We start from the raw sequence: 144,179 nt of genomic DNA, 5'->3' as shown, positions 1-144,179 counted from the left end.
AGACGAAGGAGAAAAAGAAGGTGAAACACTCCACCACTACGAAAAGAAGTGTCAAATATCTATTAAGGATTCCAACAATAATGCTAAGCACCACAAAACAAAACAAACAAACAACCAAAAAAACGCCGTGGTCTTGAGATAAGCACCATGGCAGAGCACATAAAGAGGGAAAAGAAGGGGCCGGAGAGATAGCATGGAGGCAAGGCGTCTGCCTTTCATGCAGGAGGTCATCGGCTTGAATCTTGGCGCCCCATATGGTCCTTCGTGCCTGCCAGGAGCAATCTCTGAGCCTGGAGCCAGGCATAACCCCTGAGCACTACCGGGTGCTACCCAAAAACCTGAAAAAAAAAAAAAAGAGGAGAAAAAATGATAAGTATAATTGGGGGCAACAACTTCAATAACCACACCAAAACAAAGAAATCAACCAAAAATAGATAGGTAAATAAAAATAATAATAGTAGTACATGAAGATAAAAAGTAATATATGAAAAATAAACAATGTTTTGTGTTTTTTTTTCCCTCCTGCCCAGGCACAGTAAATATTGGGGTCATTCGAAAAGGGATTAACATGGCCTAAGAGATATGGGGTTTCTCCGCCCTTGGAGTATATTGTCATGGGATCAACTATAGACTCTGTTCATGATCCTTTTTTCTCCCGGTGGTGCATTTGTGGTGTTTGGGAGACTTCTGCTCCGTCTGGGTGATACAGTCAGTCCTCTGTATCTAGAGATTTCAGTATCTGCACAGTTACAGGGATGGGACCTATGATGAAGTCAGTCTTTGTGGTTGTAGAAGTTCTGTTCCCTCAGTGTCATTTTAATCCATCTTCTGCGGTTGATGGTCTTGGTTTTGGCACTAAACCTGGGATGGCACCTAGGATAACGCCTTTTCTTCTTTTTCTCCTTCGTCTCTCAAACCGATGACGAGAGCCTCTAGAAGAATTCTGCTTATTTTCGGCGTATTAGACATTTACCCCAGTTTATTACTTTTCTCCTCTTCAAACAAAACCACATAACTTGAACTACCTACTCCTGCCTCCCAATTAGAGGGGAAATAAGGGAGGTATCAGGACCAAACAGGTGTAAGACTACGAAGTAATAGGATAGGTACAGAGGGGACCACATATTCTAGCAGCCCTGGGGGTGAGGGAAGAGGATATGGGAGGTAGGACGAAAACGGAGGAGTAGGGAAGACAAACCGGTGATGGGAATCCCCCCTGATTTTATGTAAATATGTACCTAAAATATTATTGTCAACAATATGTAAGCCACTATGATCAAAATAAAAATTATGTTAAATAAAAAAAACTAACTTGCTTCACAAAGAAATAAATAAAATAAAGAGCTTGCAAAAAAAAAAAGAGAGAGAGAGAAAGCAGAATCGAAGCAGTGGCGCAAGCAATAATGCGTCTCAATTGTGCACACTAGCCTAGGACAGACCGCGGTTCAATCCCCCAGAGTCCCCAGGGGCAATTTCTGAGCGTATAGCCAAGAGTAACCCATGAGCGTCACCAGGTGTGTGTGTGTGTGTGTGTGTGTGTGTGTGTGTGAGAGAGAGAGAGAGAGAGAGAGAGAGAGAGAGAGAGGGAGGGAGGGAGGGAGGGAAGGGAGGGAGGGAGGGAGGGAAGGGAGGGAAGAGAGGGAGAGAGGGAAGGGAAGGAGGGAAGGAAGGAAAGAAAAAAGGAAAGGAAAAAGAAAAGGAAAGGAAGAAAAAGGAAAGAAAAGGAAAAAAGAAAAGGAAAGGAAAAAAGAAAAGGAAAGGAAAGGAAAGGAAAGGAAAGGAAAGGAAAGGAAAGGAAAGGAAAGGAAAGGAAAGGAAAGGAAAAGAAAGGAAAGGAAAGGAAAGGAAAGGAAAGGAAAGGAAATTAAAGGAAAGGAAAGAAAAGGGAAGGAAAGGGAAGGAAAGGAAAGGAAAGGAAAGGAAAGGAAAGGAAAGGAAAGGAAAAAGGAAAGGAAAGGATAAAGGATAAAGGAAAGGAAAGGATAAAGGAAAGGAAAGGATAAAGGAAAGGAAAGAAGAGGAGAGGAAAGGAAAGGGAAAAGGAAAGAAAAGGAAAAAGGAAAGAAGGAAAAAGGAAAGAAAAGGAAAAAGGAAAAAAAGGAAAAAGGAAAGGAAAGGAAAGGAAAAAGGAAAGGAAAGGAAAAAGGAAAGGAAAGGAGAGGAAAGAAGAAAGGAAAGAAGAAAGGAAAGGAAAGGAAAGGAGAGGAAGGAGAAAGGAAAGAATAAAGGAAAGGAAAGGAAAGGAGAGGAAAGGAGAAAGGAAAGAAGAAAGGAAAGGAGAAAGGAAAGGAAAGGAAAGAGGAAAGGGGAAAGGAAAGGAAAGGAGAAAGGAAAGAAGAAAGGAAAGGAGAAAGGAAAGGAGAGGAAAGGAAAAAAAAAGGAAAGAAAGGGGAAAGGAAAGGGGGAAAGGATAGGGGAAAGGAAAAGGAAAGGGAAGGAAAATATAAGGATATATATCTGACCTTAAAATTAATATAATTTGAAACTTTGAATCTATGGGCTGAACAGATTGCCCTTCCCAATGTGGGTGAGTTTTACCCAATTGGCTAAAGATCTACCTTAAACATAAGAGTGAGTTACCTTAAGAAAGAGACTACTCTGTTTAGAGTGATAGTACAATAGGTAGCACTCTTGATTTGCATGTGGCTGACCTGGGTTTAATTCTCAGCATCCCATATGTTTCCCGAAGTCCTGCTGAGTTAGCCTTGAGCATCACTGGGTGTGCTAGCCTCACCGAAAGGAGACATCTCCTGTTTATCAGTCTTAGAACCAAGGTTCAGGATCTTCTAGGTTCAACAGAAACCTACTTATTTCATACTAAAAGAGAGATCTCAGCTATGCAAAGTTTGGGCCTTTCCAGCCTCCATATCGGGAGAAGCTGGATCTATAATTCATAATCCAATTCAAAAATTTCCTATTGTTTCTGTTTCTTAGAGAATTCTGACTAATGTCTAGTGTACTATTGTCACATTTCTTTAAGTAACCTATTAAGAGAGAAAAACCATCAGAGAATGAACATTCTTTTATTGAATTACCATTGACATATTCAGTGCCCATTACTTGTCAGGCACTGTTTTATTTTATTTTATTATTAATTAATTAATTAATTTTTGTTTGGGAGCCATACCTGACAGCAGTGCTCAGGGATTACTACTGGCTCTGTGCCCATAAATCATTTCTGGCAGGCTTAGGGGACCATGGGATGCCAGCGGTCAAACCCAGGTTGGCTGTGTACAAGGCAAATGTCCTACTGCTGTGCTATATTGCTCCAGCCCCTATGCACTATTTTAGATGCTGAGATACGAAAGTCAACACATAACAGAAAAAAATCACTTTCCTGATGAAGTTTATGTCTGTGAGGCTGTCATTAAAAATTGTTGACAAGAGCTGTATGGGATGCCAGGAATTGAACTCTGTTCAGCTGCATGCAAGGCAAACACCCTTCCTGCTGTACTGTTACAGCAAAACAGATGAAGAAGCTCTAAGGTGAGATACAAGTTAGCTCTAAAAAACAGCAGGAGATGAAAAAAGTCTGAAAAGAACAGCACACAAGAGAACTATGGAATGAGTTAAAGAGGAACAATATAATACATTGCTAAATAACATGTGAATTTAATGAAGAACAAATAATTAAGAAATAATAAATAGGGGGGCCGGAGAGATAGCATGGAGGTAAGGCATTTGCCTTTTATGCAGGAGGTCATCAGTTCAAATCCCGGCATCCATATGGTCCCCCATACCTGCCAGGAGCAATTTCTGAGCCTGGAGCCAGGAATAACCCCTGAGCACTGCCGGGTGTGACCCAAAAACCACCAAAAAAAAAAAAAAAAAAAAAAAAAAGGAAAAAAAGAAAAAAGAAATAAGAAATCTGAGTGTTGACATGTTGAAGAATATAGGTATTCAGATTACAGAGACCAGAAGGGTCCAAGTAAAAACAGATTTAAATAGAAAATTCTAAGTCACATTGTATTCAGAATGCTAGAGCCAAAGACAGAGACAAAATATTGACAGTAGCAAATAAAAATAGGAACTTAACATACTAAAAAAGCCCATAAGATTCATAAAAGATCTACTAAGATTATGTGAACCAGAAGAGAATGGAAAGATACATAGTACCCAAAAATCCATAAAATGAGGGCCAGAGTGATAGCACAGCAGTAGGGTGTTTGCCTTTCACATGACCGACCTGGGACAGACCCGGGTTCAATCCTTGGCTTCTCAAATGGTCCCCCCAACCACCTCACCGCTGAGCCTGCCAGGAGTGATTTCTGAGTACAGAGCCAGGACTAACCCCAAAGTGTCACTGAGTGTGGCCAAAGAACCAAAAAGAAAAAATAAACCCCAAATAAACATTTCACCAAGAATACTCTATCCAGCTAGATTATCATTCAGATTTGGAGGAATCAATACAGAACTATATAGAAAAGCTCAGAGATTTCATAGCTCTGAAACCAATTTTGCAAGAACCATTAAAGGAGTATCTTTAAAAGAAAAGACACTCCTCAGCACTTGGCATTGAGTATAAATTTATTCATGACCTCTATTAGTTGTCCTGTAATAGATTTAGAATGATTTCTTTACTCTTACCTTGCTAAGGGCTTTATATATTTTTCATTAAAATATATATAAATATAAAAATATAAATATATTATATATAAATAAATATAAATATATTAAATTATATAAATATATAAATGTCTCACATTTATTGAATGTTCTATGTCTTCTCAAGGTACTTTTTTACATCACAGAAATTTTTATTATAATCATTTATTTCTTTTTTTTGTCTTTTTTTTTGTCTTTTTGGGGGCCACACCCGTTTGACGCTCAGGGGTTACTCCTGGCTATGCGCTCAGAAATCGCCCCTGGCTTGGGGGGACCATATGGGACACGGGGGGGATCGAACAGCTGTCCGTCCTACGCTAGAGCTTGCAAGGCAGACACCTTACCTCTAGCGCCACCTTCCCGGCCCCTCATTTATTTCTTAATGCAGACACTTAAGCAACAGCTATAATATCTTTTCTACATTAGCTCCAATATTCCCTTTTTTAGAATAAAATACACTTTTATGCTTTCATAGGCATATTCATATTTCCCCTGAGTATTCCATAATTATCTTCATTCTTATTAAATTTTTACATTTTTAGAGTTTATCTATTTCATGTAAAATTTAAATTTTATTAGCATAGAAATATGCATAATATCTCATTTAATATGTATATACTTGTAAGAAAGATACCATTTTTGAAAAACCTTATTAACTTATCATTGATCTCATAAAATTTCAAGAGTTTAGTTCTATTCATCTACATGTGTGTAAGGATCATCACTTTCACTATAACTTTTTAAAACATATTTCTTGCATATGTGGGATAAAAAGAAACATAGTAAGGAAACAATAAGTGGTCAAAATCATTGAATGGGGAACTGGAGTGATAGTACACATGCCTTGCATGTGGCCAACCTGGGTGTAGATCCTGAAGTAACCCCTGAGCATCACCAGATGTGACCAAAATAACAAACACAACACTCAAAAAATGTCATTGCAACTGGAGATTTTCCTGTAGAACTCAGCTTGCATGTGGAGTGATTGGAGGCTGGGAGAGATCTTTGAGACACTGGTGGAGGGGAAATAGGTTTTTTGGTAATAGATGTAGTGCTGGGATTATGTATGCAAGAAAAGCATAATGAACAATATTGCACACCCCAGTACCTAATAAAGTTTATTAAAAAAATAAAAATCTAAATTTATAAAAAAAATTTAACACAAATATTTACAGCAGCATTATTCATAAGACAAAAGGTAGGAATAGCAAAATCCTATTCCCAAGTGCATGGATAAGCAAAGTTTTGGGTGTAAATGTTATTAGTAAATTATTAATATGGTATAGTACTTAACTTTATTTTTTAGTCTTTCACAGTTGTATTTTAGTTACATAGTGACTAAAATAGGGCCATTCCCACTACCAGTATTGACCTCCCTCCACCATAGTTTCCAGCATGCATCCCATATCTCCACCCTTAGCACCCTAGCATAACAGGTCCATTTTGTGTATAGCTTGTTATAGTTTGGGTCTCTTGATTCTACTGTCATTGACATTGGTTTGGGTATTTACAGTTGACCAATTTTTATTTCCACTTTATGCTCCTGAGACCGCTTGGCCCTTGAGTCCTATCCACTTTTAGTTTTTTCCTTTTCTCAGTTTCTAGAAAGACAAATAAATGTGAGGCAGAACAAGATGATTCATGTATAATAAAAGGCGGGGGAGATGAGCAGTGGCGCAAGCTATAGGGTGTTTGCCTTGTACACACTAGCCTAGGATGGACTGTGGTTTGATCCCCCGTCTTCCCATATGGTCCCCCAAGCCAGGAGAGATTTCTGAGTGCATAGCAAGGAGTAACCCCTGAGCATCACTGGGTGTGGCCCCTAAACAAACAAAAAAACCTGAAGCCTCTATCTAGAGCAGTACTTAACTTTTTACCAAAAACAAAAAAAAAAAAACTACTGATCTACACTTGTATACATCTTGGCAATATTGTGCCAGACTTTTTCACATCTTGTTCGGGAGGTAAAGGTTTAGGAAATGGCCCATTCTATTCCAACATCATATAAAAATTATTTAAAACTTTCATATTGCTCTAAGATGAGAGCTGACAACAAAACCACCGCCCTCAGAATTGGAGAGACAGGTCGGCAATGTATTAATCAAAAAAAAAAAAAATCCAGACTGAAGTATTGGAACATTAGCACAGCGGTAGGGCGTTTGCTTTGCACACAGCCAACCTAAGACGAACCCAGGTTTGACCCCCAGCATTCCATATGGACCCCTGAACCTGACAGGAGCGATTTCTGAGCACAGAGTCAGTAGTAACCTTTGAGCATTCCCAGGTGTAGCCCCCAAACCAAACCAATAACAACAACAGCAAAAAACCCAAACCCACCAAACCAACCAATCAACCAAACAAACAAAAACCAGACTGGAATCCCACACACCAAAGCATCCTTGGGAACCATTGCTGGAAAAGTAAGCCTACATTATGATCTCATCCACTGCAGAAGCATTAAGAACTCAGGGAATCATTAAAAAAATAATGTTAAAGGAAGCAATGGAAAATTATTTTTTAAATACTCTGCAACATTTTGTTCCGCCCTCTAGAGAAATTATTTCCTGGAGTCTTAATCTACTGAGAGATGGAAAATACCCAATTCCAGTTCACTCCACCCATTCTACCCACCCAAGAAAGTATAGGGTAGGAGGCCTGAGAACCACTTGTGACATTCACAACCCACAGGTATTCTCTCACCCAGTGGCTGAGACTATGGTCCAATAAGATTATGGGCTACATCCACTTTCCCCACACCTCAAAACCACGGCATTGAATACCTCTTTACTCAAGTTCCTTTTAAATATTATTACATAATGCCTGTTCAACAGACAATGACAAGACTTACCAAAAACAACAACAAAAAGAATAAATGTCAGACCAAGGCTCAGTTATGGTAGGGATGTTGCACCAATCAAACTGGATTTTGAAGCAATGGTTAATTATGGTTATGGTTAACTTATGATTAAATTAAAATTATGGTTAATATGCTGAGGATACTATTGAGAAAGATAACCTGTAATGACTAAGGAATGGTGTAGAGCAGTCAGATGGAAAGTCCATGCAAGCAAGAAAAAAGAAAGCTACAAGAGGAACAAGAGTGATAGCACAGCAATAGGGCATTTGCCTTGCACGCTGTCGATACAGGACCTTGGTTCAGTCCCCGGCATCCCCCAAGCCAGGAGCAATTTCTGAGCACATAGGCAGGAGTAACCCCTTAGCATCACAGGGTGTGGCCCAAAGAGCAAAAAATAAAAGAACAAAAGAACAAAAATAAGGAAGGAAGAAAGGAAGGAGGAAGGAAGGAAGGAAGGAAGGAAGGAAGGAAGGAAGGAAGGAAGGAAGGAAGGAAGGAAGGAAGGAGGAAGGAAGGAAGGAAGGGAGGGAGGGAGGGAGGGAGGGAGGAAGGAAGGAAAAAAGAGAAAGAAAGAAAAGAAAGAAAGAGAAAGGAAGGAAGGAAAGAAAGAAAGAACGAAAAAAAGAAAGAAAAAGAAAGAAAGAAAGAAAGAAAAGAAAGAAAGAAGGAAGAAAGAAAGAGAAGAAAGAAAGAAAGAAAGAAAGAAAGAAAAAGAAAGAAAAGAAAGAAAAAAGAAAGAAAGAAAAAGAAAGAAAAGAAAGAAAGAAAAGAAAAGAAAGAAAGAAAGAAAGAAGAAAGAAAGAAAGAAAGAAAGAAAAGATAGAAAGAAAAGAAAGAAAGAAAAGAAAGAAAAGAAAGAAGAAGAAAGAAGAAAGAAAGGTTACAAGAACATTGTAATGTAAACAAAAATCTCCATTGATGGGTTTTAGAGAAGACAATGCATGGCTGGAGAAAGAAGTTCTAGACTTGGGCCCGGAGAGATAGCACAGCGGCATTTGCCTTGCAAGCAGCCGATCCAGGACCAAAGGTGGTTGGTTCGAATCCCGTGTCCCATATGGTCCCCCGTGCCTGCCAGGAGCTATTTCTGAGCAGACAGCCAGGAGTACAGGAGCTATTTCTGAGCAGACAGCCAGGAGTAACTCCTGAGCATTGCCGGGTGTGGCCCAAAAACAAAACAAAACAAAAAACAAAAAACAAAAACAAAAACAAAAAAAAGAAGTTCTAGACTTGTATCTGTATCATAGTAACTTCCAAGACTTAAAAATAAGGATTGAGGGGCCAGCGAGGTGGCGCTAGAGGTAAGGTGTCTGACTTGCAAGCTCTAGCCAAGGAAACGACCGCGGTTCAATCCCCCAGCGTCCCATATGGTCCCCCCAAGCCAGGGGCAATTTCTGAGCACTTAGTCAGGAGTAACCCCTGAGCATCAAACGGGCGTGGCCCGAAAAAACAAAAACAAAAAAAAAAAAAAACAAAAAAAAAATAAGGATTGAGCTAAAGTGGGAAGAGTTTTTGCTTTGCATGTAGCCAATCTAGATTTGATCCCTATATAGTCCTATATAGTTCCCCAAGATATCCAGAAGTGATATTGAAGACAGAGCTAAGAGTAAGCCCTGGACAGTTAGGTGTGGCCCCAAAGTAAGCTAATAAACAAACAAACAAAAATAAAACAAGGAAAGGAACAATAGTACAGCAGATAGACTTCTTGCCTTGCACATTGCTGACCCTGGTTCAATTCCTGCCACCTCATATGGTGCCTTGAGCCTGCCAAAAGTGATCTCTGAGCATAAAGCTAAAAATAAGTCCTGAGCACAGTCTGGTGTGCCCTCTTCCAATAAATACATTAATTAAAGCAATGAGAAGAAACACAAAACAATATCTGAGAATTGACAATTATAGAATGTGTAACCAATTCAGGCATAATGGTAATGCCAGAAAGACAAGAAAGAAACAGAAGAAACACTGAAAACAATACTTCCCCAGACTAGGGTATCATGCTAATTAAAGTGAGTCTGAAGGAAAAAAAAGACAAATATTAGATGATTTTACTCATTTCTGGGTGATAATAGAAACAAAATGAGGGATTAAATAATGGTTTATAAATATAAAAGTGAGGGGCCAGAGAGATAGCATGGAGGTAAGGCGTTTGCCTTTCATGCTGAAGGTCATTGGTTCAAATTCCAGTATCCCATCTGGTTCCCCGAGCTTGCCAGGAATGATTTCTGAGCATAAAGCCAGGAGTAACCCCTGAGCGCTGCCAGGTGTGATCCAAAAACCAATAGATATATATATATATTATATATATATATATATATATATATATATATATATATATATATATATATAAGTGACTATCAACAGAACAATTGAGGTAGTAAGGGGCTGGGGAGTAGAATTGGGTCTATGGTGGAAGGTTATTGACAATTAAGAGGCAGGACAGGTGAGGTATTTGACAATAATATGGAAACCTGGTAAACATATTGCCTCAATTAAAAGAAGAAGAAAAAATGGAAGAAAAGGTGATATCTATTTAAAATGTAGAAGATGCCAACATGCAATGTGAAAACTACAATTCATTCAAGTATGAAAAAACAGGGAGTCCAGAGAGATTGTAGAGTGGGTAGGGAACTTGCCCAGCATGTAGCTGATTTCCTGACCCTGTTTTTATCCCTGGTACCCCAAATGGTTCCCTGAGCGCGACCCCCAGGACATGCCTGTGTTTTATTGTAAGCTTTTCTCATGTATGTCTGGATAATTTCTTCAAGTCTGTGCTCTTAGGTTTATTGCAACACCATTCACATGCACACAAACACATGGAGCAGGAGACATAGCCCAGTGGGGAGGGCGTTTGCCTTGCATGAAGCTGACCTCGGTTCAATCCCTGGCATTCCATATGGTCCCCTGAGCCTGCCATTAGTGATTTCTGAGCACAGAGCCAGGGAAAACCACTGAGCACTTCTGGGTGTGGCCCAAAAACTAAAGAAATAAGTCACAGATAAAGATATGAATTACGTGCAAAAATAAGCTTTGGGGCCAGAGTGGGAAGCCATTAGCCTTGATGTGGTCAACCCAGGTTTGATCTTTGGCATCCCACAGGGTCCCCTGAGTCTTTCAGGAGTGGTTTCTGAGCACAGATCCAAAGAAACCCCTCAGTGCTATTGGTGTGGCCCCCAAACAAACAAACAAAAAAGAAATTGGGTGATAAGGGCTGGAGTGTTAGCACAGCAGGTAGGGTGCTTGCCTTGCATACAGTCAACCCAGATTTGATTCCAGGCATTCTGCATGGTCGCCTGGGCACCACCAGGAGGAATTATTGAACACAGAGCCAGGAGTAACCCTTGAGCATCACCTGTTGTGGCCCCAAAACAGCAATAACAAAAAATAAAAAAAAGAAATCATGTGATATATATATAATACATCACTATCAGTTCATAATTTATAACAATATGCCTTACTCATGTAAGAAAGGTCCAGGTGATAGAACAGCAGGTAAGGTGCTAGCTTTACATGCAACGGAACCAGGTTCAATCCTTGGCAACCCAAATGGTCCTCTGAACCTACCAGGAGTAATTCCTGAGCACAGAGCCAGGAGTAACCCCTGAGCACTGCCAAGTATGCTCCCAAACAACAACAACAACAACAACAACAACGAGTTAGGAGGTAAAATTGAAGGTGAGACTTTTGGCATCTTTCTGTACTATTGTCAACTTTTCAGAAAACCTAAAATTATAAAATATTTTTTTTACTAAAAAGAAAACATTTTACGGGAACACATTTTTACCATGCCCTCACCCCACACAGAAACATGGACACAAATGACTCTTCTATGGAAATATAAAGTCAGAAGAGAGGGTGGGGTATTTGCCTTGCATGTACCCAACCCAAATTCAATCTCTGGCACCTCAGATGGTCCCCCAAGCCAGCCAAGAATGATCTTTGAGTACAGAACCAGGAGAAACCACCAGATGTGGCCCAAAATTCAAAACAACCTCCAAAAGTATAAAGTTTAGAAAAAGAGGCTAAACACAAGTGTTTAGCTTCTGATTCCTTCCACAAAAAGATTCATAAACTGGCAATTTGTATGATCAGTTGAAACGTGTTTTTTGAAGCATGGAGATTAAATGGTGTCATTCAAGTTTCCTCTTGGGTACAATTAACATGAATTTCTTGGTCCAGTTGATGGTTTCATGGGTGTGTTCACCTTATGAAAATTAATTACTCCAATACACATTATTTGGGCACTTTCTGTATAATTCAATAAAGCTCAGTGATGGAAGAAAAATAAAAATGCATGAAGAATGAGTTAGAATAGTTACCCACATGAATAACTATAGAAAACAATGTTAGATTTTAAAAGTGATTGGTCAGATAATACCTAAAATATACCAAATTTCAAAAACTTGCCATCTGTAAAGCAATGATTACTTATCTTTTTACGGTCCTATAAAATTTAATCAAAGTATAAAAATGCACAGTTTGAGATTATAAATATCACAAACTCATAATAGCAGAAAATTCTGAAGAGGGAAGATGGGAAATAGAATCAACAAGGAAGAATGGAAGGTTTTAATTTTTTATCTGTAAAGTTTAGAGAGAGGATGAACTGGATCAATTTTTCTCAAAGTGTGTGATAGAGCTCCTTGGGAATAACTGGAACAGTTCTTGATTTCCAGGGGGAAACTGAGTTATTTCTTTTCTAAAAAGGGGATGGTAGGGGTTGGAGAGATAGCACAGCGGTAGCGCATTTGCCTTGCAAGCTCTGACCCAGGACCAATGATGGTTCAAATCCTGGCATCCCATATGTTCCCCCGTGCCTGCCAGGAGTGATTTCTGAGCAGAGAGCCAGGAGTAACCCCTGAGCATCACCGGGTGTGGCCCCCAAAAAGAAATAAAAAAAAATAAAAAGGGGATGGTAAACCAAGTAATTTTGAGAACCTTTTGATTGGATCAACAGATAAACTTAGGGATTGATCGATATGCTCCAGAACATTTATTTATTTATATTTATAATTATATAATATACTTATAATTTATATATAAGTATATTTACATTTATATGTTATATAATTATAAATTATATAGAGCATTTATTTATAATGTAAAATATAAGTTAGTGATAAAATGGTTTAAATTTTAGGTATCATCATGGTACTAATCTACAATTTTTTTAGTTTTATGTATATATGTATATGTACACATAAACATGTTCACAGAATTCTATTAAGCATGTCATAAAGCATAGTTCTATGTAGATATTACATAACAATATAAAGCTTAATAAGATTAACAACTATTTTGTGATCAATGCTAAACTTATGTTGCTAGGTGAATGAACACACAGATCCTTTGTGACTGTAAAGAGGGCAGACTCTCGTTCGATCCCTAGATTTCATATATTCCCCTGAGTACTGCCAGGAGTGATCCCTGAGTGCAGAGCCAAGAGTAAGCCCCAAACTAGCATACCCAGATATGCCCTCCCCAAAAAAGGAAAAAATAAAAAAATCAATCATTCAACTCAAGGACTAGTCATGACCTCTGCTTTTCACCAGTCGCTTGTTAACATTTTATCTGGCACAAACTGTAACCTCAGACTTTACTGGAAGGTAACTGACATCTGCTGACAAGCCTCTTTCAAACCCGAGAGGTCAAGGAGATAGCAGCTGGCTACTCATTCCTACCTTTACTCCAGGGCAAGGACCGAGCACTCACACAGCTATGAATGAGACTTGATTGTTACTGGATGTAGAGGAGAAAAAGAAACAAGCCAATCTCACAGCAGGCCTGTGAGAAGTATCTGGAATACTCTGAGAAATATGGCATAACCCCCAAAAAGGCTAAAAAGTTTTAAGACTCAGATTTAGGTGACTGGAGTGGTCATATAGACATTGGAGTTATGAACACAAAGCAGGGAAGAATCTTCTTTCCAGTGGCTGATAGCATGTCAAAGCTGTAGCTTGGACAGAAATCAGGATGGAAACCTACACTAGAATGTTGTCAGAGTAGTGCTGGTTCCTAATGCCAGCCCCCTACCCTTGAAGAAAAGGGCACGAGAGAAGTGAGTTCTGAAACAAATCCTGAGCACACTATAGAGATCAGAGTCACAAAAGTGTTGGTAAATAAACAAAGACCAATCAATTAGAGAAGCAAAGACTTTTCAGAGGATGCAGAAAAGCAAATCAACTATCCTAGTGTTTGGCCAGGACTCAAAGGCAAGCAGAGGAGTGGGGAAGCTGCAAGGTATCCTGGAAGCCGTGACTGGAGGCTGTGAGCCAGCAGAGGTAGAGGCAGGCTAAATACAAGTGAGGTGCCCTGTATGACTGTCAAGGAAAGGATATTTCACTTTTCCTGGTTCTTGCTAATCTAGTAGTAGGAGCAAAAAGAAGGAAATCATCAGTTATTGATCAATGTCTGGTTATTTGAGGCCAACTGTAACAGAACTGACTAGTTTCATGGCTTTGTTAGTATAGATAGTAGGCCACCTTTCTTTGGTTTGGGGCCACTTCCTGCAGTTGTTTTAGGACTACTTCTGGTGGTTCTTGTGGGAGGGGAAACTATTCAGTGCCAGGGATGGAGTCTACCCCACCACCTGCCTCCAACATGCAAAACATGTGCTCAATATATTGAACTCTCTTTTCCAGCCCAGCAGCCTGACTTTGTATGTGCCTTGAAGCAGACAGACTTCCGGGCAGGTCATTTAGATAAGGGGTTGGTTCCTGGAACAGGTTGCTGCAGGCATTGGGTCAGAGTTCTATTTTTATATAGGACTTGGAATCAGTCCATATTCTAATCCAGGTCACAGGAAAGGAGACTGAGAAAAAGTGAGAGGAGAACCAGGAGCATGATTTTGGAAAGCCATCATGGGAAGGGTGGAGAAAACTGAGCCTGATATTGCTGAAAAGTCTCATAAGATAATAAGAGACAAAAGTCAAGATTTTCTGATGGAAAGTGAAAGTATCTAGATGTTTACTTTTGTCAGGTTCTCTATTATGAGGACCATTTTCCTATGGCAAAGGTATCAGAAGGAACAGGGTGAGTTGGGAGAAAATTTTCAATTCCTAGAGGAGAAACACAGTTAGGACTTAACACTGCCTCCTACGAGTAGGCAGAAACAATTTCCATTTCATCTTCAAATTTCTTTACTGGTAGATCTAGGCCTATTCTATCTTCACGTGAAAGCTCTGGGACTTCGTTTTAGGTAATTTTGTTGTTAAGTGAGTAGGAAGACAGGTCATATTCTTTACAGATGTAAGAAACAAGGGGATTGAGACTGGAGTGATAGCTCAGTGGAGAGGGTGCTTGCCTTGCATGCAGCTGACCCGAGTTAGATCCCTACTATCTCATATGATCCCCATAGTACCACCAGGAGTGACTAGATCACTCAAGAATCTCTGTTCTGGTGTTCTTAACTTATTCTTCTATCCAGCTTCTTCCACATGACTGCTACTCAAGGATCTTTCTAGATCACAATCTCAGCCTTGATTTCTTTACAAATACACAAGAGTCCTCCATGGTCTGCCTCTTCCATTGCATTGTTTTGTTTTGTTTTGGGGCCACACCTGGCAGCATCCAGGGGTTTCTCCTGACTCTGCTCAGAAATTGTTCCTGGCAGGCTCAGGGAACCATATGGGATGCTGGTGATCAACCCAGGTCTGTTTTGGATTGGCCACATGAATTGCAAATGCCCTACTGCTGTGCTACCACTCCAGCCCCTTGCCATTGCCTTTTAACTCTCTACACTTTAGAATCTTTAGAAGCTTCAGCATTTAACTGATGATTAAGGTTTAATCAGTTTGGGCAGTCCAAAATAATGAAAAGTTCACCAATATGGAACCATTAAAATTGAACATGGGCCCACTTGCCTGGTGCACTAGAAAGCCAAATGCTATCATCCAAAGCTTTTGCAAAAAGGGCGAGGAGGTTCACCAGACAGACTGAGAGGTGAGAAGGTAACTGGGGACACTGATGAAGGGATTGGTGTTGGAACATTGTATGCCTGAAACTCAATCATGAATAGCATTGTAACTTTGTAATTCAGGGTGATTCAATCAATAATCTTTTGGCTAGAAAAAAAAAAAAGCAAGTTTTTATTGCAGTGTGGAGCACTCACTCCTATAGTGTTCAGACCAATCACTCCATCTCCTCTCTTTGTTTCAGAGAATTTTTATCTCAACTATTTCTTGAACAAGAGGCAGGCTTTCAGATGAACAAGAGGGACCTTAAGGTCATCTAGTTCCCTGGATGATAATGTCTCTACTATGCATTTTTTACTTGTAACAGGACTTCAGTTTTCTTGTGTATCTTTCTTCCTGGGCTTTTTTTTTTTTTTGGTTTCTGGGTCACACCTGCAGCGCTTAGAGGTTACTCCTGGCTCTATGCTCAGAAATCCTGGCAGGCTTGGGGGACCATATGGGATGCCGGGATTCGAACCACCATCCTTCTGCATGCAAGGCAAACACCTTACCTCCATGCTATTTCTCCGGCCCCTTTTTCTGGGCTTTAATCCTGCTCTTAAAACTTTCATTTCAGCAATAGAGTGAACCTATGAAATTCAAGGCACAAGGGCATCACATCCAAAACCCTGTTAAAGATTCTCTCTAATGCCCATAGAATCAAGCAATATCTCCTCTTGGCATCAATCTCTAAAACAGAAACATTATATACACACCTATGTTCATTGCTACACTTGAACAGTAGCAAGTGAATGAATCAAAAAGTCGTGCAGACCAAGAATAGGTTCTGAGATGTACTGGGTATAGTCCCCAAACTAACAAAGAAGAATGAGGAGGAGGAGGAGAGAGAACTAGGAGGAGGAGGAGGAGAAGAAGGAAGCAGAGGAGGAGAAGGAGGCAGAGGAGGAGGAAGGAGGAGGAGGAGAAGAAAAAGGAGGAGGAAGATGAGGAGGAGAATAAAGAGAAGAGGAAGAAGAAGAAAAAGAAGAAAAAGGAGGATGAGAAGAAGGAAGAGAAGAAAAAAGGAGAAGTAGTACATAAAGAAGGAGAAGAAGAAAGAAGAAAAACAAGAAGAAGGAGGAGGAGAAGAAGAATGAGTAGCAGCTGTGGTATATCTACATGGTGGAATACTATACAGCTCTAAGAAAGAACAAAACCATACAATTTTCAGCAACATGGATCGAGCCAGAAGATCAAACTTTATGCTGAATGAAGTCAAGTATACTCCTGTGTGTGACGTAAAGATATACAGTAAGGTAACAATGAAGGTCCAAAGGCAATATAAGGGGGGGGGGGGGACTGACTGACAAAATTGATTTGGTGGGAAAGTGAGAGGGATGGTGGGTGAGAAAAGGATAATGGATATAGTGCTGAAATTATGTCCATGGAAAACAATCATCTTTCTCTTCCTCTTGCTTCCTTCCTCACCCCCACCCCTCCCTGTGTGGCCCTAGATAAGTTCCTTTTAGGACTTCTAAGAAATAAGCCTTGTATTTTCAAAGTTCCCTGGCATTTGCTGATAAAGAGCATTTTGCAATCAAAATAAGAGCCACAGGGCTCAACATTATCTAGTCACAACATTATCTCTGATGTCAAGAAAATGTCTCTTGGGATTCAGGTAGGGGTTGAAACCAGGTAGACTGTGTGCAAGGTATATACCTTACCCACTTTACTACTTCTTGGTCTCTGTTGTTTTCATTTTAATTCAAGAAAATTACAATAAAAGGAAGAAATAAACGAGGAACTAGAGAAGAAAAGAGGGAGGGAAGAAGAGAAAGCAATGGAGGAAAAAAAGAAGTGAAGAATGAAGGGAGGAAGAGAAGAATGATGGGAGAGGAGAACTTGAGAAGTGATATTCCTAGCTCTGTTGGGATGATAAAGTGTTTTTAAAACCTGGTGCTGTTACACATGGCTAATTTTTGGAGAGCTTTATCACTTGATAAAGCTCATAAAACTTATTTTGAGGGGCTGTAGTGGTGGCACAAGTGGTAAGGCATCTGCCTTGCCCACACTAGCCTAGGATGAGGACGGACTGTGGTTTGATCCCCTGGCATTTCATATGGTCCCCCAAGCCAGAAGTGATTTCTAAGCACATACCCAGGAGTAGCCCCTGAGCATCACTGGGTGTGGCCCAAAAACCAAAAAAAATTTTTTTTATTTTGAATCCCTGTGAGATATGGTTACAAAGTTGTTGGTGATTGAGTTTCAATCCTACAATGTCCAACACCCTTCTCTTCACCAGCACATTCTCCACAACCAGTGTCCCCAGTTTGCTTTCCTGTCCTCCTCCATGGCCACCCACATGCCTGCCTCTGTGACAGACATATCTCTCTTTCATTTTTTTTCTTTTAAACACTGGTTTTTCAACATGGTTACTGAGATATGCTTATCACTTCCCCCCTTTCGGCATCTAGTTTAGTTCAGAGTAATCATTTCCAACATTTATTGTCATAGCAGTTCCTTCTCTGTCCTAACTGCAATCCCCTGCTCTTTGTGGCAAGCTTCCTACCATGAACCAGTCCTCCTGGCCCTTGTCTCTATTGTTAAAGGTTGTTTGTTTTGAAGATAAAAAGGAACAGGGACCCAGTAGTCCCCCACCCACGAGCATCAACTCTGGTCATGAAACTAGTGCAGACAATTTATCTGGACAAGATAATAAGAGCCTCTGATTAATTTCAGGTTTTATAAATAGTACTCCATGATCTTGAGGACAGAATGGGTGAATGAAGGTTTAGTCCTTTGGTCCAGGCAGCATGGTCAGTGACTGTGGACGTAGCCAAGCACGAGCAGAAACCAGGAGAGCAAGGGTTGGTAGACCGGAGAAAGATCTCAGTGGACGGGTGCCATGTCAGGGGACAGGACAAACAGGCATGAGAAGTCCCCCTGAAATTTTAATCTCTGCCTAGTCTCGTGACCTGTTATTTTCCAGGCCTTCTTTCATCTGTGAGCTCCATACAAAGTTCATCTCAGTTCTTCTCTGCATTGGAGTCTAGATGAAAACCCTTGCGATGAGCCAAATTTCTGTAAACCCTGTAAATTCCAAGATGGGTTTCAACTGGCCAATCAGGAAGTGTGACTTTGAAGTACTGCCCCTTGGTAAAAGGAATTTTAATGGCTAGGAAATGGAGAATAGGGGGTTAAAGAGATAGTAGAGTGTGTTAGACACTTGCCTTGCACTTGGTCAATTATATGGTCCCCCAAGCACCATCAGGAGTTATTCTTGAGTGCAGAACCAATAATAAACCCTGAGCACTATTGGATGTGACTCCAAAAAAAAAAAAAAAAGCTTTCTCATTTGGTTCCTTGGGCAGAGTCCTCCACACATGTCAAAAATCAGCACCTGGGCTCCAATACCTAACACTCCCATGTCAAAAGTTCTGCCTATGTTGATAGTTCATGTGTGGCTGTCTCCAAGCGACTGTGTCTGCATGCTGACTGATATGGGCCTTCAGAGGAAAGGGAAATCAGGGTAAGGAGTGGACAGAGGAGATTCTAGACTTGGGAATGCCCATGTCACCACATAGTTGAGATTCAGAAGGGAAGAAAGTGAGATGACAAAATGTTCTTCTGCAAGGTAATCTTGTCCTCTCAGACTAAAAGAGGTCACTAATTCAGGCCTTACTAGTCATCATGGAACTGGTGAAACACTACATCTAATCTACTAGGATGACAGGAATGAAAAGGTCAGATGAGCCATTGTTGTATTAAATATTAATTATAAAGTCCTTGATGGTGCATGGAATGGATGGATGGATGATGCCTGCAGCCCCTTTAGCCAAGTGAATCTGAGGGTATCAGGATAATGGCAAGGAAATGATCCACAGCAGCCAGATTTCAGGAGACATGAAGCTTTATTATAAGGCCCTAACCACCATGTATGGCTTCTAAGCTAAACAGCCTCTGCATCCATGCTGTCTCTCATCAATTTCTCCCTGCTGTGTTTTTTTTTTCTTGTTTGGTTGGTTTTTTTTCTTTAGGGGGGGGTCACACCCAGCAGTGCTCAAGGGTTACTCCTGGCTCTATGCATCAATCTCTCCCTGCTGTTTTTTTTTTTTTTTTTTTTTGGTTGTTTGGTTGGTTTTTTTTTTTTGGGGGGGGGGGTCCACACCCGGCAGTGCTCAAGGGTTACTCCTGGCTCTATGCTCAAAAATTTGCTCCTGGCAGGCTTGGGGGACCATATGGGATGCCGGGATTTGAACCACTGTCCTGAATCTAAGCCTTATCGCTGTGCTATCTCTCCGGCTCCTCTGCTGCAGTTTCTTCGTGCTCCTTCTTAATTACCAACCACAAACCCCTTCTAGCAGTGTGCTGGTCTGACCATCAGGTAACATTAGCATTTTGCCCTGGGGAGGAAAGATTATCTTTTGTTTTCCTGATTTCCCTCAGCCAAAGGCAGGAATCTAATATTCCCCAAAGTATAAAGTCTAAAGTGTAAAATTAAAATATCAGCCTTTTTCATAACCAGAACTTTTCTGCAAAATACACCTGTAGTTTAAAATTCTTAATGCTATTGAATCAAACATCCTTAGTTCCTCTCATTAAACTTCCCTAAACAAAATGACAAGAACATTTCTGCAGAAAATACAGTTTTGAAAACCGGCTACTACATTAAGATATACCATATACATTATGCAATTAGGGAAAATATTGATTAGAAAAACTATACATGTAAAACTATAAACTAAAGCACAACAGATAAAGAGATAACCTTTAACAGTTCAAATGCAGGAGGTTTTAAAAAATCAGCTTCTCATTTGGGCTTCTGTCTCCTATTTCTTCTTTTTTCCCATCACCAAATTGTCCAGACTCCAATAAGGTGTGGGCTTCTCCCAGGGAGCACTGGCTGGCCAAGTGGCTTTAGCTCTGCAGAACCCCAGGCCCCGCAGGCAGTCCCGGGCTGGAGCTGCTGCATCGTGTCCTGCTTCTTGCCTGCTTGGGAGCTCCCCCACCTGCTATCGCCTCTCACAGCTGCCATTGCCACCACCATCTGAAAGTTTAAAGCAGTTAAGGTTGTCTGGGCCTAAAAGTCCAAAATTTCCAAAGCCGAAATCCATGTTGGAGTCTCAAGGTTGTCATCCACATGTCACCTTCCTTGGCTAGCGCTTGCAAGGCAGACACCTTACCTCTAGCGCCACCTCACCGGCCCCTCTTATCTTTTCTAATCAGTGGCCTCTATAAGTTTTTGCAATTTGGGAGGCTGAGATCCTCGGAAAAAGGACCTTTTGCAAAAAAGTCACAGTCCTAGGCCTCTGAGGGGGATGCTCTAAGCTTCCAGATCCCCTGCTTCACTTCCCACTCTGCCTCCAAAAGGGGTCTCTGCCATGTTTAGACCAGGCACCATGTGGTTCAATATTCTGGGCTCTCCATTCTAACTCTAACTGAAAAGAGCCAAAATTAACCACAAGACCAGGAATCTCATCATCACTGATGTTGTCTAGGGTCCAGAGTTCAAATCCATGTTTGAGAGCCAATTTGTTGTATTAAATAGTAATTATAGAGTCCTTGATGGTGGAAGGTGGATGGGTGTTGAGGCCTTTCTTGGCCAGCCTCCTTGGAATCTGACAATGCACATGTATACAGCATACATGTAGAGTTGAATACTTTTTTAAGGGAGTTTTAAAATTAGACATTGCTAATAGGTCAGCAGTTTTATTCCCTCGAGCCATTGGTCCTGGTAATCCTGAGTGGGCTCTAATATGAATGATGAAGATGTTTCAGATATATAAGGATCCTCACTCTGTCTTTCTTGGTGAGAATGCCCAATGGTTCAGACCCACCTGGGAGTTCCACAGGTGAATAAACAATTTACCAAATGATCCGGCCAGTCTACTAGAGCAATGGAAATAGTATGATGGTACTGAAATTTGTGTTCAGCTGTTCACAGAGGCATGACTGATTACATTCAACACATAGAAAAAACCCAAATGCCCCTCCATGAGCTGCAGATACAAAATTACCTTTTTATAGACCATGGAATATCATTCAACTATAAGTAAAGAATGGTTGTTACATGATACAAAGTGAATAAAATGTTAGACTAAGTGAAAAAGATCATATTCTGGTCCAGAGCGTTTGCACAAGTGATAGAGCATTTGTCTTGCATGTGCTAACCTAGGACAGACCGCGGTTCGATCTCCCAGCATCCCATATGATTTCTCAAGCCAGGAGCAATTTCTGAGCACATAGCCAGGAGTAACCAACCCCAGAGCCTCACTGGGAGTGACCCAAAGAAAGCAAAAAAGAAAAAAAGTTCATATTTTCTATAATTTTATATACATGAAACTCACAGTGAAATATCTAGAAAAAAAGTGTATTAAAGGTCAGAACTACTGGGCCAGAGAGATAGCACAGTGGTAGGGCTTTTGCTTTGTATGCAGCTGACCCAGGACGAGGGGTTGGTACAAATCCCAGCATCCCATAATGTCCCCTGAGTCTGCCAGGAGCAATTTATAAGCACAGAGCCAGGAATAGTTCCTGAGCACCTCAGGGTGTGGCCAAAACCCAAAAACCAAAAGGAAAAAAAAAAGGTCAGAACTACAGTACAGTGGTTTGCGCACTTGACTCGCATGTGACCAACCTATAGGTTTTATCCCCTGTATCCCATATGATCCCAACCTCACCATGATCATCCCCAAACTCACCAGGAGTGATCCTAAGTGCAGATCCAAGAGTAAGCTCTGAATATTGCCAGATTTGGCCCCAAAACAAGGCAAAACAAAACAACTCAGAAAATAGAGATTAGTAATGGCTTAGAATCAGGCAGGTGGTGGAAGTTGGGGCAGCATAGAAAGTAGGTAAAATTTCAGGTGCCAGTTGTGAATTCACTCCACATTGTGAAATCTCCCCCTACACCATATTTTCACCCCAGGTAGACAGGTTTGAAGATGGATAGCTACAAATAATTAATAAATCAAGTCAGTCAGGAGAGAATCATGGAGTCAGTTTGCTGACTCTCCATGCCAAGTAAAACTGGCCTTTCTTTATTCTCAGTACCAATTCAACTGTCAGGAGAATCCAGTGAGATCCAGGAGTACTTTTATATATCAAAGGGTTTGGTGAAAAGAAAAGAGAAAATTGGGGTAATGTTTTTATTTTGGGTAATAGTGTTATCTAACAGAGATAAATGGCTCATGGGCTTGGGACTTATTTTTCAGGGGACAAAGATGTTCTAACAGTCATTGAGTGATCTTGCATAGATGGGTGCCTGGGTGATGGTTCATTTCATGAAGGTGCATAAACTACAAAGGTCCCTATAGGTTGTATTATGTGAACCAATCACAGAGACTGCGATTTCTAGGTGTGTGTTTTGCAGAACCACAGAATTACCTAACATAGTTCAATATTAGCACCCCCCCCACTCCTCACCTTGACACAATTCATTAAGTGTACAGATTGAGCAGGTGAACTACAGGTATATAGATTTGTGTTTTGGGGCCACATATGGTGGTACTCAGGTGTTGCTCCTGTCTCTGCACTCAGAAATCACTGCTCTTGGGCACAGGGGACCATATGGGATACTGGGGATCAAGCTCAGCTTGGTTACATGCAAAGAAAATGCCCTCCCTACTATGCTATCATTCTGGCCCCCTATATACAGATTTTTTTTTAACAGTACCATTCATCACAAATAAAACAAAACTCTTTTCTTTTCCTTTTCTAAAAAAAAAAAAAACTTTTTAATTTCTGTGGCAATCATTGAGGCATCATTTGTGAAACAGGGAAAGGTTAAGGGAGGAAGGTTGGATTCTATTTCCTGGAGCTGAGGCTTGATCTTACTGGCTCTTGGAGATGAGAACAGAATTCTTTGACACTGAGGTTGCAAACAAATAGCCTCCAATTCACCCTTCTAGCAGCTAGGAATGTGCTTGTCTGTGCTTGTCTTCGTTCCTCAGCTAATGCCACTTCAACATAGCATTGATGAAAAAAGAGTCGCTACTGACGGTGAATGAAATCACTTATCCCAGGACCTGTTTCGTGGATGTAGCTCAGTGAGAATTACTGGTATGCTCTATGTATCCCTGTATCCTTTTGCAGATTACATCATCTTCTCTTTGGCTTGATAAAAAAAAAAAAACATAAAATGTGGGGTCAGAGAGAGATACTACAGGGGTTAAGATGCTCAGTACAAATACTGACACTGGTTTATCCAGCACAGAAGAGGCTGGACTAGATTCCTGAGAAGGACCAGGCTTGAGGCATTGCTTACATTCATCCCACATCCTAGATGAGGCAGTTTCTACTCCAGGTCACTAGAAACCCCCAAGTTGATTGAGATGTTTGAGCAACACAGACTAGGGGGAATTCTGGTATGAGGGTAGAAATTTATAGTAATTTTCAGGGGGCTACACCTGGCTGTGATCAGGGGTTACTCCTAGCTCTGCACTCAGAAATCACTCTTTGCAGGTTCTGGTGGCCATATGGGATGCTGGGGATCAAACCTGGGTTGGCTGAATGCAAGGCAAATGTCCTACCTGATGTTCTATAGTTTTGGCACCTATAGTAATATTTTTTAAATAATTTGTATTGTGATCAAAGTGAATTACAAGTCTTTCACAGTAATATTTAAGGTACACAGTGCCAAAGTTAGGGCCATTCCCACCACCAGTGTTGGCTTCCCTCCTTCCTTATTCCCAGCATGCTTCCCATACTCCCCCTTTTGCCCCATGGACTTCTAGTGTAAGAGGTCTCCTTTGGGTATTGTTGTAGATTAAGTATTGATTCTGGTGTCACTGACTTTGGGTTTGGTGCTTAAGTCTGATCATTTTTTAACTGAACTTCATTCTAGAAATATTTACTCCATTGGTGGAATTGTATGAGTACTTGGATGTCAAATGCCTTTCATTGGAAATTTCTTTGTTATCAGGCTTTCTGGGGACTTCCTAAGAAAGGGGTGGTTGTTATCCACTCAGAATAAAGGCTGCAGTGTTTCCATGCAGGTCAAATTCACGGCCAAGGTCAGGAACTGGCCAAGTGACCTTGATCCCAGCTCTCTAAGTTATACTCTTTGGATATAAGATCACCATCTTCCAGAAACCTGCTAGAAATCTGGACAAATCCTCGCCTGATTTTTCTTATCATTCAGCAATTTCTGACTTCAATTTAATTCCTTGGAACTGATTGGACAATCATATTCTGCACACAGCCCTGGAGGTAGGAGAGGAGAGTTCCCTAAAATAATCTGGGAAAAAGGCAACTCCAAATTTCTATGTTAGAACACATGGTTCCTGTTGAGAAAATCCAGACCCTGTGAGAATTTTATGTGGCTAGCTCGCTACTTTGCCCTGGGGTGCTACCACCTACATAGACACAGCATGTTGGGAAAAAGGGAGAGGAGGGCAAAATCTGAATCTACAAAGAGTTTAAGATGAAAGAGTCGAGAGGTCAGCAGTTCATCAACACATATTTATGGACTCACTATCTTATCCCAAGCTCTTGCATGGCAAGGTGCTGAGAAATCAGAAACAAAGATAAAAAATAGGGGCTGTAATGATAGCACAGCAGCATGGTGTTTGCCTTGCATAAAGCTGACTTGGGACAGACCCAGGTTTGGTTCCTGGCATCCCATATGGTCTCCCAAGCCTACCAGGAACGATTTCTGAGTGCAGAGCCAGGAGTAACTCCTGAGCACTGCCAAGTGTGGCCCAAAAAACAAATCCAAACAAAACAAACAAAAAGATAAAAAAAAAGTTGGCAAACTAGGGGTTGGCAGACTGCAGCTTGGGTCAGAGAAGAGTGAGGCTGGTGTTGAGCCCAAGTGTCTTTGCAAGAGCCTGGAACAGGGTCTTGTAATTCTGTTGAGTGTGAGTGGTGGACGCTGGGCATGTCTTCCCAGAGCACATGATGTGGGAGGAGGTTCCTGGAGAAAGTCTAGAAGCTGAAAATTTGGAAAAAAAGGATTAAAATTGCACTCACAGATATGTTCTTTGTGACAATTCCTGGAATGGTGAATGCCCAGGAAGAGAGTCTGTTTGGACTTGAGTGTGAAGATGATGAAAGAATGCAGATTGAACATATGTTTTAGACAGCTTTTTCATTTTATTCATATTTAGGGGGTGGCCTAGTGGGTGCTCAAGGCTTACTCCTAGCTATGTACTCAGGGATCATTCCTGGTGGTACTTAGGGAACCATATGTGGTGCTGGGGATAGAACTGGGGTTGGCCACATGCAAGACAAGTGTATTAACCCTTTTACTACCTCTCTGGCTCCTAGACAGCTCATTCTGAGTATTATGGAAAAGGAGGGGTGGGAAGCATTGCTTATAATAAAGTGAGAAATGACAAGAGACTGAATGAATAACATTTTTCTGGGGTTAGTTATGGGGTGAGTCCTAAAGATAAGAGATGAATGACCAATACTGAGGAGGGATGATTGAAGTGGGACTTGGTGAAGAGGTAAGGAGAAAGAGGGCACTAGAACACGTTTGGGGCTCTTGCTTGCAGCCCAACTTGACTAAAATCTGGAAATACAGAGGGTAAGTCTCCAGATGTTGGATATGAAACTCTATAGTTTCAGAAAGGGATGAGCACAAAAGAGACAAAACTAGAGCTGGGTTCACTGGCACCACTCTGTAGTGCCACCATCTTTTATTTTTGAGATACAACAAGACCAAAGGTGACCTGGGGGTCAAGTGAGTCAAGTGAGCTAACCTCTTGAACTCATGCCTTTCTGGACAGACATCCCTGAGGCACTGTCCCTAGAGGCTTCTGAGTAACTCAGCAGCATGACAGAATATGTTTTTCCAAAACAGAAAATAGGTAAAGTATGAGGAAGCAGTTACTGAACCGCTTCATAAAAATATCTGCTGACATGAATGATAAAAAATATGACAGTAAGAGATCTTTCTTCAGCCTTTTGAATGGGTATATAAACAAATTCAAGGATTCAGTGAATCAGGCCATCTTGTTTATGACAGTGCTTGCCTGAAATGCAAATGCTTCACAAATAGTACAAAATTAGTAGCTGAGAGATTTCTGACTGAAGTTTTCAGTTTCTGTCAGGGTAACAAATGAAGTTTTCATTTCTGGCCATAGAGACTTATAAATACCATCCCCATTTTCCTCTCATACTAGGTTGGACTCACTTGGCTCCAGGTTCCTCTGCCTCATGAGGTTGACATCTAAGGACTCCAAGATAGCTTTTCCTCTGGAAGCTCCAGAATATTCCAAGATGGCTTTACCTCTAAGGGCTTCAGAAGATTCCAAGATGGCTTCAGGGTCCAGAACATTCTAATATGATTTTTCCCTCCCAAGTCTAATCCATCAGCAGCCGGAGCAGTGGCACAAGTAGTAGGGCATTTGCCTTGCATGCACTAACCTAGGACGGACCACAGATCGATCCCCCGGCATCCCATATGGTCCCCGAAGCCAGGGGCAATTTCTGAACACATAGCCAGAAATAACTCCTGAGCATCATCAAGTGTAGCCCCCAAAAGCAAAAAGCAAAATAAAAAAGTCTAGTCCATCAGTGGTATAGCCTATGCCCTTTCTTTTCACAGAGGGTTATCTTCCTCTGAAGACTCTCTCCACAGGAGGCAGCTGGATTTCTTACCAAGCAGACCAAGCAGCTGCTAACTGAAGAGGCTGTCAGCCTTTTGGGAACCTCTCCCCTCACCATGTTCTGTTAGTTAAATCATTAGCACCACAGTCTCAGTGTGGGAGCAGACCATACTGACATATCAACATATTGACATATATGACTCTTGGGATTCCTTTTGCATCTAGACTGCAATAGTCCACAGTGCTAGAGAGGCTGGTGATATGGTGGTTGTGTCACAGCTCTGTAGTCACATAACTGTTGGCCATTGTGACATGACAACTTCCTGCTCAGAAGAGGAAAGGTGCCACCATGAAAGACATAAACCAAGACTTGAGATTATGTGACCTTGACATCTGGTGGAATCAGATGCCCTGTGGCCACAGCAAACATGAACTCCACATAATATTTTAAGCCAAAGAGCCCTCATTAGTGGACATTACAATCTTCACTTGAGGATGAGGTGATTTTTCTTTCCTCCCAACATCTGGAATTATCTGAACAAGACATCACAGTTCATAGTAAGGACCAGGGGCACCCACTCTCTTGTGATTACAAAGGAGCCTCTCACAGTCCTGAATGTCCCCTCTGTTCCCCAGTGGGACTCCTGTGTGATCTCATAGGGGATCACACTGTGTCCTCTTCTCTAGAACTGAGAGTCCATGTGATCAATATACAGTGTTGGACCTGGGGCACCCAGTCTCCCCATTCTCTTCTTTTATCAATTAGGTAAGGAGGTGACAAATAGAAGCCAGATGAAGGGTTCTGGGTACTACAAAAAAAGATCATGAGCTCCCAGAAGGTGTAGTGGGGGGCTCCTGGAAGCTGCAACTGCAAAGTTTCTTCTCTGGAAACTTCTAGAAGGAACACAGTCCCTGATTCTAGACTCTGACCTCCAGAACGACAGTGTGTGTTGGTTCATGGCCCCATGTTTGTGGTCACCATGGGAAACGTCTACCTTGTCTACTTTCTCCATAACATTCTCATTAATGGAAATTAATTAATTGATTACCATGTTTGCTGTCAATTTCCTCCTGTCAGGGCCCAGGAGGGGGGGGGCGCTGTGCTGATGTATTCCATTCTTTCTTCCCACTCTACCCACGGTGCCCCCGTAAGCCTTTCTGACAGTCATGAGCAGGAATAGGATATTTTCACGGAGCCACAGTCCATGGGCGACATCTGTTCTTCTCTTTGCACAAAGTATCCCAGAAAGGCTGATTTGGATTTGGGGGTTACTCAGGCAGTGCTCAGGGCTTATTCCTGCTTCTGGTCTCATAGGGTTACTTCTGGCAGTACCTGAGGGACCCTATACAGTGCCAGGGATAAAACCTGTGTCAGACATATGCAAAGTAAGTGCCTTACCTGCTGTACTATCTCAAAGGTCTGATTTTAATTTAAAAAATCAGAGTAACTTATTATTTTTATATATTTTACAATAATGTTCTTTATTTGATTGTTTTTTAAGGGGGCACACCCAGTGCTAAGGGTACTTCTGACTCTGCTCAGGGATACCTATTAGTGCTCAAGAGACCACATGGGATACCAGAGATTGAACTGAGGTCGGCCAAGTGCAAAGTAAATGCCCTATCCTGCTCTGGTCCTATACAATAAAGCTTTGTACCAAGAATATCTCACTGTTTATTTTTTTAAAGTGTCTTTATGAAGTCATCATTAACAGTGTTGTTAAGCACTTCAATTAATCAAGATAGCATTTAAAAAATGTACTCAGTGGGGACCAGCGAGATAGCACGGTGGGTAGGGTATTTGCCTTGCATGAGGCCAATCCGGGTTTGATCCCTGGCATTCTATATGGTCCCCCGAACCTGCCAGGAGTAATTTCTGAGTGCAGTGCCAGGAGTCACCCCTGAGCACCACTGGGTGTGACTCAGATAACAAAATAAATTCTATACTCAAGTATAAGCCTAGATTTCTGAATTCAGCTTATACTCGGGTCATACAGGTTATTTGATTCAGTGCACGTGCACCAAATCAAATGCACGTAGTCTCCAGTAGTCTTCTGCTGCCCGCTGGAGAAGACGGTGCTTCAGCTCAGTCCACAAGTTGCGGCTGAGCTGAAGAGGTAGGCGGCTGAACTGAACTGTATGGCACTGAACTATTTAACCCACAATATTCTGTGCTTTGTATGAGACTGACAGCAGTGATGATGATATCTGCGAACTCAGTGATGATGACAATGTCTATGCTGATACCCTCACATCAGATACACTGAAGTTCTATTTGAACATACAGATGTTGAGGAGGAGGAATCCAGGTTTAAAGGATTTTAACCTTTGTGATTTAGTTTGATTACCTGTTAAGCTATGGTTTTCTGCACTTTATTTAAAAATTTAACGTTATTGTTGCTTGTTTACAGTTTTTCTTTAGCAATAAATATTAAAAAACATTTAACCTACTGAGATTCCTCAATTATTGTAATTGTTTTGGATATATTTTTATTTTTTAAATTTACCAGTGGCTTCTGCATTTTCCACCTTGGTTTATACTAGCATCACTAAGTTTTCCCAGTTTTTAGGGTAAAATTAAGGAGGTCAGCTTATAATCAAGTATATATGGTAAAATATAACTAAAAACAAAATTTTAAATGCACTCTAGCTCAATACTCAGCATAGAACTGACAACTTTGCCTGAGATTACATAGGAGTGAGTGAGAGGAAGAATTTCAGGGACACTAGTGGAAGAAACAGGCTCTCTGGTGATGGAGCGATTTAGAATGATGGATGCGTGAAATGTATGAGTAACAGCACTGTAAGTCCTGCCTCAATTAAAGTGGTTAAAAGAAAAAGGAAAGTGTTCTGGGCCAGAGAAAAAGCTCAAAGCCTGAGCTCAGGCCATGCATGAAGGAGGCCCAGGCTCCATCCCCAACTCCACAGGCAATGCCAGAACAACCCTCTGAGCACTGCCTGGTGTGATTCTCTCAACTTACCCTGTTTCTTTTCACAAAATTACTCTAGGAAAGAGCTGAGTTTACTATAGCCAAGTTCTGCGTATGACACAGTATTGAAAGGAGATGAAAAACCAGCACCCAGACAGGCAGCTGGGAAGAGTGAGGCACAGGTGGAGGGTCTCAGGGGCTGGAGCAACAAGCACAGCAGGAGGATGCTAACCTTGTACACAGCTGACCAGAATTCAATCCCCAGCATCTCATATGATCCTCTGAGTAATGCTGGGAGTGATTCCTGAATGCAGCAGCAGAGCCAGGAGTAACCCCTGAGCATCATTATGAGGGATAGAGGGAAAGAAGGTGAAAGGGAGAGAGGGAGAGTAAGAGGAGGACAGGAGGAAGAAAGTGAATGAGGGAGAGAGAGGGAGAGGAAATATGAGAGAGAGAGAAAGAGCAAGCGTGCACATGTCTTAGGGGCCAGAGAGAGCACAGCGGGGAGCATGCAGCAACCTAAGTTTAATCCTTGGCATCTCATAGATGCCCTGAGCACCATCAGGAGTGATTTCTGAGCACAGAGTCAGGAGTAACCCCTGAGCATCATCACAACAGAAAGGGAGAGGGAGGAGTGGGGAAAAAGTGAAAGGTAAAAGAAATAAATTAATTTTTCTCTGCAGCTTCCTGAGGACTCTCCCTTAATATCCTGGACCCCACCCCTTCCTAAATCCCAAGAACTTGCCCTTGACCAAAAGAATCATTTTAATTGTTGCAAATCTTGAGACTTGTGGTTATCTAAATCTTGCCAAAATGTAACTGAGCAAATGTCAAGTGTCAGTACTCCCTGAAATGGACCACCCTACTGTATTTTTCCACTGTCTGAAAAGCTATATAAAGGCTTGTTAAATCTGGTTCCAGGCTCTCATGCTCTGGCTTATGTTAGGCCATGTTGAGAGCCCCTGCATGCTTGTATAATAAAACCCCTTGCTTTTGTATGGTCTCTGCCTCTTGGAGTCATTAAAGGGGTGCGTGTGGAATTCCCAATCTTATCAAGAGAGAGGTTGGAGAGAGAAAGAGGAGAGGAAAGAGGAAGAGAGAAAGTGAGAGATGGAGAGGGGAGAGGCTGAGAGAAAGAGGGAGAGAGGGGGAGCTGGAGCAATAGCACAGTGGGTAGGGCAATTTCAATCCCAAACACCGCCAAGAGTAATTCCTGAGAGAAAGAGAAAGAGAGAGAGGAGTCTCTTTTGGGTTTACAGCCAACAGAGCAGCTTTGGGAGACTATATTTCCAGAATCCAGACTCTCCACTTTGAGGTTACACCTCTCTCCTGCTACTACATAACAGATTACACCTCTGAGTTTATAACAACACACACTTACTTCCTCCCAGTTCTCAGAACCACAGTTCAAGGAGGTGTGGCTGGGGCCTCCATCACCCCTGAAGCTCTTGCAGCCAAGGAAATATTTGTCTTCTTGGAGTTGTAACATGAGGGCTCCTTGTTCTAATCCTCCATCAATCAGCCCAGACTGCCCTCAGCTTCTTCCTAGGGCGTCACACCCTGCAGTGCTCAGGGTCTACACCCTGCATATTCCTCAAAGAAACCAGGTGTGATGCTGGGAGTGAAACCTAAGTCTCCTGCATGCCAAGCCCGAGCTCAGCTCATTGATGCATCTCCCTGGTCCTGTGCTCAAGGCGCAGAAGTTCCCCTCAGCTCTGGGTTACCTGACTCTCCTCTCACAGCTCACCCTTCCTGGCCGGCCGCAGAGCACTGTGGCTTCTCCCTGGTTCCTTTGGGGGAGCATCTGATCAGCCGAGGCCCACCAGCCAGGTTTTCCCTTTGGATCCATTCAATGTCACTTTGGTTGCTGGTGGCTGAACAGAGCCAACAGGTTCTGCCAACCAGCTCCCCCTGCTGTCTGCGAGGAGTTGTACACCTGCAAGCCCATATGCCGCATAAAGTAGTTCACATCTTTGACCATGTGGGAGCCCTGGGGAAACCCCTGGTTTCTTTCTAGCTTGCACCTCATTCCAAACTTCTAACCTCATTCTCACCAATTCTTGGCCAGGGTCAATTCCCCACCTCGCTCAACTTTGAGGAGGTGTTTGTGCAAAAGGGGTCTCTATGCAACCCAGAGACCAGGCAGCCAGCTCTATGCCACTCTCAAAAGTTGCACTGGTGGGTCTGGAGCAATCGTACAGTGAGTAGAGCTTTTGCCTTGCATGCAGTCAATCCAGGTTCGATTCCTGGCATCCCATATGGCCTCTTGAGCACCATTAGGAGTATTTGACTCCAGAATCAGGAGCAATCTCCTGAGATCTGCTGGATGTGACCCCCAAACAAACAAAAAACCAAGCAAACAAGAAAAAGAAATTGACCAGACGATTTTCTGCCATCTCCCTGTGGGTGCATTGCTACACTCAGGCAGCAGGAGATGAAGGTGAGCAGATGTTAGAGCGAGAAGCTGGGTGATTCCCTTCCCACCTTGGCCTGGATTTCCAGGCTTCTGCACCAGGAATCTGAGCCTCCCTTCATCCTCTCTTCATCCTCCCGGTCTCCTGCAGCTCTGTCCTGAGAAATCACCTGACTCAGAGCTGCTGGCACAGAGATTGATGCCAGGCTGGTGTCACAGCCAGTGCCGAGGGATGGAGAAGCCACCAGCATGATCTGGTGGTTGATCTCAGGGTTCCTCTGCGGAGCTGAGGCTGGCACAAAGGACAGGTCCAGAGGACTTACAGAGAATAAAATAAAAGAAGAAAGTTTGTACCAGGGAGTGTTTTGCATGGAGGACAAACTACAGGACAAGTTAACCTCAGCTCAGCAGCACTGGGTGACTGAGTTTCGGGCAGGTGAGGAATCTGGGGCTCTCTCTGACTCATTTGTCCTGACCCCACAGCTCTCTTCTCTGACCCTCATGGTCCAGGCAAAGAGGACTCTTAGCTGGGGAAGTTCTGGTGATTATGAAAACCTGAGATGATTCACTAGCTCTGGATCTTTGCAAAGAGTCACATTCCCCTAGATGTACATCTAGATTCCTAGATGTACCAGGAGCTCACAGGTTGTTTTCCCTTCGGTGGTCCCCTTTCTATTTCAACATCCCAATTTTCTCTGCAGCCCTTCCCATCATCCTCTGAGCCTGGTTCCTTTCAGGGTTCTTCTCAGACACTCACTGAGACATTAGAAGCTTGACTTTCACCAAGATACCCTTGGATTTTTCTAACATATTCCAACCTCCAATGTCAACCGCTATCACATGCAATTGTTTTCTGTAAGCAAAAGGGGGTGCCTTTTTGTTTTGGTAATCATTTTCTTTGGGTCTCTGAAGCTTGGATGTAGTCTCATTTGTTTATCTTGGCTTCTATTTGCTGGGCCAATGGCATTGAATCATTAAAAGTGCCTCTAGACTTAACATCACAAAAAATTTTTGTGTTTTCCTAAGTATAATCAAGGGCTTCATCAGGTCTGAGATTGAGGTTTATAGTTCTCTCCCACCAACTAAGAAAGAAGATGGACTCACTACTCATCTGATACAGGTTTGATAACAAATATATATAAAGCCTTCAGGGGTCTCAAACTCAATTTACCTGTGGGCCGCAGGAGGCAAAGTCAGGGTGATCCTTGAGTGCAAAGTCAATAGTAAGCCTTGAACATTGGGGGGTGTGACCCAAACAACTAAAAGACAAAACAAAACAAAAAAAGATTCCTCTAGGGCAGGGCCCCAAAATGTTGTACGGAGGGCCGTTTGCGGCCCTCGGGCTGCAAGTTTGAGACCTCTGGTAGGTAGATCTTTACCAAATAGAAAAGAACCAACCTGGTCAAAAAAATAGGTGAAAGAGATGAACAGAAATGTCCTCAAGGAAGACAGCTAGCCACAAGGTATATAAAAAATGCTCTGCATCACCAGTTATCAGGGAGATGCGAATCAAAATAACGAGAGATAAGCACACAGAAGTGAGAATCACAGATATTGCAAAGAATTAAAAACTACTTTTGGCACTGCTGGTGGGTATGTCAACTGGCCCAATCTTTTTGGAAAACATTTTTTTGGACACCCCCAAAAGACTGAGAATTGAGTTCCTGTAGGGCCCACAATTCTACTTCTTGGCATCTACCCCAGGGCCTACTCAGCTTCAAGAAAAGATAAAATTATGCAACTGGCTGCTACATGAGAGTATCACGAGGAATGAAGTTAGAATGGTAGGAATAGATGCAAAAGGACCTCTCTCCCACATATGAAAATAGGGATATAAAGAAACACAGTCGGGGAGTAACAAATGCTCAAAAGCAACAGAAACTGAGAACTGGTCTTTAGTAGGAAACTAACTATAGTGGGGGTAAGAAAGGGTCACTGGGACAGTGGTGGAGGGAAGGGTATACTCTAGTGGTATGAGCCTGAAATATTTGATACATAAAATCCTATCATCAATAATTTTATAAACCAGGGCCCCTAAATAAAATTGAAAAAATAAAAATCAGAGGTGTTAGAGAGATAGTACAGTGGATAGGGCCCTTGGCTGGCACATGGCTGACCCTGGTTCAAACCTTGGAGTCCTATATGGTTCCCCGAGCACTACCAGGAGTAGATTTCTAAGTACAGTCAGGAGTGACCCAAGCATCATCAGGAGTGGTCCCCAAACAACAATAAAAAAATAATAAAAAATGTAATTAGGGGCTAGACAATTAGTACACAGGTTAAGATTCTTGCCTGGCTAGCCCCAGTCTGACTCCTGGAACCACATATGGTGCGCCTTGAGTACCACCAGGGGTCACTCCAGGACACAGGAAGCCTCTGAGTATGATGGGTGTAGTTCAAAATACCTCCTGCCCTTAATATTAATTTTAAAAAATATACAAATGCTTCTGGGTAGACAACAGAATAAAGGTTACTCCTGAAGAAAAAATAAAGAAGAACATGTGAATGCTTATAGAAAAATGCCTTGTGTTGATGATAATCAAGATTTATATCATTTACTGGGAGAGCAGCAGCCAATGCCCTAAACCTGGTAAGCCCAGCCCCTGGGCACAGTCCACTGGAGACTTTTTGAGACGGGGTAGGCTGAGTCCTTGCCTGTTAAAAGAACCCACTTCACATTTAAAGGTCCAGACACAGGACAATTTTGGAGGGAGGTTGATGCTGCTGCCAGGCTGAAACTGCAGATTCACTGAGATGACAAGGTGCTGAGTCATCCTAGTGAGACAGCTGTGGGAGAACTTGGCCACATACCCCGGCATGTGACGTCTTCAAAGTTCTCAGCACTGACAGCCCAATAGGGACAGAGGAAATGAGTTGGAAAAGTAGCGTTGAAGCCCACGAAGCTTGACATGAAAGAACAATAGCACCAAAGGCTCAATGAGCACTTAACAGCTCAGCAAGTCCTTGGACAATAACTTCAGTAACGTCATTATGAGATTTATGTTGTAACAAGCAACAGAAAGTAAATTACTTGGTTCCTACTAAGGAGGCAGAATGGGTGTATGGGGGGGTGCATATCTTGAGACATTGCAGGAGAGATGGTCATACTGGTGGTGAAATTGGAATATCAAAATACTGTTTAAAAACAATTCTGTAAATCATAGTGTTTAAATAAAGTTTCAGGGCCCAGAGGGATAGTACAGTGGGTAGGTGAGTTTGCCTTGCACATAGCCAACCTGAGTTCCATTGCTGGCATATGGTCACTTGTGCACCACAAGGAATGATCTCTGAGTGTAGAACCAGGAGTTTATAAGCCCTGGGCATTGCCTAGTGTGGCCCAAAAAGCCAAATAACTAAATAAATTTTCAAATTTTGCTAACAATTTTTTTAAAGAACCAATTAATGACATTTACTGGAAAGATGGCTCTGTAGCAATACGCAAACATTTCATGTGTGAGGGAGGCCATCCCTGATACCTCCCCACACACACATGTGTAACACTTACACACACACACACACACATATACACACACACACACACAGAATGTGAAACAAAAATACCCTTGAAATTCTCAGATCTTGTAAGCTAATGATAATTTGTAAGAGTTGGAAGACAAAGATACATTGTTCTTGGCTGGAGTTCACAAGTAACTCCTAAGCCCAGTAGGCATCAGTGGCCTATAGATGGCTATATAGGTGGCTACTGCCATTGCTGGCCATGGGGTTCTCTATCTCATCTCCCTCTGCAAGAGATAAGATACCAGCTTGTGCCTGATGGCGAATGTGTCTGATGATGTGATGCGCCATGTGTGAGTGAGGCTGATGCATTATCTCCTGCCATGGTTGCTGAGCCCAATGAATAGAAGTGTCCCACCCCCTCATCCCCCCCCCCACCTGAGATTGCAGGGAGACTCAGGTAGGGATAAGTCCTGAGAAATTTAGAAAGCTTGTCAAGAGATTCAAATCATAGCGAATGTGCTTGGCTATACGAGGTCTTGGGTTTGGTCCCTGGCACTGTGTGCATCCAGCTCCGCCCCTGGCATTGTGTGCATCCATCTCTGCAGTCCCCCACCCACCCACACACTCAGTACTGCTGAGTGCAGATCCCACCCCAATTACCAAACAAGAAATGAAATGATGCTTGGGTGACTTTTCCGTAAAGAGCATCTCTTATCGATTTATTATAGAATGCAGTTAAAAAAAAATAGTGCGTGGCTAGCCTCTCCAGTTGAAAAGCACTTGACTAGGAACACTTGAACAGCAACGCAAAGGTCTCTCCCACACACCTGCCTCCACCCCCACCCCACCCTCAGAGACTGTAAACAGGGTTTTGAGAACATTCACCCAATCTCGGGAACGGACCAAACACATTTTTTTCCTCTTCCCAAAGAGGACTGTCTCCCAAGTTTCCAGAGCATGCATTTGTTACTCGGCATTGGGGGATTTCAAAACTGACAAATGAATATTTGTAATGGCGGGAGCAGGTAAGGTGGAACATGGGATAGCTCAGTTATTGGATGGACACATTACAGCTAGAAAAGAATCACAGACATTGAGTTTAGTGTAACGATTCCACCAGGAATGAATGGGGAAAGGCACTGAGTCCTTCATGTCACACCATCACACACCCACTACTCCCACTTCCACTGGAATTTGAGTCCTGCAAATGTAGAAACAGCAAAGTTTTTTTTTTACAACATACATACAATTCACAGGTAAGTTAGTACATCTTACGCTAATCCTATCCTCCCCCCACTGTCCCCATTTTGTTCCACCCCAAATGTACAACAGATATGACTCTAGGCTATCAGCTTTATTTACAAGTGTATCTTGATATTTTAGCAGGGTCTAAAAATTCAGCGAATTCCACCAATAGCTCCCCACAAACCTCTATGCCCCCATAAAAAGGATTTAGTTATAACTCATATATATCAACCACCATGCCCAAGAAATAAAATGAAATCATTGCCAGACTCCAAACAAAAACTCCACTCAAATTTCACTCCCACTATGGGTTGGTAGTGAAACTGTCCATCTCTGAATTTGCCAGAGGGAACTCTCTGCAGAAATTTCAGCTCAACTTCTTTTTGCAAACAGCATGGGAGCGTGGGGGGATGTTGTTATGTGAGAGGCTGAGCGGACAGATATATTCCAGGCAGAAGTTCACAAATGGGCATTGCTACAAAGGGAATTTAGGTTTTGGAAAAGCCATACTTTTTCTTTTTTTTTATTTTTTTAAATGCTTTCTAATCTTCCCAAGAGATAGGAACCAACAATGATGCGACTCTAAATGCAAACAAGAACTAGTTTGGGGAAAAAACTGGGACTGAACAAGCACAAGTGTTCAAACAGGCAGGGACGGAAGGAATAAACTGCCACTGTTTTCACGGTGCACCGCTGTCACTGTCACCGCCTCTGTGCGGGCACTATGTGGTTTTCACCAAAGGTGCCTTTTACTGCCAGCAGAGAGCCCTGCCATGGGGAGCACAGGGTTGGGACTTGGTGAACTGACCCTAAACTCTCTGCAGACCCCTCCCATTCAACCCTACTTTTGACAAACACAGAACGTACCGAAAAAGAACAAATACAAATTAACACGAACGTGAACCGAGTGTCCTCAAGACGTGTGTTCCCCCCCCAAATGTCCATGTGCGGTCACCCTACTACACTCAGTGGCGCGCCCAGGACTTTCCTCGGGAGCCATGAACATTGCCTGTCACCCGGCAGCCCGAGAACCAGGACACAAGAGCCCAGTGGCTCCATCCCGGGACACCGGGAATTGGTGACACAGCCACAGCGGCTGCCACCTCCAAAGCTTTGTGTGAGCAGCTGCTTGCTCGCTCGCACAGTCCCAGACGCCTCCCCATGAGCGTGACTTCAGAGCACGGCTCCGTGAGTCCACGGAGGCCCCTTCAGCTCAGGTGAATGGGCGTGTACTCCGGCCTCCGGGTCTGGATGATTTTGGGCTTGGGCCTCTTCATGCGGTCCATCTCCTCCTCTTCCTCGTTCTCCTGATCACTCTCACATACGTGCACCACCACGCTGGGGGTGCTGTCGGTCGCTGCGTGCAGCTCGTACTTTTCCCCTGGGGAGAGAGAAGAAATAAAAAATAAAGATAAAAGTGATAGATGGGAAAGTCACTGGCATCAAAATTCGGCACCTCATCTCCATAGAGGAAGAGAGACACACTGTGATCAATGACTCATCGTTGATGAGGTACGAAAAATATGGGAGGGACATCAGACTGATAGCACAGAGGGGAGGGCACTTGCCTTGTACAAGGCAGACCTGGATTCGATCCCTGGCATCCCCTATGGTTCTGTGAGCCTGCCAGGAGTGATTCCAGAATGCAGAGCCAGGAGTAACCCCTGAGCACTGCTGGGTGTGGCCCAGAAACAAACAAAACAAAACAAAACAAAACATGGAAGCAAATCTATTTTGTAGTCATTCATCTATCCTTCTTCTCTACCTACCAAGTCTTTATTCTGCTTATTCATAGATCATCTGTCCTTTCTCTCTCTCAAGTCTGCCTATAATTTTTTATTTTATTTTTTTGGTCTTTGGACCACACCCATCAGCACTCTGGAGCTGCACTCAGAATTCACTCCTGGCAGACTCAGGGGACCATATGGAATGCCGAGATTGAATCAGGTTGGTCCCAGGTTGGTTGCATGCAAGGCTAACGCCCTACTGCTATGTTATGGCTCCGGCCCTTGCTTTATCTATTTATCCTCCTTTATCTGTCCTTCCTAATCAACGTAATCTCTGGGTTCATTTGGTATCTATAAAAGAAGGAGTTTGCATATTCTGGTGGGAGCACCACAGACAAGAGTGTCATTTATGAATGATTTCTCCAGGCACAAATTTGGAGTAGGAGTCAAACAGCTTGTGTTGGGTAATCAATCCTCACCTGCCTTCCAACCCATCAGAGGCCGGGGAGTTTGGGGATATGGCGGGTGTGTAGCCTATCCAAGAAAGCCTTGCCTGAGTCCTGGTTGCCAAGATCTTTCGTGTGTGTGTGTGTGTGTGTGTGTGTGTGTGTGTGTGTGTGTGAGACGATTCAATTCAAAGAAGCACCCTGCATGCTGGCTAGGAAGGACAGGAGGCTCGGCCTGTCTTCTGGGTCGGGGATCAGCCAGAGAACTCACCTAAGCAGGCTGGGTGTCCTTCTGTCCTTGCACCCACCACAGTGCCCAGCCCTCAGCCATAGATAGCCCCTGCCTACACTCTCTGCACCCCCAATCCTTGGCTACATCTCTCTGACCTTTACACCACCCTGAGCAGTCAGAAACTACCTCTCCTGAACTCCGGCAGAAAAATGAAGTCCCTTGTCCTCCAACTAACTGTTGATGCTTCTCCCAAAACGAGCCCTCTTTCCCCACTCAGAGGAACTCAGGTGAGGAGCTGAGGATCTCAGCACTGATTCCACTAACTCCAGGCCAGAGCAAGAGGAAGGGCAGCCAGGAAACTCCTCACCCCAACCCCAATCTTGGCCCCTTTTGCTCACTTCAAACCATGTAGACACAGAAACTGGCAGCTTTGCACTTTACAAAAAACCCTTCCAGACTAGGGCAGCTGCCTCAGGTCAGAGGCAGAGAGATCCCAGCTCAACCCTATTTCCCAAACAAGGGGCATGAGGCTTGAGAGTACCAATCATCCCAAATGCTCAGCCCCTTTGACTCCTTCAGAGGGCTAGGAGAGCTTCTGGAGAAGTCACTCGCTACTTTTTCTTTTTGGTTTTGTGCCACACCCAGCGGCACTCAGGGATTACTCCCATCTCTGTGCTCGGAAATCACCCCAGAAAGGCTCGAGGAAACCAGATGGGATGCTGGGGACCAAATTCAGGTCAAGTACATGCAAGGAAACACCCTACCCACTGTGCTATTGTTCTAGCTCCAAACTATTATCATTTTACTGTTTTGTTTATTTGTTTGTTTGTTTGTTTGTTTCGCAACTTCCAGTGGTGCTCAGGGATTACTCCTGGCTCTGTGCTCAGGAATCACTCCTGGTGGGGCTTAGAAGACCCATTGAGATGGCAGGGATCAAGTCCACATCAGCTGGCATGCAAAGCAAGTACCCTCCTGATTGGACCATCACTCTGCCTCCCATGCCCTCCATCTTTTTTCACTACCATTCCTGGCTTTTCCTGATGGAGAATTAGAGAGGTGATAAGACCACATCTCCCAGAGTGAGGAAGATGGAATATTCTGTTCCCTTTCCCAAGTCCACTAGCAGCAAAGTAGGGTGGGAGTGGGGGCTCTGGCTGTGAGGCTGGTGGGGTCACCTCATTGGCATCCTTGGAAGGAGATTGCAGAGACCAAGGTGGCAGCTTCCACCCCTGAGTTTGTAGGAGGCTCTGGGAAGAACAGTGAATGTGGATGGGGGGGTTCCCTCCCCCCCCCATTCTAGACCAGGTTTGGAGATTGAGAAATTTGGGAACCATCCCCCAAACCCCGAGCCCATGCTTACCTGGCCCCAGCTTGGAGATAGCATATAAAAGATCATAATTTATGACGGGGGTCGCGTCTTCCACTTGCTTCCAGCCGACGGGAGGGGAGGCTGGCGGAGAGATGAGAAACTGCTTGTCTGGGTTGGGGGGTGCCAGGTGCGCACTGCCTATGTGCAGCGTCTGGAAGAGAGAAGTGGGTATGGGTGGAGGTTCTGTGTTGAGTGGGGAGAGCAAAGGCTTAGGATGGTGAGTGCCCCCTCCCAGCAAGGGCAGGCACGGCCCCAAGGCAGGGGGAAAAATAACATCTCAGAATCTTCCTCCTGGCTTAGGGCCACACAAAGACAAGTCCTAAAAGTTCTGGGACATCCCTTGGTCTGTCTCTCTCTTTTTCACCAAGCTCCCTCCCCAGAAGAGATCTAGGACTCCATCCAATGATATTTCTGGCTCCCTCTGTGGGCTCCAATCAGAAGTCAAATGTAATGGAGGCTGGAGTGAGAGCACAGTGGGTAAGTAGTCTGCCTTACATGCAGTCTGCCCACATTTGATCCTTGGGGATCAAACAAGTCCCCAAGGGCCTGGGGTCCCACCAGGCCTGATCCTCTCAGGCACAATGTCAAAAACAGTTTGAGAAGACAGAAGGGAAAGAAGCAGTAGCCTACTGCTTAAAAGGCACAGTAGAAAGTGTGCAGGTGGAAGTAAAGTCAAAATCCTAACAGTGTTAGGTTTCCTTTGTACCTTTGACCCTTGGACAAGGAAGTGGTAGAGGGTGCCTATGCTCTCAGAGATTCAGAGCAGAAACTTCACCTTCCTCCCAAAGACAACAGCCATTCCTGAGTCCCCCTGCAGCCTGCCAAATCCTGCATGTTCTCTATCAGTAACCTCAGTGTTTTTATTTGGGGGGTGGGAGGGAGTTTCTGAGAAAGTGGGCCACGAGGTGCTCAGGGCTGACTTCTGGCTCTACACTCAGGAATAATTCCTAGAGAGGCAAAGGAGATTATATGTGGTTCCAGGGAGCGAGTCCAGGCCAGCCACATGTGAGGCAAGTAACAGCCCTCTGTCCTCTCTCTTTCTTGTGGGCTCCATAAAGACACGATTAGGAGTGGAGGGGGGCATCTAGTATTGAGAACAGTGGGAATTCCCACCTTTCCCTTAAGCCTCAGCTGTGCTTTCATATCTCTCACCCTGTGCAACCTCCCACAGCACCCATGCATCCCTCTCCTCATCAAAGAAAGTTTGAGAAGAACCAAACAACTATGGAGCCCCTCTGGGTGCACAGAGGGAGAGAAGATGTCACATTCTCAGGGTTCGAGAGGGCAGAGTAGGTGGCTGGCACTAGCCAGCTTGGTGGTCAAGAAAACTGCACAGTCTCAAGTTTATGGCCTGAGGACTGGGGAGGGGCAAAGACCCTTCTCCTGAAGGTCAAACTGAGAGCATATGGGGAGAGGAGGGTGTCTGCCATTGCTTATAAGTGGCTGCCCTGGGTTGGATCCTCATCATTCCATATGGTCCCCAGAGCACTGCCTGGAGTAAGTCCTGAGTACAGAACCAGGAGTAACTCCTTAGCATCACTAAGTGTTGCCATTCCAAAAGAAGAATCCAAGATTGTGAAGAAGCTCTTGTGTTTGCATCTGTATTTTTATTTTAGTTGTTGTTAAAAAAAAATGGTAAAAAGTCTAAATTTGTTGGAAATGATCACTCTGGACAAGAACTAGGTGCTGAAAGGAGATATAGGGATAGGCATGATACTCCTCAGTATTAGTATTGCAAACCACAGAGTCTAAAATGGGAAAAAAGGAAAGAGAGAGAGAGAGAGAGAAAGTGAGAGAGAGAGAAAGAGAGAGAAAGAGAGAGAGAGAGAGAGAGAGAGAGAGAGAGAGAGAGAGAGAGAGAGAGAGAGAGAGAGAGAGAGAGAATGCTCCAGAGGCAGGTAGGAAAGGGTAGGAGAGAAACTGGGGACAATGGTGCAGGAAATGTACACTGGTGAAAAGGTGAAAGTCATACATTGTATGACTGAAACTCAATCATGAACAACTATGTATCTATGAAAAAACTAACTGTATTATGAATTACCTTGTAACCATGGTGTTTAATTAAAATTAAAAAAATAAAAAATGTCTAATTTACTAAAATAAAATATAAGAAATGATCGATCCTAAAAACTAGTCAGAGGTCTGGGGCAATAGTACAATGGTTAAGGCGAATGAATGCCTTGCATGTGGCTGACCTGGTTCAATTCCCGGCATCTCATATGATCCCGAGCACTGTCAGTAGTGATTCCTCAGTGCAGAGCCAGGAGTAACCCTCAGCACCACCGGATGTGACCCCCAAACTAAAAACCAACCAAACAAAATAACCCACTTTGTGGTTTCTTTTATTAAACTACCCTCTCTTGGTGAGGAGAGTAGAGTGCCTCACTCTACAGAGCTCAGGGTTACTTATGTGGGGCCGTGGATTCAAGCTGGGGTCAGCAGGATGCAAAACAAGTGCCCTAATAACTGTACTAGCTCTTTGCCACCCCTGTACTGTTTTTGTTTTTATTTTCTTTTTCTTTTGTTGAGTTCCCAAGTGGATCTCAGAAGGGTGTCCCCACTAGTGACTCTGGACCATCTGGGCTTGTGGCTACATGATATAGGACAACTGGACCAGCTGGGCAGTGCTGGGACCTCCAGTTGTGCGCTCAGGAGACCATGTAGTGTAGGACTCAAACCCGGATCAGGTGCATGCTATGAACCCTGACCACTACACTTGAGCCCTCTGGTGTTTTTTTTGAGAAAGTCTAGCACATGATTTCCACTTGCTCTCAAGTATGAGTGCTTGGGTGGCTAGCCAGGGTGAAATGACATAGTGTTTGCTGTTTTTTATGTTGTTGTTTGTTTTGGGGGGCCACACTTGGTGGTGTTCAGGACTTATTCCTTGCTATGTTCAGGGATCACACCTGACAGTCTCTGGGGATTGGACCCGGCACCCAAGGCTGCACACAAGGCCAGTACCCTACCTGTTGTACTATTGCTCCATTTCACTCCCGTTTTTTGTGTTTTGCTTTGTTTTATTTTATTTTAGGGACATAAGGGAGTACATTTGCAGCTCAGCCAGTGAGTGCAACTCACCTGAGCAAAATACAGTTTCATTTCCTTCCCCAGAAATTCCGTCTTATGAAGTCGAAGTCTGGCATCGGCGGCAGAGAGGGGGCTGCTGAAGTTGATCCGGACTCGCTTGAAGCTCTTAAAATACTGAAAGGTGATGTCCTTGTCATAGGTCCGGAAGAGGGATTCGAACTTGGCCTGAAGAAGGAAACATCGACAAGGCCAAGAAAGGGTTAGAGTGAGAGGACTGGATGAGTCACCACTGCTCATACTGCTGAAGGGGGTAAATAAATGATGTGTCAGTCAGTCGCTTTTGGATGATTTTGGCCATCTGGCACCTCCAGGGCTAAGCACTGGGAGTAGGGCCAAAGGGTAAGAGAGCCTGGCCCAGTGAATAGTCAGTGTTGGCAGGTGAACCCCGCCCTGCCCATCACAGACACGCCCCCCCCACATCGGAATACCATGCCCACCTCTGATCACAAATTGTAGATCACATCACACCCATCTCAGTACGTCCCTCCCACAGCAGATACACGCCCATCACAATTATGCTCCGCCCACCTCAGACCTCAAGTTGTCCACCCCGCAGATCACACCAAGCCCACCAGGCCCACCGTGGGGTGGGGTGGGTGGGTCCTTGTCATCCAAACTAGTGTGTTGTGGGGGAAGCTATACAAAACAGCTAGGGGACTGCAGAGCAATGCGCTGGACCTGGCTCTTCTCAGAAACCTCTCTACAGCAGGACTATTTCCCAGGTGGTCCACATATGCCCCACTCAGCTGTGTTCTGTGACCTCTGCCACCCACCGTAGGGCACCCCAGACCACTTTGCCGAGGGTGGTGGCTCTGTGGGCACACACCCACATTCTTCCTTTTATTATGGGGGTGGTTTTGGACTACACCCCTATAGTGCTACTTCCAGCTCTGTACACCGCCAAGCGTCTTAACCTCTGGGACTATCTTTCTGCCGCACTTTTCTTTTCTTTCTTTTCTTTTTTTTTTCTTTTTCTTTCTTTCTTTCTTTCTTTCTTTCTTTCTTTCTTTCTTTCTTTCTTTCTTTCTTTCTTTCTTTCTTTCTTTCTTTCTTTCTTTCTTTCTTTCTTTCTTTCTTTCTTTCTTTCTTTCTTTCTTTCTTTCTTTCTCTCTCTCTCTCTCTCTCTCTCTCTCTCTCTCTCTCCTCCCTCCCTCCCTCCCTCCCTCCCTCCCTCCCTCCCTCCCTCCTTCCTTCCTTCCTTCCTTCCTTCCTTCCTTCCTTCCTTCTTCTTCTTCTTTTTTTTTTTTTAGCTACTCAAACACTTTATTTTTTACTTTGCACAAAACACAAAAAATGCAGATCCAAAGAGATCTGCCTGCGGCAACAGGCACACTGCACAACAGTAAACCTTGTTTAGCAAGACACCAACTTTACAAAATTGGTTTTAGCGAATACATGAATTAATATATTACAACAACTAAAACACCAGAGGCTAGAGATCTCGTTTTGATCTCTATCACCTGCACCCCAATAATAATGCTATTATGTATGTTTTTGATGGAGCTACAAAATGTTTCAAAGGTCAACTTTTTTTTTCTTCATAAAAGAGTTACTGCCATCATAAATGTCTTTTATTCCCCACCCGTGTTACACTGTCCAGTCTAGGAGTTCTTTTTTTATTTATATGTGGACTTTTCAGAAGAAACTTAATGAGGCCACTCTTTCTGGAGCTTAAAAGCAGTGCAGTGTACTGGAAGGACAGATCAATGTTTTGATTGAAATAAAAGATTAATAGTAATCATAGTAATTTTAATACTCTATTAAAAGATTAATAGTAGTCACCTGTTTCTTAATGTAAAAATAGGTTTTTTTAAAGACCCCAAAATAATTTTTCTGGTGCTCACTTTAAAAAATTTATTGGAGGGGACAGAACATTAGCACAGCAATAGGGCTTTTGCCTTGCATGTGGCTAACCCAGGATGGACCTGGGTTTGATCCCCAGTGTCCCATATGGTCCCCCAAGCCAGGAGCAATTTCTGAGCGCATAGCCAGGAGTAACCCCTGAGCATCACCAGATGTAGTCCAAAAACAAAACAAAACAAAATTATTGGGGCTTCTACCCTGTGGTGCTCAGGGCCTACTTCTAGGTCTAATCCTGCTATCCTGGAGTGGGCTGTGAGGAGAGGGGCTCAGTCCCATCCCTGGGGGATCCATCTCCTAACCTGTCCCAGTTTCGATTCCAGAAACAGCTCTCAGCCTCCTGGGGGAAAACCCAGCTCTGGACTGGAACCCAGCTCTAGGGTGTGTGTTGGGGATGGGGGATGCAGAGTCCACTGCGATCCCCTCAGGATTCTGAGCAGAGAGAACTAATAGCTTTTAGGGGAGGCACATCCTTCATGGTTTTTCCCAGACTCAGCTCAGGGCAGGAGACAGGAAACAGGGAAGGGAAAAAAGGAGAAGAGTGGAGAGTCCAGGAAACCTGCGAAGAGGCCAGCTGCAGAGGGGAGGTTGTCCCTAAAGCCAGAGCAGGACCGTGTCTCCTAGGATCATAGGGGATGCGTTCAGGCACAAGACAGGGCAGATGGAGAGTGAAGAAACACAGACCCATCAGGACTCTGCTTTCCAATTCCCTGCAGGGACCATCCAAAGGGGTCCCCTCCCTGCTCCTCAGGGGAACTTGGGAGCTGCTTCCCTGGCAGCCTTGCACTTTACCCCACCTCATGCCAGGCTGAGTATCTGTCAGATACAGTATCTGGCAGGTCTTGCCTGAGCAGATCTGGAATTTCACATGACCTCAGCAACAGGCAGCGGGGTGGCTGGGGGGCAGGCACCCATGGCACCCATACCATGATCATGAATAAGAAGTTAGGGGCCAGATGACTTGACCGACTATTTTTAGAACCACAAGTTGGGCCCGGGGACGCAGCGCATAGACAGCTCAAGTAAGCTCTGGCTTCTGGCACCCACTTCCTGGAGAGCCAAAACTGGCCCCGAGATGTTGGATGGGATGGGATATTTGTGGGTGGTCGTCCTCTGGATGGGAGAACAAACTGAGCATTTCCACGCACAAGGGGTGCCTGGGAAACTCACTGATTCGGGCACGCTCTAATATCTGATTGCAAATGCCTGCCCAGGTCCCGAAGACTGGGTGCGATCTGGATTGCAGGATGGAACTTGATTTTTTTTTAAGAGTCACTATGTGTGTGAAATTGGGGGGGGGGTTGTCTGTATAGAAAAGCAGAATTCCTAAACAGAGCATCCAGAACCTTCCATGAGATACGGGATCCATCCACCCATCCTGGATGAATAATCACCTACATCTTTATCAAACAGAGAAGGACATGTAGAGTCAGAAAACGAGTGACAGCGGGGGCGGGGGAGAATGGACCAATCTGTGAGCATGAGGCTGGCCCTGGTCCTTCATGCTCCCAGACTTCTCACTAGCACCAATGTCCCTTGAACTAAAAGAACCGCATCAGCCAGAATGGGTCCAGTTCCTTGGTCAGAAATGCCTCCCTTCAAACTTGCTCAGCTACCCAGAATTAAAACCCCAGGACGATGCCCAAATTGGGCCTCCTTGGCTGAACCAGGCACCCAGAGAAGTTAAAATATCCACCACCAGTCCTGGGTAGATTTCAAACTCTCTGCAACCAGAATTCTTGGGGGTAGGGGTGGAGGGCAAATGTTTGCTCTGGGCTTTCATTCCATGTTCCCCTCCGTCCTGTCCCCCCAGCCCCACAAGACATATCCGTGATCATCAATCCTACCCTGACCCCCAGACACACACACACATCCACACACACACCCATCTCCCCAGCCACCACCCTCATTCCACACAATGTTTGAGAACCAGAGAAAAATAAAATAAAATAAAAACAAAAATGCATTCGAGGAGAAGAAGCAGCCTTACCCTGATTTCATTCTCGCCGAAGATATCACTGTTTGCCACACAGGCTATGAGGGTGCTAAAACTGTAGTTAAAGTTTCTAAAGTGCATCTTGCTTTCCTAAGACAGGAAAAAAAAAATAAACCCAGAGAGAAGAGAACAAGCAAGAAAGTGCGTGCCAGAGAGACCGAATGAGCAGCTGAGCTCTGAGCTAAGAGCGAGGATGGAGTTCCAGAGGTTCTCTGTGGCTCCTTCCCCAGAGCCAGGGGTTTATAAAGCACCACGGAGGGCCGGCCCCCCAGCTGGGGGTGAGGGGGGGTTGCAGAAAAGTCTCTGGCGCTCAGGGCATCCTGTTTGGACAGCAAATTCCTGAGTCAAAGCCCCACATGCCAGCGAGGGGCCAGAGTCAGAGTCGACTGGAAAGAGGTGACGTCACCGCCTTAGTCACTTTCCTAGTGCTGATTAACCCTGCTTGGGGCTGGATGGAAAAAACAGACATGGCTTTTTTTTTTTTTTTTTTTTGGCTTCACAGATGCTTTGTCAAAAGGCTGGGAGCATAGTTTCCACTGGGAGTAATCCCATTCAGCCACCCGGACACCGCAGTGCTCCCTGGGAGGACCTTTTACAGTAAAGATGGAAAATAGTTGGGAAGAAGGACCCAGGTCAGAGGGCAAGAACCATAAACAGTCATTAGCCTTCAGGGAGGAGAATTTCAAAGCTTTGAGAAACCTGCAACCCCAAGTTGGGTGGGTGGTGGAACTGTTTTTGATTCCCGCAATTTCCTGAAAACCTCAAGCAGAACTTCTTATTGGTGGCTGTGTAAGTGGGTAAGGGTTTCTGGGGTAGGGGGATAAGAGAGAATATGTCGCAATCTCTCTCAATTTGGTCAATGAGCTGTTTTGGAATGAGGGAAAAAAGAAGCCACTTTGAAACGTGCCTGCCCTCACTCCTCCCCACTGTGGGCTTTTATGGGGTGAATGTGCCAACCCACAGAAGGGCAGTTAGGAGACATGCCGGAAGTCTTAGATTTTCACTGTGAAAATTACCGAGTTGTAAGCTGAGGACCCTTTTATCTGACTTTATTTTTCCTAACAGTTACTGAACTCAGAAAATGATTATAAAACAAAACAAAACAACAAAACCCAACACACTGTGGAAGAAAGAAACACCAAGAAATCCAACTCTCAGACTTAGACCTAACTCCTTGGGAGGGAGTAGTGGGAGGGGGCACGACGACAGGGTAGCCCCCACCTGGTGGTGCTGGGGATATCATGTGGTGCCAGGGATAGATCTCAGGGTCAACCAAGCATGTGCTCAGGCTGTTATTTCACTGTCATGAGTTGAACTTCTTCACCCCACTCCCTCCCTCCTTCCTCCCTAAACTGGAAAAGAAGATGATATGGAAAAGAAAGTTGGAGAGAGATGGAGAAATTAGTGCAGTGGGCTTGGTCCAGAGGCTGCTGGGAGTTGGGATGGGTGAAAGCTGGCATCTGAGCATAGCTTGGCACATCAGAGCACTTTGCCTTGGGTCCCAAGGGTGTAAGTTGAGGGGGGTGGGTTAGGCAAGTCCTGAATTCTGCCCACTTACTCCATCAAAACCTTGAAATCACTTTGAAAGAGGAAGCCTTAGTTTCCCCTCCAGAAGCTCCAGGTTAGCTATCTCCATTTAGCATGTTCAACATTTCTGCCAATTCCTAAGAAAGGGAAGTTCAGTTCAGTTTCCCCAGGTCCTAGATTATGCCCCAGACTGGAGAACTGCAGGAAAGCAGGAGATGATGGGCAGTACCTAGGCACAGGGTTCCAGAGAGAACCTAGAAGGCCCTCAACTAGCCAGAACATTCTGCCAAATCCTCACTCACATTCTCTGGAACATTCTTGTCACTTGACAAGTCAGACAGAGACCCAGTTTTCCTATAAGTCATCATCAAAAAATAAAATTCAGACTTAACTTAGTCCTGAGTTAAGTATGACTGGGAATTTCTTTTCCTTTCCCTTCTACTTTTCAATAAACTTTTCTATGTCCAACTCTTGAGTCTGAGATTGGTTATTCCTCAATATTTTCATTCTTCTCTTCTGGGAGCCACACTAGACAGTGCTGAGGGATAACTCCTGGACCTGCACTCGGGAATCACTCCTGGTGTTCAGGGAACCCTATGGGATGCCAGGGATCGAACCTGTGTCAGCCACATGCAAGGCAAACACCCTCTTCATTGGACTATTGCTTTGGCCCAATATTTCAATTCTCTATTTGTTTGCTTTTGCTTTGGGGCCACACCCGGCAGCACTCAGGAGTTACTCCTGACTCTGCATTCAGAAATCACTCCTGGCAGGCTCGGGGGACCATATGGAATGCCAGGGCTTGAACCCGGGTCAGCTGCATGCAAGGCAAATGCCCTCTCCACTGTACATCGCTCTGGCCCCAATATTTTTATTCTTGAAAATATTGAGGAGCCTGGGAACCACAAACAAGCACAGAGACCTGTTGTCATGGCTCCTGCATTGATAGGGAGTGCACAGCTGAAGAGATGTCTCTTAAACTCCCCAACTTAAGGGGAGTCCTAACCTTTTGCCCTTGAAATATTTGACTTCAAAGGACACGTCATATTTGACAATTATAAAAAGAATGTATGCACTATGAGAGTCGGGGGACTGGAGCATTGGTGCCACCCCATTCCCCGCCCAAATAAGTTGGATGATGAGAGGGCTCACAACCTGAGGGCTAGGGGTGGCCTGGGTCCTAACCCCCCACCCCAACAAACTCCAATCCATAGGATGCCAAGTGCAGTCCACACTGGAGGGCTGTGTTCAAAAGAGAGAAGCAAAATCTTGGGAGCCCAACTTCACCCTGGGTCTTCTCAGTGGGATGCCTTGGGTGGGGGACATACTTCCCTGTACCCAGAGAGTACACATTGCTTCAAACTCCAAACTCCTGCTTATCTTGCAGGCCTGGAGAAGAAGGTCCTCAGTGTCCTCAGTGTGTAAATGCCTTCCCCACTATGCTATCACTCTAGCCCAGTGGTCGGCAACCTTTTTTTTCAACTGAGTCAAAACCACGATGGAAATTTATTTTGAGAGCCACATAGGGCGCACACTGAAAGAGGCTAGGAGCAGAGTCCTGACTCCTGGAGTGATTGCCCGGCACACAGAAGAGCCAAACTAAATGTGTAAAGAGCCACATGTGGCTTGAGAGCCGCAGGTTGCTGACCACTGCTCTAGCCCCTAAACAACAACTTCTGAAACTTCTGAATTTTGTCTGCAAATCTTCCTTCCCTTTAAAGCATTCATGACTAAACCCACGTTTGCATTAACAAGGCAAAAAAGAATCAACATTATCCCCAACAGCAATTTTCCCCCAGCCAGGAAAAAGAGGTGACCAAAAACTCATGTTTTACAATAAAACAAGAGCCATAGAGTCTTTTAGGAAAGGAATTCCTACTTGCATGTGACTGGTTGTGGTCTAGAAGAGGAGTGTAACAGATAGAAGGTTCCTGTCTGGTGCAAAAATGAGGGGTTCAGAGAAATTCTTGCTGGCATGGGGCTTGCATTAGAATCCGTGAAAAGGAACCAGAGCAATAGCACAGTGGTAGAGCATTTGCCTTTTACGGCCAACAGGGATAGACCTGGGATCGATCCCCAGTATCCCATGTGGTCCTCTGATAGTCTGCCAGGAGCGATTCTAAGCGCAGAGCCAGGAGTAAACCCTGAGCACTACTGGGTGTGGCCCAAATCCTCACCCCCAAAAATGAATTCGTGAAAAGTGGACAATGGGTCCCAGAAACCAAAGTGTGACAGGGTGGCCTGAGGTGAGCCAAAAAAGCGCTCAGCCAGTGCTCAACATTTGTTCCCACCAAGCTGGCAACATCTCCTACGAGTCTTCCCAGCCTGTGTTGGCTTCCTCAGGCTCCAAGCAGGGAGATGTGTATTCAGGAAGGAGTTTCTATTTTGGGGGACAGGGAAAAAGTGAGGTTTCGGTGGCATTCCACCAGTGCCATGACGGCATTCCTCAGGCAGGGTTTGGGATGATCTCAGCATGCCCAGGATCAATTTAGCCCAAGGCAGGCAACTCAGTTGGCAACATGGCCAGGGAGAGGGAAATGAGCTCTGATCCAACAAAGAGCCAAGAGTCATTTGGGAAGGGAAAGGCACCATACCCACGGAGATCAAAATGTGCCCTTGCATTTCTCGGGAATACTAATGAAATGCGCTTAATTCATAGGACTCAGCTTCCGGGAGTAGCTGAGCTGCATAGTTTAGTGTGTGTGTGTGTGTGTGTGTGTGTGTGTGTGTGTGTGTGAGAGAGAGAGAGAGAGAGAGAGAGAGAGAGAGAGAGAGAGAGAGAGAGAGAGAGAGAGAGAGAGAGAGAGAGAGAGAGAGAGAGAGAGAGAGAGAGAGAGAACACAACAGTGACTCTGATAATCTCATTTATTTCCCAGCCCACAAGGATTTAATAACGAAGGACCATTCATGTCAAATTCAGATGTGAGGGTGGAACATTCTGATACCAAGAGTTTGAAGCCCTCAATGAGTGATGCCTGTTGTATTTCTATTTCCTCTACAACCCCATAACAGTGTTTTGGGTAACAGTGTTCAGGAGACTGGGATTTTTGCCTTGAATTTTGCCTGCATTTATCAGGCTTGTTTGTGTTCCCAGGGCCTATGCCCGCTGCTGGCTACCCACTAGTTTCTTAAATCCATGTCCAAATTTCCAGTTTCTCTAACCAGATGTCCAGGCCTTCCTCAGCTGTTCACCAGTCCCATGACTCGCAGGTGAAGAAGGGAGAATTTGCACTCCTTGGAAAATACAAGATTCCCTCTAGCATGCCCTATGGTGACCAGTGTCTTGTTTTGCTTCTACACACTATCGGAATCTAATTCCACCAGAATGTATAATTAGAATTTACAGGTCTGACACATTTAGTCATAAAGATATTCACAGAACCTCTTGTACCAGTGGGGGTCAGGGGTCAAAAATTGGGGGGAGGACCATTGGTTAGAAGCAGCAGAGAGATTAAATCCCCACCTTTTTGTAGCAATTTCTTTTGGAACTGTAAAAGGAATTTTCCTTTTGCGTTGTTTTTTTTGTTTGTTTGTTTGTTTGTTTTAGGAATAAGCAGGGAATGAAGTTCAAAGAAAATCTTTTCTGTGCCTTAGAGCCCAATAAATCTACCGCTCCAATAACTCACTCTACTTATAACAAGTGACATATACCAGGCCATCAGGAGGGCCTGTGAAAAGATACAAAAAGCAGTGCAGCTGGCATGCCTCCAGTTCTTTTGGGGGACACACTCAAAAAGTCTCAGGGGCTACTCCTGGCTGTGCTCAGCACTGTTGGAAGATAAACCATATGGAGTTTGGGATTTGAACTGGGTCAGCCACTTGCAAGGTAAGCACCCTAATCTCTGTGCTAGGCCCTGTCACCATTCCTACAAGGGGATTTTCTCTGCAATAGACCCAAAAGGAAACGGGTAGCTCTGGGGGAAGACAGCAGAGAGTCTGCTCTGAAATGAGGGGCTCATCTCAAAGGTAAAAGCATGACTTGTCTTAGTCTGAGGGATAATAAGAAAGTGAGATAAGAGTTAGCTTCAGCAGTGGGTAGGGAGTTTGCCTTGCATACAGCCAACCTAGCATCTCATATGGTCCCCTAAGCCTTCCAGGAGTGATTCCTGAGCACAGAGCCAGGAATAACCCCTGAGCTCTGCTGGGTGTGAACCCCAAATCAAAAACCAAATCAAACCAAACAAAAAAGTTAACTTCAACTCGACATGCTACAGACACTGGAAAGACCCAGAAAGCTAAAATGTCATTCAGTACTTTGCCCAGAGTAAAGAGAGTGGGTGAAGAATTTGAGCTAATACTTTCAATTATTTAAATTAAAAATATAAGTGGCTTTTGGATGCCACTGATAAGAATCATGGATGAACTGGTGAATTTTTTTTAACCCAGTGTGTGTTTTTAGCAGAACAGCAACTGTATTTTCTTGTGGTGAAAATGAAAAAGTAAAAAAATTGTGATCATGAAGGAGGTAGAGGGAAGGAAGGAAGAAATGGGACTATAAAATCAAATCAAATGAGATGAAATAAAACATCTAATAATTGAAGGCTGGAGAGATAGTACAGCAGGTAAGGCACAATTCCTTGCGCACAGCTGATCTGGGGTTCTATCCCTGGCACCTCCTAAGATACACAGAATCTGGCCAGGCGAGAGGCTCTGAGTGCAGAGCCAGGAGTAAGCCCTGTGTACTGCTGGGTGTGGCCCCCAACTCAAATTAGCTAATTACATAGCCCACTGAGTGGAAGGGAATAGGAAGCAGAGCATGTACCTGAAAAGGAAGGTCACAGAGCTTCTGAGATTTCATCTTGTTAGTTAAATTCCAAGGTCCCTTGAAATCCCATTAGCTCCGGTTTCCTCATTACCTCAGTCTTTCCTTAGCACATGAAGGTTAACCACCCCTCTTTAACTTCTCGGAAAATAGCTTTGCTTGCAAAACTCAGGATGGAGAAACAACCCTGGGCAAAACCAAATTCTCCCTCAGGTCTTGGTGAGCAGAGGCTGTAGAGGAAGGAGGCAACATTTGCGGGGTGATGACTGACCAGGCTCCCCAATTAACATCCTCTCCACTCTCCAGACCACATTCCTTTCCAGACCCACCTTGGCTTTAATGACTGACTTTTTTTTTTGGGGGGGGGGCAGTGCACATCCGGCAATGATCAGGAGTTACACCTGGTTCTGGGCTCAGAAATCTTTCCTGGAATCATATGGGATGCCAGGGATCAAACCCAGTTGGCGGTGTACAAACATCCTTCCTACTGTGCTATAGCTCCAGTCCCTGCAATGAACAATTTTTAACTACTGTTTTGAAACCTTTCTCAGGGCAGAAAAACATAACTGGGATATCTAAGTCTGTGGCAGATATGTTGTCTGGGTTAGGGCCTCATGAACCCCAGAGGAAGTGTCTCCTGTATTTCGTGACCCTGGACAATCCTACCTGTCCCTTTCCTTTCCAAATGCACATGTGCATGCATTCACATACATGCATGCACAAGTACATATGTACATATAACATATACATGCACACACACTCTGTTTCTAGTGTCCATTTCCCTGCTTTTCTCAGAAGGACAGACTCAAATTTAGCCTGAGCTAGGGCAGTCAGACAATCCCACTTCTGGAAGGTTCTCGGGGCAGTCAGACAATCCCACTCCTGGAAGATTCTCCCCAGAGGGACACTGTGGCCCTGCCAGGCTGGATTGATGCAAACACTTGTGAACACTGGAGCAGAGACTCCAGTCACAGGTGGCCAGGAAGAAACTCTGGAAGATGCAGGGAGGAGGAAAGTCAGTGGCAGTGACTTCAGTCCCAGAGAGAGAAAAAAAAAAAAAAAAAAAACAGTTTTCAGCAGTGTGGCCACGTGGGGTTTGGAAGTGCATTCTCCTGAAAGCCCTGCTGAGGCCCAGAATTCATTTTCTGCTTGGTTGGTTATTTTGATTTGTTTTGTTTTGTTTTGACTTTTTTTTTTTTTTTTTTTTTTTTGCAGGAGAGAAGCATGTCTGGATCTGGCTGACCCTTTTCAGGAGTGACCAAGAAGCAGATTCCAGCTCCCCGAACTTGATATAAGGATGTTGGAGTCTGACAGTTATGAAAGAAGTGCTGTGGCCCTAGAATCTGTCACCCTCACATGGAAATAAAAAGATGTGGCAGGTGGCCCGGAGAGATAGCACAGCGGTGTCTGCCTTGCAAGCAGCCGATCCAGGACCAAAGGTGGTTGGTTCGAATCCTGGTGTCCCATATGGTCCCCCGTGCCTGCCAGGAGCTATTTCTGAGCAGACAGCCAGGAGTAACCCCTGAGCACCGCCGGGTGTGGCCCAAAAACCAAAACCAAAACAAAACAAAACAAAAAGATGTGGCAGGGCCTGGAGCAACAGCACAGCAAAGAGGGCATTTGTCATGCATGTAGTTGACCTGGGTTTGATCCTTGGCATCCCATATGGTCCCCTGAGCCTGCCAGGAGTGTGATTGCTGAGCATAGAGCCAGGAGAAACCCTTGAGAACTGCCAGATCTGACCCCCTCCCCCCTAAAAAAAGATGCGGTAATCCCTCCGGGCCCATCACCATGGCAGACTCAGGACTCAAGAGCTGTGGAGCCCAAAGGTATCAGAGGAGGGTTTGGCCTTGGGCTAAGTCAGTCATCAACAACACAAACAGATTAGTCACCACTGCAGAGCCAGGTGGGGTCCAGGTCACTGACCCAGCCAGTCCCATGGCTCGGAATGTTCTATGGCCCATAATCCACTTCAGAGAAAACAGCAGGCATGAGCTCACACAGCAATGCTCTTATGTATGGATTTATTTTATTTTTTTTCCGGGCCTATGTACTAAACATGACATGATTCCATGAGTGGCTGCTGGAGCCTTTCCAGAATGTTCTCTCTTGCTCCTGAAAATCAGACTGACACGCAAGGGAGCGGCAGAGATGTTAGGAGAGGGCCGACCTAGATTCCGCTCAAGCATTTGCAAAGCACAGCTGGCTTCTTTGGCAAATGCCAATGAGATGTGACCAGGCTATGTGTAACCCCACAACCACCCCACAGGTGGGCTGTGCCTTTGGAGACCAGAGTCCTGGCACACAGCTCTCACAGACCTGACAGGATTAGAGCAATAATGTTCTCAAGGTTTTTGTCACCAGCTGGTTGGAGAAGCAGACCCAGAGCAGGATGATTTTGGGGTGAGCTCTCTGAAAGCTTCTTTTAAAAAGACTATGTTTGGGAGAGGGCAGAGTGATAGTACAGCAGGTAGGGCACTTGCTTTGCATGCAGCCAACTTGGATTTGATCGTGTCATCCCAAAGGGCATCTTTGAGACTGCCATGAATGATCCCTGAGTACAGACCCAGAAATAAATTCTGAACACAGCTGGGTGTGGCACCCCTCAAAATCCTAAAAATAGGGGCATAGTAGGAGGGCATTTGCCTTGCACACGGATGACCTGGGTTCAACCCTCAGCATCCCATATGGTCTACTAAGCACCATCAGGAATAATTTCTGAGTGCAGAATCAGGAGTAACCCTAGGGAGAGAGAGAGGGAAGGAAGGAAGGAAAGAAGGAAGGAAGGAAGGAACGAACGAACGAACGAACGAATGAACGAATGAACAAATGAAGGAAGCTAGAGGGATAAACTACTAGGGTCTGCTGACCCTTCCACCAATTCCCACCCTCTGCAACAAGCAGTTTCCAGGCTGAGCCAGTTATCAGGAAATGCTCCTGGAACTTCAAGTCCAGGAGCAGGAAGAGTGGAATGACAGCATGTTTCCAATGACGGGAGGGTCTGCATTTGGGAGAGGGGCTGGCCTTGGTGCCCCAGGAATCAACTAAGGGATTCAGGCTTCCTTCAGAAGATGGTGCATAGAGAGATGTGCTATTTGCCAAAAGTAAAAGGGCAGCTGGGGGGCAGACCCTTCACACCTGAGGGGAACCAGGGGTACATACATTGTTGGGTTCCCCAATCAATCAAGCAATCAATCAACAGGCAAGGTAGAACCAAGATCAAAGGTTCACCAGCTAACCAACGGATGGACCAGCCAATGGACAAAGCAAATCCAAGACCATGACCATTGCTGGATCTCCCAATCAACCGACCCACCAACCAATAATCAAGAAAACCTGAGATCAAGACTGGAGAGGTAAGTACAAGGCTTAAGGCATTTGCTTACATACAGTTGACTTTGGTTGAACCTCTGGCACTGCATGTGGTATGTTCTGTTCCCCCTCACCCATTCCCAGCACAGTCAGGAGTAAGTTCTGAGCTCTAATGAGTGAGGTCCCCCCTCCTCCAAATTAATCATCAAAGCCCAAGGTCAAAGACAATAGAGTCAATGCTAAAAAATCTGCATTGCCCAAAATGTCTTAACAGGATAGATTATAAACAGGACATGATGAAAAATCACACAGGTTCCATTCCAGACCATTTAGCTCATCTTTCCAGAGTGGCTCTAAAGAAATATGGCCAAATAAGTAAGTATGGCTCAGATTTGTAGCATCAACTGGTCCCGCCAAAGTCCCAGAAGCTGCTCCCTCAAGCTTCACACCTAGGGGAATCTCTTCAAAGAAAATGTGTGCAGTGGGGGAGGTCACAGTCTTCACTAGAGACACCCTCCCTACAATGCTGTGTGTGCAAATAACACTCCACACACCACCTCAGCACCCAGCCCAAAAACAGAGCCGGCTGGATTCTAGCGAAGTGAAGCAGGGAACATTTTCACCAAGCAGGTGAAAACTATTTAAGGACCTAAACAACTCACACAGGGGCCAGAGTGATAGATGGTACAGTGGGGGAGGGCATTTACCTTACACACAGGCCAACCTGGGCTCGAGTCCTGGCATCCCATTCCTGAAACCTGGAATGATTTTTGAGTGCAAAGTTAGGAGTAACCCTGAGCACTACCGGGTGTGCCCCCCCCCCCCAATAAAAGACTAAATTTGGTATGAGGAGAGGGTGAGCCTATTAGTCTATGACTTATATTCAGCAACACTGACTGTTGGGATTCCATGAAAGTGGAAAGGAAAAAGAACGGGGTGCAGTGACCTTTCAAGGAACTTGCAATGCTTTTCCTCCCTCTTTTTGTATGGCTATGGCTTATTTGGAGCTGGGTCAGGATTTCCCCAAAGAACATGTGCTACTGTAGCAATAACCTCAGAAGGCTCTGTCTGTTCTCCCCTGAGTTCCATGTCAAGGGTCACGCTGAAAGCAGCAAGAGGGCGGTGAGTCAGCGGGCACACAGGAAGCCCCCCTCCCTCTTGTTTCCTACAAGATGACCTGCCACTGGGACTGTCTTTATTCTGCCCCAAACTGGCATTTTTCACCCACTATCTTCTTGGCTCTTACATTCCGGCAAGAAATACAGGTAGTCCTTAAAGACACTTCAGTGCAGAGCCAGAGTGATAGCACAAACACAGCCACTCCAGGTTCAATCCCCGCATCCCATAGGGTCCCCCAAGCCTGCCAGGAGTGATTCCTGATCGCAGAGCTGAGCACAGCAGGTGTGGCCCAAAACCAAACTAAAAAAGCCTTTCAAGTTCTGACCTTAGCTACCCTTGTTTGGCCTCTTCTGCCAGTTCCCTTTACCCAGTAAGATAGTCTGAATATGGCTCACGGCAGCGAGTCCAATCCTACTCCCTGGGGTGAGCAACAGGGCTAAGTTCTGTCTTGGTGGAAGGAGATCTTCACAGTGCGATCTGGAAGCTCCAGATCTGGGCCCATCTGAGAATATCCCATGGTCTTTGGAAAATGTTCCCTTGTCCACCACTGCAAATGACCAAACCCAACACACACACACACACACACACACACACACACACACACACACACACACACACACACACCAAGATTCCTGGTTGGACATGCTCCAAATCATCTCTAGACTGTGCTCCAAATCATCTCTAGACTGTGGCACAAGAAAACACACACAGAACTGGCAAGATGAAAGCTGATGGGAATGGAAGAAGACTCATTAGTTAATGGCTGACAGCAGTTTGACAGCCAAAAGCATTCGATGATCTCCTCATCCCCCTGCACAATGAACAACCACACCAACTCGAAGGCATGATAGACTGGAGATCTGAATAAACACATCCCTGAAAGGACAAAATACAGATGGGGGAAAAACTCATCACTGCTGCTCACCAGGGAAATGCAATGTTGAGACTCCACCTCACACCTGTGAGAAGGGCTCAGAGCCAACAGAAAGGGAGGGAAGTATAGGAGAGGGTGGAGGCGGAGAGGAATTCAGGCCACTGATGGTGGGAGTGTCATCTGGTGGAGTCATTATGGAAAATGTCTCGGAGCTGCCTCAAGAAGGTCAAAGAGAGGGGCTGAAGTAATAATATAGCGGGGAGAATGTTTGCTTTGACAAGGCTGACCTGGGTTTGGATTGGATTCCCAGTATTCCAGATGGGCCCCCAAGCACTACCAGGAGTGATTACTTAGTGCAGAGCCCTGAACACTACTGGGTGTCACCACCACCACCACCACCACCACCACCACCACCACCACCACCCCAATGAAAGACAAAGAAAGAAGGAAAGAGAACTCTCCTAGCACCCAGCACTTCTGGTTATCAATCCAAAGAATTGAAATCATAAATGCAAGAAGTTAGATAGAAGGGACCATAGTGCCTGTCAAGAGATGTTGAGAGAAACATACATATATTTGGCACTTTCCATTTGAACAATGGCGCACTATTCGCATGTCAACACAAAGAGATGGGGCTTGATGAGGGAATCATAGAAAATAAAAAGAAGGCAGGAGTCAAATTTCAGGGTGCAATGCTGAGCTATAAAACTGAGAGCCAGGGGCAGAGGTGGGTGTGATGGTGCAACAGGTAAGTCACTTGCCTTGCAGGCAGCTAACTGGGATTTGATGCAGACAACTTGGTTTGATTCTCCCCGCCCCCCAAAGGGAGCAGTGAATGCTGTTGTTGCAGGAGGTAGGCCTCCTATAAGAGTCATTTCCACATGTCTTGTAAGGCTAGGAACAATTAAAAATGGCATTTTATTTGATTGAAAAAGTCTTCCTGACCCTGGCAGCCTTTAGGACTCCTCTCCGAAACCAAAAACCAAAATGGTTCAAGTGGCTACAAATTTGGCATGACAGTATATGGGGGTAGAGCATTTGCCTTGTATGTGGCCAACCCAAGTTCAATCTCTAGCATCTCATATAGTCCTCAGAGCACCATCAAGAATAATTCCTCAGAGTCAGGAGTAACCCCTGAGCACCATCAAAAATAATTTCTGAATGCAGAACCAAGAGTAATGAGCAATGCCCTGAGCAATGCCAAGTGTAGCCACAAAACAAGCAAAACAAAACAAAAAAAAATGATGAACAGGAGACACAAAACAAAAAGACCAGCAGACACTGAGAAGAGAACTAAGGCTTCCTGAGGAGCCGGGGAGGGAGCAGCAGGGGTGCAACTAGAAAGGGATGTGTGAAAAGGGAAGGGTCTCTTCCTAGCCTGTTCAGCTTTCTGTTTCCTTCACTAGGCCAGTATTCTAACCCCTACAAGGGACCAATCACCTTGTGCCCTGGCCTCCCTGCTGGAGTTCATCAGTACACTCCCAGCTGTTTTCAGATCCAGGCCTTTTCCACAGGCTACTTTCCCCTCACAGAACACACAGCCGCTTCTGCAACTCTTCATGAAGAATAATGGGAACAACCCACCAGCCCAAGAAACTGCCCCTGGACCTCCAGACAATCCTCCCTCCTCCACACAAACTGCCTTGTTCCCTTCTGCAACATGGCACTGGAGTATCTGGCAGTCCTGGGTCTAATGTTGGAAGAAAACCCACCTCCCTAGCCTGCCCTATGTACAGGGCACACGTAAGTCTGGGCCCCCTGGGGAAATGGCTCAATGGCTTTCTGTTGGCTGAATGGCCATGAGTTAATGATCAAACTATCTGCAAATACCAGAGTATTGATCCAGAAAAAGGAATTAAGGGACCAAAAGAGGCCATGGGTGTCTTTACAATCTTGTCAGTGTGTGGAGAATAAATTTGGGAAATTTCTGACTTACATGAACTACAAATGCTTTTTGTTGTTGTTTGGTTTTATATTGCTTGTTTTGATTCCAAAAGCATTCGATGATCTCCTCATCCCCCTGCACAATGAATAACCACACCAACGCGAAGGCATGATAGACTGGAGATCTGTGCTCAGGGCTTCCTCCTGGCTCTGTGGCAGTCTTCAGGGGACCAGATGAGATGCCAGGAATTGAACCCTAGTTGGCCACATGCAAGGCAAGCGTCCTACCTGAGCTACTCTGGCCCTTTACCAATGCTCTTGCCAGTCATTCAACAAACAAGTGTTCTCTAAATCAATCCTCTATTAGAAAAGGTAGGTTGTAGAGATGCTAGAAATGCCAGAGAGAGGGGAGGGAGGGAGAGAGAGAGAGAGAGAGAGAGAGAGAGAGAGAGAGAGAGAGAGAGAGAGAGAGAGAGAGAGAGAGAAGAGAGAGAGGAGGGAGAGAGGAGAGAGAGAGGAGAGAGAGAGAAAGAGAGAGAGAGAACACAAAAGGCCTATTTCCAGAAGCATGCTTTGTGTCTTAGCAAATAGCTGAAGAAAGGGAGCAGTGAATGCAGTAGAGTGCAGGGAGGGAGGCCTCCTATAAGAGTCATTTTCACATGTCTTGAAAGGAAGGCCAGGAGCAGTTAAACAGTGGCATTTTATATGATTGAAAAGGTCTTCCTGACTCTGGCAGCCTTTAGGGCCCCTCCCCTGAACCTCAAACCTGGCATTCAGACGCAAGCAGAACTGGCAGAACTGCTGTAGAACAGCAGCCCCCTACACTGCGCAGTGGATGTGGACCCTTTGGAATAACCCAACCTAATTGTAGAAGCAAAGGAAACTGGTTACACCAGCCCCCAGGTTAGTGTACCAGCCCTCAAGCCAGTGTCAGCAGGGCCTGTCAATATTAGCCCCGCCCCTGTCAGTGTAAGCCCCGCCTCTGTCAGTGTCAGCTCCACTCATGTACTCATGTCCACGTAGGCTCCAGTTTGCTTTCTGCAATAGGGGACAGTCCAGCTCCCAAAGAATGACCCTCACCTCCCCAACCCAGCAAGAGTCCTGCCGAGCACCCATTTGACATTTGCTAACTAAAGGTGATGGCGCAAGGCAGCCCACAGAGAGCCAGCCTGAGTCATGACCAAGGGAGTCACGCAGGACAAAAGGAGTCAGTCACGAGAGAAATGAGGAAGCAGCAAGCTCAGTTCCTGGCGATTTCTGATGAGAACTGCTACAAAGTGAGGCAAGGGTGAAGTTAGAAGGGCTGAAAACACCCTAGTATGCACCTAGCTGGCCTAAGGGATGAAGGGATCCACTTGGCTGGGAAGATTCTTTAAGTCCTGAGCACTCTTGATGCTTAACAGGCACAATAATGGTATTGGGAGATGGGGGCTGGAGGGGAGACAGCTGTTCCTCGGGCTGCGTCCTGTTTTCTAGACCCTGCAGATGTACTCTAGTCCCTCCTTCCCCTTCCTGCCTAAATTACCCCAACCCTCCACCTGCTGCTTTACCCTGCCTGCCACCCCCCACCCCATCCTCCACTATAGCCCCTGCAGATTTTTCAAATGCCCCTGGGGAGAGAATATTAATAACGCTGAGATCTAAAATTAAGCGGGTCTGTTCCGACAATGTCCTAAGAATAGCCCCAGCACGCCAAATACACGCATTTAATTTCTTGTTTAGCAGGAGAGGGTGACCTCCTGGAAGAAAGAGCTCTTGGGACACGTGTTCAAAGGCACTCAGGTGGCCTCTTAAGCTCTGTTGAAAGACACATTGAGAACTACTGGAAATCTGAAAAGAAACAAAAGCAAAGAAACGTCTCTGGGCAACAGAAACAAAATCCTCCAGACAGACTGACAGACCAACATACTGTATGTCCCTGGTTCATCTCTACAGCCTGCCAAAAGAAAGTGAGTTTCAGAAACAAAGTGGGTGACAGCAGTTATTTTGGTGACTCAGAAAGAGGCTGAGAAAATCACAGCAGGCAAATATGTTTACTTTCCCTGCTCCTGCCTTGGAGTGGAGGGGAACCAAGCAGAACCATGTCATTACAACCTCTTGCTCAGAACACTTTAGTTGGCTGAGAACTGTTACAGTTGGGCCTTAAGAGAAAATGACAGAAGAGAAAAAAAAAGATGAACTCTGGAGCTGGAGTGATATAGCATAGTGTATAGGGCACTTGCTATGCACGTGGTTGATCAGTTACGATCCCCAGCATCCAATATAGTCCCCCAAACTTGCCAGGAGTGATTGCTGAGCAAAGAGCTAGGAGTAACCCATGAACAATGCAGGGTATGTAGCCCCCCCCCCCCAAAAAAAAGAAATAGATTCTCTGTCCTTGCTCAGTGTCTTTCTTATTATCAAGTTTGCTTTATGATTGTTTTTGTAAATGTGGAGACTAGAGCCAGAGATGTAGTACAGTGGCTAGGAAGCTTACTTTGCATGCTGCTGACCCAGGTCTAGGATCCCTAAATACAGTCACAGATATGGCCCCCAAACAAATCAACCATAAAGGTAGTGACCATTTTCCTTATTTCAAACAAAATAGATGCTAATTGAACAGCCAATTTTCTGCTAGAAGTGAACATGGTTTATTTGGATTTTCTTTGCTGTTTTGTATTTTTGGTTGGAGGGCTACACCCAGCAGTGCTCAGGGCTTACTCTTGGTTCTGTGTTCCGTGATCACTCTTGGTAGTACTATGGGGAACTTGATGCTGTGGGATCAAACTCAGGGATTCAACCAGGGTTAGCTGTATGCAAGGCAAGCACCCATAACCTCTGTATTATCATCTCACCCCCAAGAATGAAGTTATTTGAGAAATGGGGCTAAGGAAATAGTACAGAAAGGATGGCATGTGCTTTGCATGGAGCCCCAATCAAGTTCGATCTCTGGCTTCTGATTGAATTTAAATCAAATCAGGTTCGATCTCTGGCTTCTGATCGAATTCAGATCAAATCTGGTTCTGACTTCATATGGTCCGCTGAGCACCACTAGCAGTGATCCCAGAGTGCAGAGCCAGAAGTAACTCCTGAACATCAATCACAGAGTGTGACACCCCCTTCCAACACAAAGTTATTTGAAAAAGTCTGATGTATTGCCATCCTGAGAACTATCAATAGGGGCACAACTATATCAGGAGTTCATGCAAAGAACAGGCAAATATAGAAATAAAGAACATGCAAACATGTAAACAGGAGCCTAAAAGATCACCCCACAACATTAGCAGAGGCAAGGTCTTAGCAGGGTGCTGGCACAGGGGAGCTTCCTCTAGTACAGAGCAGTGACTATGGAGCAGGAGCCATAGGACTGGGGCCCAGAACAAAGGTGGAAGGTCAGAAAGAAACAGAACAGCCCCTGATGCAGAAAGGGAAGCCTGTAAGGAAGCAGCTTTAGAAAAGACAAGTGATCTTCCCACCCCCCTGCCTATTTTAAAAGAACCCATCAGTTCCATTTTAGATTCGGAAAGACCCACAAAACGAGGAACAGGAAAGGTCTAAGTATATTGCCTGACGTGCCACCACCGGTGGAAATCGGAAAAAGTGAAGAAAATTATTTGTCCTAAACTTAACCCAGTGCTTCTCAAATAGTGGGGTGCGCCCCCCCATGGGGGAGGTCGAGGCTCCGTAAAGGGGGGTGCATTTGACCTTGGCAAACACTGTCATAACAAACTAAGCCCCGTATTTATGTCTCTGTATGTCTCTGGAGCTGAGAGTTGCTGTGTCCTGCTTCAAACCCAGCTTCAAAAAGCTATGCATTGCAAAACATGCTCATTGTAGCCATTAATCCAGACATCAACCTCTGATTTAAAAATCAGCTCAAATTATTTTATATATTTTTGTTTTGCAGGTTAAAGTTTATTTTAATAAAGATACTATTTACAGTTGTGTGTGGGGCGTGAAAAATGTTTTCTTCTTCCTAGGGGGCATGACAGAAAATAGTTGAAAAGCACTGGCTTAACCCCTAAGAGATATGGGGTGCCCTGGAGGACGAGGTTGCCCCTCTGGACCACACAATGAGCAAGATGAAATGGATCTGGACATGGTGTCCTTCCTGAGTCACACAGGGTCACAGAGAGCCTTCTAGAAAGATTGGCCATGCTGTGTCCAGAGCCTGATGTGTGTGGGGGACCAGCTTGGCCTCTGGGGACCTACACCGCAGGAGACTATGTGCTCTGTTTGTCCTGCAGCCCGGCGGGCGACCAGGCTGTGCTACATAAACCAGCTGTTCTACGCCTGCTGAGAACTTCCTTTCTTCCCTCCAGGGCCTCCCAGTGCAGGGCAATAGCCCTCGGGAAAGAAAGACTTGGGAAAACAGAGGAGGGGACCTGCCAGGAAATAGAGGCCACTTCAGTGCCGTGTATACTGACCAGCTCTCCAAGCCCCATTTACAGGTTGCAATCCCAACGTTTGTGTTTTAGCAAGTGGGATCCTCAGCAAGGATGGCCCCCTTGGGCTTAGATGAGGCCAAAAAGGTGGGAATCCCGGGGTAGGATTCACATATGTTCCACCTCCCAGAAGAGGCAGTGAGACCCAGGCTCTCTTTGTCTCAAAGTGTCCTAACGTGGGATTTCCCCCTAGCAAGGGAAATCGTTCCTGGATAGCATGGAGGTAAGGCATTTGCCTTGCATGCAGAAAGATGGTGGTTTCAGTCCCGGCATCCCATATGGTCCCCCGAGCCTTCCAGGAGCGATTTCTGAGTCTAGAGCCAGGAGTAACCACTGAGTGCTGCCAGGTGTGACCCAAAAAAAAACCAAAACAAACAAACAAACAAACAAACAAAAAAACCCCAAAAAAAGAAAAAAAAAAAAAAAACTAAAACAAAACCAGAAATTGCTCCTGGCAGGCTCGGGGAACCATATGGGATGCCGGGATTCAAACCATTGTCCTTCTGCCTGCAGACAAACATGCTACCTCCATGCTATCTCTCCAGTCCCATCTTCAAAAAAAAAATTTTTTTTTTGGCATGGTTATTTATGGGCTGGGTGAGGGAGTTTTGAAATGAAATAATCAAATCAGTCAGCTCTCTTCACGAAATGACATTTTCCTGATTTCTGCCAAAGGTCTTCAATGACCCTTTCAATTGGTTGGGGTTGGGGGATGAATCTGTGGCTTTCAAGTGGGGAAGGAGGATTTTCCAAAGGCTATAAAAATGATCAAAAGTGTAAAGACAGGAACACACAGTGGGGATAAAAAGTCTGTGTGCCATGGAGGAAATGGTTGAAATATGGCTGTAGTACTTTTCAGCACCATCACTGGGGCGTTCAGCCTCTGGATTCTGAAGAAATACTTTTCCCACAAGTGGGGACCAGAGCCACTCCTGGGCACGTGAGAGTGTTGTACTGTCCCTTCCTTGGCCCCCACTCTTGCTAAAGACCCTACCCCACACACACCTAGGCTCTGGGGTCTCATGGGGTCCCTCCAACCTGACCCTGTCCCATCTGCCAGAAGTCCAGAGGGGCAGCAAGCAGATATGACAGTGAGGGACACACCCTGGTCACATACTGCCATGGGCACAGAATTTCAGCTGATGCTGATTGTGAGGAACATCTTGAAGCTTGTTCATTCGTGGACAGGGAGGGGGTCCATGCAGGCCCCAGAGCCCCCGTCAGAGATGAGACATGCCTTTTCCAGCGCACAATCTTTGCATCCATCACCCAGAATGCAGTCACCATTTCCTCCCTCAGAACAGAGCCAAGGTCAGTGGAGCAAAATACTTTCCAGCTTCCCAACACCTCTGGAGTGGGAAACCCCTTTGGGGCTGACAGTAATACTGCAGGGAATTATTCTTACACTCTCCAGTCCCCATTCTGGCCCTTCTTAAACCAAATGGACGGAAAGGTTGGCAGGGCCGAGTCTCTGCTGGGAAAGTCACAGTCGTTTATGGAACAGAGAAGATCTGCAAAGGTTTCTTCCTTTGGAAAAACCAAAGCAAATAGTCCAGTGACCATCCCTGAATCACGTTTCCTAGTGTCTGACAGTAATGGTACTAGTGAGCTGGACTCTCTGAGAACTGACTGTGCACTGGACTAGGAGATCTCAGTCCCTTTGGAGCCCCTCTTCCCTGGGGCTGTGGAACAGTTGAGGTCGCTTTGTGTCCCCCCAGCCCTAGGTCCTCACCCTTCACTAGTGAGCTACTGGAGGGGGACCTGCAGGCCACCTGGCTTTCCAGGCCTATGTGAGCACATTCAGGTCAGGGTGCTGCTGGTCACTGATATTTCTTCCCACACAGTTCTAGGAAGTAGAGTTCAGGATGGGGGAGTCACTGGCAGGCTCAGCCTGGGGAGCCCCACCCCCCTGCTCCACCACTTCCTCTCCACCTCCTGAAAGGTTGTCTTCACCATGTTCAGAATGACAGAAGGGATGCTGGAGGACTCTGGGATCTATTTTTTCCTTTTCTTTTTTTTTTTTTTTTTTTTTTGCCCAAACTTGGCAGTATTCAGGGGTTGCTCCTGGCTTTGTGCTGACAAATCATTTCTGGTAGGCTCAAGAGAGATGCCAGGGATCAAACCTGGGTCAGACTTGTGCAAGGCAAAACCCTCCCTGCTGTGCTATAGCTCCAGACCTCTTTATGGTCTCTTTGCCAAGGACACAAATCCCATGTATTGGAGTCTCCACCCTCAGAACTGACCCTCCTCAGAGACCCTCCTGAGATGCTCCAAGATGGAATTTGATTCTACCTGTGAATTTGGTGTTTTACATTCAGCATTTGGTGTTCAGCACATGCCACTGATGATGAAGAGGGAGGACCAAGCACTCACCGACATCTGATCCGTAAGAGATACAGTGCAACCAATGCAGGCACACCTGGAGTGAACTGATGAACCAGTACTGTAGGGCAACTATGGCAGACTAAATGTGAGGAAGACAATCCCAGTTTAGAGGATTTCACTCGGAGAAAATGTTTGCCAGGTTACCAAGGGCATCAAGATTCACTGGAATTCCACTGCTACTCAAGGAGGTGGTGCACAACATCTACATCCTTTGAGTTATTCTATTTGATAGGGTGGCTTTAAAAATTCACCTGTCTTTCCACCCATCCAAACACCCACCCATTTATCCATCCATCTATCCACCCATCCATCCATCCATCCATCCATCCATCCATCCATCCATCCATCCATCCATCCATTTATCCATCCATCCATCCATCCATCCATCCATCCATCCATCCATCCATCCATCCGTCGTCCCCCTTTCTCCCCTCATCCCTCTATCTACCCATCCATCACCCACCATTCCATCTATCCATCCACCCACCCATACACCTATCCACTCATCCATCCATCTAACCACCCACCCACCCATCCATTCATTTATCCATCTACCCACCCATTCATTCATCCACACATCCACCCACCTATCCATCCATCTGTCCATCCCTTATCTATCATTCTACCCAGTCATCCATCCACATACTGATCAGCATCTGCCTCCCAAGCTGTAATTACTGAACACTGCACCACACCTACTAAGAATAACAGACATGGATATGGTCACTAGCTACTTGACCACATTCACCTGACTTAAACAATAAACTTATCTCCTCCCTTCTTAAGTCTCACAGGCTGACGTTCCCAGCTGAGTGCGGACCTCATTCAGGTGTGACTTGGGCCTCCACTCCTCACCAGCTATTTTCCCTCGAGCAGAATGGCTGGAAGACTGGTTTGCTCTGCTCATCCTGACAGCCAGAGTCCCCTTCCCAAACATGGGGTGCAGAGAGAAGCGAGTCTCTTAAAGACCGGATATGACCTGGCTGTGAGAATGCAGTGCTGAGGAAACAAGTTAGAAACCAGTAAACGAGAGCTGGCAATTCTCAAAAGACCCAGCTGTTCTTCACCCTGGACCTAGCAGCACCCCTAAGGTCCAGGTGGTCATTCCTGGATACCCAGGATATCCCAAGTGGAGCTGGGGGTAGCATCAGTGGTGCTGATCCACCCCTTTCTGCTTAGGAGAGCAATTTGATTTTTTTTTAATGTTTTGCTGGAGTTGTGGGGGGAGGAGATAAATGAATAAAGCCTGCAGGGGCCAGAGTGGTAGCACAGCAGTGGGGCGTTTGCCTTGCATGTGGCTGACCCAGGACAAATGTAGGTTTGAGTCCCCGGCATCCCATATGGCCCCAGAGCCAGGAGCGATTTCTGAGCACAGAGCTAGGGGTAACCCCTGCTCAACACTGGGTGTGACCCAAAAACCAAAATAAATGAAGTCTGCAGGTGCCAGAGCGTTAAGTGCTGGGATTTTACACCACCTGAAATCAATGAAAGGCCGTGTTTCCCCATAACCCTCAACTCCCGCTGGCAAGTCCTCTAACTCTCTTCCTGACTAATTCCTTCCTAATAATCCTTCCAGGAAAGCTCCTCCAGTCATTCCTTCCAGGCCACACTTTCCATGGCTGATTCATGCCCGTGTCCAACTTTTCTCATTTCCTGAAATGCGTCTGATGAAGGTCTTTCCACATTAATGATGATGATGATGATAACAATAACAAAAGGTGGCATGATCTCTCTAATACCCCCTAATGTAGGGACAATTTTAAAAGGTCTCAGCTTCAGGTCCTAAGGGAGATGACTGGCCCCAGCAGGAAGATGGTGGAACTCAGGCACCTGATCAAATTCATGGAATTCAACTCAGGATCGGACCTGCTTGCCACAAGACTATTGAGGCAAAAACAGAATTCAAAACAAGCATGATGAGGTTACAGTCAGTGTTGAGATCCAGGCTCCTTCCTGCTCCTTAAAACAAGGTGACATTATAGCTTTTCTAAAGGGGCAGTTCAATATATATATTTTTTTATTTTGCTTTGGGGTCACACCTGGCAGTGCTCAGGGGTTATTCCTGACTGCAAACAGGAACATAGCTGGCAGGCTCAGGGGACCATCTGGGATGCTTGGGATTGAACCTGTGTGAGCTGTATGCAAGGTGAGCATCATACTTTCTGTGCTACTGCTCTGGCTCCAGCTCGTTATTTAATCATACATTACTTGGAAATTGCAGTTAAAAGAAAAGTGGAGGACTTTCAACTGCTTGGGTTGATTTTGTGTGTGTGTGTGTGTGTGTGTGTGTGTGTGTGTGTGTGTGTGTGTGTATGTGTTTTAAGGTAAATGCTTTTAAATTACCCCTTAAGAAAAATCTTTTCGATAAAGAAGCAGAAAATCCTAAATGGAGCAGGGAAAGCCTCTTCAACAAGTGGTGTTGGCACAACTGGCTAGCCACTTGCAAAACATTGAACTTAGACCCCCAGCTAACATCATGTACGAAGGTAAAATCCAAATGGATTAAAGACCTCAATATCAGACACAAAACCATAAGATATATAGAACAACACATAGGCAAAACACTCCAGGACATTGAGACTACAGGCGTATTCAAGGAGGAAACTGCACTCTCCAAGCAAGTGAAAGCAGAGATTAACAGATGGGAATATATTAAGCTGAGAAGCTTCTGCACCTCAAAGGAAATAGTGCCCAGGATACAAGAGCCACCCACTGAGTGGGAGAAACTATTCACCCAATACCCATCAGATAAGGAGCTAATCTCCAAAATATACAAGGCACTGACAGAACTTTACAAGAAAAAATATCTAATCCCATCAAAAAATGGGGAGAAGAAATGAACAGACACTTTGACAAAGAAGAAATACAAATGGCCAAAAGACACATGAAAAAATGCTCCACATCACTAATCATCAGGGAGATGCAAATCAAAACAACGATGAGATACAACCTCACACTACAGAGAATGGCACACATCACAAAGAATGAGAATAAACAGTGCTGGTGGGGATGTGGACAGAAAGGAACTCTTATCCACTGCTGGTGGGAATGCCGTCTAGTCCAACCTTTATGGAAAGCAATATGGAGATTCCTCCAAAAACTGGAAATCGATCTCCCATATGATCCAGCTATACCACTCCTAGGAATATACCCTAGGAACACAAAAATACAAAAACCCCTTCCTTACACCTATATTCACTGCAGCACTATTTACCATAGCAAGACTCTGGAAACAACCAAGATGCCCTTCAACAGACGAATGGCTAAAGAAACTGTGGTACATATACACAATGGAATATTATGCAGCTGTCAGGAGAGATGAAGTCATGAAATTTTCCTATACATGGATGTACACGGAATCTATTATGCTGAGTGAAATAAGTCGGAGAGAGAGAGAGAGAGAGAGAGAGAGAGAGAGAGAGAGAGAGAGAGAGAGAGAGAGAGAGAGAAACGCAGAATGGTCTCACTCATTTATGGTTTTAAGAAAAATGAAAGATATTCTTGCAATTATGCAATTATAATTTTCAGACACAAAAGTGAAAGGAGCTGGAAGTTTCAGCTCACCTCAGGAAGCTCACCACAAAGAGTGATGAGTTTAGTTAGAGAAATAACTACATTTTGAACTGTCCTAATAATGAGAATTATGAGGGAAATGGAAAGCCTGTCTAGAGTACAGGCGGGGGTCGGGTGAGGAGGAGGGAGATTTGGGACATTGGTGATGGGAATGTTGCACTGGTGATGGGTGGTGTTCTTTACATGACTGAAACCCAAACACTATCATGTATGTAATCAAGGTGTTTAAATAAAAAAAAAAATTGCCAAAAAAAAAAAAAAAGAAAAGAAAAATCTTTTCAAAATCATTCCTATTTGGAGTTGTCCCTAGGAGTAAATGGAAAGGTGTGACGAAGTCACCTTTTATCAATGATTTCTCCTCCTCCTCTTCTTCCTTCCAAGACTCAGAATTTGTTCCATTTTTTCAGGTTGCTTCCCGAAACCTGTGTACTTCTTTAGGAAGAGGTGAAATAATTTTGAATCATGCAATCAATGTTCCCCTAAAGATCTTTATTAGAATCTCTCTGCTGATTTTTTTTGGGGGGGGTGGGAATCTTTCTTACAAATCAGGTTATGTCTCGGGGGTGGAAAGGCATACTTGAGGCGCTCAGCTGCTGAGATAGAATGATAAGCCTCAGGGGCCAGGCAAAAGCAGTGGCAGCTGACACTCCGATGACACTATTGACTGGCACTCGGAAAGACAGTCACCCTGTCCCTGTCAAGGGTCATTTGGGGAAACAAACCAGAGCACTGCAACATGCTTGTGACCAGACCTCCAAGATGCAACAGGCACATTTCTGATGAAGGGACAACGGAAATGACTCCGACAGATATAGCTGCTGGTTCCAGAATGTGCAACATTTGACCAGACAAGTGTCCTCAAATGCAAATAGATCCTGAGGCCAGAATGATAGCACAATGGGGAGAGTGTTTACCTTGCATGCAGTCAACCTGGGTTCGATCCCTGGCATCCCATAGGGTCACCTTAGCCTGCCAGAAGTAATTTTTTTTCTTTTCTTCTTTTGGTTTTTGAGTCACACCTAGCAGTGCTTAGGGGTTACTCTTTACTCTAAACTCAGAAATCACCCCGGCAGGCTCAGGGGACCATATGAGATGTTGGGGTTTGAACTACCACCTGTCCTGAATCGACTGTGTGCAAGGCAAATTCCCTGCTGTCCTGCTATCTCTCTGGTCTCAACCAGGAGTAATTTCTGAACACAGAGCCTGGATTAACCCAGGCAAGTCAGGTTTGGCCCAAAACCCAAGTAACAACAACAACAACAACAACAACAACAACAATAACTCATGGTAGCTGCCACAGAGGTAGAGTAATGGTCAGGGGACTTTCCTGTACTTAGCAAACCTGGGTTCAATCCTCAGCACCGCATAGGGAAACCCCAATCATTCCTTTGAGTGATCCTTGAGCACTGGTGGATGTTGCCCAAAGAGCTAATAATAATAATTTTAATAATAAAGAAAAGAATAATATTCAAACAGTGAAGGCTAGAGACATAGTCTAGTAGGTAAGGTTCTTTACTGGTACACAGCTGACCCAGGCTCAATCCCTGGAACCACAGAGAATCCCTCAAGCACCATCACTGAGCACAGACCGAGGAGAAAGTGATTCCTGGACATTGCCAGATGTGGACCTAAAACTAAAATAATAATAATGATAATAATAATAAACAGTAAGGGCCAGCAGGCAAGGCATTTTCCTTCTACGCAGCTGACCCCACATCCAATAGGGTCCATACAGTTCCGTCATGAATAATCCCTAAGTGCAGAGGCAGGAGTAACTCTGGAGCATCCCTGGGTATGACCCCAAAACCAAAAAAAGAAAAGTAATGACAGGAAACAAAGGGGTGGAGTAATACTACAGTAGGTAAGACACTTGCCTTGCATGTGATTAATCAATCTGGGTTCAATCTCTGGCATTCCACATGGTCTCCTGAGCCCTGCCAGGAGTAATCCCTGAGTGCAGAGCCCAGAGTAAATGATCGCTGAGCACTGTCATGAATGACTACTGAACAAAACAACAGCCAATAGTAACACAGCGAGCATGGTTCATGTCCTCCTGGGATGAAAAATGGCAGCAGCAGACCCAGAGGCAGAAGTGGGTCCTGAGAACCAGGAGGACCTGAAGAAGCCATTGCTGTGGTCAGTGATGGTGTGTTCCCCACTGGGCACCAAGTTGGGAGCCCCTACTAGCCCCTGGCTTAAGGAGAAGTGGGGCTACAGCAAATCTGGTGCAGGAAAGGTTGAGCCATGAGTTGTTGAGTGTTGGGACTTGTATCCTTGGTGCTGGGGTTCAGAATCAGAATCTGGAGCATAGTGACACATGTCATGGGATCCAGCCCAAGTGGAATTCTTCAAATAGTGGAAAGGGGCCCCAATGTCCCCAGGAGAAACTGTCGACCAACTGTGGTGGCTATGGAGGCACCATGATCCGTGTGTGGCTGTGGGTCAAGGCCTGGTTCTCTGAAGGGCTATAACCACTTGGAAGAGCATCTGGCCAGTGTCAGATCTGGCATCTGGGCATCTGATACTGGTGGGTACCGTGAGCACTGCCACCCTGCCTGGGCCTTACAGAGCAAAGCTCAGGAAAGACGGAGACCCCAAGGTTTCCCACAGAAAGCTGGTGTGAGGCGAGACACAGAACAGAGGGTCAGGCGTTTTGCCTTCTGCCTGCCACCATGTCTGGGCCAATCCCTGGCATCCCATATAGTCCCTGGAGCACTGCCAGGAGTGATCCCTGACAGCCATTGTGCACCCCCATCCAAATATATATATATATATATATATATATAGGCATGAAGTTCAGACTCAATTTTAAAAAAAATTTTATATAACATTGTGATTTACCAAGTTGTTCATAATATAGTAGTTTCAGGTATTAAATGTTGCAACCCCAACCATTGAGTGACCTTTCCTACCCCTGGGTCCTCAATCTCCCACCCACACCCTAGCCTGCCCCCCTGGCAGGCACAAAAGGACTATATTGCTTGTGACAACACAAAGACCAATGGAATGACCAAAACTTGGACCAATTAGGTTCAGTTTGATAATATTGTTCTGTCTCTCCCTGGTGTTACTAAAGTCAGTGTCTAAGGATTTCCTGGGCTATGGTTGGTGCTGATTGAGCTTACTGTGTTACTTAGTCAGTTTCTATGGAACTTTCTCATCAGATTTTCTGGGATCCTACTGGGCTGACACAACTATAAAATTCTGAGGATTTATAGATCCAAAGAAATTTTGGTGGCCTGGCAATTTGATAAAGCTGAGGCCCAATTATTTTTTTAAACCCTCCACACAACACTGACTACATCTCATACCAGCAATTGGAGACCATCACACACAAGCTTGGGAGGGTGGCAGCTGAGCTGTAAGGTTTTAGAGCAGGCATGGCCAGGAAGGATCAAGAAAGGAAGTGATCAGGTGAAGGCCATCTATGTATTTAAGCAGGCAGGGTTGGCATAGCACATGACGCCCTGATCTCTGAATTTTTTTAAATATAGGATTTGAGGCACCATGATTAACTGGCTAATGATAGTTTTATGCTCACAACTTTGCTGCCTTCTGCCCACATATCAGGGTCTCTCCTGTCTCCAGTCCTTGGCCTGGTTCTGTAGACCAGTTCTCAGATTCTGTTGTTTTTGGCCTCTGCCATCTGCTTACTATATCTCTATATTCCACAGAGAAGAGCAATCATTCTGGTCTGCCTCTCTCCTTCTGAACAACTTCACCCAGCACGTTCCTCTTTTCCTCTTCAGTTCCAATGCACTAAGAAGCAAATTGTGTCTTGTCTTTACTTATAGCCAAGCACTTTCCCATTGTGTATTGAGACCATGGCTTGTTTGTTTATTTTTAATTTGGTGGGGGAGTGTTTGGGCCACATTCAGTAATGCTCAGGGTTTACTCCTGATTCTGCACTCGGGAATCATTCCTGGCAGTGCTCAGAGGACCATATGGGATGCCGGAGATCAAACCCAGGTGGAATGTGTGTAAGGCAAATACACTCTCTGCTGTGCTATCACTCTGTCCTGACACCATAAAAGTTTTTTAAAAATATATACTTCCTGCCTCCAGCCCTAGCAGCTCTGCAGAGAACCAGGCTTCCTGCGGATTCTGACAGGCAAAGGTCTCTCTCTCTCCAGTTTGCTGGGCAGCCACGGGCCTCTTGGCCAGGAGCTGGTCACAAGCATGGTGTTTTGAGCCTGAGCTTTGTTTGGCAAAGACAAAAGGCACTGTCCCAGGGCAGTTGATCACTTTCCTGCCAGGATCAAAATTACTGTTACAGGACTTTCTGCTCCCACGCTTTGAATCCAGAGAAGCCAAAAGGATGAGTGCAGAGCCGGGAAATATCACTGTCACTGTCACGTAGCCTTGGACGCAGTTATGGAAATGGGACTGAGTCCCTGAGAGGCGGCTGAGAAATTAGCATGCGAAGCATATTAATAACTCCGCTAATGGGGCGCTCTAAAAATGTTTCACCTGAGTACTAAAAATAAGCTTCCGAGTAGTCATCATCATCCAGAAAAAAAAAAAAAAAAAGAAATAAAAAGAAATTCATAAATTGCTGTCGTCCTAGCAAGGAGAACTACTGGAAATGGTGTCAGAGCTCTGGCTAAACACAGCTGCTTGTTCCAGGAACCACTGGGAACTTAGACATGGGGAAGATAAAGACTTGTGGGACCCGTGAGGACATGGGGGAGGGGCTCTAGTAACACTGGGGGTTCCAGTCACATGCCAGGGTACCTCCCCTGAGAGCACTCAATAAACCCTCTTTGTTTGCTCTGCTGGCAAATAGGTTAAGACAGGTGTCACAAGGGTGTGTGAAAAATACCAAGAGGGGTCGGGTTTGGAGAGCCAGCCCAGCAAGACAGCAACCGCTGTCTGTCTCCTCGGAGAACCTGGGCAAGGTAGAGTCCATGGGGCGGTGCCCAAGTGACCTGCTGCCAGTGGTGTGGTCAGCCTCAGGCCTCCCATGCCAGGCTCTCAAATGTCCCCTGGTTCCGGTGGCTTAAGTCTGTCCAAATATCTGACCCTGGGACTGAGACATACACACACACACACACACACACACACACATACAGATACACAGACACACAGGACCTTTTCCCACCACTGGGGCCCCTCCCTTCTGCACAAAGGGTGTAGCGGTGATTGGACCTGGGTCCTGTGGCTCCCCCCACCAATGTCAACATTCATATCCAGGTGTCTGGCAAATGCCTTCCCAGAAATCCTTCATGGGAGAGGAGAGGGCAGGGCAGCTATTCTGAGACACGGTGCCCCCAGATTCTGTGGGTGGGGGGCATCTGGCAACCTGTGAGTCAAGGGGATTCTGATGGGTGTGATCAGCTGAGACTTTGTTCTGAAAAAGGAGTTCTCTCCAAAGGTGCCACCCCCTCCACTTGAACACACAGCAGGCAGCAACAAAGGGCCCAAGGCCACACAAAGGGGGAACTGAAGCATACAACTGAGTTGTCAGTGGGGATGAGGAGGGAGGAGAGGAAGGTGTGTTACAGTTATTGGTAAGGGAGTAGGGTACACTGGCCATGGGGATGGTGTTTGAATGATTGCATGAGGAGCCATCACCAATAGTACCCCAGACCTCAGTCTGAAAATGCAGCTGATTAGAGACATACAGCAAGAGAAGCTGGGAAGGCACCAGAAGGAGCCAGAACATTCTATGAGGAGAGCAAGTTTAAAGCTCTTTTAGCAGGGCCAGCAAGATAGTACAGTAGTAGGGCGTTTGCCTTGCATGCAGTCAACCCAGGACGGACAGTGGTTCAAATCCCGGCATCTCATATGGTCCCCTGAGCCTGCCAGGAGCAATTTCTGAGTGCAGAGCTAGGAGTAACCCCTGAACATTGTCAGGCATGATCCAAAAACAAAACAAAACAAAACAAAAACAAAAAAGCTAGCCAACTAACTGCCCCACACTTGTGTGGCCAACCTGAACTATGACAAGAATGTAAAGTGGGAGTTCTGAAATGATAGTACATTGGGGAGGGCACATGCCTTTGATGATGCCCATCCAAGTTAGATTCCTGGCACCTCAGAGGGTCCTCCAAGACTGCTAGTAGTGATCCCTGAGCACAGAGCCAGGAGTAAATCTTGAGCACAGCTGGATGTGCCTCAATAAAAAAGAGAGAATGTAAAGTGGGAATTTCCCTGGCTATTCTTCCTGCTTTTATACCCTGGCTATTCCTCCTGCTTTTACATTTAGAACAGGCAATAGAGAAAAAATAAAAACCAGGGAGACTGAGGCCAGAGTAATAGCACAGTGCATGTGACTGACCAAGGTTTAATCCCCAGCATCTCATATGGTCTCCCAAATATGCCAGGAGTGATTTCTGAGCACAGAGCCAGGAGTAACCCCTGAGCACTGCCAGGTGTGGACCAAACAAACAAACAAACAAACAAACAAAAAACTACAGGGAGACAGGGCCAAAGCAATAGGATAGCGGGGAAGAGTGTTTGTCTTGCACACACCTGATCTAGGTTCTATCCCAGGCTCAGGTTGATCACTGAGTGTTTCCTGAGTGCAGAGCCAAGAGTAACTTCTGTGCCTGAGCATCACTAAGTGTGGCCCCCAAACAAACAAACAAACAAACAAAAAAACTGGGGAGAGGGGCCCAGGATAGAGCACAGAGGGCTGAGCATGGATTTACACACAGGAGTCCCTGGGTTTCATCCTGGAAATCACACAGCCCTCTCAGCAACATCAGGAACACCAAACTGGTGCTAACAGCCCCTCCCCACCACCCAGCACTGTCCAAATCCCCTACCTCCCAAAAGCCAAAACCAAAGGGAGTGGAAAAGACCTAAGCCAACAGCAAGTTGCTGACTGGTATGGGACATCCGTTTACTGGAAAGATCTCTACAGAAGAAAGACTGCTGTCAAGCTTTCAGGGAATGGAAACAGGGCTATGGAATGGAAGCTTTTTGCAACTACTGAAGAATTCTGACAGCTAATGGGATAATTTGAAATGTACCCAGAGATAATTAGGTTGAAGGGACAATAAAAGGAGAATATGTTAGAAGTCTGAACTCAATTTACCCCCAAGACACAGGGAGAAGGATACAGTTAATTGGGGGGCACAGAGGGGTAAGAAAAATGAGCGGTGAAAAGAGAGAGAAACAGAGAGAAAGAGAGAAACAGAGAGAGAGACAGAGAGAGAGACAGAAAGAGACAGAGAGAGACAGAGAGAGATATCCAGGAAAGCTGTTGTTCTGGTCATCCTCAAAGCTGACTGGTGTGGAAATCATGACCATTATAAATAAAAGCTCAATCTCTGCTCTTCCGCCAACACCAGGAAATCCTCCGGGCAAGTGGTTACTTGAAAACTTTTATTTTTAGTACCAAAGCAAATAATCCCCGAAGTGTATCTGTTGGACGTGGCTGGCCCAGCACGCAGGCTCGTTATATGCCCTGTGAATGCCAGCCTGATGCTGCCTGGGGAAACAATAAAAGTCCTTTGCATATTGGCCTTCCTCTAAAACAGGGGTCTCAAACTTGTGGCCCACAGGCCACAAATGGCCCTCCATACAACATTTTGGGGCCCTGCCCTAGAGGAATCTTTTTTGTTTTGTTTTGTTTTAGTTGTTTGGGTCACACCCCCCAATGTTCAAGGCTTACTACTGACTTTGCACTCAAGGATCACCCCGACTTTGCCTCCTGCAGCCCCCAGGTAAATTGAGTTTGAGACCCCTGCTCTAAAGGTTTACAGAAGAAAAAGAGAAAGAAAAAAAAATAAAATTGAAGTGACTTTTACTTGGCCGATTGGCAGAACAAAGTGGAATGATAAAGAGTGGCACTTTTGGGAAAGCACTGGCCTCTTTTCTGGATTTCTTGGCATGAAACATAGGGAGCTGAGTGGGTTGGTCGAGGTCCTTGGGGTCTGCTCCTCCAAGGTTGAGGGCCAGGGCCTGCGGGCTATGGGTCCCGGCTGGAGCCCTAGGTCCGCATCCTCGCAGAGTCTCGAGGGTCATTAGGCCCCAATGCTGCCCAGAAAAGAACATGGTTCCTTTGTCTTTCCTCTGACTTTTTGATTGTAAGGAGTCCAAATGCTTTTCTTTTCTTCTGTCTTTGCCCCATTTCCTCTAAACTGTCCTCCAAGCTCACCACCATCCAGGATACATGCAGTCAGTGCTGGGGACAACCCCTAGCCCAGATACTCAGAGACAGGGAGGGGGGCCTAGTCCAGCAGGAGTTGGGCCAAGGAGCGGGCAGGATCATGCTAAGTCCAGACAGTCTCCACACTCACCAGCTGTGACCATTGCTCATTTTGCCTTCCCCTCCTGCCTCAAATCCTCTTACAGGACGAGGGTTTCTGCAGCCTCATGGCAACTCCATGCAAAGCACTGGCCAGCGCTTCCAATGAGGCAAAGGACCAACTGCCTCCTCCGACAATGAGGCCAAGGCCCAGCAATTGGGAACAGTGAAGTGAGCCTTTGAGGAGTATCCCCACATCTGGAACTCTCTGAAACCCACCCAAAGACTGACAGGATCTGCCTCAGTCTGGGCTGGGCAAATTGTTCAGGGGTTTGTCAGAAAGAGATTGGCCCCAGCCTGTGCAGAATGTCCTGAGTGTTTGCTAGTGAAAGGGCAGCCTGAAAGGGAAGAACTGTGTGTGTAAGTGCACATGTCTACCTATGTATTTGCATGAGTGTGTATGGCTGTGAGTGTATCTGAGTGCATGCGTGCGTGCCTGTGCATGTGCGTGTGTGTGTGTGTGTGTGTGTGTGTGTGTGTGTCTGTGTGTGTGTAAGGAGAGCCCACTTAGACTCCAAACTCCCTTGTGTTGCTATCTTATTCAGATGTAAAATAAGGGGGTCCTACAGCTGGAAAGCTCATCCCATGCTGCTCCTGCATTTGAGACACTGATCTCTCTCCCAGTCCCGACCTAACCCCACTGGGAGGCCCTGCAGAAAAGGGGCCTCATTTCAAGGACAGGGGTGAGGCTCGCAGGTCTGCATGCATGAAGCAGAGTGGCTCTGCTCCCAGGCATGATCCCTGAACCCCCCTGCTTTGGAAGCACCTCGGAGTTCCCCAGAAAGGAAACTGTGGCTGTGGTGGGAGCCTCCCCAGCCTTTGTCCCTTTCCTCTGCACCTTCTCTGCACTTAGGCTGGGCAAGAGGAAACTCAGAGAGTGACCTGGTTACTCAGTCCCCTGCCAGTGGCTGTGGGTTGATGGTCCTATGTCTGTGTGCCTTCGTGAAGCAAGCATCAAGCTCTGCACTAACTGGGGGTATCCGGCCTCTCACCTCTGCAAACGCAGGAAGCTGTCAGCAGGGACTAAACTGTTCTACCTCCAACCGGAGAGAGACCGGGTGTGTGTGTGTGCCAGGGAGAACAGTTGCCACCCTTCTAGCTCTTGGCACATCCCTAGATAGGAACTGCTCCTGGTGTCCTGCAATTTGGGGAGAGGGAGGGCTCCCATGCCAAGGTACCCTGCTGCTAAGAGTGAATGTGCCTGCCGATGACAATGAAGCCCCCCCCACCCCCACAAGCCGGGGCAGTACCAGGGGCATCTGCAAGATTCAGCAACAGAGGCATGGAGACATTTTTTCATTTTTCTGTGGCAGTAACACTGGCTTTATTTATTTTTTTCAAGAAAATAATTATTTTTGGATTTGGGGGCCACACCTGGTGGTGCTCAGGGGTTACTCCTGGCTATGCATTCAGGGGTCATTCTTGGTAATGCTTGGGAAACCATATGGAATGCTGAAGATCAAACATGGGTCGGTCCAGTGCAAGGCAACACCCTCTACAATGTGCTATTGTTCCAGCCACATTTTAAATTTTATTTATTTTTTGGTTTTTCGGCCATACCTGGTAATGCTCAGGGGTTACCTGGCTATGTGCTCAGAAATTGCTCCTAGCTTACGGGACCATATGGGACGCCAGGGGATAGAACCGTGGTCCGTCCTAGGCTAGTGTGCAAGAGGCAGATGCCTTACCACTTGTGCCACCTCTCCAGCCCCCATTTTAAATAAAATTTTAATTGAATCACCATGAGATACAGTTATAGAGCTATTCATGATTGAGTTTCAATCATACAGTGCTCAACACCCTTAACAAGGGCACCACCAATGTCTCTAGTTTCTCTCCCACCATTCCCTTTCCCTGCTCTTTTGGCAGGTATTCTCTCTCTCCTCTCCCCCCTCCCCCCCCCCTCCGCACACTCTCATTACTCAAGGGATATCATGCATATCACTCTACCTCCTTTCAGCACCCAATTCCCATCCAGAGTGATCATTTCCCACCATCACTGTCACAAGCACTTGCTTTGAAGTTGGCAGAGTGGCCGCTAGGGTAGGAACCATCAGTGAGGAAATGCATCCAGCAGGGCCTCCAGACAGAGGCGTTTCCTAAGGAGGCTTTGAACATACTGGTGACAAACAAGGGTCAGCTTTCCTCTGTCCCCACTCAGGACTGTGGGAGGAACCTTCCCCTATCTCATCCAGCGAGGAGCCCCTCCCCATCTGACCCTCATACCCTGGTAAGGGACACAGAGCTGCAGATGAGACGTGCAAAGATCAGGGGTTCTTCTGTCCCTCCTCTTAGAGTAGCACAACCATGAACACTGCTGTTTCTAAAACAGAGTGGGTGGAAGTGTGTGGAGGAAAAGGAGGGGGAAGAGAAAGCTCCCAACAGCTACATTATGGCCTGATCACCCATGGCCCACGACCTAGGCAAACATCTCAGACATTTCCCAAGGCCAGGCTAGTGCTGCGATTTGTTTTAAATAAAACACAGCCAAGGGGCAGGAGCAATAGCACAGAGGGAAGGGAGTTTGCCTTGCACAGTTTACTGGGTTCAATCCCTGACATCCCATATGGTCCCAAGCCTCAATGGGAGTGATTCCTGACTACAGAACCAGCTGTAAGCCCTGAGCACCACTGGGTGTGGTCCCAAAACAACAACAAAAGACACAGTAAGGAGCCAGAGAGATAGCATATCCCATATGGTCCCCTGAGCCTGCCAGGAGCACGAAGAGCACCAGGAGTAACCCTTGAGCGCCACCCGGTGTGACCCAAAAACCAAACCTAAACAAACAAATAAATAAACAAAAAACCAAAAGACACAGCAAGTGTGAGTCCCTGCTGGGATGCCCAACTGTTCACCCTCTTTTCTTTGATGGAGGAGGAAACAGCTTCCCAGAGGCTTCAGACCTTATATGAATTCCTTCCTATCTGGAGTCAAGGACCAGGACAGGGTGAGAGTTAAGGGGCCTGGACTTGAGGTGAAAAGGCACCAACCAGTCCCTCAGGCAAAGGTTGGGTGGGGAGATAAGGCTGATGAAGTCAGTTCTGGAACCAATAGTTACTGGAGAGATTTTAGAGACCCATAGGATTTAGATCCCACTGGATGCAAAAGTTCTTTTCTTTGTGAAATTGGAGAGCTGGGAAGATTTGGGGGCGGGGATAGGTTCAGAAGAAAGTTGAGAGAGAACAAATGGTACCCATGCAAGGCATTTGCCTTGCAGTAGCTGATCTGGGTTCAAACCTTAGCATCCTATAGGGTCCCCTGAGCCTGCCAGAATTGATTCCTGAGTGCAGAGCCAGGAGTAACCCCTGAGTAAATACTAGGTGTGCCCCCACTAAAAAATGAGAGAGAGAGAGAATCAGACAAATGGACAATAATTTTAAAAGAGGAAAAAAGGAAAGGAAATAAGAAAGACAGAAAGGAGGAAATAGGGAGGAAGTTAGAAGAAAGGGAACATGGGAGAAGAGAACAAGTTCCTCTGGTATGGGAATCTCCCCCAAACTAACGCAGTGAGTACAGCCTCAAACAAAACACAACAATATTTAAAAAGAACAGCAAGAATGAGCCAGCACCTGTGGACCAACCACTCCAGCTGGCTCCCAGCCTGACAAAGCAGGATCAGCATAGATGGAAAAAATGATGGCGTGTCCTTCTGTCTTCCCTGACAGGGAACCGGCTGGAGCGGGCCCTACTGGAAACACTGAGTTTCTCTGTTATGGCTGGGGTTTGACTGTGTGAAGAAGGGTCCTACTAGAGACCAGTTCCCTGGGCAGGCTATGGACTCCAGAGTGAGATGCTCAGACCTGCTTGAGTGGGTAGGAGCAAGAGCAGAAGGGATAGAAGGGAGAGTGGGGGGCGGGGTGTCTGTCCCTCACTGTCCACCCAGGGACCCTCAACAGGGTGAGCCTCAGAATTGTGTAGATGAGGCTAAGATTTCTCCCTGGGATCACTCAGAGAGTATTTGGGAGATGGACCAGGAACTGAGAGACCCAGAAGACTTTTTCTGGGATGGAGCAATAGCACAGCAAGGAGGGCGTTTGTCTTCCATGCAGCCGACACAGGTTCAATCCCTGGTATCTCACAGAGTCCCCTGAGCACCACCAGGTATAATAATTCCTGAGTGTAGAGCCAGGAGTAACTCCTCGGCATTGTCAAATGTGGCCCCAAAATGAAAGTGGGGGGAAAGGACTTTTGCAATCTGGGGAAGCAGCGCCAAAGTGGCAGGAAAGCAAAATTCCTCCAATGCAAGAGATGCACCTCCTTGATCTCAGCTTCCCTCCATCCATGGACTCCCCACATCACAGAAGGTGAGAAGCCCCTCAGTGCCAACTCCCCCTGCCCTGCACTCTGTCACCCCAAGCATCAGACCTCAATCTGGGCTATTCCAGAAATCAGGCAATCACCAGAACTGAAAAGCATCTAGAACTCTCTGGTCCTTGAAATTCTTAAACTCATTTGCCTGTCCATTGCCAATCCCTCCATCCATCCAGGAAGATACAGCAAACTTCCACTTGACAACAGAGAAGATCAGGGAATGGCCCATGCAAAGGCCAAGAGTGGATGCTGAACATTTTATTTTGAGTGGTGGGGAAAGAAGTGATGGGGAGGAGAGAGGCAGCCAAAGCAGGTGTGCACACATGCAGCTCTTAATAAGAGAATCTGCTCAGTGCCCCCACGCAGACATGCACATACGCATGCATACAGGCATGTACTCACACATGTACACACACCAGCAGCTCTTAAAGAACCTGCTCAGTGCTTCAGACCCTCCTCTTCTCTCTCTTCTCTCTTTCTCCCTCCCTCCCTCCTCTCCATCTCTGCCTCTCTCTCTGTCTCTCTGTCTGTCTCTCACTCAGCCTGGGACCTTTGACCCTTGTCCTAGAGGCTGAAAAAAAGTGATGCATCTCCATAGTATTCCATTTGTCCTTGGAATCCCCAAAGATGCAGAATTCAAGAGAAGATCAGAAAGCGGGTTAGCTAGAAGAAGCGCCAGAGTGTCTCACTCAGATCTGATCTCATCAAACCAAACAGGCTTCAGGTGAAATTGAAAGAAACAAGAACATTGCTGGATCAAAGGTATCCAATACTATATTCCAGGCCCATCTCTCTGCGAGTGTTTCGACCAAATCTGAGAAAACAGACTGCATTGAAATTTTATTATAATAATAATGATAATAATTATAAAATTGTTCTCTGTTCAAAGGAAGCCTTATGACTATGGTCCTCAGATACAGCCCTTCTTGCAAAAGGTTTCCTCCTACCGTCCTGCTTCCCCACCACCACCCTGTGCTGACTACAGTGGAAAAATTACCTGTCCTGGGAAATACAATCCTGTTGCTATTAACACCCATTAGGGTTTTTGCCAAATTGCTGGGTGAGTGGGGACGAGTAATTACTGCCGGGCACAGGCCAGGCGCTTTGTGGCTTTGCACTCTGAACCGCGGGGCTTACCAGGGTCTCCCGGGCACCGCACCCTCCAAGCACGGCATGATCAGCAGGTCCCTGCGCGCCTGGTGACGCAGGTTGCAAAGAACATCATGAAGCCCAAAGGCAAAAAATTAAATGTGGTGCGGGGTGTGTGTGTGGAGGAGGGGTTGGACAGGATGTGGCTTCCAGAGTTGAAGCCTGGCGTCCCTCCCCAGCACCCAAACACAGCCAGGCAAGGAAAAAAGGGAGAGAAAAACATCAAGAAAAAGGGAGAGAATCTGCCCAGGAATGGACGGGGACCACGCAGTGGAATAAGTTTGAGGCGCCTGCTTCAAGGAACTCAAAATTGATTCTTGGAAAATTAGTAATAGGATGTTTAATAATAATAATAATAATAATAATAATAATAAGCTAAATACTTTCCCTTTTTGGAGTGGAGGAGATTTAGGCCACACCCAGCAGTACTCAAGGATTACTCCGGGTTCTGTGCTCAAGTCACTCCTGGCAATAGTGTGTGTGTGAAGGGGTGTGATATGTGGTGCTGGAGCTGGATGTAGGGGCAGCCGCATAGTAAGCAAATGCTTTAACCCTGTAACCCCTGTATTAGGTCTCTGGCCCCCAAAGCTAAGTACTTTATTGGCAATCTAACTTTAAGAACACCCAGGGGCTGCAGCAGCCAGTGGGTTTTCAGGAACAGAGCTAGGTGGGCATGAGAACCACAACCCTCCCTCCCCCCCCCCCCCCCCCCCCCGCATCATAGAGACAACCCCCAGGCCGCATCCCCGAAAGAACAGGAACGTTGAGTGCAACAGCAACCTGGTGAGCAGGGTCAGCTGGGCAATGGGAGTGTACCCTCAGGTTCAGCCGGTCCCCAAACCAAGTTTGGAAAATAAGGCCCTGCCAGCAGAGAGCCATATCCAACCCATGCTATTTACTTTGGCCCCACTCTGTGTATAATCACATGCAACTTGGATGAATTTCCTCCACTGTCATGTTGAACACAAGAAACCAGATATTCAAAGTTTCCAATAGGGAAAAATTGATGCCCTACTCTCACCTGTCTTGCATCATGCATGCATAGGATAACCTATATAGGCAGGTAGTAGCCCTTTCGGGACCTAGAAATGTGCAATACTTATGTAATGCAAATGTGGACATGTAAGTGCATGTATGGGCAGGGATATTTGTATACACAAATATCTCTGTTACTTCTCTGGAAAAACGAACACAGAAATTGGGCAAACATTGCTCATATCTGATCTTTTTTTTTTTTGGCTAATTCCTATCCAAAACTACTTCCTGTCCATGGCTACTTCCTGCCCATGGCTACTTCCTGTCCACAGTTACTTCCTGTCCACACTGGTCTCCTGCATGAACACAGCAAGCTCTCAGCAGTCTCTCCTACTACCTACTACTTGCTTCCCTCAAGCATGTGTTTGAATGTCATCCTCTCAGAGCTGGGGGGTAGGGCTTTAGGTGCTGACCACATCACGTGAGACAATAAGCACAACCCACAGTCAATGCCCTTTGAAAAAGAGTACCTGTCTCTTCCCTGCAAGATGTTTTATTTCCTTGAGGGCTATGATGTTGCTGCTTTCTTTGTCTGGTTCCTTGACAGACGAATTTTATAAATACTAGTGGAATAAATAAATGGATGTATAATGTGCATGTCTCATCGGATATTAATGTTGGCACCAGGTAGGAGTAAGAACTCTTGAGCTGGAGAGAGAGAGTACAGTGGGCAAGCAGCCAAGCTGGGTTCAGTCCCCAGCACCACATGTGATTCTTCTGAGCATCCCCAGGAGCACAGAGCAGGGAGTAAGCCCTGTGAATACAGCTGGGTCTGGTCCCAAAACTTGAAAGGGTAAAAAAAAGAGCTTATTTGGGGGAAAAAATGGCCTGAATTCAAATCTCTTTCCTGAATAGTATGTGCCGATGAGAAGGAGGTGAATTAAGGAATCTCATTTGTTGTAGGAAAGATAGATTATAGAGACAGCTTAAAAAAATTAAGAATGTAAGGCCAAAGTGATAACACTGAGGGTAAGGCACTGAGGGTAAGCTAGGTTCTATCCCAGGCATCCGATATGGTCACCCAAGCCTGCCAGGAGTAATTTCTGAGTGCAGAGCAAAGAGTAAACTCTGAATGTTGCCAGGTGTGGCCCAAAATTAATTAATTGATTAATTAATTAATTAAACATGTGAGACTACATCAGACTAAAGTTTTTACAATGTGTGACCAGAATGATAGCACAGTGGATATGGCATTTGCCTTGTACATGGCCAACCTGGGTTCAATCCCAGGCATCCCATATGGTCCCTGGAGCCTGACAGGAGTGTGATTTCTGAGGGCAGAGCCAGGAGTAACACCTGAGTGCATCAGGCGCAGCTCTCCCTCCAAAATAAATAGAATTTGTTTTAAAAAGTCTAAAAAAGAAGAGAGAATTGTGATTCTAAGGCACCAAGGTATATTGGTGAGAGGGGCTAGGGGCCCTGGGATAATAGTGTGGGGGTTCAGGTCCTCAGCGGTTGGTCTGGTGTAGCAACACATCTAGTATAAAACTCCAACACTGCCATTATTAAAGAAACAATCAACATATTAAAATAAAATTGAAAAAAAATTTTTAAAGTTTTTGGTGCCATACTAGGCAATGCTCAGGAGTCACTCCTAGTGGAAATCAGGGATTTCCTGATATGGGATGCCAGAGATCAGACTTTGCATACGGTCAGCCATATGCAAGGCAAGTGCCCTCCCCACTGTATCGTTGCTCCAGCAAAAAAAAATAATTTTTTTTAATTGAAGAAGCAAATAAGATCCCTTTACTCACTGAGCATCTCAGTAGCTCCAGCCCTAAAACAAGACCTGGGCTGGATGAAGTCCAAAGCATACTCTTTGGGCTGGGCACCTAGCTTATATCGAGTACACACATGCTACTGTGATGCAGGAGGAGGGGGTCATGTTCCCTCTCTTGGGAGTCAGGAAGGAAAGCCAGCCCAGGTAGATGTTGTGGCACCAGAAGGAGGAATGACCTGGGGGATTTTTTATGTTCTGACTAAGCTGAGCTTGACCTTCCAGCAAATGACTGACCAACTAACTCACGCATGCAATGCAAATCCCACCACCTGGCATTCAGAGAGAGGCAGGGAGGGTGGGGGCAATCTGCTGCCTCACAGGATCCTTTCTGGCCACTGAATGGGAGCAGTTGCCTTAACTGGCAAATGGATTCCAGCACACAGACAGTGTGCAAGCAAGTGTGCACCATGGAACCATGCAACTTAGGCAGGAACGCACTCACCTCCAGCATTCCCTGGCCTCCAGGATGCCTTGCTTTCATGCGGGGTGGTGGGCCCTTGTCCCCCCGGCTCCTACAGAGGCAACCGCCACTGCCAAAGGGTCTGAGAGCTGCGCCAACAACCAGTTCAGCAACAGGTCACCGAGTGGCAGGCACCAGCAAGAGACATGGTGACAGGGCCCCCACTACAGCTTCAGACCAGGAACAAGGATAATGGGCAGAGAACAGCGTGGGACAAGACTTGGCCACTGTAGGCTACAGGGGAAGGGACAAACAGGATGACTGACTTGGAACAGAGGTAGAAGAAGCAGCCTTGATATTGGGGTGAGACTCGAGCCCGTCACATCAAACTCATTCCCTCAACCTCTGAGTTTTATGCACAGACCTTTCATACAGTACACAAGGCCCCATGAACTCAGGAATAAAACTGCTGTTGCAATAACAGAGGGAAGGCTTTACCCTAAATCACTGGGCGCAAAAACAGGTAATGATGAGCAAACTACTTGTCCTGGCTATACTGTAACACAGAGGTGTGATGTGAACAAGAACAACTCACAAATATTGTACAAATATTGAAAACAGCCAAGAGAAATATGCTTTTTCTTCTTTCTCAAATGCAAATAAATTAGCCCAAATACATACTACTTAAAACAGTTAGAGGCTTCAGTCTGGTTAAAAAGGTAATACACAGAACACAGAACCAGCAGTTTTCCTTCCATGAAAGGTTAAAAAAAAAAAAAAACTATACTGTAAAAAAAAAAAAGACTGTCCGGGGCCGGCAAGGTGGCGCTAGAGGTAAGGTGTCTGCCTTATAAGCACTAGCCAAGGAAGGACCACGGTTCGATCCCCCGTGCCCCATTTGGTCCCCCCAAGCCAGGGGCAATTTCTGAGCGCTTAGCCAGGAGTAACCCCTGAGCATCAAATGGGTGTGGCCCAAAAAACCAAAAAAAAAAAAAACAAAAACAAAAAAAACGACTGTCCATGCCTCCAGTTTACCTAAAAAAAAAAAAAATCTTAAGTGGAGAATCAGAAATAAAAAAATCTAAGGAAACAAGCTCTAAATGAAGAAACCATTTTAGACCTGTACAGATGCTGAGGAGATGCTTCACTGAGGAGAAGCATCTAGGGAGATGCTATTCACAGAGGACAAGTCTCGCCAAGTTAACACCCAGGCCCAAAGCAATGTCATGCAAAAATACCAACAGGTTTGGCGCTTACGTTTTTATTTTTGGTAGGAGGCGGAAGAGAGTCTGGATGTGACAGATGATTCTAAAGTTCATAGAGAAGAAAAACGCAAGTGAAAAAGGTCAAGGAAAAAAATTTTGAAAAAGAAGGTTGGGGGGAAAAATTAGCCCTCTTAAGTGCTAAGTTGAATCCAAATGCTAGAGCAGAAATAATAATGTGAAACTGACTCAGAAATGGACAAAAGATTGACTCCTGAGTCAGATGTCTGGCATTTGGATGGCATTTCCCTACAGAGGAACTGCTTAGTTATCCCGGAGCCCCAGATAATGAGCAAAAAGGAAAAGAACAAGAAAACTTGCAACAAAATTCCACGCATTAAAATGCTCAGTGAATGAAAAGTACACGTCAAGAAATAAATATGTAAAAATACCAGAACAAAACCTAACCGATATATGCCCAATGAACCAGAGAAATAACACAATGAGATGCATTTACTCTTCATGAGGCTGACCTGGGTTCATTCCCTTGCATCCTATATATTCTCCTGAGACTGCCAGCAGTGATGTCTGAGTGCAGAGCCCTGAGCATGGTCAGGTAGGGCCGAAAAACTAAAACAAAAGACTATCTAGATTCAAGACAAGCCCAGAAGCCAAGAAGAAAAATTTTCTACATTTTAACTAAAAGTAGAATAAGAAAGTTCTGTGTCGTAAATGGCACATTGGAGGAAATATCTGCAACTAGACAATGAAGAAATCTCTCACAAATTCCAAAGAATGAAATCAAGAAACTTAGCTACAAAGTGGCAAAAGATATAAATGCTCAATTGGTAAGAAAAATAATTAAGATCAACCAATAATAATAAATAATAAATAAATAATAAAGACTAGTCAGTAAATTAAGAGATGGCTGACTTTGTTCCTATGAAAGAGAAGCAAACTGAAAGAGATGGGAATTCCAGTTTTTCACCAGAGATACTGACCAAGGACCCAAAATTATGTATAAACCCCAGTATTAGCCCCAGGATGGGGATAAAAGCCAATATGAACATTTTGGAAAAGGAACTGGTAGTGTCTATAAAGATACGGAATAATCTCAGCTATGAGTCAGAGATTCACTTGTAGAAACTCTCAAGCATATCTATGGTAGCAAGCAAAGGTATATGCATTTGGATGCCATTTTTTATATTGTTCTAAGAGCAGAACAACCTATGGACAACTGAAATACCCACTATAGAATTTACTAATTAGAAAGCACATTAGATTTCTTCTGGGGAGGCACCAGGTAGTCAACAGAAGCTATGGGAAACGGACCCGCAAGAAGCAAGAGCATATCTTACCTGATTTATACAGGTAGAAATGGGATGAATGTCATCTCCCTTTCCCATGGACACTGCATAGAGAAAATAAATGCAAGAAAGAGTGCAGGTAATTAAGACTTAACAGAGACTAGTTCTAAGAAACTTACAGTGTGGAGAGAAGAGGATGCAGAATTTTTCAGCCAAGACTTTATTTACTTTTTATTTATTTATTTATTTATTTTTTTGGAGGGAGTGTAGCACCTAGCAGATGCTCAAGGATTACTCCTAGCCCTGCACTCAAAAATCATTCTTGTTAGGGCCAGGGCAGGGAAGCCATATATGGAGCTGGGGATCTAACCCAAGCTGGCTGTGTGGAAGGAGAGCTGTATTCTTGCTCTGGCACAGAAAATGCTTCCATTTTTTTAGGGCCAGATCTTAAGTGGTGAATGAACTGCTCTTCAGAGCCGTCTAGAAAAGGCTGACAACATAGGGCTGCGATTCAGTAAATGAGGGCCATCAAGAGATATGCTCCCCAGCAGGTGCTCCCAACTACAGGTCTCATACGCAGGTGGCTCTTTCGACCTGCAAAGCCGGTGCTATTGGGAAGGCTGAATCTGGGAGCAAAAATCCCAGACCTGCAAGCAGAGATCTCAGCAGGAAACAAAACGAAACAAAACAAAACAAAAGGCCCAGCAGCCCGTCATAGTTCACGCTAATCTTTTTTGTTTGTTTGTTTTGGGGCCAAAATTGGCAGTGCTCAGGGGTTACTCCTGACTCTGCAACTCAGAAATCGCTACTGGCAGGCTCGGGGGACCACAGGGGATGCAGGGAACCAAACCGGGTCCTTCCAGGGTTGTCCGCGTGCAAGGCATATGTCCGACTGCTGTGCTATCACTCTGGCCCTCAGCTCTAATCTTGCCGCCCCACTGTTAATTGGAAGATTGCCTGGGCAGAGGTTTTGGGTGTCCAGCTTGGGCTTCCTTCATGAAAAGCAGAGCCAGCCACCCAGCTAGGGAGGTCAGTGCACATTTCCCAGAAGAAGGTTGTGGTTCCTGGCACCAACTGCAGGAAACTGGGGCAAGTCCCAGAGAATAAATCACAGGTTGATACTGCCCTTTTGGGAAGAAGAGAGAGAAACCTGGCACAGAACAAGCAACCCACACACCTTCCTTCCAGGGTGCCAGAAGCTGGCTGGTGTGCGATGGGACTAATTCAGCAAAGTCATGATGAATATTTCTGATAACAGCTGTGCATGCCCCTCCCCACAAAAAACCCACATCTGAACAACAGCTCAAGAGAGGGAGGGAAAAGGAGGAGGAAGAGAAGAGAGAAAAGAAGGGGGTGAGAATAAACATGACATTTATTTCTCAATGACAAGGGGTTTCCTTTGTTCTTGAGCTAGAACACTTGGAAGTGTGTGTGTGTGTGTGTGTGTGTGTGTGTGTGTGTGTGTGTGTGTGTGTGTGGTTTGGGGGCTCAATCCTGGCCCTGCCATCAGGGATCACGAGAATACCTGGGGGACCACATGGGATGCGAGGGATTGAACCCAGGTTGGCTGCATACAAGGCAAGTGCCCTACCATCTATACTATTGCTCCAGCTCCCTAAAACTTGGAATTTCTTATACACCTAAATGGTTATATCTTTAGTGTATGGAGTTTTATAGCTGTTATCTAATTTAAGATATGTATTTGGGGGGGCATAGTGATAGCACAGTGGGGAGGGCATTTGCTTTGCATATGGGGACCTGGGTTTGATCTTTAGCACCCATATGGTCGCCTGACTCTGCCAGGAGTAATTTCTGAGTGCAGAGCCAGGAATAACCCCTGAGCACCGGGTTTGCCCCCAAACAACAACAACAACAACAAAATATATATGGTCTGAGCAGTTTGGACAATACCTCGTGGTACTCAGGACTTATTCCTAGCTCTGTGCTCAGGGATTACTCTTAAAAGTTGCTCATGAGTCCAGACCAGGGTCAGCCACATACAGGGGAAGAGCCTTAAACTCTACTATCTCTCCTGTTATTTTTTTATATATATATAATTACTTCAAGCACCATGGACACAAAATTGTTCATGGTTGAGTTTCAGTCATAGAATGTCCCACACCCTTCATCAGTGCACATTTCCTATCTCCAATGTACCCAGTTTCACCAATGTAACTGGTTTCCCTCCCACCCTCCCCTGCCTGCCTTTGATTCTCTCTCTCTCTCTCTCTCTCTCTCTCTCTCTCTCTCTCTCTCTCTCTCTCTCTCTGTGATTTGCATTATTGCTAATGAAGGGGTATATGCATATCTCTCTCCTGCTATATTTATGTAATATATATAAATATTCCATTTTTTAAAGTTCTTTACCATTTTTTCCAAGAGGCTCATTAAAATATTCACTTAAGGTTTAACAAGCTGTATTGAAAGCTTCTTTCACAAGTGATTACAGGCCAGGCAAGGTCCTCAAGGAAGCTGTGCTGAGGGACTCAAGGCCCCTCCTCAGACCTACAGCTCAGGGGCAGGTAGAGGGGATTATACTAACAGAACTGAGCTCCTCCCAGAATCCAGGCTTCAGTCCTCAAAGAAAACTGCTGCTCCTCGGCTGAGTCAGCAGGAATTCCAGGCACACAGGAAGATGCTCTGGCACTAGGTTTGGCCGCCTGGCCACTGGCAGAGACACAGCCCTTTTGCAGAGCCATCAGGGAACGGCAGCCATCCAGGAAAGTCCTGGTACCTCCGAGAAATAATATTTGCTTTGTCTTCATCCCCCTCACTCCCCACGCCTTTATGCTTATCAGTTAAGTTCCGGGCCAAGTGAACTGTGATGACTCGGCTTCTGGGTGTTGGGCCCAGATGGAGGGGTAGGACACTGTCTCCCGTCAATATAGTGACCTGTTTCTGTCTGTCCTCCCAGAGGGGTGGCAACTAGGAGAGGGGGCTCCATCTACTCTCCAGGCCTCAGCCTCAGACTTGGCTTCAAGGCAGCTTCTCTGGTCTGTCTACACAGGACTGGGGCTTCTCCTGGATGAATGCATAAAAGGGCACTTTGGGTCTTTGATGCCAGAGCCAAGTCAAAATCAGGTACCAGGCTCCTCCTGCTGGACCTGAAAGAAGGAGTCGCCTCCTAGTGGAACAGCGCTCTGGAGAACCAGATGTATCTGCCTCTCTACTCCAGGGCATCCCTGTCACCTGCAAGCTCTGGCTGGCTGGCACAAGGGTCGAAACACCTCGTCACAACGAATGAAGGTGCAGGGAGAGGAGGACAAAAGCCTGCAGGCTGGGGCAGATTCTGCCAGTGCTTAAGGAAGTACCCCTGCAAAAGAGGCTCCTGCCCCCTATGGATAGGAAAGGTGGAGACTGAGGACCCCCTTGCAGTTGGGGTTCCAGGGTTCCAGGTTATGTGTGGGCTGTTGCCAAGCTCAGCAGGGGATTCTCAGAGTCTTATGGGCAGACCCCAGCTTTCTCTGATGCCACTGCAAGAAGAATTAAGTGCACAGCAGGGGCTGTAGCTCAGCAAATAATAAATTTAAAAAATAGTAATAATCAAGGAGAGCTAAAAAAAAAATCCACCTGGAAAACTGAATGCAAAGGGCTAAGGAATAATCATGATGATGATGATGATAATAATAATGATAAAAGCAAGAGTGCCTGTCATTGTGATGCCCACTTCCCTGATGCGTCACCCACACTTAACAGGGACATTGAGGATGACAAATGTCCCCGGGAGGACAAGCATGATTCAGATGGACCCTGTGACTCGTGACCAAGGGGATAAGTAAAAAGCAGGGGGTGGAAATAGGGAGGCCCCCAGTAACTGACAGCCTTTTAAAATAAAGTTTCCCTTGGCCCCAGAGTATCTAGAGAGGAAGAAAATTGAGTGAAAGGGGAGAAACACAAATATAAAAAGATGAAGGCCGGGGTTGGAATGGTGGCACAAGCGGTAGGGCGTCTGCCTTGCATGTGCTAACCTAGGACGGACCATGGTTTGATTCCCTGGTGTTCCATATGGTCCCCCAAGCCAGGAGTGATTTCTGAGTGCATCACCAGGAGTAACCCCTTAGCATCGTCACTGGGTATAGCCCAAAAACCAAAAACATAAAAAAAAAAAGATGAGAGCCAAGCATTCTCAGGTGCATTGGTAGTGTAAAAAAAAAAAAAAAAAAGGAAGGACAGACCATTCAAGCCAAAGGCAACAACAATGGAATCAAGAGACCCAAACTTTATCAATCGAAACTTAAAATGAGCCTGTTATACTGGGAGACGGGGGTGGTGCTGGTATGGGATGCATTTGGGGACCATTGGTAGAAGGAGGTGGACACTCGTGGTGGGATTGGGCCTGATTCATCATATGTCTGGAATCCAACCATGAAGGACTTTGTACATTACAATGGTTTCAATAAAATCAATTTTAAATAATAAATTAGAAATTAAAAAAAAATTTTACAGAGGGCCCGGAGAGATAGCACAGTGGCGTTTGCCTTGCAAGCAGCCGATCCAGGACCAAAGGCGGTTGGTTCAAATCCCGGTGTCCCGTATGGTCCCCCGTGCCTGCCAGGAGCTATTTCTGAGCAGACAGCCAGGAGTAACCCCTGAGCACTACCAGGTGTGACCCAAAAACCAAAAAAAAAAAAAAAAATTCACAGAGCCAGAGCATGATGGGGAGCAGCATTTGCCTTGTATGACATGAGTTCCACCCCCAGCATCCTATATGGCCCCCAAGCACTGCCAGGAGTGAGTCTTGAGTGCAGAGATAGGAGTAAGCCTTGAGTACTGCTGGGCAAGAGTAGGAGTAAGCCTTGAGCACTGCTGGGTGTGGCCCCCCAAATAATAATAAATCAATAAAACAACATTTCATGGTGCTCTGGCAGGAGAGGAAATACCTATGGCCAAGCCTCTCATCACCAGTGGACAGACCACTACAGTATCCAGGGGCCTGAGTAGTGACCCAGTGGGTAGAGCTCTTGCCTTGCATGTATCTGACTTGGCTCTGACTCCCAGAACCACATAATGTTCCTTCAGCACCGCCAGAAGTGACCTCTGAGCTTAGAGCCAGGAATAAATCCTGATCACTTAGAGTTGTGGCCCTAAGTGCACAAATAAATCATGCATTTGCACTTGGATACTCACAGGTCAAGACCAAATAAAAGTGAGATTCATCCAGAAGGCAGGAAGAGACACCCACTGTGGTTTCGACTGGCATTGCCTCAATGGCAAAAGGCACTGGGCATGTTTTGAAGTACTTATAGGCCCATCATCTGTGAGGTGGTTTCTGTTCAAGTCATTTTAAAATCAGGTTGTTTCTTTGATGTCTGGGAACTAGACCCTCTTCAGATATATGGTTTGCAACACTCTCAGTCTATTCAGTATCTTTTTATTTTCTTCTTTTTTGTTTTTGTTTTTGGGTTACACCCAGAAGTGCTCTGGGGGTAATTCCTGGCTCTGTATTCAGAAATAACTTCTGGCAGGCTTGGGCGACCATATGGGGTGCTGGGGATCAAGCCCAGGTCAGCTGCTTGTAAGGCAAACACCCTACCCACTATGATATCACTCCAGTCTCTCTCTCTCTCTCTCTCTCTCTCTCTCTCTCTCTCTCTCTCTCTCTCTCTCTCTCCTTTCCTCCTCCTCCTCTCTCTTTTTTTTTGGTCATATCCAGCAATAATCAGAGGTTACTTCTGATTCTGTGCTCAGCAAGATTGACCCCAAATCAGCTGCTTGTAAGGCAAACACCCTACCCACTATGCTATCATTCCTGTCTCTCTCTTTCTCTCTCTCTGTCTCTCTCTCTCTTCTTTTTGGCCATATTCAGCAATAATCAGAGGTTACTTCTGGTTCTGTGCTCAGCAGGATAGACCCCTGGCAGTTCTGGGGACCATACAGCATTGCTAGAAATTTGTACCAGAGTTGGCTACATGCAAGGCAAGTATCTTGTAAGAAGTTCATGCTCTATCTTCCTACCCAGTTGAATAAGGAAAGGGAAAGTACTGGACTGCCCACATCAGAGAGCATGAGTGAGTTTCCTCAGCCCTCTGTTTGGGATGGGATAGCTTTTAGAAATGTAATCACAGAGCTAGAATCCTAGGAAGGAGGCCTTTGATGTGAGATTATAGAAGCTGAAACTAAATTCTTTTAGAGTGGAAGGGTAAACGGGGTGAGGGGGGCAGAAGGAGAAGGGGCAGGGCAGAAACCCTTTTTATTTATTTGAAATAAAAAGACCTTAATAAATGTGTGAACATAAACTGCTTCCATCAAAGTATAAAAAATTAATACATAAACTAATTAAGTCTTTGAGCTGAAAACTTTGCTGTCCTCTTGAGAGGGGCGGGCCAAGCCCCTGTCCTGCTGAGGCCCCAGGAACTGTGTCTACACTCCACAGCCTATGGCATTAAAATGGCATTTAAATGGCTGTTAGCTTCCTGGCCACTCTCAAAAAATGTCAGACCAAAGAATGGTCCCAGTTCTCACACATTTTCTTGGAATGTGTGACTCTACATTTCACTGTACTGATAGCTCAGTAGTAGTGCAGCAAATTCGATGGGAAAGGAGCCCTCAAGCCCATTATGCTCAATAAACAAAAATAACAACAACAACAACAACACAGAAAACTCATATAGCCATAAACAGCTCAGGAAACTCTCAACACCTTTGTGAGAACACCACTGTGAGATAGAACCATTTTCATCAATTCTTTTTACTGTGACTATTTTTTTTTTACTATCCCATTTACCATTTTGTTTTAACAAGAAATATGAAGAAAATTATTTTGTGCCTGGCTAAAGGGGGGGGCAGTTTTAAGGGGGTTGGAGAGGAAACTGGGAACAATGGTGGAGGGAAAGGTCACAGTGGTGGGGGGATTGGTATTGGGACATTGAATGCCCAAAACAACTGTATTATGAGCAACTCTGTAAAGCCTGGTGTTTAAACAGCTAAAGAGCCAATAGTAGTAGTAATAATAACAACAATAAATATAATAATAAAACAAAACCAAAATAAAGTTTGTGATAGCAAAAGCAAACTATCATAGAGTTGCTCCAGGGCTGGGAAGCAGCATTTGGGGGTGACAAAGATCCTGGGTAAGGCTCTCCCCATGGTGGGAGCCCATGCACAGGCTCCCTTCCAGGGTACTGAATTCACTCCCACAGGGGCCTGAGATGGGGTGGAGAGTTTTGAGGAAGGTGCTAAGGTGTTGCAAGTCAGCCCCTGAAGAGGTTGACTGATGGAGGGATGGAGGATGAGGTCTTTCCCTTCCAGCTCGGAACACGCATCTGCCACCCTGTCCAGCCAACAGTTCTGAGGTGAAACGGTGGGTAAACAGCTCGCAGACAGTCAGGCTTGTGGAAATATTAGCTTTATTCGGTGGACAAGACTGAAGTCCAAAGTCTCAGCCTTAGTTCCAGCAAAAAGCCTCTCGCCTTCCACAGACCCTTGTTTTTATCCCCCAGAATCAGGTACCACCCAATGGTGTAAGCAGAATCAGGTACCACCCTAGAGTGGGGCACAATCACCAATCAGGGTAAGGTCAGTAACATAATAATCCCATAAAATATTTACATACACAACACTAATGAAATCCCTCTCTACACATGCCTCTGCCTGCTCGCCTGCAGGAAGCCAGCTGAAGGGTTCTGCACCTCGAGAACAGGGACAGAGGGAGCAGAGCAAGCAGAGTGAGGCCTCCAGTTGAGTGAGAGAGAGAGAGAGAGAGAGAGAGAGAGAGAGAGAGAGAGAGAGAGAGAGAGAATATTCAGGCCCTGCTTCACTCTCTGAGGGCTCCCCCAATTGGCCACTTTTCAGCAGGGTTGTCTGCATACAAGGCAAATGCCCTACTGCCGTACTACCCCTCTGGCCCCTGCACATACTATTTCTTTTCATGGATGTTGGAGAAGACTCTAGCACTCGCAGTAAGTTGGAAGAGATTCATGGCTATCTCTGCCTTCACCTGGAAAGCTGCCAGTTAACAGAACCTGCCCTGAGCATGGTGGGCAGAGAATGTGACTCTTCTGCCCTCCTCAGGCCAGACTAGAACATCTCACAAACCCAGCCTGAGGGAGCTGCAGTGGTTAAGTCACATCTTCACATCCTAGTGAGGGCTGGTGTCCATCCTGATGTCTAGATTTTATTTTATTTTTTTGTTTGTGTATTTGTTTATTGTTTCTGGGCCATACCCAGTGGTACTCAGGGGTTACTCCTAGCTCTATACTCAGAAATTGCTTCTGGCAGGCTTGGGAGACCATATGGGATGCCAGGGACAGAACCAGGGTCCTTTCTGGATTGGTGCATGCAAGGCAAATGCCCTACCACTGTGCTAACACTCCAGCCCCAAGTGTCTAGATTTTAGTCAACCCTGGACGGACCTGGGTTCGATCCCCAGCATACCATGTGGTTCCCCGGGACTGCCAGGAGCAATTTCTGAGTGCAGAGACAGGAGTAACTCCTGAGCGCTGCCATCGCTGGGTGTGGCCCCACCCCCCCCCCAAAAAAAGGAAAAAGTACATGCAGGGTCAGAGGAATATCACAGCAGGGAGAGCTTTCACCTTGCATGTGGTCAACTCAAGTTCGATCCCCACCATCCCATAGGGACTCTCAAGCACTGCCAGGAGTGATTCCTCAATACTGCCAGGAGTATTCTCAAGCAAAACAAAAAGGAATTAGGCCATGCAAGGGATGGTTTCCCAGGACTACCACCATGGCCCACTGGGTTCCACCCAATGGGTACAGTACATACTGGAAACATCCCAACTGGGCAGAGGAGCTGGTTGGGGAACTCACTAGGAAGTAGGATGAACAGCTTACCTGGAGATTGGAGAGCCTGGAACATTGACACTGGGGGTGGGGGAATTTAATAGCCTGGAAGGATATTATTGTTGTTAGAAGACTTGAAGCCTATAAACCCTGGGTGGGGGTAAAGTTATAGCTCCACAAGCCCAAGAACCACATTCCTGAGGAATTTATGGAGGGTCACAGACTGAGCTGGAAAAGGGACTTCATACTTGCCAGAGGGGGGCAAGAAAAGGAGGAGTGGGTCTATAATATAGACTCTATATAATCTCATGGGAAGGGAGAAAAGGAAAGGGAAGGGAGGGGGAGCGGCGGGGAGGGAGGGGGAGAGGAGAGGAGAGGAAAAAAGGGAAAGAAGGAAAGGAAAGGAAAGGAAAGGAAAGGAAAGGAAAGGAAAGGAAAGGAAAGGAAAGGAAAGGAAAGGAAAGGAAAGGAAAGGAAAGGAAAGGAAAGGAAAGGAAAGGAAAGGAAAGGAAAGGAGAGGAGAGGAGAGGAGAGGAGAGGAGAGGAAAGAAGAGGAGAGGCGAGGAAAAGAGAGGAAAGGAAATGGGAGGAAAAGAAAGGAAAGGAGAGGAGAGGAAAGGAGAAAGGAGAGGAGAGGAGAGGAGAGGAGAGGAGAGGACAGGAGAGGACAGGAGAGGAGAGGAGAGGAGAGGAGAGGAGAGGAGAGGAGAGGAGAGGAGAGGAGAGGAGAGGAGAGGAGAGGAGAGGAGAGGAGAAAGGAAAGGAAAGGAAAGGAAAAAGGAACTGAAAGGAAAGGAAAGGAAAGGAAAGGAAAGGAAAGGAAAGGAAAGGAAAGGAAAGGAAAGGAAAGGAAAGGAAAAAGGAAAGAAAAGGAAAGGAAAGGAAAGAAAAGGAGGAAGGAAGGAAGAAAGGAAGGAAGACAGAAAGTTGCTATACTTAAGAATCTCCCAGTTCTAAAATGAGGGAAATACCAGATAATGTTAGGCTGATAATTTGCATGTACAGAGCAGGTGAATTTATTTATTCTCAACATTTCCTAATCAAAACCAACCCACACCCACTCTCTTGAGGAGGGTTAGGGAAGAAACTGAGCATCATTTAATTCCAGGTAGCTGGATTCTAGGATACTGGGGGTGAAGAAGTGAAAATGGCTTGGACACACCTGGATGCTACTCAGGCCTGGATCAGAGACCACGGTCCCTCCCCTGCTGGGACGTGGCCTTTGATACCTGCTGACAGGTCCTGGGAATCAGGGTATGAGGTGGGCAGAGATGGGTGGGATTCTCAGCCACCATGGATCCACACGCCTTCAAGACAGAATCATCTTAGGCCACAGATCATCTTAGGCCACCCTGGATCCTAACACCATCCCCTGTCCAAGTTCCTGCTAAGTGAATTCCTGCCAACCTTTGAAAAATACAGTTTGGGGAAGACAGTTTGAGAGAAAAGGGTGGGCTGGACAGGAGGTAACTTCACGGGAGAAGACATACCAAGGCTCAAGGTAGATGCTCTTTTACTTTCCAAGCCTGGGCTGGCCATGCTGGCCAACTCTCCTGCTGTTTGCCAACTACAGGGTCAAGCACCTCTTAGAATAGAGATCCACAGCCAAGAGTCTGACTTTGGGTTTATTCATTTATTTATCTGGCATGAGGGAGTTTGGGTCAAACCTGGCAGTGCTCAGGACTTACTCCAGGCCTTGTGCTCAGAGGTCATTCCTGGTGGTGCCTGTAGGGGTTCTGGGGATGGAACCCCAGGTTGACAGCATGCAAGGCAAGTGCCCTTTCCACTGTACTCTCTCTCCAACCAGACTCCTGTTTTAGACTCAAGGAAATCCAGGTCCCTGGTTTGCTGGGAGCCCATGATGGATGATTCAATGATCTCTTCAAGGTACAACAATGTTTCTAGGTAGGCAAAAACCTCTTCTAACTTGGACAATGAATGGTCCCCAACCCCAACTCTATTAGAATCTAAGAAAAGTCCCCAGGCCCTGGGCCTAGAGTTGGCCTGGAGTGGCCAGAGTCTAGAGGGGTATCCTCAAAGTTCCTCATGTTCCCCCAAATAATAATGCACACCTACCATGCAAATTGCCCAGAGTCCCTACTGATCCCCAAAACTTAAGGACCACTGTTACTGGGCTCGTTTCACTGTACATCAGAACATTCTGTCTTACAAACAAGTGCATCATCTTGGTAATTAGTTTAAGAAAGGTGGCAATTGTTTTCAGAGAAGAAAGTTTACTCACTAGAAAGATCACCTTTTTATGATTAGCATTTTCCAACTAAGCCTTCAGGCAAAGCTCTGAGTCAAACAGGCTTTCAGGCAACAGGAAAAAAAAAAAAAACAACCAGTAAATTCTTTTCCATTACTATATGGAACTATATGTTCTGCCTGGAAACTTACAATATTATTTGAGGGCTCTTAAATTTCTGGTTAGGTTGTTGATGTCTGAATAAACGTTTCTTATAAAGAACCAACTAACCATTGCCAACACTCCCAAGCACATGTAATTACTGGCTCCTAGAAACTACTTTGCTTTCTCAGTAAAAACAAAAAAGGCTTACCCAAAGAGAGGGATTTGCTGAGAGAGTGTTTGTACAACAGGAAATCATCTTTTTCTTCTTTCGTTTCTCTCCCCGCCCCCTTTTATATATATATATATATATTTTTTTTTTGAGGTTATACCAAGTGGTGCTCAGGGCATACTCCTGGCTCTGCATTCAGGAATCAATTTTGTGGTACTCAAAAGACCTTTTAGGATGCCTAGAATTGAACCCAGGGCCAACTGCATGCCAGGCAAACTCACAACCTGCTATACTATCTCTCAAGTCCCCCAAATCACCTTTTTCATTTTCTTTGTTTTGTTGTAAGGCCATACTTGGTGGTGCTCAAGGGTTACTAAACTCATCTTATTTTTAATAACAGTTTTCATTCATTTGTTATGGTGTGTGACTCTCTCTCATTTGCATTATGACTTTAATAATCAAACAACTTAATTTTTTTCTCCAGAGAATATTTAGTAACATATTCACAAAACTGACGATGGTGATGATGATTCGGTTCATTAAAAGAAATTTGACGTCAGGACCAAAAGTTTAGTCAAGAAGCAGCTCCCACCCTAGTTCATTGTGGGCTCTTGTCAATTCTTTACAATGAAAGAATAAAAAAGGATGGTAATATTGAACCTTAGAGGAACATTCGACTGGGGTATCTGGGAGGTGAACAGGTAGGTCATGGGGACAGAGTTTCTGGGAATGGAATTAGTGTCCTTTGGAAATAGATCTACCCCCAAAAGCTGCCTCACTCCTTCTACCATGTGAGGACAAAGCAAAAGGAGTGCATCCCCAAAAGCCCTCAACTCAGTCTGACAGTCCCTGAATTGGACATCCAGCTCAGAGCAGTGAGACAGACAGAAGACAGAGAGAATGATGGTCCAATGGTTGCGAGATGCCTGGACTTTTGACTTCTAGCAGCCAAACCCACAGGTGATTAAGTAGAGAGCACCTACACACACACACCCCGGGGTACCCTCTCCCACACTGGTGAAGGACCCATGGACCAACTGTCAGACACTATCCAGGGTCCTCCCTGAAGAAACATCTTGGTCACAGGCAAGGCCAACAGCATCACATCTCATGACTTCATCCATAGGTGGGGGTTGGGGGCGCTACGGGCCCAGCCCTCTCATAAAAAGGGCTTTTCCCAGGGCCCAGGCCATAGACTGAGCACAGCAGGCACCTGACAGTGAGAGACACTCGGGCCTGATTCCCTTCTCACGTCGCCCAGGGCTCTGTGGCTCTGTACTGGTCTGACAATGAGGAAACTTGTAAGGGAAATGGGTGGAAATCTGGGACTATGACGGGGACTGACAGATTTATGGGCATAAGGAAGATGATGTCGAATTCCGAGCACAGAGAGACCCGAATCACCAGAGCATAGAAACGGAAGCAAAAACAGTTTTGTTAAGTTTTATGAAAAACTCTTTGTTCTTCAAAGTCACACTGGCCTTGTGCTTTTGTACAATTGGCTTGTTTGTTTGTTCCCGTGTTTACAGGCAAAAACAAAACAAAACAAAACAAAAAATAAATAGAACCTTCGTTAAGGTCAAGGGTTGGTTGGGCTACTAGAACTCTTGGTCTGTTTAAATCAACTCCTTCCCCTACCACCCACCTTGGGTACCATCTCCATTCTTTTTTTTGTTTTGTTGTTTTTTTTTTTTGTTTTGTTTGTTTTGTTTTTGGGCCACACCCGGTGATGCTCAGGGATTACTCCTGGCTATGCGCTCAGAAGTCGCTCCTGGCTTGGGGGACCATATGGGATGCCGGGGGAACCCCAGTCCATCCTAGGCTAGCGCTGGCAAGGCAGACACACCTTACCTCTAGTGCCACCGCGCTGGCCCCCATCTCCATTCTTTGAGCAAACTCCTGTGGTCCATTCTGGAGGTGCTGAGCCTCCAGCAAAGGGGGGGGGCACCATGGCTGATAGATGCTCTGCTCTGTTCTGTGTCCAAACCCCCCCTGCTTCCCACCCACCCCCCAAGAACCACTAAGCCACCTCCTTGCTTCCCCCTCCTACACACCCATTTTTCTTCCTCAAAGACATTCTCTGCTCTGCAACTAGAATCACCTTCAAATCCCTCCTGGGGCCTCCCAGAACCTCCACTGAACCAATCTCACTGCAGACCCCCAACTCTCACCTTTCCTCCCGCCCTCGGTTCTCCCTGACTTGGAAACTGTTTGCTGCTCCCTCTGTCTGGGATATCTTCGAACCCAAAATCCTGCTGACCCATCCTTGTGTGTCCTTTTCCCCCTGGCCATGCTCTGTGCTCTCCACTCTTCTCCATGGGTCCTGGCAGGCAGCTTGGGCTCTGCACCTGGCCGTCAGCTGGGTTTGGCCACAGAGACCAGAGAACCTGGGGGCAGGGGTACATTTCTCCTTTGTTCCTCCTGCCCTGGCATAGACCTGCAATTATTCTTGCAGGTCTTTGCCCCAGGAAGGGAGGTGAGGGGCCAGGACTCCTCTGATAAGTCCTGCCCCATTAACCAGTTCTTCACCTAAACTTTTAAAGCCACCCAGGTCCTAAAATGGTGACAAACCTCGACACGTGTGTGTGTGTGTGTGTGTGTGTGTGTGTGTGTGTGTGTTGGGCTACACACAGTAGTGCTCAGGGCTCCTGGCTCTGCACTCAGAAATTACTCCTAGCAGGTTGTGGGGAGGAGACCATATGGGATGCCAGGAATGGAGCCCCGGGCCAGCTGCATGCAAGGCAAGCACCTTCCCTACAGTGCTATCACTCTGGCCCCTGGCGTCCTTTACTCTGGACACCATTTTCCTACTCTCCCTTTGCTTTCCTGGTCCACTCACTTTTTTTTTCCTTCCCCTCTTCTCTCTTCTCAACCACTAGCAGAAAATTCTTGCCATTTTTTTTCCCTCAGTCTTCTCTCTGGGCCTCAAAACAAGTACCCCAACACAGAAACTATTCAACAGGCAATGCACAACAATAGATGAAGGAATGATGGCAAGCTGGCCCGGGCTGTCACAGGATAGGCCTTTGTTAATTGGACTTTACCTTCCTTGTCCTCTCCTAAAAACAGACTTTCTCTGTCCAGCCTCCCTCCTGCCTGCTCTTCTCAGGCACCAACATCCCCCAGGTCAAATGTGAAAGGCGCTGCTAGCAGGCCCTTTGCATTCTCTCCCATTGAGGCCTGAGTCTAGAGCAGTGTCTGGCAATGTCTCAGGAACTTCTGCCAGCTGCTGAACTCGCAGAGCCGGCTCCATGGCATACAAAGCAATTTGGGGAAGGTCTCCCACGCTTCATGGGACGCGGATAAAACTAGGGATCGCTCACCTCTTCCCTCCATGCACCCAGGAAGCAAGATCTGACAGGACCTGTTCCCCTGAGAAAGAAAGTGGCAATGCCAGTGGAACCTTGGCCCACGGGGAGAGAGAAAAGATTTTAGGGTGTGCAGAGTAGGGCTGGAGGAGGAAGCAATTTAGCATTAGAAAGAATACCAAGCAGCTTCTAAGCTAATCTAAGCACAGCTGGTGGGCCAGGCTTTCTGGAAGCAGGAGAGCCCACACCAGAAACAGAAATGGGCCTGAAGCATAGAATTCTCTTCTGCTCTGGAGTTGGTTCTGGCAGCCTGATCCATGAACCAGACTTGGAGGTGCCCGGGTGAGCTCCCAGGTTCTGGCTCTTTGCACAGCTAATCCTCTAAGCTGCTGCATCTCTGCAGGAAGGTTTGTTTCCCTGCTGTGTGGTGCAAACCTGCACCCTTGAAGTAAATTCTCACTTCACCAACCAGACCGGCTTCCCCGCTCCCCTTGACTCCCCCTTACCCCTCTCAACCCTCCCAAGCGCCTCTTAAGAGAAACCTGTTTAAAATAATCCCCTTCCTCCGAGGGTGACATAGATGACATTCCTCTAGGGAACAAGAGCTCCCCACACACACATCCAAACTCCCCACCCTCCATGCCACACACCCCACACCACACCATACCGCACCCCCCTCCAACATCCCTCGCCCAAAATGGGCCAACCACAGGATAATAATGAGCAACCACCGATGTTCACCCAAACATGGGCCTTCTTCCAGTGGAGCAGATTGAGAAGGCAGACCCGGCGACGACGACAACGACAACGACGTCCTATTTAGGGACAGTGAGTCACGCCTGGCGTTCCACGTCTGCCGCCTCCACCCCCTACTTACCCTCCCACCCACCCGAGGATGAAGGTGACCCCTCCCCTAAATAATAACAAGTGCGGTGTGCGCCCTCAGGGGTTGGGAACAAACGCTGCGCTGGCTCGGGTGCTCCAGCATCCCCAGACGATCTCCATCCAGATCGGTCCCCTCAACCCCACCTCACACACCTCCAAACCCAGACACACCCCCAAAAGCTGGCGGGGTAAGGAGGAGGTGGTTACCAACCTCACCCCCCCAAACCCACCTACCACCCCACGCACCCAAACTGACAGTTATCTGTCCAAGGCAGGGTGCGCCCGCGCGCACCGTGCGCCCTGCAGGTGCCGGCGATCGGGGACCCTCGGGGAAGAAAAGGGGGTCACCCTGGGCAAGCCAAGGAAGGGCACACCCCGAATCCCCAGGCGGCCCAGGATCAGGCTGGACCCAGCAGCACTGCCTCGGACCCAGGCGCGCTTGCAACAAGTGTCCACCCAGCGCCCTGCGCTCTGCGCCGCGCTGCGCTGCTCTCTGCTTGCTGGCAAGCTCGGACCCGGCCCCGGATCTCACCCGGTACAGGCCGTCCACGAACACGCGTGGGTCCAGGTGGCAGGCGATGGTGGCGCTGGGCAGGTCCTGCAGGGCCACCTCCTCCATCTCGCAATCGATGAAGCTCCAGTCGCCGCCGCCGCCCTCCTCGTCGGCCGCCGCCCCGGAGAAGGGCGCGAAGGGCCGCAGCCGAGCCCCGGGCCGCGCTCTCGCCTCGGCTGCCTGCGCTGCCGCCGCCGCCCCGAGCCCGGGCCCGACCGTACCGTCCTCCATGCCGCCGTGCGCTCGCTCGGCTGCGCCCGGCTCGCGGCAGCGCGGCGGGCTCGGTGATTTAACCCCCTCGCGCCCGCGCCGCTGCTGCTCGCGACTGTCACCACGGCGTGAAACCCCACCCTGAGGGCGGAGCTCCGGAAGAACGCGCGATGGAGAGGTTGCGTCCCCTTTAAGGCCGGCACCAGCGGCCTTCTGGTATCCGCCCATTATGGGCGTGGCGAAGAGAACCGACCTGTGAGCGGTCGGCGTTCTGCTCACGTGCTCTTTATGTTGCCGCCCACAGTCTGAAGCTTCCGAGCGGCCATGTTGGAAAAGGGAAAGGCCTTTCTGGCCGGTTCTTCTTTTTCCTAGAGTTGAAAGGCGCCTGAAATTAATTGATTGAGCGCTGGTTTGACAGCTGCGAAAGCATGACGTTCGCTTCTGGGGTTCGCATAAGGAGAAGATTTGAGACCAGTTTTTTTTTTGTTGCGTTAAACAGAAATGAGTGCTTGCTGTGGTTCTGTGCCCACTGACAGGTGGTTAGGAGGCTCCCATATAGAATTAGTCTTAAATAATTGAATTAGATATTGACAGTTTGCTTTAATATTTCCATTTACTCGTCATTCTACCGTGAAGCACTTTCAGTAATTCGAAGTCATGTCTGAATTTCAGTGTTATGTCGGAGATAAAAAATGATTTAAAGCACTGGTCCTGGCTTCGGGTGAGGTTCTAGAGAAAAGCAAAATTCCTCAAACAAGCTTTATTCCCAGAATCAGAAAGGACATTTACCTTATATGTGGCCAACCCGAATTCCATCCCAGCATTCCGTATGGTCTCCTGAGCACCACTAGGAATAATTGCAGAATGAAGAGCCAGGAATAATCCCTGAGCATCATCAGGTATGGCCACAAACACTTTATACCGTATTTTCCGGCGTATAAGACAACCCCCTAATTTTGCAGTTAAAACATAGGTTTAGGCCTATATTCGCTGTATCAGACAGAACGTTCCTGTGCTGCAACTGTATGTACCACAGTGAGCCAATCACAACAAGCAAAGGCTCAAAGGTTATACTGTCATAGACTTCCTCTCTGACTCTAGCTCATCTGAGCAGGCTTTTTACAGTGTAGATTCGGGTCCAGAACATTGTCTAATTTGTATGCATAAAAAGCCTGCTTGGATCGGCTGAGTTAGAGAGGCGGTCCGAGCAGCCTTGCAGTGATTGGTGCAGGATCGAGTTGGAAAATTTGTTTTGTGGCAATATTCAATTAATTTTCATTTAGCGGCATATTGAAACATTTTTCGGGATATACTCGGTGTATAAGACGACCCCCGATTTTCAGTTGACTTTTTTTTTGTTTCAAAAGTCACCTTATATGCCGGAAAATATGGTATGTATCTGTTCCATACACAATATGATTTCTTCACAGTGAAGGACCTTGTGGTATGGGAGGATCTTGGAACCATATGCATTGCTGGTGGGTTTATAAAATGGTACAGTCACATGGGAAAAAACAGTTACTCAAAAGTTCAACATAGGGGCTGGAGAGATGGCATGGAGATAGGACATTTGCCTTGCATGCAAAAGGACAGTAGTTTGAAACCCTGCATCTCATATGGTCCCCTGAGCCTGCTAGAAGCGATTTCTGAGCATAGAGCCAGGAGTAACCCCTGAGCACTACCAGGTGTGACCCAAAATCCAAAAAATAAAAAATAAAAAAGTTCAACATAGTTAGCACATGGCATGACTCAACATTCTTATAGGTACAGATCAAAGAGAAATAAAACCTTTTGTTCACATAGAAACTTATAGCAAATGTTCATTACAACAATAAATGCCCAAAGGCAAAAAAAAAATCTAAAACCTGGCTACAGAACAGGGTAATGAGATGTGGGAAATAGAGTAGGAGTAAGGAGGGGGTTGGGGGATTTGGAACCACCAATGGAGGGAAATAGGCATGAAAGTGGAGGGTCTGGAATTAGAATGTTGTATGCCAATTAAAAAAAAAAACTTACCATTGAGAGTATTATAAAAGCTTAAATCATTGTGACTAAACGAAAACTTTTAAATGTTCATTGCATCATACTCTATAATAATCAAAAAGTGGAAGTATCCTAAATGCTATTCACTTGATGAATGATTAATTGGTTGTAGAGTCATGCAATATTCAATTAGAGGTTCAGCGAGATGACTCAAAGGGTTGGAGCTAATATTTTGCATATGGGAGGCCTAGGTTTTCTCCCTGGGGCTCTGAGTATGGCTCCAGAAATAACAACTGAATATCACAGATTTGGCCCCAAAACCAAATATATTCTCAACCATAGAAAAGAAATAGTGCCCATTTCCTGTTGCTCAGTCCTCAAAAGTATCTTTGTTCCCCCCCCCCTTTTGGGGGGACTGCACCCAGCAGCACTCAGGGGTTACTTCTGGCTTTGTCCTCAGAAATAGCTCCTGGCAGGCTTGGGGGACCATATAGGATGCCAGGGATTGAACTGGGTTCGTCCCAGGTTGGCCACATGCAAGGCAAACGCCTTACTGCTGCACTGTCACTTAAGACCCCAAAAGTATCTTTTTAAGCTTAAAAAGCTGTAAGAAAAAATAAAGTCATAAAATTTGCTTATACACAGATGGATATGGAGAGATTATGCTGAACAAAACGAGTCAGATGGAAAGGGATAGATACAGAATAATCATACTCATTTGTGGGATAAGAAAAAAAGATATGGTAATAATATCTAGAGACAATGGAGATGTGGGCCAGGAGGGACAGTCCATGGTGGGAAGCTTGTCACAAAGAGCAGGGGATGCACTAAGGCCAAAGAAGGAGCACTAAGACAATGAGAAATGGGAATGATCACTCTGGACAAGAACTGGGTGCTGAAAGGAGGGAAAGTGATGTGTATGTCGCCTCTTCAGTAACAATAGTGCAAACCACAATGTCTAATAGAGAGAAGAGAGAGAGAAAAAAAATGTCTGCCCAAGGGGGAAAGGCGGGATGGAAACATAAAAACTGGAAACATTGTTGGTAGGAAATGTGCACTGGACATTGTATGACTGAAACTCAATCATAAACAACTTTGTAACTGTGAAAAAAAAAGTCAACTGTATCATAAACAACCTTGTAACCACAATGGTTAAATAAAGTAATTTCTTTTTTTTTTTTTTTTTTTTAGATTTTTGGGCCATACCCGGCAGTGCTCAGGGGTTACTCCTGGCTGTCTGCTCAGAAATAGCTCCTGGCAGGCACGGGGGACCATATGGGACACCGGGATTCGAACCAACCACCTTTGGTCCTGGATCGGCAGGGCAAACACCGCTATGCTATCTCTCCGGGCCCTAAATAAAGTAATTTCATAAAAAGCCAGTCCTGATAATCCATTGTGATTCCATTTCTATTCCACAGTCAGAATAAGCGACACTGTTGGTAGAAAGTAGATGTATGCATGCCAGAGACCAGGAGAGAAGAGGAAGGGGAGGAAGGAGACTCCACATTTCCTTTTTAGATGGAGAAAATAATCTAAAATTAGACTGTAGTGATATTTGCACAACTCCATGGATACACTCAAATAAAAAAAAAAAGATGATAGAATATACCAGAAAGGGTGAAATTTCATGGTAGACTAATGTCATTTCAACAAAGTTGCTATTTTGAAAGAGGGCGCAGGCATGTGCACACAGAGGCAAGGGTTCTGTGAAGCTGAGCAAAGTCAATAGAACTGAGGAGTTGAAAATGCACTAGAAAATCTGCCAACATTCCGGAAAGGGTGACAAAGGGAAGAGCCTCAGTGATGGAAAAACAACAAGCAGCCAGCCTGTTGCTGGGAGGGTTCGTGTTGTCACCACCCTGAGGACAATACATGCCTTCCATCTTGGCTCATCTGAAGTCACTCCTGGGCTATGAGAGGGGACCTGGTTGGCAAAAGAAAAAGAATTAAAAAAAGAAAGAAAGAAAGGGGCTGGAATGATAGCATAGTGGGAGTGATAGCACAGTGGGTACAGCATTTGCCTTGTACATGGTTGGCATTCCATATGGTTTCCTGAGCACAAAGCCAGGAATAACCCCTCAGAGCTATGGGGTGGGACCCCAAAACAAACAAAAACAATAGAGAGGCAAGAATCCACCCACAAAATAAAAATATGCAAGGTGTCCAGAGGCCCTGATCTAAGAGAGAAAAGAGCAAATTCAATCTTAGGGACACGAGGTCAAAGCAGAGAAGGGTACCTCTAATAGGCACTGGAATGCAGTTACTCAAACACTCCAAGTTTTCTGGACCTTGATTGACATTAGACATTAGACTCTCATCTGTGCATCTCTCTCCTTCCCCTGACAGCAAAGCAAAAGAGCTGGGTAGTTCTTTCAAGACTCCAGTAACAACAGGAATTTCATTTGGGGTCAGCTTGGGCCAGCTCACAAAAATCTCACCCACAGGTCTGGGTGTTCCAGAGTCTTAGAACTGGGGCTCAAAGAGACTGAGTAGCCTTCCCTGCAAGCAGCCAGGCAGCAAATTAATGGCCACCCAAGAAATTGACCTTGTTTCATCTGGCACTATCTCTGACCTGGGGGTTTTAGGTGACAGAGAAACAGGATAGAACCAGAAAAAATGGTGGCAGTAAATAGAAGAGGGAAAATAAAGCAGAGACAAAAACAAGGAGGTGAGAGAGAGGTTGGGAGATTGAGGGCAAAGAGTATGAGGAACTTGAGGTTTAAACTAGTGGATGGGGGACTGGAGAGATAGTACAGTGGCTAAAGTGCTTGCCTTGCACACCACTAACCTAAGCTCAATTCCTGGCATCTTATGTGGTACCCCAAGCCTGCCATGATTGATCCCTGATCGAAGAGCCAGGAGGAAGCCCTGAGCATCATTTTGGGGTGTGGCCCAAAAACCCAAAACAAACTAAAGAGCAGGAATGTCTTCAACCCAACCCCATGGAAGGCATGCCTCCCAACATTCAAGGTCACTTGTGGTTCATATTGGGGGAGAGAGACAGACAGACAGACAGACAGACAGACAGATAGAGACACAAAGACTGAGACAGAGACAGACAGAAAGAGAAGAGGGATCCTTCCAAACATCCTTATGGAATAGAATCTCACAACACTATGACTGGCATCATACCCTCTACATTGGGTGTTTGAGGTTCTTGCTTCAATGAGGAAAGAAATTGTATAATGCCTTGCACATTTAAGAAAGACACTATAATGACTAAAATGATAGCACAGTGAAGAGGAAATTTGTCTTGCACAAGACTGACCTGGTTCAATCCCCGTCATCCCATGTGGTTCCCTGAGCACTGTCAAGAATGACCCCTGAGCACAGAGCCAAGAGTAACCCCTGAACAGCGCTGGGTATACCCCTCCCAAGGAAAAATAAAAGACACTATGTCTTGGGCTTTTGCTGCCACTAACTAACATGATATTCAGTGATGTCTGCTTCGGCTGGAAACCAGAGTAAAGCAGCCATCCATAGTGGGAGGAGCTGCAGCATGATTGTGGACCTCTAAATAGCAAGATCAACTCCATGTGAAAGAAAAACTTTTTATTCCTCCACAATATATCTACCAAGTTCTCGGGCATCCTTGGAGACTCACTGTCCCCTTTTCCCACTATAGAATATAAGATTCCTCACTGCCTCCTGCTGCAACAGCTCTCTGGAGTTCCCCATTCCCATCCAATCTCACCCTAGCAGATTTCATGCCAGTATTTAAAAATCTAGAAGGAAAAAGAAACAACTCAGTGAAGAGTTGCTCTCTGTTTTTGAAACAGAGAATACAGAATACAGGTACAAATCAATGTTGCTCAGTCCTATCTATTCTGCTCCTTCTGAATAACCTCCCTCTGTTGTCATTGCCAAATCTCAAAGACAAAGAACCACATCTGATTATGGCATTTATAAAAGTCTGGGCTATCCATTGCACCCCTGTTATACAAATACTTCTGTAAGCAAAAACCAGCTCATTCATCTACCAGGTGAGAAAGTGTGGATGACTTCCCATTGCTTCCTGTTTTATTCTGGAAATGGAAGGGGTCTATACAGTACATACTTGCATTCTCTGAATTCTACTTTCATGAGCCCAAGATATTGCTAACACATTTCTGGAAAATTATGACATTCAAGATTTTTTAAAAAGTCCTCGCTAGACGGCAAATAACTGTCTCTCTTTAATGTTTACTTGTTCAGAAGATGAGCTGTTTCAGAATCAACTAAATTGCACAACCCCTTAAGAACTTGATTGAAAGTGTTTTCTTGGGGCCAGAGCGGCGTCTGCTTTGCACATGCTAGCATAGGACGAACCATGGTTTGATCCCCGGGCGTCTCATATGGTCCCCCAAGCCAGGAGCGATTTCTGAGTGCATAACCAGGAGTAAACCCTGAGGGGGTGTGGTTCAAAAACATAAACAAACAAACAAAAAAAAAACAAAAAACAGTGTTTTCTTCCTCCCTTTGCAAAATGTATTAAAATATGCTCCTATATCATTGTTTTGTTTTCCTTTTTACAAAGAATATTCTCACTATTTATGATGTTCATCCTTAAAATTTTTTCTTTAAATTCTCAGTGTGAATTAGGTCTGGTGGGAAAGAATGGAAGTTGATTCCTTTGCCTTTCCACTTTCAGAAAGAAAGCTCACCAATTTACTCCTTACACCACATTCTCTTCTTTTTCTCGGGAGACAGTCAGGGACCTTCTAGTTGCCCATAAGAGAAATCTCTAGTACTAGCTTAAATTGAAGGGTATTTAGAAAACACTGACTGTTGTTTCTATCTTCACCAATTTCTGTATACTGCAACTGGTGCCAACAGGTAGTCTATCTCGAGAATGTTCCAAGTACACTGGCAAAGAATGTGCTTGTAGCTTTTGGAAGGTGGAACAGGATTTTAAAGGCCCGATACCTAAAAGGGAATGATGCTAGGTATTAAAGGTAGGAATACAGTTGGACATCACACATGTTCTAAACTCAACACTCAAAACTCAGTGACAGACCAGAAACCAGGCAGGGGACAGATGCCCAGGCAAGTCTGAACTCATGTGGACAGACATAAATCAAGCATTTTTACTGAAGCACTCATTGTCTAAGATCCTCTTCCTATAAGCTGGAGCTAAAAAGCATCATTCACTGCCCTGGAGGAGGAACAAGTCTCTGTCATGGTTGGTGATTTCCAGGTTCTTCCATATCTTCAGAAGTGAAAATATCAAATAATAACATTGCTTTAGACTTGAAGTTTGAAACAGAAAAGTTAATTAAAAAGCAGAAGAGGAAGGGGCCAGAGAAAAAGCATAACAGGCAGGGCTTTTGCTTTGCATCCAGCCAACCTGAGTTCAATCCCTCGTATGACATGTATGGTCCCTGGAGGCCACCATCAGGAATGATCTCTGAGTGCAGAGCCAGGGGTAAGTTGTGAGTTCCACCACAAGGTATGGGAAGGAAGGAAGGAAGGAAGGAAGGAAGGAAGGAAGGAAGGAAGGAAGGAAGGAAGGAAGGAAGGAAGGAAGGAAGGAAGGAAGGAAGGAAGGAAGGAAGGGAGAGAGGGAGGGAGGGAGGGAGGGAGGAAGAAAGGGAGGGAGGGAAGGAGGGAGGGAAGGAGGGAAGAAAGAAAAAGAAGGGAGAAAGAAAGAATAGGAAGGAAGAAAGAAATAAAAAGAAAGAAGAAAAAAGAGAAAAGAGAAAAGGGAGAGAGAAAGAGGGAAGGAAAGGGGGAGGAAAGAAGGAAGGAAGGAAGGAAGGAAAGAAGGAAGGAGGGAAGAAAGGAAAGAAGGAATGAGGGAAGGAAGGAAAATTAAAAATAGATGAAGAAGAAACCCCCTATTGAGAGGAACTCAGCAGAGAGCTAGGCTAAGATACCACCTCCTGATTCTGGGATGTTAAAGGAAAATGGAATTTTTGTGTTTCTTATCAGTTGACTAGAGCTATTACAAAGGAGAAGATTCTCATTTACTTTCCAAAGATGTTCAGTTATTTTGGGTCCATTTTGCATTTCTAAAATAAGATTAACATCTTGTATTCTTGTATCCTTCCCCCCCCAAACACACATACACTGTAGGCTGGTGGGGGATGTCTGTTTGGGTAAGACCTTTATGTTATGTTTTTTCACTGTTTCCCTTGAAATACAACCTGTTATCTTTCTGCCTTTGATGAGTCAGCCTGAGGGATAATTTGTGGTCTAGAGAAACTATTGCTCCCTTAGAATAAAAGAGCCTGAAGGATGTAGCAATAATGTTTAGAATGCAAGCTGGTGACATCTAAAATAGGGCCACTCTCAGCAACTTGCAAAGGGAAACTGAGGCATCTTCTTTCAATAGTATATCTCAGCCTATCTTTATGGCTTTAGTCAGAGAAATTCTAAATTCCAGGGCTCTTCTATATAGTCTAATCTCTCTGATCTTGGCTAATCACTTGACTTCTCTCAGGCTCTGAGTTTTCTTATTTTGTGTGTGTGTTTGTTTTTGTTTTTTGCTTTTTGGGGGGCTGCATGCAAGGCAAATGCCCTGAGTTTTGTTTTGTTTTTTTTTTACAGAGGAGGACAGAATAAGTTATTTCCCTTCACACAGTTTGTCAGGACCTAGAACCCATGTCCTCAGATTTTATGATTATGATGCATTGTTCCAGACTCTGAGGGGGAACCATCTGGACAGAGTTAAAATCATCTTCTCATTTCAAATTCTTGATTCAATGTGGGGCACTCACTCACACCCCACTCATTCCATGTCAGGGCAAGATTTTCATTCTGCCCTAAGATATATCCCAGTCCTCAGGTATCCTTGGGGATTATTCACTGTTCATCTTACAAAATGTAAGATTTCCCTCTGCCTCATACTTAACTATGTCATTGAAGTCCTCCCCTTTACAGGAGCAGGAGCAGATATCATCCCCATCTTCAGACACCCAACAGGAAACGGAACCAACACAGGTGAAGAGTTGCTTTCATTACTTGAAACAAAAGAAGAGACACTGGTAGGAATTAATGAAGAATAGTCCCACCCATTTCCATTTGCAAAAGGCTTTTTATATCTATAAGATAACAACTTTGAGGTTAAGAGATGACTGTTTGGTAATCTTGAAGGGGTCCTTTATTGTAGGTACCACATCTTAGGAAAAAAAATGAAAGTTTAAGATGAATTTCCAAGATTGGTGGGAGGGTCTGTACAGCCATAGGATGGAACTAGCTCTAACCTGGACAAGGATGATTTGCAAAGGACCAGGATGGGGAAGGAACATTGATAGATCAGGAACTCATTTGGGAGGAATAGTTTAGGCTTGAAAGGATGGTTAGACCTGAGGATAAGGTTGTCAAGAAGAATTTGGGCTTCTTTTGTTGTTGTTGTTGTTGTTGTTGTTTTGGGGGTCACACTCGGTGGTGCTCAGGGGTTACTTCTTGGTCTGCATGCAGAAATTGCTCCTGGCAGGCTAAGAGGACCACATGGGATGGCTGGAATCAAACCGGGATCTGTTCTGTGTTGACCAGGTACAAGGAAAATGTCCTACCACTGTGCTATCATGCCAGCCCTTTATTTTGTTTCATTTTGGGGCAACTCTTGATATCAGAGCTTGCTTCTGGCTCTGTGCTCAGGGTTCACTCCTGGTGGTGCATTAGGGACCATGTGTGGTACTGGGGATTGAACTGGCATTGGCCAAGTGCAAGTCCAAGTGCTCATGGAGGATAGAAGGGTCCCCTATGTTCATAGCTGCCAGAGGAGGTGACTCAGTCCTCCTGGTTTTGGGGGTGTCATAGCTTGAGAATTAGTATTGATTTTGGCAAGAGACATTTTGGGGGGAATGGTGGAAAATAGGTACCCAGCTGGGAGAGAAGGAATGAGAGACAGTGTGATTATATGACTCATTCCGTGGGGCTGAAGAGATGGGACAGAAGATAAAGCACATTGCATGCAATCTGTCCCCAGTTGGGTCCCCACAATACACACAGCCCCTTGAGCATTGCCAGGGGACACTCCTGAGCACAGAGCCAGGAAAAGTCTCTGACCACATTGGGTGTGGTTCAGTTTCCCATCCCCACCTACCCAGATTCAAGGGATCAGCACAGTAGTAAGCATGGCAGTGGGAGGATGAAAGAGGTGTGATGGATGAGGAAGAGGAAATTCCAGGGATGACTTGGTGCACAGCACATAGAAAGTGTGATGAGGGGATTCAGCTGGGAGTGGGGGATGGCCCCATACAGAGAGAAGAGGAGGGTATTTGGTATGCGAGTGAAGTCACATACAAAGACTAGAACCCACTCATTTTCACAATGGGAAGGAAGCAAGCACAGGTGCTTATGGGTGTGGTTGGGCAGGTGAAAGCCCCTGCGGGTGCTTTCCAGTCCTGGATGTGCAGGAAAGTCATACTGTCAGCTCATGGGGAGACTGAGGCATGTAGCCCTGAGAGTTCCAAGAAAGCAGGAGAGAGAAGGCATGAGAGAATGCCAGAAGGCTATATGAACACAGGAACACACACCATGTGTGCATCAATGCTCTGTGTAAATATATGCAACTCATTGTAATAACATGAACAAATGTGCCTCTTGGAGTAATGACACAGTATAAAATAATTGTTATCAATAGTACTTTCACACAGTGGAGTCTATGAATATATGTCCTGATGTATATATATGTTGATTTATAGAAGTTCCAATCAACAATATATATATACATATATATACATATATATATGTATATATATTTCACCATTCAGGGGATTAGGATACATTTCTCACAATATTTGTTTTCTGCCCACAGTTCCTGACTCACACCTCCCAAGTTCTGGAGTTTCCAAAGTGCAGAGTAAAGGAAGAGCATTTTGTCATCTTTGTCATTCTAAAGCGACCTGGAATCACCTATGGGTGGGGACCAGTTGGTAGGAGATCTAGGTGATTAGATAATTAAAATTTCCAGCTCTGTCCCAAGCATTCCCACCCTGAACCGAGGGAGGCAAAGAAAGGAGGGGGGGGGATTGAGTTGCTAATGGTCCTCACATCAGTTCTGCCTAGAAAAGGAAGCCACCACAGAATTGAAAAGGAAAAGGGCTTGGTCTATACAATGAGGTACTATGCGGCTGTTAGGAAAAATGAAGTCATGAAATTTGCTTATACATGGATGGATCTGGAGAATATTATGCTGATAGAAATGAGTCAGAGGGAGAAGGGTAGATATACTCATTTGTGGGTGTAAAAAGAAGTATAGTAATAATATCCAGAGACAATAGAGACAAAGGCCAGGAAGACCGGTTCAGTGTAGGAAGCTTGTCACAAAGAGTGGAAAATGCAGTGAGGGCAGACAAGGGTGCACTAAGCCAATGATAGTTGGAAATGAACACTCTGGAGGAGTACTGGGTGCTGAAAGAAGGTAAAGTGATATGCGTGGTAATCCTAAATAATATTGTAAACCACAGTGTCTAAGAGAAAATAAAGAAAGGGACAGAGAAAGTGTGTGAGAGAGAGAAGGAAAATGTCTGCTCCAGAGGCAGGGGGGGGGGGAGGACAGAAGGGAAACTGAGGACATTGATGGCAGGAAATGTACACTGGTGAAAGGTATCGGACATTACATGATTGAAACTCAATTATGAACAACTTTGTATCTGTGGGAAAAAACAACTGTATTATGAACAACCTTGTAACCACAATGTTCAAATAAAGTAGTTTAAAAAAAGAAAAAGAAAGGGGTTTAGGAGGACTTCCAGATGGTCCAATAGGTGGAGCTGGGGGAATGGCACACCTGAGAAAGGCTGGTAGTGCCCCATCTTGTGCTCTATGGAGCAATTCCCTGGGCTTCTGAGTCACATCCTTTGGTGATAAACCAATAATCTAGTCAATGAAATATGCCTCCAAGTTTCCTGATCCATTCCAGCAAATTAATGAGATCTGAGGAGTAGGGGACCCAGGGAACCCCTGCCTGCAACCAGCTGGCCAGAAGCATAGGAATAGACTGGCTCACTTTCGATGTGTGGAGGGGATATTTTGGGATACTGAGCTGATGACCTGCAGCATATCTGCTCTGCCTGATAGGCAGGGATGGAATGAGGTTGAAGTTGCCCTGCTGGTTTCCAGGAATTGCTTGTTGGTGTGTGGTGTGGGGGCTTTGTTACACAAGCCCATGTAGCCCTGGGGTATGGGACCACAGCTGGAAAATGGTATGTGGCTGCACATTAATAAATTGTATCTCGTAAAAATCAATGGCCTTTTTTTTTTTAATTTTTTTATTTTTAATTATGAGAACAAAGATGCAAAGAAAGAGGACAAGGTAAAGTTACAGTGGAAGGACAATCACTCATAACATAATTCTCAGAAGAAGTCCCCTTGCTGATATCTTAACTTTGAACTTTCAGCCAAAGAACATTAAGATAAATAAAACAGAATCCATGTACAACTACTTTGTCCCTCAAGTCCCCAGATTGTAACACATTATAATATTTCTTAACAGCACACGAGGCAATCTAAAGCCATAAAACTTACATAACTCCTTAAACATTAGAGGCATAGTATTTTTTACATTTTCATGTACATGCATATTAGCTTAAGTTAGCCTCAAATTTTAAGTGTTTTTTTTTTTTAAGGATTAGAGTCAAAGGAGCACAGTAAAAACGGTGTTACAGTGGCAATTGTTGTTTGCATATGCCCACCAAAATATGAGGGGAATGGAAAAGAATAACCTTGGCCTAAATACAAAGAGACCCGACCCCTGAAGTTTCCTGGCATAAGACCAACTCTAGGCTCCAGGCAAACTAGATCGTCCAATCCAAGACATTGTCTGTAGTGCCAACACACTTTTATTTTTCACACAGTCTCTGTTGTTGGTATCATGTTTCTGTGTTAAAGATCCTGGAATCTGCATATCCTACATTGAAGTCAGGATGTAGAGCATCCTCTTATTTCACCTCGCCATTAAAGGGCAATGCAGAGAGCCCTGTCCTGTAAGCAGGTCATTGTTGTTGTTAAGTCTTCTCAGTGTTAAGGGAAGTCTCTTTTGAGCAGGTTGATGTCTGAGCAGTAGTAGGATCTTCCGTGGTAGAGGATTGCTTCCAGGTGATGTTATAGACAAACCTGGATGTTTCATGGATGACTTCCCTGGTTCAGGGGTGAATGGAAAATGCCCTTTCTTCTGAGGCCTGTGCCAGGTCGTTATGTCAATGTTCAGGGTGTAAGGTAATGGCCTTCTTATACACAAATAATGATAGAGAAGAAATGGACATTTAAAAAAAAACATTCACATTAGTGCCACACAAACTCAAATATCTTGGAGTCAACTAACTAAAGAGGTGAAGGACCTATACAAAGAAAACCACAAAATTCTGCTTCAAGAAATAAGAGGACACAAGAAAATGGAGATACCTACCTTTTTCATGCATTGGGAGGATTAATTTAATTTATTTTATTTTTTTGGTTTTTGGGCCACACTCAGTGGCTCTCAGGAGTTACTCCTGGCTATCTGCTCAGAAATTGCTCCTGGCAGGCACTGGGGACCATATGGGATGCTGGGATTTGAACCACCTTTGGTCCTGGGTCGGCTGCATGCAAGGCAAACGCCCTACCACTGTGCTATCTCTCCAGCCTGGGGTATGTACTTTTTATGACTGAAATCCAACTACAAACATGTTTGTAACCATGATGCTTAAAGATATTATTAGAAAAAAATTATCTATTATTAAAGGTTCTTCTCTGTGCTTTTCTTCCCTCCTCTTCATATGCGACACATTATGCAAGCAGACATGTAAAATATATTTAGAAATAGAGACAAAAGGGCTGGAGAGATAGCATGGAGGTAAGGCGTTTGCCTTTCTTGCAGAAGGATGGTGGTTCGAATTCCGGCATCCCATATGGTCCCCCAAGCCTGCCAGGAGTGATTTCTGGGCATAGAGCCAGGAGTAACCTCTGAGCACCACTGGGTGTGACCCAAAAACTGGGGGGGGGGAGGAAAGAAATAGAGACTAAAAGCATAAGGGGTGGGGGGACATTAAATAATACAGTGGTAGAGTGCTTGCCTCGCATGCAGCCAACTCAGGTTTTGTTCCTGAGCTCCACCAGCAGTGATCACTCAGTACAGAGCCAGAAGTAAGTCCTAAGTGTCATGGGGGTATGGTCCAAAAACACAAAACTAAACCAAAACAAATGAGAACACACATTTGAATTATTTATTGTGTTTTTATCTTTATGTAGCTCTCGTTTGGAAAATCAGTGAAGACAAATATCTTTATTAACCACCAAAACAACTCACCCGAAATTCTCCTTTGACTTCCAGCTGTTTTTAATCATGGAGTGAGATGGATGTTGCTGAACATGCTTTATCCTTGTGGAAAATCCTGGTGAGAGCCATGATCAATCCTGCCTACTCTCTTTCTGCTGATAAATCCCATTCACAGTATGCAAATGTCACTAGTATTGTGATTGTCATTCGCACTTCATGAATAAATTTTCATGTTGCTAGATGCCAATTAGTTGTTCACACAGATTAATACATTTTTCCTTTCTGTGGGCATCACAAATGGGTTTTAAATTCATAGATAGAATCTCTTGGAAGCTTTTCCTTTTTTTTTCACTTGCTTAAAAAGTCATATTTCTGGGTTTTAAAGTGTGAAATAGGACAATTTTTTTGTTTGTTTGGTTGTTTTTTTTTTAGTTTTTTAAATTTATTATTTATTTTTGGTTTTGGGACCACACCTGGCAGTGTTCAGGGGTTATTCCTGGCTCTGCACTCAGAAATCGCTACTGGCAGGCTTGGGGTACTATATGGGATGCTGGGAATCGAACCTGGGTCCATCCTGAATCGGCCATGTGAAAGGCAAACACTACTGCTTTACTATCACTCCAGCCCATGGTTTGGTTTTTAGTTTTTGGGCCACATCCAGCAGCACTCAGGGATAGTAATCCCAAACTCTGTGCTGAAAGATTATGCTTGACAGGTTTAGGGAACCATGTGGGATGCCAAGGATTGAATCTGGTAGGCTACATGCAAGGCAAATGCTCTCCCCAATGTGTTATTCCTCTGGCCCCAGATGCAGGAGAGTTTTACACACATCATGTTTATTTGGCAGTTAGATCACAATGACAGAAACCCTCCCACATATCCGCTGGAGCACAAGATTCTGACAGAAAACATTATTATTAAACCTGGTCTTGATCCTGAAGGTCAGATAGATCATCAGGTATTGAATCTGCTCCACTGCCTTTGAGAAGGTCTAAAGTCTTCTCTACAATGCAGCCCCCTGGACCACACTGTCCTCATTAGCATTTTCAACAAACACAAGATTTTACATGGTGTCCTCTCCCTGTCTTACCTGCTAAAGTGGGGTGGGGGGGATGTCGGAGGGCAAGAGGGCATGGTTGTCTCCATGGACCATCACAGTATTGAATATTCGAAATTCAACAGTAAGGGCCAGAGAGATAGCACAGTAGGGAGGGTATTTGCCTTGCACGTAGCTTACCCGAGTATCCCATATGTTCAGGAGTGATTTCTGAGTGCAGAGCCAGGAGTAACTCTGATTGTTGCTGAGTAAAGCCTAAAAATCCAAACCAAGAACAAAACAAGGAAACAAAATAAAACAAAAACAAATTTCAACAGTAGTTGCAGTTTCCTGGGATTATCTGTTCAGCCCCAGTCAAAAGTACTTATAACTGACTGCTGGAAGAATAGATGGACAAGTGGAAGAACAGCATTTTTGTTTTGTTTTGGTTTTGGTATTGATTTTTTTTTGGAGGGGGGCGGGTCACACCCGGAGATGCTCAGGGGTTACTCCTGGCTCTGCGCTCAGAAATCACTCCTGGCAGGCTCAGGGGACCATATGGGATGCTGGGAATCAAACTTGGTTTGGCCTCATGCAAGGCAAGCACCCTACTGGCTGTGTTATCACTCCAGCCCAAGAAAAACAGCTTTCCTCTATTAAACTGAGGACACATTGTAGAAGGATATTTTGAGTTTTCATTATTGTGGCTGTGGGAGTTCGGGCATAACTGAGGCTCAAGTTTATCAAGATTATCAAGATGATCAAGGCCTGAGATAAGCAGCCTGTAAGAAAGCTCCAGGAAATGAGTGAGGCAAAGGCCTTGGAATCTGCTTCCCTGGAGTGATGTGGGCCTAGTAGTACATTATGGATCCTAGAGATAATAGCCCAGGCTGTGCCTTACAAACACAATTCCCCTTGTGCGGGCATCCATTTTGTTCTCCACCTTCTTGCTGTAGGCAACATGTGTCTTTTTTTCTACTCCTCCAGGACCATTGTGATCAACTCCTCTCTCACGTCATGATTCACTCCCCTTTTGATTAACCACAGATCTAGCCACATAGACCAAGTTCTGTAGACAATGTTCAGTAAGATATAAAAAGTAGAAGTAACCCTAATGAAATTGCTATTGACCATCAGTCAGGAGTCTAGGCTGCTGATCCCTAGTCAGTAGTCCCTCTCATTCTTTCACCAGGTACTTTCATCCTGCCTAATGACATAGAATGTTTTTTGGGAGATGGGAAGTGATCAGTACAGTAAAGGCATCAATATGGAGTGTCAACATTTCAGTGCCCAGTCTGGTCTAATTGAAGAATTCATTTTATATTTATTCTGCAGGAATGAGTAAACTGTAATAACAGATGATGTGTTTCTGACAGCCTGTCCATTCTCTTCCCACCAGGAAAGAGGAAGCCTGAGCACCACTGGGTGTGACCCAAAATACAAAAAAGAGAGAGAGAGAAAATTGTGACCAAGTGACACAAAGACCCAGAGGAAACTTAGATACACTTAACTACATAAAAATAATATGACTTCACAACATAGGATTCTAAATTCATGTTATTTGGGAACAGACCAAAAAGCTATGGAGACAGTCTAAAACCAGTGGTTGCCTGGGCTAGAATGGGAGTAGGGGAGAAGTAGATTCATTTTTTCCTAACCTCTTCCTTTGCGATGTAAAGACCCACTTGATTTATAGGACCTTCCCACTCCTTGGGGGATTTGGTTCTGGGGAATAAAGAAAGGAGAAATAAAGAAATGAAGGGAATAAAGAAAGGAGTCTAGCTTTGGGCACTAGAGAAAGCACATAGCAGGGAGGCAAGATGTGGTAGAAAGCTGATTCCAATGAATATCTTTTCTGTCTGCTTGGTATTACTTCTTCGCAGCTACCCTGCTTCATCAGACCCATCAGCCTAAGGGGTTAGAAACATGGTGCCTGGGGTGGTCTCACCCAACATGTGGATTTTTTCTTTTTATTTTATAGTTTTTCCCAGAACTCTGTTGTCATAGACAGGGAGAATAATCTGTGACATTGCAATGGGTGCAAGTCATCATACTGTTGTGCGAAACCCAGCACATATAACCCAACACGTCCAATATAGACTTTAGTTTGCCATGGTGCATTCATGTCAGCTCACTGATTGGAATAGAAACACCTCAGGAAAGCAGGTTAACGGCAGGGAAACTTCCATGAGCAGAGCAAGGAGTGAAAATGATAAAGCTCACTGGGTCTCCCACTCAATTTTTCTGCACACTTAAGACAGATCTTAAGCAAGGGCTGGTTCTCTTTCAAAATGGCACCATAATATTGCCACAGAGTATGTTGTCTTAAAGCTAGAAAGTCAAGTCAACTTTTCCTAACTAATCTACTTCAATTGGTACAGCTTTGACATATCTTAGAAGAACACTCTAGAGGTTATTTATTTTTAAGGCCAACAAATGAGTTAGCATATAGAGTTGGCCACCCTTCAAGAACCAGTTATTTCTTTTTTATTTGAACTTTTTTTTTTTTTTCGGCCACACCCGGCGGTGCTCAGGGGTTATTCCTGGCTGTCAGCTCAGAAATAGCTCCTGGCAGGCACGGGGGACCATATGGGACACCGGGATTCGAACCAACCACCTTTGGTCCTTGCAAGGCAAATACCGCTGTGCTATCTCTCCGGGCCCTAATTTGACCGTTTTAAATTATGGTTTTTGCAGTGCCAAGAATCAAAGCCAAGGTCTCACCCATGCAAAAGGTGTGTGTGTGTGTGTGTGTGTGTGTGTGTGTGTGTGGGGTGTGTGGATATGCGCATGCGCATGCACTAACCCACTAAATCACATCCCAGACAGGTGAGAGAGGGGTTATTCCCCTTTAAATATTTACAGACTAACTCCTAAATCTATTTCCAGTCAGTTTTGCAAATGCCATAGGCAGGCAAGAGCAAGCCAAACAGACACTGCCAGCTAGTGGTAGAACTGATTTTCAAACCTGCATTTTCTCCTTCATTCTGGCCCCTTTTGGTTTCTGTGCAAGCAGCTCCGAGGATCTGGAGAAACTCGGGGGATGTAAGAGGTGGAGTGGGGAATGTGCAGGAGGAGAGATAAGTTGCCCAAGTGGTCAGATTCCTGACTCTTTTTGTTTTTGGGCCACAACCAGTTTAGGGGTTACTACTGGCTCTGCTTTCAGGAATCACACCTGGTAATCTCTATGGGATGCTGGATATTGAATCTCGGTGGGCCGTGTGCAAGGTAAATGTTTCCGTGGTATGCTATCACTCTGGACCCAGATTCCTGACATCTTCCAATCTAAGAAATGCTTCTAAACAGCAGGAAAGGATCTAGAGAAGGCAACTACCTGGTGGGGAATGATTTAGAAGAAATGTCAGGAGAAGGCCAGAGCTATAGCACAGCAGGAAGAGTGTTTGCCTTGCAAGCAGCTGGCCTGGATTCAAAATATGGCATCCTATATGATCCGCTGAGTACTACCAGGAATAATTCCTTTCTGCTTCCTGCTTCCTGCAAAACCAGGAGTGACCCCTGACTATTGTAGGTTATGGATCAAAATCCAAAATTAAAACAAGCAAACAAAACACACACACACACACACACACACACACACACACTCACGAATACTCATAAACACACCACAAAAACAAACCAAATAAAAGCACCCCCCCAAACAAAACAAAGCAATATAAGTCTAGATTTGCCCCCACCCACAGTCTCAACCCACACTGCTTGGTACAGATTTGCACCAGGCACTAGGCAAACAAACCCTTAGAGGCCTCTCTCATTCAAAGAGAGCAATTCTCTTCTCTTTATTGTGTCTTTTTACTTTTTTTTTTTATGCTTTCCTTTGTTTCAGGTACTGTGGTCTATCACAGTTGGAAAACATGTTGTACCATAAGTTACTGAGAGACTGACAGACAGCACAGCACACATGTAGGAAAATACAAAGTGTGCTTGCTTTTCATGCAGCTGACCCAGGTTTGATTCCTGGAATCCCATAGAATCTCTCAAGCCTGCCAGTAGTAATTTCTTTTTTAAAAAATATTTTAACTTTATTGAAACCTTTGTGATTTACAGAGTCCTTTATACTTGGGTTTCAGACATACAGTGAATCAGAACCAATTCCATCACCAGTGTTCACCTCCCTGTACCAATGTTCCCAGGTGCATTCTATACCAATCCCCTGCCCTCTAGCCTGCCAGTATAAGAGGCCCATTTTAAGTTTAGATTGTTAAAGTTTGGGTCTCTTAATTCTATTGTTAATGACTTTGGCTTAATAATCTAGTTGTCTTTTTGGGGGTGTTGGTTTTGGGGCCATACTCAGTGATTCTCAGGGGTTACTCCTGGCTATGCGTTCAGAAATCGCTCCTGGCTTGGGGGACCATATGAGACCCCTGGAATCAAACCCAGGTCCATCCTGGGCAGCCACATGCAAGGCAAACACCCTACCACTGTGCTATCACTCTGGCCCCAGTTCTGTTCTTTTTTAAAATTACCAATGCACCTCAGACTGCTTGGACCTGGCCCCCATCCTTTCATATTTGCATTTCTCCTATTGCATTCAATTTTATTCCTTCTTGCAAAGAGTAATTCCAAGCACAGAGCCAGGAGAAACACTTGAACGCCACTGGATATGGCCCCAAACCTAAAATTTAATTTAATTTAAAAATGAAATAAAATAAAATAAAACCATGTTGGGGTCAGACCAATAGCGCAGTCAGATTCTAGGTAGGTGTGTAAGGGAAAGCATACCCAGGGGGAGATCAGAGCTTCCTCTGGGTCCACTGCATGAGCTGCATGTGAATCTGTGGTACAGAAGTACCCCTGGATATTTGTGAGGGCTCCTGACTTGGGTGAAAGCCTATTCTGGGTCAGTACTCTTTAGATGCTCAGAGTAAATTTTTTCTTCTTTCTTTTTTTCGGGTGTTGGGGAGGGGGTTCATACCTGGTGGTGCTCAGGGGTTACTTCTGTCTCTGCACTCAGAAATCGCTCCTAACAGGCACAGGGGACTATATGAGATGCCAGGATTCAAATCAATGTCTGTCCTGGATCTGCTGGGTGCAGGGGAAATGCTCTACCGCTGTGCTATCTCTCTGGCCCTCTCTTTTTTTTCTTTCTTTTTTTGTGGGGGAGGTATACATCCAATGGCACTGAGGGCTTACTTCTGGCTCTGTTCTCAGGAATCACTTCTGGTGGACTCAGGGGGCCAGATAGGATACTGGGGATAGAACCCGGGTTTGCAGTGTACAAGGCAAATATGTCCTACCTGCTGTGCTAGCCAGAGTGAATTTTATGTGGAGAAAATGCAGTGTCATCAAGAAGCCTGGGTAGCTATCCAGCCCTCCTTTCTGGGTGCAGAGAGGCTCCCCTTTGCCCATGAAAGGGGAGTAGGAATTGGGACAGTGGGGTGCAACTGTGGAGGTAGGAAGTGGGCACCCAGAGAGTGCCCAGAGTCCTGAGGGATATTGTAAAATCACCCCACACGCTAGTTGTAAAAGCACCCATGCACCATATTTCCAACTTCAGGTGAACAGGTCTGAAGTAGGGTAGCTGCAAAGAATTAATAAACCAAGCCAATCAAGAGAGAATCACACAGTCGGTTTGCTTCTTGTCTTGTGATCTCTCTGTGTACCAAGCCAAACTGAAAACCTCTCTTTATTAAACCAGTACAAATTCACCAGGAGGGAGAGGTCCAGTGAGAGACAGAAGTACCTAGCTAGGTGGACTTTTACAAGTCAAAGGACATGGTTAAAAGAAAGAAGAAATTGGGGAAATGCCTTTGTTTTGAATAGTAGCTGGGTATCATCTAATAGGATATGAGCTTTTCAGTGCAGAGAAGATGGGGGCTGAATAGGGGAAGCTGGAGGCAGAGACAACCAGACTCAAGTTCTCTTGGGCTTTACTTCTGGATAGACTGCGCAGGTGCAGAACCCAAAGTGGGAAACAGCTGCTTCTTCCTGGGTAGGTGGTGGCAGGACATGGTTCAGCTCAGCTGGGGGACTTCAGGAAGGCAGTGCTGACCTCTTTGCTCTTTCCCAGACTAAGCTGCATATCAGGTTCCTGAGCTGCTGAACATGGCTGCTTCAAACAACAGATTGACGCTTTCTCCTCCTCCCAGTGGTGCAAAACACTGGAACCTGCCTGGTGCTTTCTCTCTGAGCCTCTGGGGATTCTTGGGACTTGCACCAGGACCCACACTCTCACCTGGCTGTTTCCTGGGGGGGGGGGTGAGGGTATCTTGTTTCCCAACATCCCTCTTATAAAGTGAACAAATTGTTGGAATAGCGGCACCATCATGATGCTCTCCAGTTCCATCTTCATTGTAGCAGACTTCAAGATTCCATCTTTTCTTATAGCAGTGCATGGTACGCGTAGAATGTTTGCCACAACTTCTTTGGCCACTCATCACACATTTGGGTTATTGCCAGATCCTGGATGTTAAGTTTAACACTATAACACTGCCATGAGCTGTGTGTGTGTGTGTGTGTGTGTGTGTGTGTGTGTGTGTGTGTGTGTGTGTGTGTGTGTGTATGTGTGTGAATTCAAATGATTTTGATTTCCTGGCATAGATGCCCAGGACTGAAATTGCTGCATCATATGGAAGTTCTATTTTTAGCTTAGCTTTATTTATTTTGGGGTGGGGGGAAATCTCCATACTCTTTCCCATAGAAGTCAAATCAGAGATATTCCTATCAACCATGATTGAGAAATCCTCTTTTCCCACAATTCCTGGCAAACACGGGTTGTTTCTGGTCTTCTCACTGGTGTGAGATGAGACTTCATTGTCATTTGGGTTTGCATTCCTCTCCTGGAAGCAACAATGAGTTCTTTTTTTTGTCTGCTTCCCCTTGGCCATGCATATATTTTCTTCAGACAGTGTCTGTTCATCTGTTTTCCTCATGGACTACAACACCAACGGTCTCTACTGGTGTTTTGTAATGAGATGTTCTTTGGGTGTTGGATTGAAGTTTGGTTACCCCACAGTTCTCAGAGGGAAAGGGATATGCCATACCCCTTATCTGGGGAGGACAGGAGAAGCTGGGTCGTTAACAATTCCTGCAATAATTAAACCACACAGATATGGAGCTTATAGTAGGCAAGAAAACTCATACTGCAAGCTGTTCACCCAAAAGCCAGTTGCTCCACTACACAGAACCACAAACATAGATGACAGCTCACAGCTAAACTCTCCTGTCTTTCATTTATTGAAATCCAATCAAAACCCCTCTTCATGGGGAAGGGAAAAAGCCAGATGAAAGGCAATGGGAAAATAAGACCAACAGAAAATAATTAAATTACAAATGAAAAATATTTTATTCAAATGGGAACTATTTTCAAAGGCTTCAATTTACCTCGTAGTATTTGAACCCAGAGGGATGATTGCAGTGTAGAAGAGATGGGGTGAGGTGGAGGAGCGTGCTTAAAAACTGCTGTGAATCCTGGATCACGATGGATCACAGTGAATAGAGGGTAAGAGTGAGAGACAAAAATCACTTATGGTAGGAGGATGCACAAAGACAAGTAAACCTTAGCCAGGCCATCATGAGGTTTTGCTGTTTAGCAGCTAGCTTTCTGGAAGGGATTTGAGGGAGAGAACCAGAGCAGGAGGGCTAGGGATGGAGCTGAGGATGCTAGGCTCAGCACCACCCATTCCCCTTAAAATGGCAGAGCCCCCAGACTCAGAAGCCTATGGCATTTACTTTGGGGTTAATGGTAATACAAGGTGGCTTTGAAGATCTGAGAGATCCAGAAATGACAAGAAGGTAGGAATAGTGTGAATCTAGAGACAGGGCAGGGGTGGGGGTTCGGTGGTGGAGTCCTCTATCAGACACACACCTGGAAAGCTAAGACCAGCAGTTGTTCCAGACCTTGGAAGAAATTACACTGTATTATCTGCAAGTTCAGGGTCAGAGAGTGAATTTGGAGGCAATGGATCAACCAGCTGCTGAGGTAACAAGTCACACCTGGGGTACAGATGCATTCAGTTGTTTCCCTAGTGGTCAAACTCAAGGAATTTTATTATCTTTGAATGGTCCAGAGCTGGTATCCTTAGTCATATTTGCAGCAGGACTGAAATGATCCAGATGGCAGGAAGGAAGTGATTTATCAGCAGTTGGGGAAGGCAACTTTCAACCATACTTTTCCTCACTTACAGGGTCATGCTCGAGTTGTTAAAACCATCTTGAGGTTTATGAGACAATGGTAATAATAGCATTGATGTTGATCAAACACATTAAAAAAACTTTTTAATCAAAGCTAAATTTCTTTCTCTCAGGAAACCTGAGTCAAAGGCAGAATGGCTTGACTGGGAACCAGTGGTTGGTCATCTACTTTACTGGGACCATTTACTCCATGTTCTGCATCTGGACTTCTCTGATTTGGAACTTCTGAAGATGATGCATTTATAAAATTTTATTTCAGCTTAGGAAAGCCCACAAAGTTTCTGGTCTTGGGTTTCTTTGTTATCAGAAGAGTCCCATTAGTGAACCTTGTATTCCCTGTCTATGATGCTCCCTAAGGGGTGCAGAAATAGGATGGACAATCTTCACAATGACCTCCTCTATGGTCTCCACTACCTCACCTGCATGAAACAGGAAATATTGCAATGGGTGCAATATTCAAGTTCTTGTCCTCACACAGAATGAAAAGTAAGGGACAGGAAAGCAAATGACCATGTTGAGAAAAGATTTTATTTTAGGAAAAAACAAAGGAGGGAGAGTAAGGCAAAGAAGCTCCCACATTATTGGGAGGATTCTAAAGAAAGGTTGAAGCCCCTCCCCTTTTCTACCTTTTGAACAGAGATGGGCAGGTGAACATTTCTTTACTATGCTCCACGAATGTGGCCATTAGAATGGGGGAAAGAATGTGAGATGATTCTTTTCCAGTGGATGCACCCAGGAGGGCCTGGGTCATTCATCCAGGTTCTCAGGCACCAGTCAGACCTCCCTGGTCACCTTCTAGATCAGGTGATTCCTTTTTGTCAGGGTCATATCCCTAGTCTTGCCTCATTTTATTCTTTTTTTTTTTTTTTGTCTCTGTCAAAAGCACAGCTGTTCACAGAAGTCAGAGAGCAGCAAAGAGCTGAGAGAAAGAACCAAGGACCCCTTCTCTGACTGCAACATCCCTGAGTGAGAGAAATTTGATGGGTTGTTTCAGAAAAATGGCAGACAAGATGGACATAGTGGATTCCTCCAGAACACTGTAAACCATAGGGAAGGAAATGAAGATACAAGGGACCAAAGAGACCATAGGGCAGGAGCAGTGACATTTCCTAGGAATCTGGAACATCTTTCCTTCCTGTAAACTCCAGTTGTGATGTGGAGGAAGAGTCACTTGCAAGACGAATGACAGACACAAGTTGCTTGTGAACTTAGGCATTTCCTGTGAGTACCATTGGTCAGGGCATCTCTGAGGGACTCTACCCTGTATCACTCTTCCCCATGTGGCTATCAAATGCTTCAGTTTTCCCTGGGCTAATCTAGACATTTTCTGCATGAACATTTAACATGCTTTGTGGCCAAAACAATCATTTAAAACTTCTAAGCTCTCCTCCTCCTTTTTCTCCTCCTCCACTTCCTCCTTCTTTTCCTCTTCTTTCTCCTCCTTCTCCTTCACCTCCTCCTCCTCCTTTCTCTTCCTTCTCCTTCTTCTCCTTCACCTCCTCCTTTCTCTTCCCTCTTCTTCTCTTTCTCCTTCTTCTCTTTCTCCTTCTCCTTCTCCTTCTCCTTCTCCTTCTCCTCCTCCTCCTCCTCCTCCTCCTCCTCCTCCTCCTCCTCCTCCTTCTTCTTCTTCTTCTTCTTCTTCTTCTTCTTCTTCTTCTTCTTCTTCTTCTTCTTCTTCTTCTTCTTCTCCTCTTCTTCTTTTCTTCTTCTTCTTCTTCTTCTTCTTCTTCTTCTTCTTCTTCTTCTTCTTCTTCTTCTTCTTCTTCTTCTTCTTCTTCTTCTTCTTCTTTTTTTTTTTAGTTTTTGGGTCACACCCGGCCGGTGCTCAGGGGTTACTCCTGGCTGTCTGCTCAGAAATAGCTCCTGGCAGGCACGGGGGACCATATGGGACACCGGGATTCGAACCAACCACCTTTGGTCCTGGATCGGCTGCTTGCAAGGCAAACGCCGCTGTGCTATCTCTCCGGGCCCCTTCTTCTTCTTCTTTCTTCTTCTTCTTTCTTCTTCTTCTTCTTCTTCTTCTTCTTCTTCTTCTTCTTCTTCTTCTTCTTCTTCTTCTTCTTCTTCTTCTTCTTCTTCTCCTCCTCCTCCTCCTCCTCCTCCTTCTCCTTCTTTTCTTCTTTCTTATTTTTCTTCTTCTTTCTCCTCCTCCTTCTTCCTTCTTCTTCCTCCTCCTCCTTCTTCCTCTTCTTCTTCATATTCTTCTTCTAGTTCTTCTCTCCTTTTTCTTTTCTTCTTCCTCCTTCCTCTTTCTTCTTTTCCTATTCTCCCCCTCTTCTTAATTGTCTCCTCCTTCTCATTTTCTCCTTGCCTTCTGTTCTCCATTTCCTCCTCTTCTTTCTTTTGATCCTCCTCCTCCTCCTTTTCCTTCTTCACTTGAGCTGATGTCTAAACCTTAGTTCCCATCATAGGCTGTAGATAGCAAGTCTACAAGGGAATCAAGCTGACCGAGGCAACTATTCATTTATTAGGTAAGTATAAATGTGCCTTCAGTAACTGATTTTCAGTTTTAATGAATGATGGCTAGTTTTGTGTCATTAGAGCTACAAAACTTTGAAATGATTCCAATTTTTTTAGTGTCCTGGCCACAGGGAGGAGAATGCTGGTGTTACAGTGCCCCCTGCTGGCAAGTATTACTCTAGTCCTATCGAAAGGGGGAAATAAGGGGATGGAGCTATAATAAAGCCCATAGAGTGCTTGCTTTGCATACGTCCTACTGGGTTCCAATCTCATATAGTCCCCCATGCCTGCCAGGAATAATTTCTGAGCACAGAGCCAGGAGTAAACCCTGAGCGCCTCTGGGTGTGGCCCAAAAGCAACAACAAAGAAAGGAAACTTTGGCCAAGAATTCTTCATCTCCCCCGGTCTCAGGACCCCATCAAGTTTACTTCGAGGGGTCCAGCATGTGTGTGTGTGTGTGTGTGTGTGTGTGTGTGTGTGTGTGTGTGTGTGTGTGTGCGCGTGCGCGTTCTCTCTGCTGTCATGTGTCTTCCAAAAACAACCAGTAAGGGTCATCCTATAGAACTGGAGGGAGGCTCCTCTTCTTCCTCCTCCTAGTCTTCCTTCTCCTCCTCCTCCTCCTCTTCTTCTTCCTGGGATGACCTGGGCATGATAGAGATGGGCCAGTAACCCAAGATGGGTGGGTGCGTCTTGCATTCTAGGGGCTGATCTGTCTGCTCCCACATCTGAGAGTCTGGACTACATGATCTGGGGCTTCAGACAGCAAGATGAAGCCTCACATTTCTGGAAGCTGATCCACTGCTAACCCCCCCCTTCACATGTGAATGTGTCCTCAGGGAGGATTCACACCTCTAGCCCCATCAACCCATTTTGAACCTGAGGGGCGTTTAAAAAGGCTGGTGGGAGGAGGAGGACCAGTGAACAAAGCAAGAACTCTGACCTGGGGGAGTCCATGCGTCCCAGGGAGGGATCAGGTGATTGCCTCATTCAAAAGCTTTTCTGTAGAATAAATGCATGTCCCAGGTAAGCCCCAGAACAAAAGAGGGTTCAATGAAACCAGATCGCTGTTGGCTGCAGGAGAGATTAAAGGGCGGGTCTTTGAAAAGAAATAGGGGTGCAAATTGGCTATGCAGATTTCATGGGGAGACCATATCAGCCTGGACAATGCCACCAATAAATTAAGAGGGAAAGATTAGGGACCCAGAAGAGGTAGTAGAGCAAGTAAGGCACTTAGCTCTTTCCCCAATGCCTTCTCTTCCTACCTTTGGGGGACCATTCTGCTTCTGCTTATCCCTCTGGGGTGTCTTTGATTGGATCATCCTCCACCAATGGGGGCTGGATATTCACACTCTTCAAAACTTGTGACCTTCTTCCAGCCAAACACTTAGCTCCACATTGTGATTGCTTGGTCTCTTGTCCCAGGTCTCACAGGCCTAGCAAACATTAGGCTGAGCTCCATAGCGTTGTCACACCTGTGTTACCATCCAGATTACAATGACAGTTCCCCCAAAGACCCCAAGGCATATCAGCATTATTGGCACACATGCCCTGAAGAGTTCAGTGGGGGTAAAGATGAGGGAGAAGTTTCCAGAAGTTGGAGTCTGGTTACCTAAAGTCCCATGGCTGGGCTAATATTTCTACATCTGAAATGTGGGTGTGGTCCTAAAGAGGCTTAACTCAAGGAGGAAAGCAGGGTCAGAATTGATATATCAGGCCGGAGAGATAGCATGGAGGTAAGGCGTTTGCTTTGCGTACAGAAGGATGGTGGTGGTTCGAATCCCGGCATCCCATATGGTCCCCCTCCCCGTCCTCCCCCCTCCACCCCCCCCCCCCGTGCCTGCCAGGGGCGATTTCTGAGCATAGAGCCAGGAGTAACCCCTGAGTGCTGCAGGGTGTGACCCCAAAACAAAACAAAACAAACAAACAAAAGAATTGATATATCATGTGAAATATCATGGCTATATGTTAGATTATACTTTGTTTTACCCAAAACGAAGATCATTTCTGGTTTCTTTGTATCTATTTGTTTACAACATGGTTTCACCCAAAACAAAGATCATCACTGGTTCCTTTGTATCTGTTTGTTTACAACTTGGTTTTACCCAAAAAACAGAGATTGTCTTACATGCAAACCTGGGCAGGACTGGCTCAGGGATAGCCTGCACTATCTGTCCTTTCTCCCCCACCTGGAATTGGTCTCTGTACTCAATAAAAACAACAGATCTGGCAGGCAGCTTGCTCTCAATATGAAGTAGATGATTGTCAGACTATACATGGTTCATCCTCAGGCTGGTTTGGATTATTTTGTGTGGTGACTGTTTCATCCCGCTCACCTAAAGTTGGAAATATGGTGGATGGGGTTATTTTATAATCATAATTATGATGCATGATAATATGGAAATTAATACTCTAGGATATATTAATAGTAGTTGTTGTACAAGATGGTTAATAAATCAGATATTATAAGAATCCTGGGTTAATAGAGCAAACAAGTTATATGAGGATTCTGAATGAATCTATTATGAGTTATTCTCAGAAACACCTGAGTCTAATTTTCATAAATTCATGTAAGCGTCTGAATTAAGTACTGGAGAGATAGCATAGTAGGTAGGGCACATCCCATGTAGGATCCTGAGCACTGCCAGGAGTAATTCCCGAGTGCAGAACTAGGAGTAACCCCTGAGGACTGCCTAGTTTGCCCTCCCAAACCAAAAAATAAAATCTGACTAAATATCATATGAGTTATAGCATGAGTTATTATTAGTGCTCAGACTTGTGCTAGCTGATATATGGTTCACAACAGATCCTGGCAGACTATTAGCATTGAGGGAGAGTTGGTGGTTAAGCTTCTAACAGAATTTACCCACACTGGTAAATTCTGTGGGGAAAAGGGGGATCTTTTGGGGTTTGAGAAGGCTGCTCGGTGATGGGAAAGGCAGGAGAGAGACCATCTGGGCCAGAGATTCTGCTGTCTGCAGAAGAGGAAACTGCCAGAACCATGGGGAAGAACCATGTAGAACCATGCAGGGAAAGATGAGAAATTTTCTAGAAAAACATTTTCTAGAAATGTTTATAAAGCTAAGTTGGGCCCCCAAAGGAGAAGGCAGCCTTTTCTTTTTTGTTTTCTATTTTACCATCTACTCAGGTCCTCTCTCCCTCTTTTCCCGGGACCCACACACAAAAGTGGGTTAGGAGAGGAGAGCATCATTCATTACCAGGTGTCAAATAGTACTAGAAGTATTTAAATAGTATTTAAAAATAAGGGGGATAGTTAGTGACAAAATCAGGGTAGTTTCTTCCTACCAATTCCTTTGGGTAGAAAGGATAGCTTTCACAGGGCTGGAGACAGAAGGGTACACACCTGGATATACCTGGGTGTGTATCTGGCCTTAATCTCTCTATAGAGAGAAGCTATTTCTCACCTTCGAACCAGGCTCTCAGGACTCCAGGACTAGCTCAGATTCTTTTTTTTTTTTTATCTTTTAATTTAATTTATTTTTTATATAATTTTTTATTTTGAATTATGAGAACAAAAGATGCAAAGAAAGAGGATAAGGTAAAGTTACAGTGGAAGGACAATCACCCATAACATAATTATCAGAAGAAGTCCCCTTGCTGATATCTTAACTTTGAACTTTCACCAAAGAAAGCTAAGATAAATAAAACAGAATCCATGTGCAATTACTTTGTCCCTCAAGTCCCCAGATTGTAGCACATTATAATATTTCTTAACAGCACACAAGGCAATCTAAAGCCATCAAACTTACATAACTCCTTCAACGTTAGAGGCATAGTATTTTTTACATTTCAATGTACATGCATATTAGCTTAAGTTAACCTCAAATTTTAAGTGGGTGCGTTTTAAGGATTAGAGTCAAAGGAGCACAGTAAAAACGGTGTTAGAGTGGCAATTGTTGTTTGCATAGGCCCACCAAAATATGAGAGGCATGGAAAGGAATAGCCTTGGCCTAAATACAAAGAGATCTACCCCTGAAGTTTCCTGGCATAAGACCAGCTCTAGGCCTCAGGAAAGTTATCGTTCGCTCCAAGACATTGTCCGTAGCGCCAACACACTTATCACACAGTCTCTGTTGTTGGTCTCATGTTTCTGTATTAAAGATTCTGGAATCTGCATGTCCTACATTGAAGTCATGATGTGGAGTGCCTTCTCGTTTCACCTCACCATGAAAGGGCAATGCAGGAAGCCCTGTCCTGTAAGCAGGTTGTTGTTGTAAAGTCTTCTCAGTGTTAAGGGAAGTCTCTTTTGAGCAGGACGATGACTAGCTCAGATTCTTGATTTTTGTTTCTTGATTCTAGGACTCATGCTGCTCAATTCTCCCTGACCTTTACTGATGATTCAAATGGAGCAGCCAGACCTGGATGCTGGGTCATTCATTTCATTGTTCAACAAGTCAATCAAGCCTGTCTCGAGTACAGGTGTAGGGGGGTGGGGAGGAGGGAGATCTGGGAAATTGGTGGTGGGAATGTTGCACTGGTAAAGGGGGGTGTTCTTTACATGACTGTAATCATACAACTATAATCATGTTTGTAATCACGGTGTTTAAATAAAGATAATTATATAAAAAAAAAACAAGTCAATCAGTCAGGCAGACAGCAAACATTTGCCGGGTATCAGCGCTAAGAACCTTGGGACCAGGCAAGGGCACTCAAGGCCAGATCAGAGGAGTTCCAGGGGTCATCCATGAGGCCACAGACCTGGTGTGTCCCATGACTCATGGGAATTAATCTGATTCCTTTTCAGCTCAGGCCACCTACTTCGAACTTAGGGAGAATATTTTTTTAATTACTTGTCAGAGATCTGAGGACCTGGGGGACAAGGGAGTTATACATACAATGTTTAGCAATGGTCCCTCTGCACTAGCTGTGAATATAATTGGCTTAGTTATAGTTGTGAGCCATACAAAAAGTCTTGTTAGGGGGGCTGGAGCAGTGGCACAAGAAGTAAGGCATCTGTCTTGCCCGTGCTAGCCTAGGATGGACCTCGGTTCGATCCCCCAGCATCCCATATGGTCCCCCAATCCAGGAGCGATTTCTGGGCACATAGCCAGGAGTAGCCCCTGAGCGTCACTGGGTCACTGGGAGTGGCTCCCCAAAAATTTAAGAAACAAAACAAAACAAAACTCTTTTTAAAAATTTTTTCAGCAAAATCTCATTTTTTTAAATTAATATCTTTATTTAAATACCTTGATTACAAACATGATTGTAGTTGGGTTTTAATCATTTAAAGAACACCCCTCTTCACCAGTGCAACATTCCCATCACCAATGTCCCAAATCTCCCTCCTTCCCACCCCACCCCACCTGTACTCTAGACAGGCTTTCTACTTCCCTCATTCATTCATATTGTTAGGATAGTTCTCGATGTAGTTTTTTCTATAACTGCACTCACCACTCTTTATGGTGAGCTTCATGTTGTGAACTAGACCTTGCAGCCCTCCTCTCTTTTGTCTCTGAAAATTATTGCAAGAATGTCTTATTAGGGTGCTGAGAGGGAACAGAGTAATGAAAGATTTTTGTGGGACCTTTTGAATTTGAGAACAAGAAAGGCCAGAGATGTTGCGGACAAGGTGGCAAATAGAGAGAGGACCAAATTTTATTGCATAATAAATTATTAGGGATTAGGAAAATTCAGGATAGGGAGGAAGCAAGATTATAGTAAAGAATTTCTGGGTCCAGGAATGGCTTAAAGTCATCAAGAACCACAATGTCTATTGTAAACTCCATTTGTGACATGGTTTTCTATGTGGTTCTAATATAACCAGCTACCCATTCACTGCCTATCCCAAGCCTTAAATCTTTAAACATTAGTCAGGGCTTACTTCCAGTTCTGTGCTCGGGGGTCATTCCTGGTAAGGCTCAGGAAATCCTGTGTAGTCAATATATTGGATGGAACCTGGGTCTGATACATGCAACGCAAGTGCCTTACTCTCTCCAGCCCAATCCCCAAAGGTTAAATGACTACCCATTGGAGGTATGAAGCCAGGAGGCTTCTTTAGCAGGATTCCTTCCTATAGGCCCAGCATAACAACAATAACAACAAAAATGCCACAGAGCAAAAATAATTCAAGTTCAAGGACTCAATGTTTTCTAAACTATGGACCTCTTTGCTAATCTTTTCAATTGATTTGCATGGAACAGCCAGACCTGGACGCTGGATCATTCATTTTGTTGTTTCAACAAATCAAAAAAAGAATAAAATTACTTTTTTTTGTAAATTCTTTTGGTAAATTTTTGGTAAATTATTCTAGGAATAAAGCTTTTAAGGAATAAAATAAGATGCCTAGCAACTCGAAGGAAATTCAGTTGACTGAAATAAAGTTATTAAATATTATGAAGGAAGGTGGTGTAATGTAGAAATAAATGTGATTCTTTAGGAGCACAACAAATTGTATTTGGAAACAGGTGTAAAACTTGACATTTCATGGCTGTGCAGTCTAAGTTACACTAGGCAAGAACTCAGCTCTGAAATGAACTGTGAAAAGAAGCATGTTTTTTAGGGGGGGGGGTCACACCTGGCAGCGTTCAGGAGTTACTCCTGGCTCTGTGCTCAGAAGTCGCTCCTGGCAGGCTCAGGGGACCATATGGGATACTGGGATTCGAACCGAGGTTCCTTACCGCTGTGTTATCGCTCCGGCCCTGAAAAGAAGCATGTTTTAAGCCTCCTAGGGACCGAACCCCAGCACAGAACCAGGAGTAGTAGGGTGTAGCCCCAAAACAAATGAATAGAAGGTGTATGATCAATCTAGAAAACTGTCACAGACAAAACAATGACTGCTGTCAGTTGCTTCTCACCTTCACAGTGGATGCAAAGGCTGACTTACAATTTGGTGTCTCTGAATATTGATCTGAATTTTCCCCAGATCTGCTGAATCTTAGCCAAGAATCCTTTGGATTCTTTGGAGGAATAATGGTACCTCGCAGGACTGTGACCTCCTGGCTAATAGTGTGTCTATGATCTCACAAAGGGGAGGAGCTAAAACTCCTTTGAGCTCATTTCCATAGTCACTGAGAGAGAAACCTTTATTTTTTTCTGGCTGACTCACAGCTATGGATTCAGGCAATAACACCCCCTAAACACACACCCCTGATTGCAAGCAGGTACCTACTCCCTTACCATTTTTGTGACTTCAGAAACTGCCCAGATTACAGTTGTCTAATAACTGTGCCTGCAAATCTGATGATAAAGAAGGTGAACAAAGTCCCCACAATCTTGGAGTATATGAAAACAACTAACAGTATCTTTATCTAGGAAACATATCCCCTGAATTTTATAGCACTGAGCATACACTTAAAAAAATATTAAGTCAAAAAGAGGTAAGGTTGGAATAGAAAAACAGACAAACAACAACCTGTATTTTGTGAGTTTCTACTGAAATATGAGCCAGTTTGATTGTGGGAAAATTTAACTTCCTGCTTTGGAGACAGGCTTAGAAAGTGGCTTTCAAGCTCTGTATATATCAAATGCCCCTGCACTCACCCAACAGGATTTTTTTTTCAGATGTCATGAATATAAATGTTCCAGAGACATACAGATTAGTCATATGTTAAAACTACTTAGATTTATAAGGGGAGCAAAATACATTTAAAAAACCATGAGATCTTCGCCAAATAGGATTATTTAGAGGGCTATTGTCTCATTCTTTTCTGTCTCTCTCCAAAAATAAGATGGGGGCTGGATCAATAGCACAGCGGGTAGGGTATTCATTTGCTTTGCATCATGTGGCAGACCTGGGTTCGACCCTCAACATCTCATAGGACGCCTCCCCCCAACACATCCAGGACTAATCCCTGAACACCACTGGGTATGATCCAATAAACAAAACTAAAAAACCCCAAACCCAAAATAAACAAAACCTCAGAAACTGAGATATGAGTCTGATCGATAGCATAGTGGGGAGGGAATTTGCCTTGCATGCGACTGACCTGGGTTTGATCCTCAACTTCCTATATGATCCCTGGAATCCACCAGGGTTGTATTCCTGAGTGCAGAACCAGAAGTAAGCCCTGAACGTCGCCAGATGTAGCCTCAAAAGAACAAACATAAAACAGTGTAGAATTTTCTCTTCTCCATGAGTCAGTATTGCTTTAGATCTATCATGATGCCCCTTCACTCCTATAAGAAAAAGTCCAGGGTGGGAATCTATTTTATATTCTTACCAAATGTCTCTTGTGGGATCACTTCAGGCAACTGTTCATGTTTTTATGTCCATGCTTTACCTGAAAACTAAGTTACTTGCTTAATCTTGGGTGCCTAACATTTTATTTATTTATTTATTTATTTATTTATTTATTTATTTATTTATTTATTTAGCCACAATCAGCAATGCCCAAGATTACTTCTAGCTTTGCACTCAAAAATTACTCCTGGCAGGCTCAGGGAACCATATAGGATGGCAGGGATTGAACCTGGGTCAGCTTCGTGCAAAGTAAACATCCACCCTGCTGTGCTATTGCTCTCGCTCCAGGTGCCTAATATTTTAAATTTCTTTTCTTTTCTTTTTTAAATTTTTTTGGGGGTCACACCCAGTGGCACTCAGGGGTTACTCCTGGTTCTGTGCTCAGAAATCGCTCCTGGCAGGCATGGGGGACCATATGGGATGCTGGAATTCAAATAACCATCCTGGTTCAGCTGCATGCAAGACAAATAAATACTCTATTGCTGTGCTATCTCTTTGGCCCTAAATTCGTTTTCTTTAATTTCTTTCATGGCTTTGGAGAGCCATACCCAAGAGAGAGCTCAGGAGTTAGTTACTGTTAGTGGTGCTGGGTGGACTTGGGGACCATGCAGAGAGCTGAGGATCAAACCTGGGGTTCCTTCAGGTGAAGCATGTGCAATAGCCCTTTGAACTCTCTCCCCAGCCCCTAGCAATTCTTAATATATGCAGAACTTTGATACCTTTAACATTTAGATGACAAGTCCTCAGTGTCAGTTCACTGACCAGTGTCCTCAAGACACTTAGAGCAATTTTCCTACACTGTGCCGAGTTGGATACAACTTTCCTGTGAGAAGAACAGGAGAGATCTAGAACAGAACAGAGAACAGAGAGATTTCAGGAGGACCTTGATGTGGTCAATCATTTCAGTGGAAGCTCTGGAAAAACTATGGATAATCTATGACTCTGACACACTCCTCTCCATTCTACTGTTCAGAAAGGCTTGAGCACAGCTGCCTTAGAGGACCAAAGGTCTGGTTGGTGAAGAGTGTCTTACCTGGCTTCTGATATTATTCACACTGACTTCGGTGTGGTTCCAGTCTCCTTTTACAGCAGATCAAAACTCACTGCCCAGTAGGACAGGCTGGGAAACATGGGTCTGAGGTGAGAAGGAAAAGACACCCACATACTGCATGCCTTTGTCCTGAGCTTATTGAGACACTTTATTGAACATAACCTCCGGGGCTAATAAATTCCATTTGCTAAAATAGTGATTCAGGGTTCTAGAACAGTGGTGCATAGGTGATAGTGGTTGGGTGGGGAATAGGGTAGTGGGGAGATGATGCCAAAGGACAACTACTTCCAAGGACACATGCTTTCAGTAAACGAAGGTCATATCTTGGGGTGTGGATATAATGTGGTTGATTCTAGTCAACAATTTTGAGCTGTGAACTTGAGTGTTCTCAAGACTGTAGACCTTAAGTGATCTTGCCATACATATTACCTGGTAATTATGTGAGCAGATGGGGAGTTGTTAAATCATGTTATCGTGGCAGGCATTTGGCCACATCTACCTGTTTCAAAGCATCATACTGTCTACTAAAATCTCTCCTACATTCATTTAAAACTGGATAAAAACTAGGGGAAAATGGTACACAAAACCCTCTTTCATAGTCATCAAAGATTTAGGATGAGCATTAATTTAAACATGGCCCAAAGAAGATCAAGCAATAAGCACGGGGAATATTTCAGAAAAATGATTATATTAGGTTTTTTATTTCCCCAGATGTGGCACTACTCAAGGATTATTCCTGGCTCAGCTCTCAGGAATTACTCCTGGCAGATTTGGGGTGGGGAGACATTTGGGGTGCTGAAGACTCAATTCCAGTCAGCTGTGTGCAAGACAAATAAATGCCCTACTAGTTTTACTATTGCTCCAACCCCCAATTCTATTAGTTTCTCCCCAATTCATTTAGTTTTCCAAGGTGCCTGACTGTGATATGTAATATGCAGTTTAAGCCCAGGCCTTGCACTCAGAGAAATCCCTTTGTTTACTGCAGGACTATGGCTGCATCCAGCTTGCTGAGTATGTGAAATAATGGAGAATAAGTCAGGATGCCTTAAAAACTGCTTTCTTGTGGGAAGGTGTGAAGCATCCTTTGACAAGAGGGTGCTGGGCATAACAGTCTCTGTAAGCTGCAAGGTTGCCAGGCTTCTGCAGTTGCTGCAGTAAGATGCAAATTCTCCCACTGCTTGGCTACTGCAGGGCTGCAGAGGCCCAAGGCTGCAAGGCTCGCAGGGGCCAGTAGGCCAATATAGCTTGGTGGGGCTGTAGAGACTGGCAGCCCAGGACTATGAGAGAGAGGGAAAAAGTGGAAACTATCTTTTTTATTGAGAGAGAGAGAGAGAGAGAGAGAGAGAGAGAGAGAGAGAGAGAGAGAGAGAGAGAGAGAGAGAGAGAGAGAGAGAGAGAGAATGTTCAGTACGCTCATGCTTGGGTATAAGAGCTAGACAAGGGGGCATGTCCAAGAGGTGTGTTCAGTTCAACTGTCATTAAAGTGGGGGTATCCAATAGGCATTTCCAAGTCCAGTGGGAGTATCCAAGGGGTTGTCCAAGTCCAACTGCCATTACAGCAGTAAGTCTCTATGTCTGTTTCATGGGTATATGTTGGAAGAAGCATGAGACAGTCCCTGGGACATTGGTCCTGCTCTGTGGGAGGCTGTTCTTGTCTGAAAATCAAACCTTCTCAGGAAATGGCATATGGACATTCAGGCAAGAGACAAACAGACCAAGGCAATTTGGAAGAATCTGAGCAGCTAATCTCCTTCCATTCACTGTCATTTTTGTTTAACTCCATAGATAAAGGATTTCATTTCCCAGTATCCTGACAAATGAAATTTAAATGAATAAGAAGTTTAATTTTGTTATTGACAGCCTTACCTGTAATAGAATAATTAGATGTTAAAACTAATGTAGACACTACTGCAGTGAATCAAGTATATA

At 45.1% G+C, this 144,179-nt stretch overlaps 1 protein-coding gene across 2 annotated transcripts; it reads right to left on the bottom strand.

Annotated features, from left to right (window-relative positions):
* Window positions 1-36,392: 36,392 nt before the first annotated feature.
* Window positions 36,393-107,296, bottom strand: RCAN1 (regulator of calcineurin 1). Of its 2 annotated transcripts, none has more exons than XM_049785809.1 (4): window positions 106,955-107,296; window positions 43,803-43,976; window positions 40,716-40,875; window positions 36,393-38,331 (listed from the first exon to the last, which is right to left on the bottom strand). In XM_049785809.1, the coding sequence occupies exons 1-4, from the start codon at window positions 107,204-107,206 to the stop codon at window positions 38,159-38,161; spliced, it is 759 nt and encodes a 252-aa protein (XP_049641766.1). In that variant the 5' UTR covers window positions 107,207-107,296; the 3' UTR covers window positions 36,393-38,158. The 2 variants fall into 2 exon arrangements, with proteins under 2 accessions (XP_049641766.1, XP_049641767.1); XM_049785810.1 differs by lacking the exon at window positions 106,955-107,296 and adding an exon at window positions 47,662-48,032.
* Between the last annotated feature and the right edge of the window lie 36,883 nt (window positions 107,297-144,179).

The sequence above is a fragment of the Suncus etruscus genome, chromosome 13, assembly GCF_024139225.1.
Source record: "Suncus etruscus isolate mSunEtr1 chromosome 13, mSunEtr1.pri.cur, whole genome shotgun sequence".
Lineage (NCBI taxonomy): Eukaryota > Metazoa > Chordata > Mammalia > Eulipotyphla > Soricidae > Suncus > Suncus etruscus.
Note: the sequence above shows the minus strand (reverse complement) of the source record. Positions and strands in the feature narration are given on the sequence as shown.

What these genes read in the sequence shown, in the direction of transcription:
- RCAN1 (XM_049785809.1), bottom strand. Translation starts at nt 107,206, where the DNA reads ATGGAGGACGGTACGGTCGGGCCCGGGCTCGGGGCGGCGGCGGCAGCG. An exon ending in TGAAACTGTATTTTGCTCAG is followed by an intron (nt 40,876 to 43,802) that starts GTGAGTTGCACT and finishes TCTCTCTTCCAG; the next exon opens with ACGCTGCACATAGGCAGTGC. An exon ending in TATCTCCAAGCTGGGGCCAG is followed by an intron (nt 38,332 to 40,715) that starts GTAAGCATGGGC and finishes CTCTCTCCCCAG; the next exon opens with GGGAAAAGTACGAGCTGCAC.